The sequence below is a fragment of the Microchirus variegatus genome, assembly GCF_963457635.1.
Source record: "Microchirus variegatus genome assembly, chromosome: 14".
Taxonomy (NCBI): domain Eukaryota; kingdom Metazoa; phylum Chordata; class Actinopteri; order Pleuronectiformes; family Soleidae; genus Microchirus; species Microchirus variegatus.
The window spans coordinates 23,449,731-23,556,060 of NC_139815.1; the positions used below are offsets into that span (position 1 = coordinate 23,449,731).

A 106,330-nucleotide genomic window follows, 5' to 3' on the forward strand; every position below is an offset into this window, starting at 1 on the left:
CTGCGGACGTGTCGTCATTGTAGCAAAGGATTTAATCTTCTGTTCGGTGTTGCTCTTGAACTTGCAGTTTGAGTCAATGACTATCATTAGAGGGACAATATGTAGTATTTATGGGTTTATATTACCCAAAATCCACTTTTTTATACATATTATGTGCTCCTGCATTGTCTAGTCGCTGTATAATATTCTTTGTTTCATTTTCGTAGTGTTTCAAAAAGTCATTTAAAATAACATGGTCGCAGGCCGCGGTCGCATAGCCACTGTTAGCAGCGAGACGCCATGTTTCTACCGGAGCCTGTAAGGACAAACGCGAGAGAACAAATCAAGCGTCTCTTTACTTGTAGCTGAAGTCCCGCCTCCTCTCTCTCCGCTTCGTCTGCTACGGCCGCGGTAGCTCCGCCCTCTCCCTCGCCTCACGAACCTCATCTGCTGACACGGAGAAAGACGACGAGGACGACATTTGACCAGCTGAGGACACCGTAGCGCTCAGGGAAGGGAGGGGGTGAGCAGAGGAGCAGGTCTTTGTTGTAAATGTCAGCCTCTCCTCTAGATGTCACTATAAACTACTTACTTCCCCTTTAAGAGACACAGGGAAATAAACGTGGCTCCCGTCGACCCATCAAAGTGATTTTGAAATAGATAAAATACCGTTTGTCTCGAGAATCCTTTGCGACCTTTCCTCCTTTCCACTTCCCTGACGTTATTCATTTATTTTATATTATTCTTTGTTTCCTGTGGCCATGGAAATGGCGAGTGGTGGCCGAGCAGTTTATCTCAATAGGACTTGTTGGGCTCTCAAGAACATGTCCTATCCATCCATCCATCCATCCATTTTTTCCCCGCTTTATCCTCCACATGAGGGTCACTGGGGGAGCTGGTGCCAATCTCAGCTGACATAGGGCGATAAGCGGGGTACACCCTGGACAGATTGCCAGTCCATCACAGGGACACATAGAGACAATCAAGTATTCACTCACACATTCACACCTATATGGTCGATTTAAAGCGTCCAATTTACCTAATCCCCATATTGCATGTTTTTGGATTGTGGGGGAGGAAACTGGAGAAAACCCACGCACACACATGGAGAGAACATGCACAACATCACCCATTGTATTTAATTGCATACTTACTGTGTGTCCAAATCATTTCAGGCTACAAACACAGTCTCTTTTGACCGACATTTATTTATTGCAATATTAAAAAGGCATAGACGGAGCTTTCCGATCATTTTTTTTGTGCACAGAAAAAATAAAGAGGAGAACAGGAGGCTGTGCTTTGACAAACAGATCCATCAACCACAGACCGTGGAGAACAGCATGCGTGTGACTAGATGAGTGCCGAAGACATTCGGCACTAGTTGTCTTCCATGAAGCCTCACATCTGCTGCCTAAGCGCCTTGGCGTTCTTTGAATCAAAAAAAACAAAACGTGTGGTTCATAAAAGAGGAAGTCCTCGATGTCTAAAAGACAACCCTGGAGGGTTCGAGCGACGGGTCTCAAGATAACAAAGACGCAAAAAAAACCAATTCAAGATATTTTAGTATGTATGTGAGTGATACAGTGCATCTGTGTGTGTGTGTGTGTAAGATCATGCTGTAGAAGAACAGAACATGTTGGGTGTTAGTGTGTGTGGGGGGAGGGGAAAAGAAGGAAAATTGTAAGTAAGAGAAGAAAAAACCCTCGCAGAGAGACACACATTCACCATAAAGCCAGTGGACGTTTGTCACACTGGGATTTGTGTGCCATACATTAAACATCCATTAACAACAACTCTGCTTCCCTCGGCGGCTTCTTTCTGAATTTAACCCTGAAATATCATTTCTTTTACACATTATAGAAACTGTATTGCTTATGTCACAGCTGATAATAACATTAACAGCGACGCTGTATGGATTAGAAGGTAACACTATGGGCTTAGGTGTAGCATGCATCTGTCAGCATACACTTAAAAAATGTACAAATGCTTTGTCGCTCCAGTTGTACCAGGGTATCAGGGTACAAGCACTGTACCTTTACCTGCTTGTTTGTTGCCCCTAGTGACAAAAATGTACCTTCATTATTATATCATCATTATAATCATCACAAATACAATATTGTACTTTAGACAAGTCACTAAAACTTGTCTGGAATCCCCCAGTGTTCAAGACAGAGACACCAAAGAAAAATCTTTATGTGTCAAGATTTCAAACTGTGCAACTGGAGTTTAATGTAAAAATGTGTTTATATGTCACATATTCAGGCTTTAGTTTTTTGTTTTTTTTCATCTTCTTATGTGTTGATGAGTCAAAGTTATGATTCATTTTGTATCACATTTTTAGTAGTGATATAATTTAGCAGAAGTCACAAAATTAGACTGTTTTTCTTTTCTTTTTGTTGATAAAAATGAGCCACATGAACTTTGAACTGTAACATGGTGAATTTGATTTTTAAATCTGATTTTAAACATTTTGATTACCTTTTGCTCAGGTGTGTTGCAGATTGCCTAGGTTGTGCTAGAAAAAAAGGATGTAAGGCACTCTCTATTGCACATTCTTATACCCTATACTGTATGTTAATGGAAAAAAGCAGCCAAGATGCTCTGAGTGTGTTCTAAGTGTTAAAGAAGAGCCATAATTGAAGGATTATTATAAATTATGCTTTCCTCTCTGCGACAAACAGTTTCAGTGTGTTTTTTTTGCATGTATATCAACACAAGGACTTGCACCATCTGTGCAATGGTACGTGTTTATTCCGACACAAATGCAAACATCACATGTACTTTTGACACAGCACACACACGCGCAAAATACATCTTTTCATGTTTGAAGCTTCTGAAGATGTTTCTGAGACATGAGGCACGTTCGCAGCACGTTTAGTCAGGTTTGTAGTTGGCAGGTTTTTAACTGACAGATGGGCAAATATGAGACAGCATCCATTTACATGAGGTCATAACATATCAGGTAATTAAGGCAGCTTAGTTAAAGTTGGCTTTAAGGTAACATAATGAGCCAGTAGGGGGCCATGTGAACAGGGAAGGGAGCAGGTCACAGGGGAAATCAGTTGATGAAAAGCAAGTGGGCAAGACGAGGCAAAACCATCCAGGCCTAGAGGGCTGCTGCCTTTCACACAGTATATGTTTTGAACCTCCGCTAATTGGTGAGCATCATGAGTGGTGATGATTTCAAGTGTTTATTGCCATTTGCAGAAAAAAACAAGGATTCTGCAGCAACAAGTGAGAAAACTAAAACTCACACACCTAAGGTAGATAAGGGGCCATTGCTTTATTACAGTAATCGCCAGCGCTTAATTAGAACAGAGGTCGTGTAAACAGGAAGTGAGGGATGTAAACAAAGACCAACAGGAAGTGGTGATGAGAGGAAGAGGTGGTTAAGCCACGCCTACATTTCCAAGAAACAAAATGACTGCAGATCTTGAACAGGAACTATACGCTAATAGGTGATTAGCGACACTTGCACTGCCACGTGTCGACACAAGATGGCGTCCCAGCACGAGGTCTCAGCTGACGAAGCGTACTCGTGGACATCTTGACAATGACAGGGTGTGTGACTGGACAGAACTAAGGGACCAAGAAATATAGAGTGAAATGATGCTTTTTCATTATACAGTTCGAGCATGACTCGCCTTGGTGCGACTTTTTTTGCTTTTCCATTAGGGATAGTACCTGGTACCTGGTGCTTTTTTAGTACCTGCTTTGGCATGGTTCGATATGAGCTGAGCCGATACTTAAATGTGACGTCGACAGACTGCAGGCCACTGATTGGTCAGAGAGTGTCGTTCTGTAATCTGTTTTGAATAAGATGTTCCAAATGTATTTTTGATTGAATGCTTTTGTTTGAAACCACACTGTAAAATCATCTGTAATGTTTGTATTGAGTTGAAATGTACTGTGTACTTATAAGACACATGTACTGTGTCTTATAAACCCATTCAAGGTTGGGCACCTTTTTGACGTTTCGATGTTGACGTTTCAGCAGGAAAGCACAGGTTTTGCTGATAACATTAATGAGCGTGCCGTGTCCCCGTGAAACTGAGGAAACATAAATGTTACTCGGTCATTATCGATTTTGATTGTTTACGCCTGTGTTTTTCACGCTGAAGCAGCGTTAATGGTCTCAGTGTGAACATTTAAGTCACATTTGGATAAAAAAATGGGGGGAAAGTCATTTGCACCTGCTGAATAATTGGTAACCATGGTGACCCAGGCTCCAGGGGGAGTTGGAACAGGCCACAGCTTATAAAACCCAAACTTCAACAAAGCTGCTTGACATCTACGAGGGCATTTTTTTACAAAACAAGAGCGTCTGAGTCGACTCTAACGTGGCTGTTTATTGACAATTCCATCAATGCTGCGTCTTCTGCATCTTCAGGGCACATACTGTAATATAAAATATGAGTCATACGACACTAAGAGTCAAAAGTTGAGCGAGGACAAGCTTGTCCTATGTTCCTGACGTACTAGTGCTGCAACGATACTCCTCATTTCTCCTCCAAACAATGTCAAAGTTGGCATTGCACACACTGGTGCCCTTAGTAAGTCACAATGCCAAGTTCGAAGCCTGTTAAGCAGCATGTTAGACAGTTAAACCTTGCAAACAGGCAGACAGACCTTGCATTTATAGAATGATTCATGATGAATTGACTCATAGTATACTTCATCGGGGATAGAGTCATCATACCATGGCTGCACGAAACTGCTGTAACATCGTTTTATACGCGACACACACACACACACAAACTAGTAACTAGTGACTGGTAAAGCAGTTGTTTTCAAGCACTGAATCATTAGTTAATTAAAGAGACGTGTTCACAGGACCGTTCAGTACTTCCTGCACGGCTGGAGCCCAGACACACAGTCCGACACAGTCACTGAACTGAAATACAGCCGAAGGGGTTGTGATGCAGCTCACTCACCGCTCGTGCTCGCCGGCCTTTCAGCAGTGCGGTCGCTAAAATAGACCAGAATCCTCTGTTAAATGTTGAGATTTTAGTCATTTCCTTGCTATATGTTTGGAGATAAACACATATCTATGTCCTAATGGGCTAAATCTCAATTATCTCAAATGAAAAAAAAATACGTGCCGCGCCATGCTGTGGAACTGTGTAGTGGAAAAGCGCCGTAGGACTGAGGTTTGACAGACTTATAAATACCCTTAGTGTTTTCATTACCAGTCCCAAGAAGGCGCATTTACAGTTTTATTGATATTATCATTCTTTTAAATATTGTCTGTTTTCACTCTGTAATGGCTGTTTATGATGTGAAGTGTCTCGAGAAGGTGCTCATAAAGAAAATGTATTGTATTGCCATTATGAACGCCTTTCTTTTCCCCTGCAGTTCAGACAACTCGGTCTGCAGAAGCTAATAAATGAATTCAGTCACACTTCAAGACGTGGTTGAATAAGTGCCCTGAGCCATTATTCTTTGCTGGTGACAATCCACACCATATCATTGATTTATCTTCTTTTGACTGCAACATCCATAACTTTTAGCTTCAGAGAGAGACAGAGAGGGAGGAGATACAGGATTTTCACTTCTTCTCCTCACAACAGTCGCTATTTTAAAAAACAGCTGCGTCTACAAAATACACACTTCATGAATGAATGAAAATTTATTTGACCCAGTATCACACACAGGCAACACTCTCCTTATGGAGGAGAAGAAAAGGCTCTGGTGCCAAGGCAACACCTGGACTGGCTGTCTGTCCATCACAGGGACACACGGAGACAAACAACATCCACTCACACACCTACGGTCAATTTAGTTTCTCCTATTTGCCTAAAACCCCCAACTCTGTATGTTTCTGGACTGTGGAAGGAAACCGGAGAACCCAGAGAAAACCACACCCATGCAGATCCACACGGGGAGAACGTGCCTAATTATACCAAACTTGTCATTTCTTTGAATCTCTTAGATTGTGGGTGTAGCTGCTGTGGAAAGACACAATATATCCCCCCACTTATACTGTGTATCCTTAATAAAACAGCACTTCACTATCTCCTCTAAAGTGATGCATTCACTCCTACACTCCGCCCCCGGGCATCAAGTAACTACTATACCTAGTCTTTGTTGCTGAGCTAAGACAATATGATATGTTCTCTGTTCTTCTCTAGGTTTGTTCGTTCTGCAGAGATAGAGAGATAATAAAGTGCTGAGCTCAGCTTTCTCCAGCAAAGAGACCTACTGTTAATAATTATGCCTCCTCCTTTGAAAGGTCAAATAAATACAGTATATTTCTCTGTAATAATGTGGTATACGGACGGTGCATAGCAGTCCCTCTACATGAGCTTGTTTGTAGACACAGTTCTCTACCTGCAACAACTGCAGCTTCTTCCCCACCTGAAGGATCCCTGAAACGTGTCTCGGATGCCGGGGAATTGCAAACACAGGTCCATGGTCTGTTCACCGTCTCCTTGCATCATTCAGAGAACATGATTCTCTCTCAGTCGGTGGCCCACAGGGGGGCAAGCCACTTTATAAGTTCCTTAGTCAGGGTGATATACAATAAACTGCTCTTAATCTGGTCCCTGTCTTTAAAAGACCAATTGGCAATGAGTGACTCTTGTGTCCTATACGGGGTGTACCCTGCCTCTCTATGTGTGTATGTAAATGTATGTAGCACTAGAAATTTTGGATCATTATATGGCAGATAATTACTGCAAAACAAAAAAGATTGCATGTTCATTGTGTATGACAAGACACACTTGTATACTGTGGCATAATTGCTATTAACATTTTCTTGCAAATGCATGTGGATTAGGCGAGTATCGATACAGGCGCGGTCCACTGTGACACCTGCTTTTCTTGCAGAAACATAGCCAATAAAGCAACTAATGGTACATGGAAAATGCAGAGTTGTCAAAGCGCACGAATGAATCCCTTCCCACCATCTGTGCCATTTTTGTTGGACCAGCGTTTCCCCTACAGTGCAACAAATCCAGTCCAGTGAAATAATAATAATCCAATCATCTGATTTGACGATAAGTGGGGTTAGAGTGTGAGAAACAGACCTAAATAAATTAAAAAAAAAGGCAATTTGAGCCATGAAGGAATCAATTTGAGAAGTTAAATGTTCACATAATGTAATCATGAATCCATGTGTACAGAGAATTAGATATAAGAAATGACTGCCAGTCTATCTTGCTCTCTAAGTTTCATTGGAGCCACACTGTTCTGTTCTGTTCTGTCCTGTTTTAAGCACAGTTCAGTTAGGTTCATGCCTATTCTCTGAGGTTACCGAGTGCAGGGGAAGTTGTATAATTTAATGAACCATTAAAGTTAATATAAGGGACTGAAAGTAAAATAGTTGTACAATTTTGGAGCAATTTTTGCTGTAGCATTTTCCCAGCTCTATCTGCAATATGTCAGCTACATATTTATATCATTCAAAACAATAGTAATTGTTACACATTTGCATGACTCTGTTTATCTTCCTCATTATAGAACATTTTAAAGGTCCCATAGTATGCAAAATCAACTTTTTAATCATTTGAATACTTATATTTGGGACTCTGGATGTCCTACCAGTCGCCAAAGTGTGAAAAAAGATGAATGACTCATGTTTTTGTGGTCCTCCTCAGTCTAAGTACAGGACATAAAACATGTGATGTTGACTTCCACACTCATTGGGACGTTACAAGACGCTAAATTCCTGGAATTGTTGTCTCGCTGAGCTCCGCTGTGTCCATAAAGCACGCGAGAGTGCTGGCGAGGGCAACGGTATCCGAAAACCGGAAGTCCGCGAAGTCCATGAAAAGTTCTATTCTTGGCTCCACAGTGCAGCAAAGAGTTCTACACAAACTTCCAGCCTCAGAGTATTTATCTGTCCAGTGGATACATGTTACATATGATGGCAATGTGCCTGCTAGAGCCTGCAAATGATCACTTTTCCAAATGCTAACTGCTGACTTATTTTGTCAAATTTTGGAAGACATACTATACTATGACTTTTTTGTCAAAATTTGGATGACATACTAAAGTATGATTTTTTTGTCAAATTTTGGATGACATACTAAAGTATGACTTATTTGTCAAATTTTGGATGACATACTAAAGTATGACTTTTTTGTCAAATTTTGGATGACATACTATACGATGACTTTTTGTCAAACTTTGGATGACATACTAAAGTATGACTTTTTTGTCAATTTTTGGATGACATACTATACGATGACTTTTTGTCAAATTTTGGATGACATACTATACGATGACTTTTTGTCAAACTTTGGATGACATACTAAAGTATGACTTTTTTGTCAAATTTTGGATGACATACTATACGATGACTTTTTGTCAAATTTTGGGTGACATACTAAAGTATGACTTATTTGTCAAATTTTGGATGACATACTAAAGTATGACTTATTTGTCAAATTTTGGACGACATACTAAAGTATGACTTATTTGTCAAAATTTGGATGACATACTATACGATGACTTTTTGTCAAATTTTGGATGACATACTAAAGTATGACTTATTTGTCAAAATTTGGATGACATACTATACGATGACTTTTTGTCAAATTTTGGATGACATAGTAAAGTATGACTTTTTTGTCAAATTTTGGACGACATACTAAAGTATGACTTTTTTGTCAAAATTTGGATGACATACTATACGATGACTTTTTGTCAAATTTTGGATGACATACTAAAGTATGACTTTTTTGTCAAATTTTGGACGACATACTAAAGTATGACTTATTTGTCAAAATTTGGATGACATACTAAAGTATGATTTTTTTGTCAAATTTTGGATGACATACTAAAGTATGACTTATTTGTCAAATTTTGGATGACATACTAAAGTATGACTTTTTTGTCAAATTTTGGATGACATACTATACGATGACTTTTTGTCAAACTTTGGATGACATACTAAAGTATGACTTATTTGTCAAATTTTGGATGACATACTAAAGTATGACTTATTTGTCAAATTTTGGATGACATACTAAAGTATGACTTTTTTGTCAAATTTTGGATGACATACTATACGATGACTTTTTGTCAAACTTTGGATGACATACTAAAGTATGACTTTTTTGTCAATTTTTGGATGACATACTATACGATGACTTTTTGTCAAACTTTGGATGACATACTAAAGTATGACTTTTTTGTCAAATTTTGGATGACATACTACACGATGACTTTTTGTCAAATTTTGGGTGACATACTAAAGTATGACTTATTTGTCAAATTTTGGATGACATACTAAAGTATGACTTATTTGTCAAATTTTGGACGACATACTAAAGTATGACTTATTTGTCAAAATTTGGATGACATACTATACAATGACTTTTTGTCAAATTTTGGATGACATACTAAAGTATGACTTATTTGTCAAAATTTGGACGACATACTAAAGTATGACTTATTTGTCAAATTTTGGATGACATACTAAAGTATGACTTATTTGTCAAAATTTGGACGACATACTAAAGTATGACTTATTTGTCAAATTTTGGATGACATACTAAAGTATGACTTTTTTGTCAAATTTTGGATGACATACTATACGATGACTTTTTGTCAAACTTTGGACGACATACTAAAGTATGACTTATTTGTCAAATTTTGGATGACATACTAAAGTATGACTTTTTTGTCAAATTTTGGATGACATACTATACTATGACTTTTTGTCAAATTTTGGATGACACACTAAAGTATGACTTTTTTTGTCAAATTTTGGATGACATACTAAACGATGACTTTTTGTCAAATTTTGGATGACATACTATACGATGACTTTTTGTCAAATTTTGGATGACACACTAAAGTATGACTTTTTTTAAAATTTTGGATGACATACTATACGATGACTTTTTTGTCAAATTTTGGATGACATACTAAAGTATGACTTTTTTGTCAAAATTTGGATGACATACTAAAGTATGACTTTTTTGTCAAAATTTGGATGACACTATACGATGACTTTTTGTCAAATTTTGGATGATATACTAAAGTATGACTTTTTTGTCAAATTTTGGACGACATACTAAAGTATGACTTTTTTGTCAAAATTTGGATGACATACTATACGATGACTTTTTGTCAAATTTTGGATGACATACTAAAGTATGACTTTTTTGTCAAATTTTGGACGACATACTAAAGTAGGACTTTTTTGTCAAATTTTGGACGACATACTATACGATGACTTGTTTGTCAATTTTCGGACGACATACTAAAGTATGACTTTTTTGTCAAAATTTGGATGACATACTAAAGTATGACTTTTTTGTCAAATTTTGGATGACATACTAAAGTATGACTTTTTTGTCAAATTTTGGATGACATACTAAAGTATGACTTTTTTTTAAAAAGAGATACTACTTAACCAAGCTTTGTGAACAGGGCTGTTTTGGCAGGGTGATTGAACTGCTGTGGTGCTTCATCCTTATGGTATTTTGACCGAAGCATTTCACAGATATGTTCATTACACCAGGGAAAAAGGTTAACTTTGAGAAATAGGGTTTAATATGGGAACTTTAACATAGTTTACATCTAATGCAACCATTTTGGTGCATCCTTTATTACTGTAAAGTAACAGCATGCGTAAAATAAAATACATTATGAACTGGGTTTAATATGAAAATAATTGCATCGAACCTGCACATGCAGCTGAATTATCTTTTCAAAAGGTCACTGTTGTGGACTTACAGGAACGTTGATGCGCTATTTGTCCCTGAGCAGAAGCAGAGAGTAGTTTTACTCGGAGGAAACTGTGGCAGACGTATATAGCTGCTTGTCCATCATCTCGACCTGCGATCGTGATTGGCAGACTGCAAAACTGTTGAGGGAATGTTAAGTGATGTGCTGCTAGACTGCGTGTTACCTCGGGAGGGAGTCTCCCAGAGAGGCGAACACCTGCTAAACCTGCTGGGACTTGTGGGAGGCTGCTCCTATAAAAAGGATGAAGTTGGCTCAGTGAAAGGTCAACACAGGGAAACACGTGGCTGAGGTGCGAGCGAAAAACAAGCCAGACGTACTATATTTCACTATGATTCAACCGTTAAAATGGGTTATTCTGATTTTAACATTCGTGTTTTCAGTCTAATGCAATCAATAATTCAAAAGATTATAAAGAGTGTAAGACAAAATTAAAATGGTTACTGCACTAATGAAATAAATAACACAAGACACAGTGAAATAATAATAATGATGATGAATATAGTAAATAATAATGAAGAAATAACTAACTCGCCTCTCAGATCCTCAAAGCAGCAAATGTTTAAGGTTCTTCCTCGTTAAATGGTCACAAGCATTTCTGATTTTGAAGTAGTATTTTAGTATTTCATGGTTTTATAATCTATGCTTGTTTTTAATCAAAGTAATGTTACGTTACTATTTTATATCATTTAACACAGAGTGTGTCGCAGACAACAACATGCCGGTCTGTGCTATCGGGAAAATTCCAGCGGTTTCTGACAGCTGAGAAGTCGCACGTCAAAGTCAACGCGCGGTTATAACGGTAAATTCACCTGTGCAGTTCCTTGAGACAAAGACTCAAACATTCTAGAAAAAAATGGGCAAAATCACTTACATTTTCTGGCCCTTTTTATGGTCAAAAATAAGCAAAATAATGTCTAGACAGACATTTTAAGGCTTAGGCTTTTAAAGACTTAAAACTGTAACTGTAACAAAAGAACACAAAACTGTAAAAGTACACATTAAAGACAACAATAACCATCAACAAAATACAACATGAATATGCAAATACAAAACAAGCTCTGTAATACAACAGAGATGTTAAAGAAAACGAGTAATAATCTATTGTAGGAGATTAAAACGAGTAAGCTCCATGGGGTTTAAGAGCAGATCTGAATTCTCATGAGTAAATTCATGCATGCACTGCTGCAGTCTCAGGGGTGCAGCAGCATCAGAGAAGGCTCTGGTTACCTCTGTGCTCAGATTAATGGGCGGGGGTGGGGGGGGTGGGGGGGGGTGCCAGCAGACCTTTGGTGGAGAGGGAGGTTATAAAGCTGCAAAGGTCTCGGAACGCTCCCCATAATATGTGTCTTTATAGCAGCTCTGCTAACTGTTGCACAAAAGCAGAATAAAAATCTGGACGTTCTGTTTTCATATAACACATTTTGATCTGAAGTATAATTTGCATAATTACATTAAAAGTGAAAATAATTGCTGCCTTTTTGTGGAGCCCCAGAGCCGCGCAATTGAATTCCTTTATTTGTAGACAATAAGTTGAATTTCCATTTGAAAGGGATAGAGCCATTTCACTTCTCTTTCTTTTCTTTTTTTTTTTTGTTGTTGCTGTTTTCGTTGTTGCTGTTCTCCGTTTCATTTATCTACAAAGCAATGGAGGAAATATCACAATTATTGCAATTCAATTCACTCAGAAAACCCACAAAAAATGCTACCTGCCACATCGCCTGTAGTGCATTCCCCCAACGCTTCATAGTCGGTCACGGCGCATTACGGCAATTAGAAAGAAAACAATTTGCATAAACATGAGCAGACAATGGGTTTTACCACAGCCTCGGTGTCACAATTTGATGAAACAATCACAGGATGATTTGGAGCCTCAAGGATTGTTTGAGTGTGTGGGGGGGGGGGGGAGATAAAATGGGCATTTTATCTTCTTGTAATCACATGGCTTGGCTAAACATTCAATTCTCATTTTGTATTACAGCATTCGGTCGACATACAGTCATGGTATTTATGTAAAACTGTGGTGTATAACAAACCACTGGTGGATAAAACAATCTGGATAAGAAACACTGAGGAATATTACTCTAACATTACTTTTAAAATATTTAGAGAGAACGAGACATGTGTGATTTGTTTCCCATTAAGTAATAAGTGGCCTTCATGGTGATTCCTGCCTCATCATCCTGTCGACCCGAGGCTTTTGTCACAATGATGATCAATTATTGTCTGTGCACGAGGAGGAGGAGGAGGAGGAGGAGGAGGAGGAGGAGGAGGTGGACTGACGCACCTCCTTCACTTGTTAACTCGTCCCGGGGGTAATAACGCGTTTCCTTGCCAGTCGACGTCGCTGCGTCTTTTACTGATCTTGTCTTTGAGCGAAATATCCTGAGAGCAGTTTATCGGTGTGAACCATGTAGCGACGATCCTTTCTGTCAGTCTGACATACTTTATTCACAGCGTGTCAGCAGGATCGCTGAGAGATCTCTCCATGTAGACTCTGGGGAATTAAACCGTGTGTGTGTGTGTGTGTGTGTGTGCATGTGTACTTGTATGTATGTCTTTGTGAGGACCAAATAACATGGATATTAGGAAAGTGAGGCTATTTTGGCTGCTCCTCTCAACTGGAAAGGTTTTAGGTTAAGGGTTAGACATTTAGTTGTGATGGTTAAGGTGAGTTAGGGTTAGGGAATGCCCCGATGTCTATAAGTGTCCTCACTAAGGACACAGTACAAGAACGTGTGTTTATGAGCATATAAATAACATAAAGCTTTTTTTTTTTTCTACTGAACATACAGTATTCACCAGGGTCAGTAAGACGTGTGTTTCTTTGTCAGTAATAATTTATTAGATTGAACATGTGAGGCAGGATGAGAATATTGTGAACGTGTGATTTTCCCAGGATTCAGAATAATAATGTGATGTACTGTAGATTTCAAAGAGTTAAAATTTCACAATCAAAATGAAGAAATTAAAAGTTAGCACTGCGCACAAATAATGTGGCATACATCACGTTGATAATACACAATTAAACAAGATGCAGCTTTAACAGATAATCCTCATGTTTAAGGGGTTTTTTTTTAGGCTCCATGTGATTATCATTGATGATGTGAGATAACCACGGGCTCACAATCAGAATCTGCTGCTTCCGCCAGATCAAGGTAAGCTGAACTGCACCAAAGCACTAACAACCAATCTCAGTGATGATGCCGCCGCCACCATCACCACCTCATCACCGCCCCTCCCCCCCCCCCCCAGCACAGTTTGTTGCCGTGGTAACAGTGCAAGTACCTCAACCGCTCTTGTCCACAGTTATGGCTGCCGATTTGAATTCTTGGTTTGTGGGGATTGATTCGCTATTCTGCTCGCAGAGTGTCAAAGCAGCAAGGAAAACTCCCTGTTTCACACAGTCTCTTACACAGAACAAGATGTGTGTTCCATCAATACACAATTGGAACTGATCTCTGTTATGTTATGCATTTTCTAATGTCCCAATATTATTACAGTACATTTTTAAATATACTCACACAGGGAAGAGGAGATTCCTCCAGAAATGTGTTTTTTTCTGTTGCTCCTGTATCCTGCTGTTACAGTTTTAATTGGTTAGCAACACAGATGTGAGCTTATTTAGAAATAATGGGGTTTGGGTTATGGCTATGAAGTGCACTGTTATCGAGGGATAACTGCGTTAGTCGCGAGGATGACGGATCCTTTTAACATGCAAATGAGAGTGAAACAGGAAAAGAAAGGATGTGGAATCATATCACCGTCATTGTCACATTTTTACCAATTCGAATAACTACGAATCTTCTTCATTTGTGTAAAATCGTTGGTGTGCATCTTAGCTTATACGGGAACTGCATATCACAAGAGCATGTGACGTACGACACGTTGCCTGCTGAAAGCACGAGGTTATAAACGTAAAATAAAATAGACAAAAAGCACTCGATTTCCCACAGTCACCCCACGCTCACACAATCTCGCAGGATTAACAGTAGTTTTAAAAACAATGAATGTATCTAACATTCAATAATTAATAAATAAACTAGTATAGTTATTTGATCACTAACATCCCCTAACACTTCAATTCCTTCCTTCACTTTTTGCGGCACGCACACAGACAAAAAAAACAAACTAAAAGTACATAAATGTAGTTTTCACTTCATATATTATTACTGAAATATGCAATACAGGTGTCTTCCAGTGGTGCTTGGAGCATAACTCATTCCATCAAGATTTTGGACAAATCAAAAGCTACATGGTGGTTTGGCTAACGCAGGTTCCACGTCGTAGATTAGAACGTGGGAAGCTCAATTCAGGCCCAGTTATTTATACGTGCATTCTGCAAATGAACAATTGGAACAGGAAAACAAATGATGTAAAACTGAAATGCTGTAATAGTGTAGCATTCCACCTTTCAGACGGTTCCTCCAATCGTCATGCAGACGCCCACCATCCATTGTAGTGGAAGCTGAGCTTCCCTGGAAGTGACATTTCTGCCGCATTTTTCCACATTCTAGTCCCATTCTAGCGCAGATTTAGCACTGAAATGTAAATACAACAGAGTACATATTTGCTAGCTGAGCTTCCCTTGCTCTCTCCTACTGTATACATTAAAGGTGACATAGAGTGGTCCTGTTGCACATAAATGTTAGTTATGGAGGTCTACTTACATATATTAACTTGTTTTTATGGTCAAAAACCTCCTAGTTGCTGTAAAATAACCGATAGAAATCCTCTTTTCTGACAGTGTTTTTCTGCTGCGAGATTTCAGAGTGGACTTTCACCCCCAGAAGACAGAGTCTTGTGATTGGCCAGTACTATCCAGCACATCCGTTCTCAGAAGCGCAGCGCCCCCCTCTGGAACGGCGGATGCACTGCTCCTCATTATCAAAACATTGTTTTAACAGTGTTTAAAAATAGCTTTGTCACGACTCCCCGCCTCAGTCCCTTTTATGACTTTAAACCGGAGTCTGACCCAGAGTCAGAAGACACTGTTGCTCGTGAAACACCTCCACAACGGACGTTATTCTTCTTCTGCGGTTCAATGTACGTAACCGGATGTGCCCGGACTAGTGCCCGGAGCAGGACGATCGGTTGTTCAGTTGAACCGCTGCTTACTTAACTATAACGGGATTTTCAGTGATCTCGTTGAGCCCCGAGATTACAATAAAACACAACGTTCTCAGCAATGGCTGAACTGTTTGTTTCGAACCGTCAGGGCTTCATAAACAAGGGAATGACGCAGATACACACCAAAAAAACAGCGATAATAGGAACTTCCGGTCTAGTTCCGCTTTAATCTGGAGATGCTCACACCAGTGAAGCAGAGAGTGCCACCAAAATGTCCTGATCCCCTGCAGACAATGACTTCCAGTGTTTTGGGGAAAGAGCTTTGCCAGTTTTGCGAGCATTTCCAGAGTTTAATTTAATGCTTTAATATGCATATTATCACACACTTCATCAATACAGCGCTATCCTGCGTCATTGCTGACGCCGACTTCATGTCTTTGCCTCACGTCTTTGACTCTGTTCACGCCAAAGATGGAAAACAAACACGTGCTTTCCATTTCCCTCCACGAAAGTCCACGATGTAAAGCGTCAGCCAAGTCATAAAATATAAATAGCCTGAATCTTCTTTCGTGAATATTTCTTTTTGGTTGAAGGGAATAACATAAGAGCCTGTTCAAGGCAAATAAACAGGATTTGAAGAAGCAACTTATACTGCCTGCAATAAAGAAATCATTGGGGGAGAGGGAGAGAGCGAGAGACAGACAGACAGAGAGAGAGAGAATGAGCGTTGTGATAAAACATTAGTAGGAACCATTATGTGCTCTGGTGTTGTTCAGGGAGCCATTAGCTTGTATAAACAGGTCATTCCTCCACTGAGCTTTACTCATTGATTTACAGGTATTGTGTCTTTGCTCTCACTGTTCACACTGATTGGTCACACTCTGGCTTGCTTTATGCCAGCAACGCCAAAAAAAAACTAATCATAATTGTACCGTGATTTCATACTTAACCCTACATTCTTTGTGCCACAGTGTTGGTATCACTGTTGTTATTAGAGGTTGTATCTGTTGCACAGAGTGGGTTCGGAAAATAATTATCCCCCAGTGATGACGAGGAGGAGGAGGATGATGACGATGTAAGCGATAAAGAGCTTCCCTCCAGCTGCAACCATGGCACCATCACAGCTGAGGCCATTTCCTCAGTGTTTTCTTCTGCCTTCAGGCCAGGAAAGCACTACCAGTGCACATACACACACACACACACACACACACACACACACACACACACACAAAGATGAAACGCTTACAACATATTGCAGAACATTTGCAGGTGCATCTGCTTGTTTCAAAATCCATGTGAGCGTTTTGATTGAGGTGATCCTCAAGTGAGATAGTGATAGTGAGCTAACTAAATACAGACTTGCATTTGGCGCAGTTTTTTTTGTGGAGGCTTATGAATATAATATATAAAGCGGCAACGGCTAAAATATCTGCGAGGCAAAGTTCAGATGTCAAGCAACGTGTACAAGATTTTTGTTGTAAAACCCTTTAAAAGCAAAGGGGCCTTGCCAAGTGCTTCATGCTTGTATATATACAAATACATATATATATATATATATATATATATATATATATATGTATATATATGTGTGTGTTTACATATATATATATATATATAAATATAGACACAGACATACACACACACACACACACACACATACACGTATCGGGGCGATAGCAGCTCTGTGGTACAGTGTCCAAAATTGAACTAAAACGTCATACTATAGCATGTCGTCCAAAATTTGACAAAAACGTCATACTATACTATGTCGTCCAAAATTTGACAAAAACGTCATACTATACTATGTCGTCCAAAATTAGACAATTATTTAGAAAAATATTTTTTTTCCAAAATTTGACAAAACGTCATACAATACTATGACATCCACAATTTGACCATTTTTTTTGAAAAAACATTTTTGGTCCAAAATTTGACAAAAACGTCATACTTTACTATGTCGTCCAAAATTTGACATGAACGTCATACTATACTATGTGGTTCAAAATTTGACAAAAACATCATACTTTATTATGCCATACACAATTGGTCCAAAATTTGACAAAACGTCATACTTTACTATGTCGTCCAAAATTTGACAAAAACGTCATACTATACTATGTGGTTCAAAATTTGACAAAAACGTCATACTATACTATGTGGTTCAAAATTTCACAAAAACGTCATACTATACTATGTGGTTTTTCAAATTTGACAAAAACGTCAAACTATACTATGTGGTTCAAAATTTGACAAAAACGTCATACTATACTATGTGGTTTTTCAAATTTGACAAAAACGTCATACTATACTATGTGGTTTTTACATAAAAAAAACATTTTGGTCCAAAATTTGACAAAAACGACATACTATACTATGTCGTCCAGAATCTGAAATTTTTTTGAATTTTTTCTTTTTTAGCCCAAAATGTGACCAAGGCGTCATACTATACTATGTCGTCGACCTCAATGTCATACTACACTATTTCGTCTAAAATCTGACCATTTTAAAAAAAAAAACATTTTGGTCCAACATTTGCCAAAAACGTCATACTATACTATGTGGTTCATAATTTGACAAAAACGTCATACTATACTATGTGGTTCAAAATTTGACAAAAACGTCATACTATACTATGTGGTTCAAAATTTGACAAAAACGTCATACTATACTATGTGGTTTTTCAAATTTGACAAAAATGTCATACTATACTATGTGGTTCAAAATTTGGCAAAAACGACATACTATACTATGTCGTCGACCTCAATGTCATACTACACTATTTCGTCTAAGATCTGACAATTTTTTGGAAAAAAACATTTTGGTCCAAAATTTGACAAAAACGACATACTATACTATGTGGTTTTTCAAATTTGACAAAAACGTCAAACTATACTATGTGGTTCAAAATTTGACAAAAACGTCATACTATACTATGTGGTTTTTCAAATTTGACAAAAACGTCATACTATACTGTGTGGTTCAAAATTTTACAAAAACGTCATACTATACTATGTGGTTCAAAATTTGACAAAAACGTCATACTATACTATGTGGTTTTTAAAATTTGACAAAAATGTCATACTATACTATGTGGTTCAAAATTTGGCAAAAACGTCATACTATACTATGTGGTTTTTAAAATTTGACAAAAATGTCATACTATACTATGTGGTTCAAAATTTGGCAAAAACGACATACTATACTATGTCGTCGAAAAAATTTGCCAAAAACGTCATACTATACTATGTCATCCAAAATGTGACAAATGTGTCATACTATTGTATGTTGTCACAAAAGTTTCTTAAAGTCAGGTGGCCTAAAGGTTAAGGCAATGGTCTCCTGAGCCAAGGATTGTGGGTTCAAGTCGCATCTGAGTTGAATGTCATTGAGACAAGGTGGAATAAAATGAGAATAACTTTAGGAAAAAGTCATTCTTCTTCAGAATGTTGTTGGAAACTTGACAAAAACACCACACTATACTATGTTGTCCAAACTTTGACATACTATACTATGTCGTCCAAAATGGGACAATGTCTTTGAATTTTTTTTTTTAGCCCAAAATGTGACCAAAATGTCATACTATACTATGTCGTCGACCTCAATGTCATACTACACTATTTCGTCTAAAATCTGACCATTTTTTTGAAAAAAGAATGTTGGTCCAAAATTTGACAAAAACGACATACTATACTATGTCGTCCAAAATCTGAAATTTTTTTGAAATTGTTTTTATTAGCCCAAAATGTGACCAAAACGTCATACTATACTATGTCGTCGACCTCAATGTCATACTACACTATTTCGTCTAAAATCTGACCATTTTTTTGAAAAAAACATTTTGGTCCAAAATTTGACAAAAACGACATACTATACTATGTCGTCCAAAATCTGAAATTTTTTTGCATTTTTTTTTTTTAGCCCAAAATGTGACCAACACGTCATACTATACTATGTCGTCGACCTCAATGTCATACTACACTATTTCGTCTAAGATCTGACCATTTTTTGGAAAAAAACATTTTGGTCCAAAATTTGACAAAAACGACATACTATACTATGTCGTCCAAAATCTGAAATTTTTTTGAAATTGTTTTTATTAGCCCAAAATGTGACCAAAACGTCATACTATACTATATCGTCGACCTCAATGTCATACTACACTATTTCGTCCAAGATCTGACCATTTTTTTGAAAAAAACATTTTGGTCCAAAATTTGACAAAAACGACATACTATACTATGTCGTCCAAAATCCGAAATTTTTTTGAAATTGTTTTTATTAGCCCAAAATGTGACCAAAACGTCATACTATACTATGTCGTCGACCTCAATGTCATACTACACTATTTCGTCCAAAATCTGACCATTTTTTTGAAAAAAACATTTTGGTCCAAAATTTGACAAAAACGACATACTATACTATGTCGTCGAAAAAATTTGCCAAAAACGTCATACTATACTATGTCATCCAAAATGTGACAAATGTGTCATACTATTGTATGTTGTCACAAAAGTTTCTTAAAGTCAGGTGGCCTAAAGGGTAAGGCAATGGTCTCCTGAGCCAAGGATTGTGGGTTCAAGTCTCATCTGAGTTGAATGTCATTGAGACAAGGTGGAATAAAATGAGAATAACTTTAGAAAAAAGTCATTCTTCTTCAGAATGTTGTTGGAAACTTGACAAAAACACCACACTATACTATGTTGTCCAAACTTTGACATTCTATACTATGTCGTCCAAAATGGGACAATGTCTTTGAATTTTTTTTTTTAGCCCAAAATGTGACCAACGCATCATACTATACTATGTCGTCGACCTCAATGTCATACTACACTATTTCGTCTAAAATCTGACCATTTTTTTGAAAAAAACATTTTGGTCCAACATTTGCCAAAAACTTCATACTATACTATGTGGTTCATAATTTGACAAAAACGTCATACTATACTATGTGGTTCAAAATTTGACAAAAACGTCATACTATACTATGTGGTTCAAAATTTAACAAAAACGTCATACTATACTATGTGGTTCAAAATTTGACAAAAACATCATACTTTATTATGCCATACACAATTGGTCCAAAATTTGACAAAACGTCATACTTTACTATGTCGTCCAAAATTTGACAAAAACGTCATACTATACTATGTGGTTCAAAATTTGACAAAAACGTCATACTATACTATGTGGTTCAAAATTTGACAAAAACGTCATACTATACTATGTGGTTCAAAATTTAACAAAAACGTCATACTATACTATGTGGTTCAAAATTTGACAAAAACGTCATACTATACTATGTGGTTTTTCAAATTTGACAAAAATGTCATACTATACTATGTGGTTCAAAATTTGGCAAAAACGACATACTATACTATGTCGTCGAAAAAATTTGCCAAAAACGTCATACTATACTATGTCATCCAAAATGTGACAAATGTGTCATACTATTGTATGTTGTCACAAAAGTTTCTTAAAGTCAGGTGGCCTAAAGGGTAAGGCAATGGTCTCCTGAGCCAAGGATTGTGGGTTCAAGTCTCATCTGAGTTGAATGTCATTGAGACAAGGTGGAATAAAATGAGAATAACTTTAGAAAAAAGTCATTCTTCTTCAGAATGTTGTTGGAAACTTGACAAAAACACCACACTATACTATGTTGTCCAAACTTTGACATACTATACTATGTCGTCCAAAATGGGACAATGTCTTTGAATTTTTTTAGCCCAAAGTGTGACCAAAATGTCATACTATACTATGTCTTCGACCTCAATGTCATACTACACTATTTCGTCTAAAATCTGACCATTTTTTTGAAAAAAACATTTTGGTCCAAAATTTGCCAAAAACGTCATACTATACTATGTGGTTCATAATTTGACAAAAACGTCATACTATACTATGTCGTCCAAAATCTGAAATTTTTTTGAAATTGTTTTTATTAGCCCAAAATGTGACCAAAACGTCATACTATACTATGTCGTCGACCTCAATGTCATACTACACTATTTCGTCTAAAATCTGACCATTATTTTGAAAAAAACATTTTGGTCCAAAATTTGACAAAAACGACATACTATATACTATGTCGTCCAAAATCTGAAATTTTTTAGAAATTGTTTTTATTAGCCCAAAATGTGACCAAAACGTCATACTATACTATATCGTCGACCTCAATGTCATACTACACTATTTCGTCTAAAATCTGACCATTATTTTGAAAAAAACATTTTGGTCCAAAATTTGACAAACACGACATACTATACTATGTCGTCCAAAATCTGAATTTTTTTTGAAATTGTTTTTATTAGCCCAAAATGTGACCAAAACGTCATACTATACTATATCGTCGACCTCAATGTCATACTACACTATTTCGTCTAAAATTTGACCATTTTTTTGAAAAAAACATTTTGGTCCAAAATTTGCCAAAAACGACATACTATACTATGTCGTCCAAAATCTGAAATTTTTTGAATTTTTTTTTTTTAGCCCAAAATGTGACCAAAACGTCATACTATACTATGTCGTCGACCTCAATGTCATACTACACCATTTCGTCTAAAATTTGACCATTTTTTTGAAAAAAACATTTTGGACCAAAATTTGCCAAAAACGACATACTATACTATGTCGTCCAAAATCTGAAATTTTTTGAATTTTTTTTTTTTAGCCCAAAATGTGACCAAAACGTCATACTATACTATGTCGTCGACCTCAATGTCATACTACACCATTTCGTCTAAAATCTGACCATTTTTTTGAAAAAAACATTTTGGTCCAAAATTTGCCAAAAACGTCATACTATACTATGTGGTTCATAATTTGACAAAAACGTCATACTATACTATGTCGTCCAAAATCTGAAATTTTTTTGAAATTGTTTTTATTAGCCCAAAATGTGACCAAAACGTCATACTATACTATGTCGTCGACCTCAATGTCATACTACACTATTTCGTCCAAAATCTGACCATTTTTTTGAAAAAAGAATGTTGGTCCAAAATTTGACAAAAACGACATACTATACGATGTCGTCCAAAATCTGAAATTTTTTTGAAATTGTTTTTATCAGCCCAAAATGTGACCAAAACGTCATACTATACTATGTCGTCGACCTGAATGTCATACTACACTATTTCGTCCAAAATCTGACCATTTTTTTGAAAAAAACATTTTGGTCCAAAATTTGACAAAAACGACATACTATACTATGTCGTCCAAAATCTGAAATTTTTTTGACATTGTTTTTATTAGCCCAAAATGTGACCAAAACGTCATACTATACTATATCGTCGACCTCAATGTCATACTACACTATTTCGTCTAAAATCTGACCATTTTTTTGAAAAAAACATTTTGGTCCAAAATTTGACAAAAACGACATACTATACTATGTCGTCCAAAATCTGAAATTTTTTTGAAATTGTTTTTATTAGCCCAAAATGTGACCAAAACGTCATACTATACTATGTCTTCGACCTCAATGTCATACTACACTATTTCGTCTAAAATCTGACCACTTTTTTGAAAAAAACATTTTGGTCCAAAATTTGACAAAAACGACATACTATACTATGTCGTCCAAAATCTGAAATTTTTTGAATTTTTTTTTTTTAGCCCAAAATGTGACCAACACGTCATACTATACTATGTCGTCGACCTCAATGTCATACTACACTATTTCGTCTAAAATCTGACCATTTTTTTGAAAAAAACATTTTGGTCCAAAATTTGCCAAAAACGTCATACTATACTATGTGGTTCATAATTTGACAAAAACGTCATACTATACTATGTCGTCCAAAATCTGAAATTTTTTTGAAATTGTTTTTATTAGCCCAAAATGTGACCAAAACGTCATACTATACTATGTCGTCGACCTCAATGTCATACTACACTATTTCGTCTAAAATCTGACCATTTTTTTGAAAAAAACATTTTGGTCCAAAATTTGACAAAAACGGCATACTATATACTATGTCGTCCAAAATCTGAAATTTTTTTGAATTTTTTTTTTTTAGCCCAAAATGTGACCAACACGTCATACTATACTATGTCTTCGACCTCAATGTCATACTACACTATTTCGTCCAAAATCTGACCATTTTTTTGAAAAAAACATTTTGGTCCAAAATTTGACAAAAACGACATACTATACTATGTCGTCCAAAATCTGACATTTTTTTGAAATTGTTTTTATTAGCCCAAAATGTGACCAAAACGTCATACTATACTATGTCTTCGACCTCAATGTCATACTACACTATTTCGTCCAAAATCTGACCATTTTTTTGTAAAAAACATTTTGGTCCAAATTTGACAAAAACGACATACTATACTATGTCGTCCAAAATCTGAAATTTTTTTGAAATTGTTTTTATTAGCCCAAAATGTGACCAAAACGTCATACTATACTATATCGTCGACCTCAATGTCATACTACACTATTTCGTCCAAAATCTGACCATTTTTTTGAAAAAAACATTTTGGTCCAAAATTTGACAAACACGACATACTATACTATGTCGTCCAAAATCTGAATTTTTTTTTAAATTGTTTTTATTAGCCCAAAATGTGACCAAAACGTCATACTATACTATATCGTCGACCTCAATGTCATACTACACTATTTCGTCTAAAATCTGACCATTTTTTTGAAAAAAGAATGTTGGTCCAAAATTTGACAAAAACGACATACTATACTATGTCGTCCAAAATCTGAATTTTTTTTGAAATTGTTTTTATTAGCCCAAAATGTGACCAAAACGTCATACTATACTATGTCTTCGACCTCAATGTCATACTACACTATTGCGTCTAAAATCTGACCATTTTTTTGAAAAAAACATTTTGGTCCAAAATTTGACAAAAACGACATACTATACTATGTCGTCAAAATCTGAAATTTTTTGAATTTTTTTTTTTTAGCCCAAAATGTGACCAAAACGTCATACTATACTATGTCGTCGACCTCAATGTCATACTACACTATTTCGTCCAAAATCTGACCATTTTTTTGAAAAAAACATTTTGGTCCAAAATTTGACAAAAACGACATACTATACTATGTCGTCCAAAATCTGACATTTTTTTGAAATTGTTTTTATTAGCCCAAAATGTGACCAAAACGTCATACTATACTATATCGTCGACCTCAATGTCATACTACACTATTTCGTCTAAAATCTGACCATTTTTTTGAAAAAAACATTTTGGTCCAAAATTTGACAAACACGACATACTATACTATGTCGTCCAAAATCTGAAATTTTTTTGAAATTGTTTTTATTAGCCCAAAATGTGACCAAAACGTCATACTATACTATATCGTCGACCTCAATGTCATACTACACTATTTCGTCTAAAATCTGACCATTTTTTTGAAAAAAGAATGTTGGTCCAAAATTTGACAAAAACGACATACTATACTATGTCGTCCAAAATCTGAAATTTTTTTGAAATTGTTTTTATTAGCCCAAAATGTGACCAAAACGTCATACTATACTATGTCGTCGACCTCAATGTCATACTACACTATTTCGTCCAAAATCTGACCATTTTTTTGAAAAAAACATTTTGGTCCAAAATTTGACAAAAACGACATACTATACTATGTCGTCCAAAATCTGAAATTTTTTTGAAATTGTTTTTATTAGCCCAAAATGTGACCAAAACGTCATACTATACTATATCGTCGACCTCAATGTCATACTACACTATTTCTTCTAAAATCTGACCACTTTTTTGAAAAAAACATTTTGGTCCAAAATTTGACAAAAACGACATACTATACTATGTCGTCCAAAATCTGAAATTTTTTGAATTTTTTTTTTTTAGCCCAAAATGTGACCAAAACGTCATACTATACTATATCGTCGACCTCAATGTCATACTACACTATTTCGTCTAAAATCTGACCACTTTTTTGAAAAAAACATTTTGGTCCAAAATTTGACAAAAACGACATACTATACTATGTCGTCCAAAATCTGAAATTTTTTGAATTTTTTTTTTTTAGCCCAAAATGTGACCAACACGTCATACTATACTATGTCGTCGACCTAAATGTCATACTACACTATTTCGTCTAAAATCTGACCATTTTTTTGAAAAAAACATTTTGGTCCAAAATTTGCCAAAAACGTCATACTATACTATGTGGTTCATAATTTGACAAAAACGTCATACTATACTATGTCGTCCAAAATCTGAAATTTTTTTGAAATTGTTTTTATTAGCCCAAAATGTGACCAAAACGTCATACTATACTATGTCGTCGACCTCAATGTCATACTACACTATTTCGTCTAAAATCTGACCATTTTTTTGAAAAAAACATTTTGGTCCAAAATTTGACAAAAACGACATACTATACTATGTCGTCCAAAATCTGAAATTTTTTTGAAATTGTTTTTATTAGCCCAAAATGTGACCAAAACGTCATACTATACTATGTCGTCGACCTCAATGTCATACTACACTATTTCGTCTAAAATCTGACCATTTTTTTGAAAAAAACATTTTGGTCCAAAATTTGACAAAAACGGCATACTATATACTATGTCGTCCAAAATCTGAAATTTTTTTGAATTTTTTTTTTTTAGCCCAAAATGTGACCAACCCGTCATACTATACTATGTCGTCGACCTCAATGTCATACTACACTATTTCGTCTAAAATCTGACCATTTTTTTTGAAAAAAACATTTTGGTCCAAAATTTGCCAAAAACGTCATACTATACTATGTGGTTCATAATTTGACAAAAACGTCATACTATACTATGTGGTTCAAAATTTGACAAAAACGTCATACTATACTATGTGGTTCAAAATTTAACAAAAACGTCATACTATACTGTGTGGTTAAAAATTTGACAAAAACATCATACTATACTATGTGGTTCAAAATTTGACAAAAACGTCATACTATACTATGTGGTGTTTCAAATTTGACAAAAATGTCATACTATACTATGTGGTTCAAAATTTGACAAAAACGTCATACTATACTATGTGGTTTTTCAAATTTGACAAAAACGTCATACTATACTATGTGGTTCAAAATTTGACAAAAACGTCATACTATACTATGTGGTTCAAAATTTGACAAAAACGTCATACTATACTGTGTGGTTTAAAATTTGACAAAAACGTCATACTATACTATGTGGTTCAAAATTTGACAAAAACATCATACTATACTATGTGGTTCAACATTTGACAAAAACGTCATACTATACTGTGTGGTTCAACATTTGACAAAAACGTCATACTATACTATGTGGTTTTTCAAATTTGACAAAAATGTCATACTATACTATGTGGTTCAAAATTTGACAAAAACTTCATACTATACTGTGTGGTTCAAAATTTGACAAAAACTTCATACTATACTGTGTGGTTCAAAATTTGACAAAAACGTCATACTATACTATGTGGTTTTTCAAATTTGACAAAAACGTCATACTATACTATGTGGTTCAAAATTTGACAAAAACGTCATACTATACTATGTGGTTCAAAATTTGACAAAAACGTCATACTATACTATGTGGTTCAAAATTTGACAAAAACGTCATACTATACTATGTGGTTCAAAATTTGACAAAAACAACATACTATACTATGTCATACAGAATTTCTTGAAAAAAAAGTTTTGGTCCAAAATTTTGACAAAAACGACATACTATACTATGTTGTCCAAAATTTGACAAAAAAGACATACTATACTATGTTATCCACAATTTTTTGAAAAAAGACATTTTGGTCCAAAATGTGACAAAAACGACATACTATATATGTCGTTCAAAATTTGACAATTTCTTTGAAAAAAAGTTTTTTTTCTCCAAAATTTGACAAAAACGTCATACTATAGTATGTTGTCCTAAATTTGACAAAAATGTCATACTATACTATGTCGTCCAAAATGTCAAAGCATTTTATGTCATAGTTAAGTGTGTTGCCAAAATGTCATATAAAAAAAGAATTGTTTCAGAGCAGGTAGGAGCCTCAGTGGCCTGATGGATGTTGCGTCGGACTCCTAATCCAGTGCTTGTGGGTTCAAGTACCATCTTGGGCAGCCCAGTCATAGTATACTATATCATAAAGAATTTAACAAAAACATCATACTCTACTATGTCGTCCAAATTTTTGACAAAAACGTCATACTATACTATGTTGTTCAAAATTTGACAAAAACGTCATACTATACTATGTGGTTCAAAATTTGACAAAAACGTCATACTTTACTATGTGGTTCAAAATTTGACAAAAACGTCATACTATACTGTGTGGTTCAAAATTTGACAAAAACGTCATACTTTACTATATCGTCCAAAATTTGACAAAAACGTCATACTATACTATGTGGTTCAAATTTGACAAAAACGTCATACTTTACTATATCGTCCAAAATTTGACAAAAACGTCATACTATACTATGTGGTTCAAAATTGACAAAAACGTCATACTATACTATGTGGTTCAAATTTGACAAAAACGTCATACTATACTATGTGGTTCAAAATTTGACAAAAACGTCATACTATACTGTGTGGTTCAAAATTTGACAAAAACGTCATACTTTACCATATCGTCCAAAATTTGACATGAACGTCATACTATACTATGTGGTTCAAAATTGACAAAAACGTCATACTATACTATGTGGTTCAAATTTGACAAAAACGTCATACTATACTATGTGGTTCAAAATTTGACAAAAACGTCATACTATACTGTGTGGTTCAAAATTTGACAAAAACGTAATACTTTACCATATCGTCCAAAATTTGACATGAACGTCATACTATACTATGTGGTTCAAAATTTGACAAAAACGTCATACTTTATTATGCCATACACAATTGGTCCAGAATTTGACGAAAACGTCATACTTAACTATGTCGTCCAAAATTTAACAAAAACGTCATACTATACTATGTGGTTCAAAATTTGACAAGAAACGACTTACTATACAATGTCGTCCAGAATTTTTTAGAAAAAATTTTGATCCAAAATTTGACAAAACGACGTAGTATACTATGTCGTCCAAAATTTGACAAGAAACGACATACTATGGTATGTCATCCAGAATTTTTCAAAGTTTGACTATTTAAATTTTTATTTTTTTATAATTCTGGTTGAAAATTTGACAAAAAAGTCATGCTATACTTTGTTGTCCATCATTTTACAAAAATGTCATGCTATACTATGTCGTCCAAAATGTCAAAGCATTGTATGTCATAGTTTAGTGTGTTATATATTTTTGTATGTGTAGTGTGGTATAGCGTCGGACTCCTAATCCAGTGCTTGTGGGTTCAAGTACCATCATGGGCAGCCCAGTCATAGTATACTATATCATAAAGAATTTGACAAAAACATCATACTCTACTATGTCGTCCAAGTTTTATGACAAAAACGTCATACTATACTTTTTTGGTTCAAAGTTTGACCATTTACAAAAAAAAAAAAAATTCTGGTTGAAAATTTAACAAAAACGTCATACTATACTATGTCTTCCAAAATGTGACATAAACGTCATACTATACTATGCTATCCAAAGTTTGACTGTTTTTTTGAGAAAAAAAATTTTTGTCCAAAATTTTTCAAAAACAACATACTTTACTATGTCGTCCAACATTTGACTAAAAACTACATACTATACTATGTCGACCAGATTTTTTGAGAAAAAAATGTTGGTCCAAAATTTGACATTAACGTCATACTATACTTCTTTGGTTCTTTGGCAGTGTAGGTCAATAGCAGAAATTCAGAACGTGTTCTCAGACTCCTGTGAAAGTCAGTGGACAGACCAGTCCTCAGGCAGTGGAATAATTGATTCCAATTTTGTGATGATCTGGATCTGGGTTTTTCTATCCCAAGACAATAACCCTCTTTAGCCGTGAATATCAAAGCTGTTGTTTTCAGCCGTCAAACTAAAGTGATAGAGACAGTAATCCTTCAGGGCAACGTCTCCAAGGTTAGCAAAATATTCACCCAGTATTTAAAAAAAAAAAAAAAAAAAAAGCTGTTTGTTGGTGCAGAATTGTCCAATGTTGACTGGGCTTTGTACCAATGAGGTTTCTCCTAATTGCTTGATAATAGTGATTCTTTGGCAGACAACGACAACATCGGAGCATCCCTCTGATTTACTGTGACCCCCGGATGCAGAGATTGAACGTTCCAGCGAGAGAGGAAGGGTTCAAGGTTGTTTTCTGCATGTAGCCACATAGAGAGATACATCATACACACACACCCACATACTGAGACACCAACAGTTAAACAAATGCGTAATCTCTCTACTTTGGAAGCTGCTGTGAGGATCGAGTCAAAACAAATGCAGTTTGTCTGTTTAATTAGACGCCACATGGGACGGTAGAAGCATCTCCAAAGGAAGACTTAATTACTTATGTAACACGCAGTGGCATTATATTTTAATGAACATCATACTGCACCATGATCTGTGGCTCAGTCTTTTCAGGGCTGGAAAAAGGCAGTTTCTTTTTTAATTAACACAACAGAAAAAGTGCTATCTGTGAGAGTCAAGATATTCAGTAGCTTTCAACATTTTAATGCGGTCAGTAAAATGAGAGTATTTGAACACATGGTTGTTTGTTGTCGGTTATTCTAAGTTATCTAACAGTCTTTATGATTCACTCAAACACACACACACACACACTATTGACTGTCGGTTGAGAAAAATTTGGTTTTCTCTGGCGCTGCACGACGTGCAAACCAGAAATGCTGAAAATGTGTGAGCTATTCCTTTAAAAAGATCATAGGCTAATTCACCACTTAGAACTATCGGGACGGCTGCCGCGTCGTCATGGCAACAAAGCGTTTGCCATTGTTGTGTTCTGTGAAGGGGGGGGGGGCAGGGGCAACACACCTTTTACAAATGATCAATTATGGATGTGCACAATTTTGATTGATGTGCTTTAAACAGACGCAGCAGGACGACTTTAATGTCCCACGTGGTTTTTTTTTGTTGATTTTTTTCAGCAGTTTTCTGAAGCGTTATTGGATATGTTGCCACTTTTTTTTGGTACTGCATTATGCAAAAAATGATTATCCATGCACTATTGTATTTAGAGGAGTAAACATCCACGTGCAATTTCTCAGTTTTTATACAACTTACACCACTCTTTCCTCAGAGAACTCTAAAGTACACATCACATAATATCGCTAATATGGGGGATTCCACTTTGGGAAGAAGACTTCTGACACTCCGTCAAAGTACACACTTAAAGGTGAAGTAAGTAGTTTATAGTGCCATCTAGAGGAGAGGCTGAAATTCACAACAAAGAACTGCTCCTCTGCTCACCCCCTCCCTTCCCTGAGCGCTACGGTATCCGCAGCCAGTCAAATGTCGTCCTCGTCGTCTTTCTCCGTGTCAGCAGATGAGGTTCGTGAGGCCGTAGCAGACGAAGCGGAGAGAGAGGAGGCGGGACTTCCGCTACAAGTAAAGAGACGCTTGATTTGTTCTCTCGCGTTTGTCCTTACAGGCTCCGGTAGAAACATGGCGTCTCGCTGCTAACAGTGGCTATGCAACCGCGGCCCGCGACCATGTTATTTTACGTGACTTTTTGAAACACTACGAAAATGAAACAAAGAATATTATACAGCGACTAGACAATGCAGGAGCACATAATATGTATAAAAAAGTGGATTTTGGGTTATATAAACCCATAAATACTACATATTGTACCTTTAAAGGGCAGTTTCACCCATCATTTTCCTCCACTTGGTCAAATAAAGGATAAACTTTATAAGGATAAGCTGTGTTTGTTTTATTCACATTCTATTTTTAATGTATTTTTTTTTTTTGTATTTCCAGATCTTTTTCCAGATCTTTTACGTGACAGAAACAAACAGCGTAAAAAAAGAGCAGCGTAGAAGGGATTGTTGACTTTTTTGTACAATTTTATATATTTCTTTGTTTTCCAATGCCAAACTTCCTCTGTGGTTGTAGGAATGAGACTTGGATCACAGATCTACCACCGTCTGAGGTTCGATTAACACATTCGTGATCTCTGGAAATTAGTTTAATTTTTAAACTGATGCAGACTCAGGGATGTAAATTTCTTTATTCACACACCTGTGTTTCCAGTGTGTCCAAAATCGCATTATTAGTTCCGTTATAAAACCTTCTGTATCCCAAACATTTACTGCGGAATTATAAGCCCCACAAAACCTAAATGACACAAATATAAGAGTCATTAGGGAATTAAAATCACAAAAATACATGCATGTAGGTCACACACTGTTTTTATATTTTTTTCGTTTGTGTCACTGACTGCAGCTTTTATTTACGACAATAAACAGGGGAAGCCACAGAGTGAGACTTGCTCTGGAATACAAGTGAATTTCAGATTAACCACCTCCACCACCAACAACAATCCCAGCAAAAAAAAAAAAAAAAAAAAGGGTTTCCCCAGCAACGGGAAGATAACATGACAGGAAAGCCATCATGTGCTATGACTGTAAAAGGGTTTTTCCTGCTCTTTGCCAGCAATAGAAAGAGATGATAGTATAACAATGTGCAAGGGGGGGGGGGGTGGGGGTAATGAACAGGAAAATGGCATTTCACTTTTGAAATTAAACATGCATAAACACTGGAGCCACATAATGAGCCCGTTTCCCTCAGGGAGGCACAATCTCTGCAGCCCGGAGCTGCAAACTTCACACGGCAAAAAGGTCCGCGCTCCGTCCGCTCGTGGACTAATTGTTTATCCGGCTAAATATTCTGAACGTGCTCTAACGCTAACTGACATTTCACAGCTTCCTTCCTGTTGCGTACAGGTTGTAAACCCACATTGATTGTTGCAGTGGTATAAATATATAAATTTGTGGGAAAGAGCCTCCGCAGGACCGGCCGCCGTATTGATTTTCCCCTTCGAGGTTTATTAGTTTAATAAATACAATATTTCCCTGCGTCTCACTGTCCAGACTGCAGAACTTCCTGTGTGACGCTAATAAATAGAGAAGCAATTGTGTACCTGTGCTTTTCCTCCTTGTTTCAAACCCCCCCCTCCAGCTTTCTTTCCTGGTGTATGTTATGTCATGTATAGACTTGACCTCGTCCAATTTGCTCTCAAATACAAATTGAACGCATAAGCGAACTCATTCGCCCGCCGTCACACACGTTATTCTCTCGACGATTGCGGTCTTTACAAAGACGAGCAGAATGTCATCTGTCACAAAAAAAAAAAAAACAACAACAATATAACAACACCCCCACTTCCATTCATAATCCTTCACAATTGAGCCGAGACGGACGATTGTTTAAAGTGTTCGGTTAAAACAACGAGAGCTTGTCAAAGTCAAAGAAACGGACGTCAAAGCGGTTTGTGAAGCCTCGCCCGTGTTATCTGTCACGCAGCAGCTTGAAGACAAAGCTCCGCACTGACAACAATTAAAACGACAAAAAGGGAGAAAGTACTGCTGCTATATCGCGTTACATGAACTGTGTGGATTATCGAAGGTGGCAGAGGAGCAATGCTGAATCGCTTCATAATTACATTCAAAGGGAGTTTTTGTGATCACACCGATCAACACGAGATGGAACTTATGGCTGTCGCAAAGCAAACGTGTTTAGTTTCACCAGGTTCAGTCATAATAGACGGTCATTTACTGAAATAAGCATTTAAATGAGTAGATTAGGTCAACTGGAAACACACAAAATAACCATCCAAAAATGATGCCAAAATAATCAATCAGATTCTGCTTTTAAAGGTGAAGTAAGTAGTTTATAGTGCCATCTAGAGGAGAGGCTGAAATTTACAACAAAGACCTGCTGCTCTGCTCACCCCCTCCCTTCCCTGAGCGCTACGGTGTCCGCAGCCGGTCAAATGTCGTCCTCGACGAAGCGGAGAGAGTGGAGGCGGGACTTCATGTAAAGCGACGCTTGATTTGTTCTATCGCGTTTGTCCTTACTGGCTCCGGTAGAAACATGGCGTCTCGCTGCTAACAGTGGCTATGCGACCGCGGCCCGCGACCATGTTATTTTACATGACTTTTTGAAACACTACGAAAGTGAAACAACAACTATTATACAGCGACTAGACAATGCAGGAGCACATAATATGTATAAAAAAAAGTGGATTTTGGGTTATATAAACCCATAAATACTACATATTGTCCCTTTAAAGCATCCATACGTCTAACCACGTTAGTGAGATTCAATCCAGGAACTGATCCTAACCACCACACACAATGTTACCCACGTCAAATACTACATTTAAAACATCCAAAAGGCTTCTTCAGTTCTGGCTTCACCTCTGAGGCCTTTTCCAGTTTCAGGTTGTTGGTTTCACCTCAGACGAGGTGTGAACAGGTCATTGGGGTCACCGGAGAGGCAGAGTCGACTAACTGTGTGGGTGTCGGACTTCACCGTTGTTGTGAAGAGAGCTCAGGGCAGCATTGTCGGTGTCTGATTAGTCCACCTCCTCTGTAGAGCGATGGTTTCTCCAGGTTAACATCGACTCGGCTTCCTTCACTTTCAAACCATCCGTCTTCCCTGGCCCGAACGTGAACATTCTCATCCTCACGAGAACCTTGTCCTTCAGACGTACTGTAGGTGGACAGCAGGTTCTTCAGAACTGAAGAAGCGTCTTGGATGAGCTTGGATGAACGCCTGAAGAAGATTAACATTTGAACTCTTATGGTTCCATCCTCTAAACATGGATGACAGCCACCAGGGGGTGATGTGATGTGACTTTTGGGGAGTGGTGACCTCCGCCAAGGAGGTACATGTTTTCGAGTTTGTACTTCTTGTTTTTCTGTCTGTCTGTTAGCAACATAACTCGAAAAGTCACAGACGGATTTGGATGAAATTTTCAGGAAATGTCCGCAATAGGACCAGAAACAAGAGATTGAATTTTGAGCACCGAGCTGCCTTGGCGGAGGTCTGCGCTCTCCGAGTGCTTTTCTAGTTTCTAATGGGTCTGTCCACAGCTTATCACACCAACACAGAGACACGAAAAAAAGTGGAAAACGTGCTCTTCTCATGTTTTTTTTTTTTTTTTTGTCTTCTTTGTTTTTATTTATTTGTATACTGTAAAATAACTGACTTCATAAAAAATAAAGGTGGAAAACTTGTGAGAGAAAATTCAGAGTCATCTTCTCTCCTCCTGGGACACGATTGCAATAAGACAAATTACATCACTAACATCCGTAGGAGGACTCGAGGCGGGGAAAGTTAAATTAACCCAATCATTTGTATAAATCAGTATTTGCAACTTAATGGGCGAAGGTTTGATGGCAGGAGTCGGTGTCCCTGCTCCACTCAGCGGTGGTGAATCATTTCTGTAATGAGGACGACAGGGTTCTGCAGGCAAACCTGCAAGTGCATGAACCTTTTCCTTACTTACGGTTCCGAAACACCTAGAAATAGAACCCTTGCGTGTGAGCGTGCGTGTGTGTGTCGGTGACTGATGGATCTGCTGAGTAAGGCTAGGAGATGCTGCCTGTCCCTGGTGGCGGCGTCTTCGCTGGAGTCACTCTATCACACAGGCCTGAAGTTATTTTCCTCACAGAGACTGGAAACCTTCGGGAAGCTCATGGAGACACAGGTTTTAGAGGGTTTCGTGTGCAGCAGCAGCAGCAGCAGCAGCAGCAGCAGCAGCAGCAGAGTGGTCCTGCTGCCTCACAATGTAAATATTCATGAATGCGTCCACAGACGGAGGCAGCTCATTATAATATCACAGAGACACGGACTTGCATAACTGTGACTTTGAGATGTTTTTTTCTCCTCAGACTCTGATCTGTACCGCACAACTCAATCGGATTACACAAGAAACTAAGCAAACGCGCGCGTCCTGCATCTATTTACTATATTTTCTTTCAATTAACCCCGAGAACCTCTTATCGCAGCCTCCACAGGTATTTATGTTTTAACTGCTCAGTCAAGCCTGTAATAACCCTCCCTCTTTTTTTTATCAAAGTGTGTAAGCTTCCACTGTGTGTGTGTGTGTGTGTGTAGTTGTGTTGGCATGGAAACAGGAGTGGCATTGAGATGTGTGCATTGAATTTTTCACCCCTGTCCCCTTCAGCTTCACAGCGAGGAAACCCTGACACTAACCCCCCCCTCCCTTGTGCGCTAACAACAGTGAGGAGGTGTGTGTGTGTGTGTGTGTGTGTGTGTGTGCATAAATAATAAGGTACTATAAATGATCTCATTCAATTCCAGGCAGTATTTATGAATTATTTCATCACATATGGAGCTTTTGATTGTACGCTCCATTCACCACACTGCCCCCTTGTGGTTCACATAGAGAACCATAGAAAGGGAGATGGAGAAGCAGGCCTTAATCTAAAGGTTCTAAAAACAACTACTGCCATCTAGTGGCAGTAAACTAATAAAGCGTCAATTTAATTTCTACACCCCCCGAATGAATAAAAAAGATCCAGATGACAAGTTGTCACATTTACTTTTATTGTAAAGGTGATATTATTCCAAAATATTAATATGTTAGAGGAAGAGAGATAAAGTAACAGAAGGGGAAACATCTAGAAAACATCTACACAAGACTTTGGTAAGAATCTTGGGAAACATTCTTATCAAAATTTTCCACAGCAAAAAAATGTGCCAAATCATATATATATATATATATAGATCCTGGTCATGGTGAGTCTACATGTACAACAATATAGCCGAGTAGAAAGTCAAACAGACATGTTTGTGTCCTGGAAACAAATGAACAATTAAAGGCAGACTGTAGAAAACACTGGAATGGTTTGGCACCTGTGCTTAAATCTGGAATATGCTGTTTCTACTGAGGGATACCACAATATCATAACAGTTTTTTTTGTTTTTGTTTCATTATTATTATTATTATTGTATTATTAAATCAATTTATATTCAATAATTATATGTTCAAGATTTATTACACCACCAACAAGTTTACAGTAACCTTTGCAAAAGAGTTGTTTGTGTATCAGCGCTAGTTTGAAAAGCACAAAAAGAATCGGCTCGTGTTTAAATCCAGAGAGTTTTCCAGAGAAGTTCATCTGATCTCAGCTCTGGATTTAACCGCTACAGATTCAGGTTATGTGCCGTTTCAGCCCTAAACAGAGAGCACTGAATCATTGTTAAACAGTGGCCTGCCCTGACCCCCGCCCACCCCCCCCCACCCGCTGTCCACATCAATCTTGTTTCCCTATTCCTGTTTTGTTTGTTTTTTTTAGCAGGGGTGCACATTACAAGCTCTGATCTCCCTCCTGTCCCTGCAGCTGGACAACTGGGCAGTCTTAAACCTTTGCTTCACTGTTATGAGTCGCTCTTGAATACCTCCACCGCACAGTTTGGTACATTCCGTCCAGGACGACCACGGTCGCATTTTACACCCTGCACAGAAGAATAAAAGGGGAAAAAAAAAAGAAAAGAAGAGAAATACATCAGAATAATGTCTTCATATCAACCCTGTCTCTCAAAAATGACATTCCCACACAATTAAATTATATTATCCAATACTTTATATAGAGAGCATCTCTTCTAGGTTACGTGGTCTTCATCTTTAGGGTTTTACCTACACTACCGGGTCAAAAGTTTGGGGTTTTCCATTAAAAGTCACACTTTTATTCATCAAAAGGACATTGACAAGATTAGAAATAATGATTTTTATTCAAAATAATAATTTTTCCCTTTTGTCGAAGAACCAGCAAAACTTCTTTTCAGCTGTGCTAACATCATTGCACAAGGGTTTTCAAGGGTTTTCTAATCATCCAATAGCCTTCTAACGCGATTAGCAAACACAATGTACCATTAGAACACTGGAAATGAGCCTCTATACACCTATGTACATATTCCATTAAAAACCAGACGTTTGCAGCTAGAATAGTCGTTTACCACATTAACAATGTATAGAGTGTATTTATGATTCATTTAATGTTATACTCCATCAAAAATATGGACATGTTTAAGTGACCCCAAACTTTTGAAGGGTAGTGTATAACGGATGTAGTTCACATAGCTGATGGGCTATCTGCCCGTCAGCCACACAGCCTCACTTTGAGCCCAATTTGAGACAAAAGGATTTGGGCCATTCTCAATTGCTACTTACAGGTGTTTCCATTGAAGTGTGTTTTGCATACGAGTCCATAATTCTCGTAAAGTCTAGTCTCGCAAAATCCCATTTTCCTCAGCCCGCTGAGTCTACTCTTGAGAAAGAGGGGTTGAAAGCATTTTGAGTTTCCAATCGTCTTGGAACTACCATCTCCATTGCCGTGACTGCTGTTGCTGTGATTGTTTTCAACAGAATAAGAAGGCAGCGGGCGATCCTTCAAAGGCAGCGGTCACGAATAAGGGAGAGGATTGTGAATGAGGAATTCACAGAATTGTGAATACAGAATTTCAGGGTGAGCCGGGACACAACGGTGACCTGTAAAATGCCACTTTCGCGATGCCTTTTTCAAAATTCCGACGTTTCCATTACGTTTTAATTGCAATATTTACTGGTTTTGTGCATTTCTAGAGGTAATGGAAAGCCAACTATTGTTAAAAGAGAGACATCTGCCACACAAAATACTCTAGTGCAGGGGTCTGCAACCTGCGGCTCTAGAGCCAGATGTGGCTCTTCAGCCACTCTGCAGTGGCTCCTTGTGGCTTTAGAGATCAAGGCAACAAATAAAAGTGTTTTAATATCTTGTGCAACACCCAATGTCGACGTAAAATGCAATATTCAGTACATGTTTGGATGTGTCCTGTCCATCTTTGGATCCACATACCGTTTTTCTCGAGCACGAACAACATACAATCCAAATATTTGCTTCATTTATTTCAAAGTGGGTTCATTTGAATTTCTTTAATTTGCCACAAACAATGAAACAATGGAAGAACCAGGTCTACGGGGTCTAGAGATTGGATATAAACGGAACATGTTGTAGTTCTTAAATGTCATAAATGAAAGAGACTATTACTATTGTATATAGTTTGTCGGTATAAAAACCTTTATATGTGTTATTATCTTCATCTTGTGGGGTTTTTTTGCGGCTCCAAATGAATTTTTGGGTGGAGAGACGACAAAAATGGCTCTTTTCATCCTAAAGGTTGCAGACCCCTGCACTAGTGTATATTTATTCCAAGCAGCAGACCATGACAACTGAGATCTTTCTGATCCTGGTGCTTTTTCGGGCCTAAAAATAACCACATAATCACTTTTGGCCTAAATGAGGTTGATTATATTGTTATCATCAACCTCATTTAGGCCAAAAGTGCCATAAGTGATTAAATATAGGTTAACTAGCCATACCTATAATAGTATTTAGAGTCCAATTAAGTTGCATGGAAAGGAGGTTTTTAGGCGACAAGGTTGTTTTTTTTCAGGGTGAAAGCAGAGCAGAGATACCAACCTGGATGCTCAGACGTGACCTCAGCTCTTCCCTGCTTGCTCTTCCTCTTCTCACGCTGCTCCTTGCGACGTTTCTTTTCGTCGCTGTTGGCTTGTCCTCTGCTGCACTTCCTGGTCTTGCACTTCTTTCTCTGGATGGTTTCCGAACAGGAGTTCCCCCCAAACTGAGGCTCCATCCTCACAACGCGCGTGCGGATCGTGTGACCTTTGCCGCAGGACTTGTTACACTCGGACCACTCGGTCCAATCTGACATGATGCAGTCGATGGCTGAGGAGGCGGAAATGAACCCAGTGAGACGGAGGAAGAACAGGCAGAGCAGAAGACTGTGGTCACAATAGATGTAACGTAAGATGTATTAAATAAGGTATAATGTATTGAAAAATATGTGAAGAATAATACATATAATCAATAATTGTGAGATATAATGAATGATATATACTTAATATCTTTGACGAATCATTTTATGATGTTTATTATTATGACCACACATTTAAAGGAAGGAAAATCAAGGGTTTGTGAATAAAAACTCTATCCATCGAACAACTTAAACAGGAATTTAATTTACCAAATGATGATTTTTATAAATATTTGCAGATGAGACACTACCTTCAGAAGCATAATGAATGGGAAAGAATAAGCAAAGAAATAACTAAGGTTGAAGAATTGCTCATGTCATTTACAGAGGAAGAGTCAAAAAAAGGGCTGATTTCAAAATTGTATAAGGCACTGCAATGTGAATCTAAGGATAATAATATGGATGTTAAAGAAAGATGGGAATTGGAAGCAAATGTAATAATAACGGATGATGATTGGGAGGAAACGTTCAGAGCAGGACATAAACTAACTAATAGCCCAACATGGAGGGAGTTTGACTGGAAAGTAAAAATGCGTTATTTTAATACCCCATCTATCACTGCAAAATATAGTAAAACATCAGATGCATGTTGGAGGAACTGTGGCATGGTGGGTGACTTCACTCATATATTTTGGGATTGCCCAAAGATTATAGAGTTTTGGAAAGGGGTGAAAAAAGAAATACAAATAATTCTGGGTATTGACCTACATCTTGACCCAATCCTTTACATATTTGGGATACTACCTGAGAATCTGAGGGGCAGAGAATGTAGCTACTTAGTGAGAGTCCTGCTCTTGATAGCAAAGAAAATGATCACAATTAATTGGCTGAAGCCACATTCCCCCAACATAATGCAATGGACAGATACAGTGAAAAAGGTTTTCATTATGGAAAAAATTACAGCAAGATTACAACTGAAATTAGGAAAATTTGAGAGAAAATGGAAACCAATAATACAAGCAATACCAGGGATCTAAATGCCTCTTTTTTTTTTTTTTTTTTTTTCTTTTTAAATTGTATTCATTTTATGTCTTGCCTTTTGGTTATTTTTTCTTTTTTTCATATGTACCTTATTTGATTTACTTATTTATTTATTTATTTGTTCTTTTCGAGCTAACACCTGGCTTGGTTTTGTACATACATTTATCTGTATTAGTGGATCATTATTCTGAAGTCAAATTTTTATTAATATTCCAAATATTTGTGTGATCCTGACTTGTGTGGGACTGCGGTATGCTGCGAGTGTATGGATGAAGGGATCGGATTTAATGTATTGTGACCAAGGTGGATGTGTGTGATTTTATGTACATCTTCATGTGTTTTACTTGTGTGGAATAAATAAAAAAGTTCAAAAAAAAAAAACAAACTCTATCCAAACCAATACTGATTCCTTGCTTTCGTATAGTAAATGCAAATTAATGTCTATGATAGAAATGTTTAAGTTCAAATGTTTTAATTCAAACATTTTCTTTTGCTGTTTTTAACTCTTATTTAAGGTGACACATTTATGTAATGATGTGTCCGAGACACAAAAATCCAATTAACAAGATAAATAATGTAATGAAGGGAAGAACTTTTAAGTTAAAGTTTAAACTTGTCAGGATAAATTGTTTCAGAGCTTAAGCACATTTTTAATTAATTTCACTTTTCGCTATCACTGACCTATTTTTTTCTCTCTAACTTTTAATGTTTATTCAGTCATTTTCTCCTTAATTCTAACCAAAAAAAAATGCTGCACAGTGATCTCCAAATGACTGACAGCTTGTAATAGATTCACGAGACAGAGGCTGTTGGCGCCCCCTCCCTGTCGTGTGTATGTACGTCTGCATGAAGGCACCGGGGTGCATAACAAAGGTGAATGTATCATTCATTTACCACAATCTACATATCTGCATACATTCACAGTATTACGAGTATGCAGATGGGGATGTTTGTTACTTACGGCACTCGGGTAGCATGCACTTCTCCACCTGTTCCAGCTCCTCTGAACACTCTCCCAGCTCCACGGGGGACTTGAGCATGCGATGTCGCGTCCTCATTCCTTTCCCACACGTCACGCTGCAGTCGCTCCAGTCAGACCACGGAGTCAGCAGGCAGGGGATGGTGTCTGCGTAACACGTTTAAAATCGAACAGTGGCACAAATGAGGTGTCGAATTTACAGTCAAAAAGCAGAATCTGAAAATCCTCCTTTATTACTTTAAGTTTTAAAATACCATTTTGTGAGGTTGACTTTCACTCCTACAATTAGTTTACACTCTGAACAAAATGAGACTCGTCATCACACACCCTCTCATCAACTCTCTGCATCCAAAACACTGCATAACAATCATTTTGGCAGCCATTTTCCTGTGAGTCACTCCTGAACATCTGGACATCTCCTCTGATTTGGCAATTGGCAGTGCACTGTGTGTCTCTCCTGCTTGTTGTAAAGACAACAGTCGTGGACTGTGAAAGCACATGTAGGATGCACGCAGGTAGATGTTGCAGTAGTGGTGAGACAATACAGTCGGTTGGGTAAGTTGGTAAGTCCCACAACAGGGACAGTTATAGTGCTACAGCAGTAAAGACAGTCAAAAGTAAAGGTAATAAAGCATAATCATTAATTTTAAGTTTTAACATTCACGGATATACAATTATAGAGAAATATTATGATGAAATTATATATTTTTTTAAAGTGCAAAGTGATAAAAATATCTTGTCACCCCACAGGAAAATATGTTAGTAACTGCCTTACCAAATTTGGGTGATTATAAACGGTAAGTGTTCAAAAATGAGGTTTAGAATCATCTAAGATGCTGGGGATGTGGCCATTTCACACACTATTCTATTGTAGAGAAGCAACATTTTCACCATTGGTGGCAGTTGAACAACACATTGCAGCACCTGCAGATGCAGTTACTCACAGCGATCAGGCTAACTATTGATAAAATGAGCCAAGGGTTGTTTATGGTAACTATGGCTCCTGTGCATCGAGTAGTTATGTTTTTAGACACGCTTTAAAAAGCCAGAACAAAACACGGGAGAGAAATTGAACCACTATTTTCTAACATATATAATGTGTGAAGAGGATAAACTATTTACAGGCTCATTAAGCTAATTAAGCAGACAGTGAGTAACCAGAATATACAGCATGAGTTCATTATTTAGTGCAGTGTAAATCAAAACATTGTAAAAGATTGCACACATTGCACTTCTATAAATAACAGTTGTGTGTTTCACAATACCGATTCAGCATAGGATGAGTTTCATGCCGTTTTCCCCCCCGAGAAGAGCATGAATGAATTCGTAGATAAAACACAACTACTCACGGCACTCTGGCATCATGCACTTCTCCACTTCGAGCACCTCTGCCCCACAAATGGAACCGTCTTCAGGAGGCGTCTTCACCATGCGCTCTCTCCTCTTCATGCCAAGACCGCAAGTAGCACTGCAGACGTCCCATTCACCCCACTCTGTAACCAGGCAACTGCTGGGCGCTACGGCCAAAAAGGGGGAAGGCAGGGTTAAACCTAAACGGCAGCCTATATCACATACACCTGGATAGTTTTAAAGGTACATTATGCAAGACATAAAATGACCACTCGGAAATTAAGTAATAAGTTTGGGTTTTCTTCTGGATGTGTGAGCAAATAAGTTTCAACCAGCAGTGGCAAAACAAATGGAATGAAAGCAGGAAAAACCTACTGCATTCCTCATTGACCACACAGTTGTCAGTCTCCTCCGTGGGCAGAGTGCAAAGGGAGCCGTCCTCAGGGAACTGCTTGACGTAACGCTCTCGGGAGCGCGTGGCCATTCCACAAGACGCACTACACGGAGACCAGGCGATCCACTCCGACATCATGCAAGTGGACGCATCTGGAGCGTCAGGAGCCAAAGAGAAACACGTCAGCATAGACATGACAGTGAAGACATCGCAAAATATAAGGAGACACGAAGAGAGCAAAGAGATGAAAAAATAAAGAAAAGAAAATTAACCTAGAAAAACAAATAATAATCTCCAATTTAACTCGACTTGCAAAGGGCTGCCATACAATCAGAGTGTGTCTTGATTGTAAACTGCTCTGATTCTTATTATCCTGCAACAGGAAGGTTCTTTGAATAATTCTCTTCAGTGGCGGCCGAGCTTTAAAAAAAACAAGAAGAAGAAAACTCTCAGTAATTACACAGGTTTTTGTTTTTCCCAGAAAAGACAGTAACATTCAGTCTTTGGAGCAGTTGACTCCCAAAGTGTGCAGTACTGTCATGGCCACCTAGTGAGCCATGTTGGTACTGCAGGTGTGCTGTTATAAAAAAGTTATGTAATTAAGCCTCAAATGGCTTTAAAATGTTAATGGTTGTAAGTAATCAGAAATAAAATAACGAGTTAACAAATTAGTAACAAATAAACTATGTATTTTACTCTTATTTAAACTTTAAGTGGAAGGAAATGAGGCTTGTGACCAGAGGGTTCTACTGCCAGGACAGGTCTAGGGCTGAGGAGTCTCTGGTGGGTTGAATGCAGAGGTCAAATTCACTATCAATAATTGTGTGCGCAAATAAAAACTAATTCTAATTATTATAAACATTCTGAACACCAAATATAACAGCTGTCACCAGATTTGTTGACCCCCTCAACAAAACATAAAACACAATCTCTTGACTTTGTGAAGGAACAGTGGTTTTCAGGTGTAAAAAGTTAAAAGTGTGCATTGGTTAGATAAGTTACTCAGTATTTAAATCAGGCAGCAGCAGCGTCTTTAAGTCTGGGAATGACACTTTTAGACTGAAAAATACTCGCCCTCATAACTACATCCAGGCCCCATGCAAGGCTCAAAATCCTGCGTGTGTGGGCAGGGAACACTGAGGTCCAACTGGGCTTTCAGCATCCTCTGCCTCATCCTCTTGCCCTTTTCACAAGTGGCAGAGCTGCAGGCCGACCATGGCGACCAGTTGGAGTAGATGCATGTCTCAGGGGTATCATCTGTGTGATAGTTAATGCATGTCAGGGCAAAGCAAAGCATATTTATATTCACACACACACACACAAGGCAGATTAAAGGCTTTAAAGAGGCATGAAAATACATTATAAAAATAAGACATTAGGAAAACATTAAAAATGCATTTAAACCGACATTTAAAAAAACAAGGCTGTTACAAATGCAGAGGAAGAAAATACTTTAAAGTGAAACAACAAGAAGACATTAAATGGCATTAAACAGACATTAACAACAAGGAAATTAGAGAGAGAGAGAGAGTGTGTGCGTGTGTGTGTGTGTGTGTGTGTGTGAGAAAGAGAGAGAGCATTCAGACCTTCCTCTTTCTCCTCCTGTGCAATGTCTGCTACAATGTCATCCACATTGTCGGGCACAATGTTGCACTGTTCGCCCTGTGAAGACACAGATGCACGACGATGTATCACATTGCTATAATAATATAACACTATTTTGCATCCTGTTAGCTCTGTCTGTTTCATGTTTTTCATCTTTCTTTCTCTTCTTTTTTTTGGGAAATATCAGAGAGAAGCGTAAGGTCAGCACAGATGTAGGCACACACACGATATACACATGTGAGGATGTGTATATAATGTTAACTGTGTCAAAATTACCATTCTTACTTTGGAAGTTTATACAGTATGTGTGCAATTGATTCCTGGAAAGTGGTAAATAATAATAATAATAATAATAATAATAGTAGTTCAAAGAAAACATCATATTCCCTACATCTGCCTCTAGGTGTCACTGGAGGATTGGGAACCTTTCATCTGCTGGTTTCCGTTTCATCATTAATACTTGCCATGAAAGAGTTCACCCAGTTGTTTGTTTTCTTCAAATGCATTTTAAAAAAATAAAATCCTACAAAGTTTGTATTATTAAATATTTTTAATGTATATAGTTATATACTTATGGCTGGGCTGGTGTAGTGGTTAGCACTCTGGCCTTTGCAACAAGAAGACCCAGGTTGGAGACCCGGTTGGGGTCAACAAGCACAGCACGGCCCGTGGCTCTCATGTGGAGGATTAAGCGGTAGAGGATGGATAGTTATATAATTTGAACTTACCATTGAATAAACTAGAGAAATTCCACCAAATATGTTGGATCGACTTATATTTTAAGTTTTGAAAAATTTGACAGGAGTCCCAAAGGCTACAGGTGCTATTCAATATATTCTCTATTGATGGACAGTCATTATTGTATCAGCTGAGCAATGACATAGTTAACCACTTGCTACCAACTCAACCTGGAGAATGAAACTCTACGCGGAATCGACTTTGGAATAATGTTCTGTGAAATATCAGTATCTGTTGGTTTGAAAATTTGATGTCAGTCAAATCCAACTCATTTATCAGCATAGCAGAGAATCAATGAGAGCCGAGTGTGAGCACAGAATGCACAAAGAGGAGGCACGGAGCTTCGATGAAGAGGAACAGCACCTTAAAATACAAATATAGATGGGGGGGATGGATCAAAACATCTGCACAAATCCCTTCTCAGGGCTTTTAGTTCTTAACTTTTGCATTCCATGATGTTGATAATAATTAAGATTCTGTGTGGCAGTCTGAATCTTGACTTTTACCTGATGAAAAGCTTTCATTATTATCATTATCCAATTAGCAGTGGTATAAAAACAGACCGACCTTTCTAGCGATGCGTTCTACCACCACCCTGGCAACAGGAATGATAGCGCCCCCCTCAGGATCGTAAAATGGGCTCTGTGGATGATCCAGGCTGGTCAGAGGGCGGATCTTTTCCGGGGGCTCAGCAGGTTTGTTTGGAGACTAAAAGAAGACAAACAGAAGGATATTTGAAGTAACAGCACGTGGGTCATGAAATGGTGGTTCTTTATGATCGGGACGGTTTTTATAACAAAGACCTTTGCACTAACACAAAGTTACTAAAAAAGTTAGTCAAAGCACGAGTCAGGCAGAGGACAGGTCCCAAAGTCAGAGCGCAGCTGTGGAGGAGTGATGTAGTTTATATGGGAGATGCTCTTATTAGTCAACAGCAAAGGTCTGCCAGCATGTGGTTGATAGAAGCACCAATGCCAGAGGCTGACTGGAGGCAGAAGACCTGCTCATCCTTCACCCCCCCTCCCCCCCAACTGTGGCCGCCCATACAAAACCACTGGAGAGAGCAATCCTGTTTGTTTTTGTGAGAGCAGGGAGAAAATAGAGAGGAGTAATGACTGGCCACTAATTAAAAGATACAGTAAAACTAATGGCACAGAGGATGGATCTCATTACTCTGACACAGGCCTGTGCCTTTAACAACTTTGTAACAAAGTCCCACTCCACCGCCGGAACAGCCACAGTTTCATTATCCTCCTCGCTGCGCTATTATTTTAGAGCAGATGAGGTCTTACATCGATCTTGTTTATTCAAGCTGTCATTTCAAGAATGTTCATTTTAATTTAACCTCCACATCTTTGGGATTGAAGCCGTGCAGAAGTTGCTTTATTCAAATGGAAATCATGTCTTCGGTCAAACTGAGCATCAGCTTACTCAGAGTCCTAAGACTACTTTTTGATATGAAAAGTTCTATCTATCTATCTATCTATCTATCTATCTATCTATCTATCTATCTATCTATCTATCTATCTATCTATCTATCTATCTATCTATCTATCTATCTATCTATCTATCTATCTATCTATCTATCTATCTATCTATCTATCTATCCATCAGTTTGGGGTTTTTCTTTATTTATATTAACAGACAACCCATTTGCTCAAGTGCACTTTGCATTACCGCAATTACGTGATGGTTTGTGCTATGGGAAAAATTCAAGCAGTTTCTGAAAGCTGAGAAGCTGCATGTCAAAGCCAACATGTGCTTATTACGGTAATTTCACTCATGATGTTGCAGGAAGCCGACAAATCAGCATCTGTGGGAAAAAGTGGGAAAAAGGCCTGTACATAGTTTACAAAAAAAACGTTTTAAACTGTTCAAATCTCAAAGTTAACATGCAAAAGCTGGTGTTCATGTACAACTACAGAATTCATTTAAATTGTTAATACACTACTTTAACATGCAGTAAATCGTGAATAACTGCCAGATATTGACATCTTGAGGCTTAGGTGTTAAAGGGTTAACAAGTTACTTTTAAAACGCTGCTGGTGTGTAGACATATTATTCATCAGATGCAGACATATATCACTGTTTTATTAAACTTGATTATTAAGTGGATTTAGGGTGAACATGTAAAGGTTGTTAGAATCCCTGATTGACCAGGGCTTTTTGAGCCTTTTTTTGTGGATGTGAGCATAAATGTTACGTGGCTCTGTGTACATTGACCCTATGATTGGTAAGTGACCTTCACCCTGTGTCAGCTGGGGTTGGCTCAATAAATGAATGAATGGATTATTATGCAGTGGACATGTGGGATAAAATAAAATAAAAATGTAAATCACAAAGGTGTGTTTTCTTGTGTCCTGTTTTTTGTATTATTATTTTTTTTTTACTCTGAAAAGTGCGATCTTGACCCTGATTGCAGCAATTGAGTGATGAGGGTTTCAGAGAACCTTAATTGCATTCATTAACTGCTGCAGCTCCATCTGCTCAGTCTGTTGATAAATAGAACAAATCATAGGGTCACATGGCTCCAATTAATTTCCAGTTTTTTGAACAACTTTCTGTTTTACCTTTCACAGATTTTTTTTTTGCCTTACATCTTTTCATCAACAGGACGAGTTTATCATCGACAGTACTCCAGTGCATCGTCAATGACTTGCCTCAGAAATATCTGCTGTGAACGATTCACATTTACATTACACATTAAGTTTTGCTCTTCTTCAGGATTATGGAGCTGTCCAAAATTCACTGTACCAGACTCGAGCTGCAGATCGTGAGTGTTTTTCATTATCTCTGAACTAGACAATTATTTTCTCAGTTAATTTATGAGTTGTGTTGTCCATAAAGTGTCAGAAAATTGTGAAAAACTTTGTTTTTTTCCTCAAACCTAGAACAATTAGTTATGATACTGTCACAGATGAGCTAAATATTCATATTTAAAAAGTAGAGAGAGAACAAATTAATTGTTGCGGCCATACATCAGACTATACAGTGAGAAGTTCGGCACAGTCTTGTACCCAAACTAAGAGCTTCTTAATATTCCATTAAAGTGTAGTTTGATTTAATACATATGGCCTAAGTGAGTGTGTGAAGACAGGTGTGGCATCCATACTCAAGAACATGGCTCAATGGGTTCACCTGTGTGCAATAAGGAAACAGCCAAAGGTTTCACTCACATAAAAGTCATGTTTGGTCAAACAGACACACACACACACACACACACACACACACACACACACACACACACACACACACACACACACACACACACACACACACATTCTTGTACTTGCTGCATACTGAGGACCAGCATTTCCACTTTATAAATCAACACAATTACAAATATCTACTTCATGAATGACATCTACAAAGAACTACTGGTTGCAGTACCATAAAATGTCTGCAGGTGGAGCCCCAGGCGGATTTTATTTTATTTTTTAAATTTTTGGTCCAACATTTTACAAAAACGTCATACTATACTAGGTCGAACAAAATTTGACCCAAAATTAAAAAAAAAAATGTTGACCCAAAATTTGAACAAAAATGTTGAGCCAAATTTTGAAAATAATTTGGAAAAGAATTGGAAAAAAAAATTGACCCAAAATTTGAAAAAAAAAAATTGACCCAAAATTTGAAAAAAAAAAATTGACCCAAAATTTTTGGTCAAAAATTCGAACAAAAGAAATTTGGTCCAAAATTAAAAAAAAAAATTTTTTGACCAAAATTGGAAAAAAAAATTTGGTCCAAAATTAAAAAAAAAAAATTTGTTCCAAAATTTGAAAAAAAAAATGTGTTACAAAATTTGAAAAAAAAAATTTGTTCCAAAATTTGAAAAAAAAAATTTGTTCCAAAATTTGAAAAAAAAATTATGGTCCAAAATTTGAGAAAAGTCGTCCAAAATGAAACATTTTGACAAATTGAGTATAGCATGTTGTAGCAACCTAAGGAAGTGATTTCAATGAAAACAAAGTGAGGACCGGCCAAAATGTCTTCACTCCGTAAAAATAACCTCACTTTGTTGGTTTAAAACCCTCACTGGTCCTCAATATGCCGCAAGTACAAGAACACACACACGCACACACACACGCAGCACGCAGCAGATGCCACCTCAGGGTGAAGACGGGAGCTGCAAACGTTCAAGGCTGTTATCTGAGAATTGGATGTGTAATGACACTTGAATTGTTGCAGATGGGATGAGTGTGGAGAAGTAAGTGATTGAGTGATTGTGAATGCAAGCAGACAGGCGGATGAGAGAGGGCGTTGTGTTGTAATGTCAGGCAAACAGGAGGTTATGAGAGTGAAGAAGGTCATCCAGGGGGGTAAAAGGTGGAGGGAAATATTAATTTCGCAAAAGGCTACGACAGCTACAGGACTGCAGGGTTGTGACCCGGGTGGTGTTGCTTGTTCGTTATATGGGTGAATGTTCCTTTTCCTTACATTTTCTTAACTAAAATGACTCTACCACGTATCATTTATCAGCAAAACAAACAGTACAATTTGTAAAATATACATTTCAAGAAAAATGATTCAAATCCACGGTATGTCTGAGTCATAAGTTAAAAGACGGACTCCAGACTCTACTTGAAGGTGACATACACATAAACACAAATGACACATTTATCACTAATTCAAAGTGTGCAACTGGAGATAAATGTAAAATTTGTAGAAGCAAAGTGTGCGATTCAGGACAGGACGTCGCTTTAGGCTTCTTAACACTGCAGGATGTTAACACTCCCTGGTGCCCAAAAGGGCATGAAATAAAGCAGCTTTAATTTAACAATACTTCATATATTTATAAATACATACTTAATGTATATATACAAAAAATAACATAAATGAGATATTTTATGTCAGTTTACCTGTTTGGGACCAAGTAACTGAACTGTGCAGTGATTCTTAGGCAGGGAAGAACTTCTGTTCAGCTTCAAATAACCGTGAAATATTCACAACTATTTTTTAAAAAGTAATCAGGAACAATAAAACAGAGCCATGGCATTTAAACTGTAATTTGATCTGACCTTGGAACACATCTCCGATAAGTGGAAGGGGATCCTCGATCATCCACTTTATCACATGCAAGGGCTGCACAATATACTGTAAATATATCATCATCAGGATATCAATATCACAAATGGCCGCTTGAACTGCGATAAATGTTTCCCTCGCACTTGGTCAGCTACGGCGGTGCAGTGTAGCTCCTAAAATTTCACACAGTCATTAATGTCAACATTCATTTGAAGCAACGCTTGTTTGATTTCAGGCCAGTGTGTGTTTTCATCGTGTTTCTCTGTAATTTGTATCCTCTCCTTTCTTTCTGCCCAGCTCGGCATCAATATTGTGTGTGAGCACACACACACACACATACATGTGAAGTGGAGTGAACGTTAACCGAACGTTAAATGCTTCGTAAAATGTAAAAACCAGACTGAACATTTTTATTTGTATGTCCTAATTGGAACTTTATCACATTATTGCATGCTTTACAAATATCATGCAGCCCTATTAAATACTGGTTTGGGCAGGATTAGAAAAGTGGCTTTCAGGTGGTTAGACTGTTGGTGAAATGCAGAAGATTTTCACAATATACCGTCAATGTGGCAGCTGCTGTAGTGATGACATGTAAATGTCCGATTGCTTCGACTGACCTCATATGACACCCCACTGTCGGTGCCCGCATCCCAGGGAATCAGGTCCTGAATCACCCTCTGGACCCAGCCACACTCCTTAGTACACAAGTCCTCAGCGGACAGACCCACATTCCAGTCCGGACTGGGTCCCAACATGGTCAGGAAGGACATGAGGTGACGGGTGCGGTCCACTGAGAATTCAGCCGAAGGAGCCGCGCGTCTGAGGAACAAAACAAAAGGTGTGAAAAAAATGGCATCTGTTGCATCTCAGCCGAGTAAAAGGTGGCAAGGAATAAGTCACGTTTCTCATAAACAAGTTTAATATTTTGCAGGTAGTGTGCAAAATTAACAGTAACAGAGCATAGCGACTGATTCAGACCGCAAATCCAATTATAAAACATGAAGCGATCAGGTTTTTCTGGGTCTGGTCCAAATCACCCTTTAATAGCAATTAATACAGGAAAAATACCAGAACCAACGCAAATACATACACAGCATTTCTAGCCATGTGTACTATGTATAATATAGTACTACTTAGGTTGTCAACACACAATTATGAACAGATTATGAGACTTAACTGTATACTTGTCATTTGAAATATAGAACCATTTATACATATTTGAGTGTAAAACAGAAGCACAACTAAAAAAAAGGCTCATTCTTTGAATCTCCAGGGTCCTTTTTTTTCCAGCTCCCACTGAGACCATTGAAGGTGGAGACGATTCAATAAAATGTACTGGGATCAGCTCAGATATCGATGCTTGCATTGATGCTGGTTCATCTATCTCCACACAGCTAACACAGCGACGACCCGTGTCACTCTGACACACAGAATTGTAGCTCACATTTATCTCTCCGCCACAAAGACACACATGCCTCTGGCCACCGTTTGTGTCGAGCAATGACTGACAGCTAAACCCAATTACAAGAATTTTTTTTACAGCCTACAAAATATTAATTAGGAGTGGTTAGATACTTGTCGACACTCTGACAATTAGTCAGTGACTCCTGTTCCGCAGTCATCGTGCCCAGATACACTCATTTGACTTCAGCATGGTTAAGTCTTTCCTTTGTGCGCTCCACTGATGATGGCCTCTGAGGATGTGAAATGGCCTTATCCACTGGGAGCACACACAACTCGACTCCACGTCCCCGTGCCTCTTCTCAATGAGTGCAGCAGGTCTTAGGTTTATCTCACACAGCCACCTGGGCACTACACATAAGTGAAGCGTAACTGACAGAAAAAAGAAAGAAAAAAACAAAAAACAGCCAGACCAAGTTCGGTTTAAAAAAAACCCAAAAAAAACAAAAAAAAACATGGAGACATAAAACACTCTTGATATTTTAACCCCCGGTGAAATATGCTGGCTATTCCAAACTGTTTTATGGTTTGTGAGTGTGCGTAGGAGTATTTTTCAAGTGGTGTTACAATGAACGTGTGCAGGTCTCATGGTGTTGTTACATGGATCCACAGCACTAATCATTTATTCCCGTATTTGTGTAACTGCGTGGGTGGCCAATCAGTACTTATTGATTCTTAGGGTCCTGTTGAGTTCACACCACAATACAGTACTTGATTAAGGCGAGAGATCACCTTCATTAAGTGATGTTGAAACTTGTATTGTCTCGACTTGGCCTCGGAAATGTTTGGGATAGTTTGAGAGCTGCTTATAATAAATTATTGACAGAGTAAGGATGGGGTATTTTTTTTTTTATCAAATTGGGTTGGCTGACTGTGAGATAATCAACCATCATTGTACCATATATCATATACATAGCACTGTAGTTACAAGAGCAGATGTTTGTCCAATGTGTACATGGTGTGATTTGGTCATAAGACATAGTTAGAGAGTTATGTGCAAATGCTCTTGTATGACCAGTTGCATTAAGATGTAGCTTCTGGGTGATTACAGTTTGAGTCTGATTGTGCACATTTGTTGTTTCAACAGAAAAAAAGCCTTATCCAGTACCGTTCAAAAGTTTGGGGTCACTTAGAAATGTCCTTATTTTTTAAGGAAATATAACATTAAATAAATCAGAAATACTCTCTATACATTGTTAATGTGGTAAACGACTACTCTAGCTGCAAACATCTGGTTTTTAATGGAATATGTACATAGGTGTATAGAGGCCCATTTCCAGCAACCATCTCTCCACTGTTCTAATGGTACATTGTGTTGTGCTAATCGCGTTAGAAGGCTATTGGATGATTAGAAAACCCTTGAAAACCCTTGTGCAATGATGTTAGCACAGCTGAAAACAGTTTTTCTGGTTCTTTGCTGAAAGCAAAGTTTGAAGGGCGAGTGTATGTTTGCTGCTTTAGCTGGATTTCACCTCTTCACACTGTAGCCAACAGCATATGTAGAATAGGGTAGTATCCTCAGGTTATGGGGTGCCTACTCTGTCAGGGGGATCTATGGGACAATCCTGGCTCACTGGCCTTTAAGACCAAATGTTGAGTGTATGTCATACGTGTTATCCGTAAGTAATTTCTGAATATTTGTGCTTCAAAGTGAGAAAAACTTTCATGAGACGATTCTTTCGACGACATAATGGACACAAATCATCCTTTTCTTTTCTTGCTCCAAGCCAGTGTATTTGTAGGTGGATGTGCTGTATTCATCAGTCAGGGTGTGAAACAAATGAACTCTATTGCACGCATACAGCGCAGAATAAGCTAATTAGCCCATGTAGGTATCGCAACTTCTATTCCTGGCTGTGTTCTCTCCTTTCGGAGACTAAACATGGCCCTCGCTGGCACCCTGTGGCTGAGGTAACAACAAAGAACACGTCTTTTCCACTCAAGTTTCTTGTTGTTCTCATGAATAAGAGATGGCCCCGTGGTGAATTTAGGGCTAAATGAGCAATCACACTGTAAATATAGTGTAGTTGGCAGTTTCAGGGCACCACAGAGCTGAGTTTTCACTGATCGGCTATCACTAAATCCAACCAACCGACTGGTCTGACTCCGTAAGCCTTAAAGCCTCTTAAATCTCTGGTATCGTATATACAGTATGTGAGTTTATTACTACATTAAGTGTTTTTTACCAGTGGTTGAGCTCTTTAATTACAAGTAAGGTCTATGCTCTATGCTGTAAAGGCAATCATATTTCTAGATTGATTCCCAAGCTTGCTGGCACTGACTGCTGTAAAAATCACTTTGCAGACATTAAAAAATCTTGTGAAAAATGACTTCTGCCCAGTGATAATTCCCCCGAAAAAGGGCCTCGATGATACACACGCTCTGTGTCCGACAATTTAAAGGCGAAGAAGTTGTCTTAAAAGACAAGAGACTACTTTACTAAGATCTCGGGTTTAAATGTATTGAGAAACCACTGAATTAAGTATGCGGGAACATGTAGCAGTGACCCATTAAAGAGCCTATAGAATTGCTTAAGAATAATTAAACGGAAGCCTATTACAAATCTACTGCAGGGGTGAGAGTTTCCAACAATTAATGGTATAGCCGGTTGATATAGTGTTTACTACACTCCTGATGTCATTGTTCCCAGTATACCCACACTGATATTTTATCTTAGTAAATCCGGATTTGGATAGTGAGCTACATGTAACTAATCGAAATAATAGTAGCTTCATGTCAAAATCCATTTGGCAGATAAGGTAAGACATTACTCACACATTAAGTGGCTGCCAGGCCGGCCACTGTGCTTTCATTTTGATGACTGTCAGGACATCATCACCCTGACGGAGAAAGAGACAGAGAGAGAAAGAGAAGAATGATATCATCATTATTATTATAAATTGAAAAAGTATTATTTCCAGCCCGTCAGTCTCAGTACTTTGAACGGCAAAAACCTGTATGAAAGGTGCAAATGACTGATTGATTGATTGATTGTTTGAAAATGTACACATGTGCACAAAAGGATTAAAAGAAAACCTGAAGCTGAATTTCCCAGAAAAAACACAAGCAAAAAAATCCATAAATGTAAATGGACTGCATTTACATACCATAATATTCAACCACTTTACACTGCAGGACGTATTTCACATAATTAATACAGCACTTCTCTGTAGCTCATTCATTCAAACATTGATGAAACAGCCCAAGGACATGGTCGTTATGCAGGACTTGAGGACTGCACCTCCTTCGGGGATTTAACCACCATACTCCCAATTAGTGGGCAACCCGCCTTACCTCCCGAGCAACAGCTGCCCTCTGCATCCCGATGCCTTGCTCTGTAATTTCATTACAGCATATTTGACAGGCTGACAACAGCCATGGCAAACTAATGCTATTTCAGGTTCAAGGATGTTACTCACGGGCTATGTGTGTGTGCCACTATGAATTAAACCGTTATATACTTGGTCTCTTTGTGGGATTTTTCACTACGTGAAACACTGTGGCGCTTACTGAAGCTTAACACGTTTGTGTGAACTCACACAAGGAACCATTTTTCTTTTATAAATACATGATTTTTGCTGTCTCTGTTTAGTCTGTGCGAGCTTGTGTGATGTGTTCTTCATCTGAAAACAGGCTTTGTCAAGCAATACTATCAGACCTGATTGAGGATGCTTTTGTGAATATACATCGGGAATGCAGGACGTAATGAAGCTGTCAAACTGCTAAAAAGTAATATTCACTTCTGAAACTTTGCATGTGCATTTATTTATGTTTTCTAACTCTAACTCTTGCAAAAGCAGTAACGGTAATGTAGCTCATTGTATATGTAAACAAAGTGTTGCTTATTCTGTGTTAACTCGACCACTTCTCTTTAACATGACATATTGGTGACAGAGGTTTCACCATCCAATGTTCCACTGTTAAGAAATAAGAGTCTGATGAATAACAGAGCCAGCAAATATAACTGCAAGACCTTTGGAGAAACGGATAAATCACAACAGCAGCACTTGTGATGGTGACAATGATCTGTTGTGAGTGAGCTAAAAAAGAAAAAAAAAAGAGAAAAGAAAAGAAGCACCCACCAACCCACAGTTTAGTCTTTTGACAGCCTTTTGCAGAACAAAACTGTCAGAATGTGACTCATAACTACTGAAAAGGGCACATTTCATGTTCTGCACCTGCAACCAACCAAACAACATGAGACACTTCTCTGTCTCCTCCTCTATTTATTCCTCCGTCATCCAACATAGAATTACCTGAGTGCACAAACATACAATGGCCATAATTTCCTGGCAAAAATCCCTTTTGAATCCACTTACCTCCTAAAAACGTAGTAAAATGTCCATGATTGCGCTCCGAAAGTGACGGAAATGTGTTTCTCCATAAAGTGATTATAAAATATCAAAGTGGAGAGCGGTGTGTGGATGTCTAAGTGGTGCAAAACTCTGTCCTTCCCTGATAAGAATATGCGTTTCTTCTCAGGAGAGACTCACTTAAGTGTCAGTAAGTGATGCTGCTTTTAAAGGGATCACAGGAGCTGATGTGATAGAATGTAATTGATGCCAGCTTAACCATTCATATCAGCAGGTACACAGAAAGACTAAGACGCCATGTGAACAAAATATGACCCAAAATCCTGTTAGCAACAGACATTAAAGTCATTTTGAAGTCCTCTGGGAAATTTTGAGGTACTTTTCTAACTTTTAGAGCATGGATCCCCAAACCAAGCGAGTGAAGAGATAAGATGAATCATCTCGTTTTTTAAGGGGATCGAAGACGTTCGCTAATGGGCAGCTAGACAAAGTACACAAAACCTCACAAAAAACTACAGTTTTAAAATGGACACTTTAGTAGACCCTGGCTGAATTCGGTAACAAAAGTTAGGAAAAGTAATATAAATACTTTTTTTTTTTAAAGTTTCAAACTCTCTGCAATGATGTGTGAAAAAGGAATATACTAAATAAAATGACTATGCATATCAACACGTCTGTTGACAGCTAAAACAAACGGTAACCATGGTAAAATATGCGTGTCAGGAACAGGTCAAGACAAACAGGCGGCAGCTTACATTATCTGCATCAGACTCAAGTTGGCTTCGTACACACACAAAAAAAAACACCTGTCAGTTTTGTTTATGACTATTAGCTCTTAATAAAGAGAGTGCATTTTTTCCTGAATAGATAATTATGTAATATGTATATATGCGAAAGAACACCAACAGACATTCTGTGTATTACAGGGCACAGAGTAGAATCTCAGTCCCTGAACTGAGTCCTCTTTAGAAAGTCTCTGTAGGTTCAAAACAAAAGACGCCATCCAACATTCTTAGATAGACAGACACTTCAAATGCAAACTCAAGTATTCCGCAGCTCGCAGGACAGCCACACAGCGATTGACAGAGAAATATTGCACAGCCGGTGACCATTATTATTGCATAAGTTATGGATATTGAAGTCCAACATAACGACAGAGGGGACAAAAGATCTTCACAGCTGCTCAGTTCGGCAGCACAGCTAAATGAGTCGACCACAGCGACTGCTTCTCTGTGATGCCAGGACACTGTGGAGAGAGGATGCTCTTTATTGTCCAACATGCCTGCACCTTCCCCCTCAGTATGCGTCTCTCCACCACAGTGCCCAGTGTGGTGAGTCCAGCCTCCACCCAGTCACTGATGCAGCCTTTTTTGTTTGACCGCCTGCCGTCCTCGTCCTTCATGCTGCCTCACCAGCAAACTGCAGCATATAAAAGATCGTTGGCCACCACAGACTGGTAAAAAAAATATGTGGAGCATCGCACAGCCAGACCTAAAAGGACCCGGAGTCTCCTGAGGAAGAACAGACGGCTCTGTTCCTCGGTATAACTAGGTATTTATATAACTCTACCATCTCAATGTCGACGTCAATGATTTTCACTGGCTCAAGATGGTGTAGTAGATGGTTCTTGTCACTGTCGAGGACAATATCATGGCATGGCTCAGAGTTGTCTATAAACTCAGATGTGTATGTGTGAACAGGGAAGTCAATTGATTCAGCAATCTTCCCAAGCTTGTCCCCCAGTATTGGTGTGCGTCTGATGTTATTAAATGTACTTGAAAAATCAATAAAATGATCCTCATATACCCACCAGATCTAGGTGTAAAGAGGCCCAGAGGAGCATGTAGAAGACAGCGGCCTCCACTACAAGATGCTATCTGTGTGCAAACTGGAGAGGGTCCATTGCCTGGCAAGGTAGGGGTTTTGAGCATACGGAGAAGCAGCTGCTTCAGAGATTCATGGTGTGCAAAGTGAGGTTCAACCGGTCTATAATCATTCAGCGCCACCGGAAGCCCTACTCTGGGTAGTGGTACAAACACAGGATGTTGTCCACAAGAACCAGAACCCTTCCCAGCTGCAGACTCATTTGACAAGCTAAACATAGGGGCTCGCTCAGCTGGGCAGCACAATTCTTAGGCAGCCGATGGGCACACTCCGCTGTGAAAGGACAGAGTGGAATAGGAGTTTGAAGAATGTGACGTTGCAGCATTGGTGGAGGTGCGAAAAGCTAAAGGAGATGGCAAGGAGAAGCCGGGACAGGGCACGGAACTGCAAGGAGAGGAGCCATGGCTGGTCTCCTCCTTACTGTCCCCCATTTTTTCCTTTCACCCCAACCGGTCGAGGCAGATGTTTGCACATCTTTGAGTCTGGTTCTGTCAGAGATTTCTTCTACTGTTAAAAGAGAGTTTTTTTTTCTCTCCACTGATGCCTAGTGCTTGCTCATTGTGTGAACTGTTGGGTTTCTCTGCTCTCCATGATGTCGTCTTTGTACAGTGCCTTGAGATGATGTATGTTATGATTTGGTGCTATACAAATAAAATTGAACTGAATTGAAGTGAAGTGTTGGATGGAACCACAGGGGCAGTTCCAGGAAGAGCAGCTGCACTAGTGTTGAACCATAGAATCTGTTTGAATACTGATTGGATCTGTTGGCCTTGTCCACGTCACCTGTGGCCGTTCGCTGAACTCTCCTTCAGTAATCATTATAAACCATTATATAATAATACATTTATATAATAAAAAATCATTTCTGATTCATGACGTTAACTACAATATATTTTATATATAGTTATAGAACAAGTGAAAAGTACATCTCTGTTGTGTGATACTGTACGATCCAGTGCTGCATACTTTATATACTGGTTCTCATACAACTTTATTCACTTTATAGTTCATTAAATGGTTTGTAGCAACCATACAGAGAGGGACAGTTGTTGTGGATAATTGCAATATATAGGTAAAGGTAAATTATGAAACATAATTAGCAGAAAACATATTTACTGTAAAATAGCCACTCGATGGTCTGATGTGGATGGTCACTAATTACCCTGCTGCATTGTCATTACTTTGTCATTTCAAAAAAACAAATGAACCAACACTGGCTGTACACGTATTAAGCTTTAAATCAGCGTCTTTATGCCTTGATCTCCTCTCGCGTTCCTGTCACGTGTGTTTTGGGAGTGGCAATCCATTAGAAGCAAATATTAACGTATGCAGCCATAAATAAACTCACACAACTCTCAAGTTTAATGATTGGTAGCACAATGATTAATTGGCGTAATAATAAATGGGAACCAGATCATTACCTTGGCACAGAATCTCTGAATTAACATGTATAATTATGCCTGCATCCATTCATTAACTTACACCATTAGCATGAGTTAAGTGTCAACTTATGTCAACTGATGGGATTGTAAGAAAATGCACTCTCTTTCTTTCTTTCTTTTTCATTTTAACTGAACTAGCACCACTAATTTAAGTCAAAAACCACTTCTTACTTTTTTGTCATGCATTTGAAAAAAAAAAAAGGTAGAAAGAGCTAGGGATAAAAAATTTCAAAGCATACACAGACATTATGCAGCTCAGATGGAGTTCATTTTCCCCAATGACAAGGATGTCTAAAGCTGAACCCTATTAATGTAATGTGCCCTATACTTCTCCTGCCAAACACTTGCCGAAGTTAGATTTTCAGAGAACCTGTTCATTTATTATGAGGGGGTAAAAAAAGCAGGTCTGTGACTGTGTAGTATCGGGTTTGACGGCAGCTGAGGGACAACCTTTCAGGGACGCATTGAAGTTCAAATTATACGACTTATACGAAAAAAAAAGTGCTTCTCGCTGCTTCAACTTTCCTAAAATCCAGTTTCAAGTTACCGATTTTAATTTTAATTTTAATTCACACTTGTTTGAGTGCCTGTCTGCCTCCTATGAAAACCAATGCTGCAGCAACTCTGTTAATCACATTGGTGGCAAATAATCTGTAAGAGCTTATACTCACACACAAAAAAACAGGGAAGATAAACGGGGAATAGCAATTGGTGCTGAATAATTCAGAGGAAATGATCTACTTGTGATTGGATAATTTTAAAGTGAAGCATAGATCTTTGTTGGGAGTCACCGTGAGGGACAAGATTAGAAATGAGCAGGGACTGCTCAGATTGAACTGTTTGGAAATAAAGGAAGAATTTAATAGAATTAGAAGACAACAATAAATATCATAATAATGTATAACAATAGATGAAAAGGCAGTTAGGAAATCTGCTGTTCTACGGGCATAAGATATTTATGACATTCAAGAGCTCGGGACATTTTGTCTCATTTTCTTTAAAAAAAAAAAAGGTTTTCAACTTGTTGTCATTTCACTGACAATCATAATTATTTCCCTGAAACTTTCCTAAAGAGAATGCAAATGGGCTTTTGTAATCAGTCACGCTGTGCTGCTGAATCATCGTGTGCATCACAATGCTCCTGTCATTTATCACTGTCGGACCACAGCAGCCATGCGGGCACATCTGCCCGACTGGACAAAAGCGGTGGCACAAATCACAGTGTGACACAGTGAGCCTCATTAAAATATATTAAAGTTATTAAAAAAATGTTTACAATCACTGCAATATCTGCTCCAAGTCAAATATCTCACCGTAGAGCAATGACTCAGAGGCGCATTTCATCAACATCACCCCAGTGATTTGCTCCACATGCATTACTGTTCAGTCTTGATAAGTTAAACAAGCAACACAGTGGTAGGTGACTTATCAAGAGGTAAAATTAGGAGTCAGATAAACATCCACTAATGCCACTGCTGGTTTTGATGAAAAAAAATAACTTTGGACTGATTGGACTGATCTGAAAACACAGCGGAGACGCTGAAGCAGTTTGACTCCAGTTAAGACAGAGATGACAGAAGCGTTATGTGGTTTACCATCTTGTTAAAATGATGGATGTAGTCTGACTAATCATGAACTGTAAACGACTGTGTTGATCAGACAGATTCTCTTGTTTATAACCCATTATTTTCTCCATTAATCTTTATCAAGAACAGTTGTCTTCTGGTACACAAACATGCTGTTCCATTATCACCTCTGTTTAGTCACAATTAAATGTAAATATGTAGGTGCATTTGACTCTATGTTAATTGAAATACAGTATGTTATTATTCATTTCCACGTTTAATCTATATTATTTCTAGAAGCTAATTGGCAAAATGTCTGGAGGTAATGTTAAAAGTCACATTTAATATTGCAAATTATTCAAAGAAAACGCAGCTGCCACGGAAAATGATCCATGTTCATGCAGCGTTTTACTCTCAACTGATTATTGCTTAATTCAACCTTCATATTCCACAAGACGATTCTGCTCCGTGTTCACACGAGTGTCGCACAGTATTCCTGCAGATTTATCAGCCGCACATGAATCCTGCAAATTTCTTGTTCTTGTCAAAACTCTTGGTTTATGGGACTCAAACTGTGCCAAGAAAGCATTCCCCCACACCACCACCACCACCACCACCACCACCAGTCTGGACTGTTTACACGAGGCATGTTGGATTCATGAACTCATCCGTTGATGCCAAATTCTGACACTACCATCTGCCACACTCCACAGCAATTGGGCTTTATAAGACCTGGCTATATTCTTCATATTTTGGCTATGTATTTAGAGATTCAGCCCTGGGTCATTCTTTGCTCAACGCAGAGCTATTATTAGATATCCGAAAAAAGAATTATGGTCCTCTAATGAACAAGAGGTGTTAAGGCTAGGGTTGAGAACACTGTTTCCAAAACATTTTAACCAGAGTGTGATGCAACATCCTGTGTCTAAGGATGAGGAGGATTTAAGGTCCACTTGCTCTTTCACAGGTCCAGGAATAAGAGATTAAAATCGTTCCACTCCACACTCACATGCTATTTTCATTGTCTGCATTGTCATCTGAACAGAAATCATGTCTAAGAAGAGATGAGAGATATTTGCAGGTCAGAAACAGTGTTTTCTGAGTTCTATCTGGTATTATTTGCTGCCAATATTTCTAAATTTGTGTTGCTCTTTTCTCATCAAGACTGCAGTTAAGGAATCAATGCACGTTTCTCTACTGTGCAAACAACTCGCAGAGGAACCTAATGAATATTTACATTAGTGTTACCAGTGCAGCAAGATATTATTTGGGTTCTCCTTGGTTTGTGTTTTATTATGCTCTTGACCCGTTAAATAGCAACACTTGGAGCTGGAAATGAGGCCATTATCAGAAGCCACTGAACCTCAGAGGCCAAGTCTATCATGCTGAGATGGAATTAACCTGTCGTAGTCCCTTACACTGAGGAGATCACCCATTAAATTGGCTGAAGGCAAGCTGCAGGTATTGTCTTTACAATCTGCCTCGGCAAGGTAATACAGAGCACGTAGTGCATGGTTCTCACACTGGCATTAAAAGGTCTTGGTCTTTTTCCCTTCTCTTTCATTACCAGCACAACACTGCAGGGCACTTGTTCTTTATGACCTAAGGGAAAACTTTGTGCTTCTCAGGAAATTCTCTGCTTCAGTGATGAGGTGGAACATCTTAATACAGAACATATTACAGGAAACTTTTTTTGCACAGTTCACCTTTGACCATAACATTTTTGTTTGCACCTTGAATGTATTGACATCTGCCTGAAATTAATTAAACACATCATTGTGTGTGTGTGTCGATGAATGCAGGACTAGGCAGTTGCCTCTCCATTGTTTTAATACAGAGCTTAGAACATAAACTTGATGTGAAAGGAAACACTGATAGGTAATATATTGTGTTGTTACTACTGCTGACAAAGAAAGCAGCAGCTGCTGCCTGAGAAGACAAAAAAGCCTGTAGGGGACACTCAGATATACTGTAGTGTCTAAAATCCTTTATACTACAGCCTGACAGAAAGACAGACGGACAGAAAGTTAGCAGAGGTGAATGACTGAAAAAAAGAACAACCACTTTCTCCTCTCTTTATTACCCTATACTTCATAATAATTTGACATATTTTATATTAAAAGATCATAAAAAACATTATCCATTTAAATCTATGTCAAATTTTGACACTTTCCTCTTCAAACTCCTCCCTTTAAACCGCCTTTTCTTTCGTCAACAAGCCTACAGATTGTTAGTCACATTGTGTGCAAACTTACTTTCCCTGTCACTGAATTTGATGGTGAAGAATAAAAGTGTGTATATATACATATACATATATATCTCACATATATACAGTATATATAGCAGCATTCTGCAACTGCCCTGTGATTGGTCAAACTAGAGGCTAGGAGGTGCAGAAGTCCAGTCGGATTACTTGATTTATACATTTCAGGGCAAAGGGTTATGATGAAATTGATCAATAATGCCAAAAATATGTTGCCTTTGATTATATTTACCGTTTGTATTTAGGGAAGAATGAGAAAAGACTCAGGTCTGCAGAGAGACAGATGCAGCTTAATGCCTGTGGGCAGAAATCGATAAGACAAGAGGCGAAGGCATGCACATAGATCATTAATATAGATTATATACTATAAATGTATACAGTCTCTTATTGGCAAGGGTCTTAGATAGTTTTTAAGTTGAGAGACCTTCTTTAGAAAACATTGTGTGCATTTTCACATCCACGTGGACAGTTTAGATCTACTATAAGGGAATATCTGTGAAAAAAAAGAAACAACATACACCATATAAATTCACTGTAGGCCAACAAACTAGTCCGTCCAAACAGCTCTTTGGCATTAATTACAGCTGTACGACAAAATTACACAATGGCTTCTCTTTAAGTACATTGAAAGAGTCCACCCAAAGGAGCACTCGACTTCCTCTCCAACAGTCCTGCCACATGCTGTCCCTAAACAGCGCTTTTACGTGATTTTATGTGGCTAATAAGACAAGATAAGTGCTTTTATAAATTGGCAGGCATTAGCAGTGGTGATGGAGCATGAACATTAAAGCTAAAATGAAGGTGTGAGGTTCAGAAAAGAGCAATAAAAGTTAAAATAAGGGCAAGAGTTCATAAAAAGAGGAGAGGGTGTTTCAGACACTGTGAACATCTCATGACAAAGCAGGCTCTGGGGCTATTTTTAAAAAGTGGGAAAAAAAAATGTAAAAGTAAAAAAAGGAGCAGCTACAGCAAAAGCGTATTCATACATCACTTGCAACCTCTGGACACTAAAAACCTCTGATTGCAGCACCTGAGAGACTAAATGGCACAGTAGAGTAGAGCACAGCACGCCGTGCAACATCAGGACTTGGCAACAGTGCTGCATCTTTACTTTACAGTGACAGACTGCAGTACTGTAAAGAATAAAGACTCTGCTCTTCTTACAGTAATTCACTTCATTAACCGTGAATGAATGCACAGTTGATGTGTGTGTCACAGCTACAAATTAAAACTGTAGTAGGCACGATCGGGAGAAAATTAGTTTTTTGATGAGTCTCCAACCCAGGTCGTTAAGTCCTACAGCCAACAGGAACTGCTCTCCGATTGGTCAAAGTCTCTTGTCCCAGGCCAGATTTCCTCAAGGCTGGAAACAGAGCCTATAGAAATATAGTCTAGTTCTTCCTTTAACAACACAACAGTAACTGATCTACCTACTGTGTGGGCCGGGTTTCTTTATTTTTAAATAAGTGCTCACTCCAGTAAACTGACTTATCTTACAAGCCCCCCAAATCAGATGAGTAATTTCCATAACAGAAGACTGTTTGTATCCATTAGAGGAGGCTCGTCACACCGCGTCAATGACATACTCCCTTGTCTTGAAGGGAAAAGATTCATATTCCATGAATAATTTCCATCCAGTTCTGACAAGCACACTGAACCTTCATTTGTGATGCTTGATTTAGCATTTGTAATTCCCTGTTAGGCAGTAAACGGCATTCAAACTGGCATCATTGTGAATGCATCGGTTATGAATAGTGTCATCGTGTTAATACAGTTTAATGCCGCCTGCTTGCTCCACTGACTTTTGCAATGATTAATGTGAATACAGGTCACAAGCCAACAACTGGGCCCATCCCATTATCCACCACATGGGTGTTCCTTTAAGGGATTTATTATCATTTGTCACCATGAAGCTGATCAAGGCGCTTCATAAATACTGTGAAAGTTAAATTTCTATATCCCCCTTGTTAACAGCACAACACCGAGCAGTCACCTGCTAATTAAAGGCGCCATATGTAAGAATGTGGCCAAAAATGGTTACTACACGCCAAGGATACATACCGAGGTCTTTTAGGTTTCGTTTTCACCGACATTGTAGCTCAGACGTAACTGGCAACCCGTGGTTGCTCGGCAGCCAAGACTCTACTGACTGCAATGATTGGTAGACGGCGGTAGGTGGCGCCACATGCCAAAACATGATGAAAACATAAACATCGCAACGCAATAAAAATTTTTCAATGCAAATATTTTGGCGATACTGTTGTTGCTGGCAAGTTCAGTTTGTTATATGAATATTATTCCTGAGTCTCTGTGACATTTTCGGAGGATTTTATGGCCAGTTGCTTTAAATCTATTACATAATGCACCTTTAAGTTTCCGTTAAAAGTTTTCAAGATACAAGACAAAAGGATGGAACACAACAGCAAATGCTCAATAAGCCAAATGCAAACAAACACACACTTACACATTAAATTCACTATCTTGCTCTCAGGCTTCTCTGTTTGGAGCAGAGAATCCCTACAAGTATCCACCTGCTAAACACTGAATAAGTGCTTTTGGCAGGTCTTGCGTGAGTTCTGGTTTTGTGTGATAATAGGTGAATTGATTAATTGCTTCACACAATGTTTTCAAGTGCACTTTAAAGCTATAAGTTCTGTAAATTATCCCTGAAACACTTGCAAGAGTTTTCAATAGTGTTGTGGGGGGCAGAGGGCTGACATCAGCTGTATTAGTTGTTCAGCCTGCCTTTTCACACTTGCAGACTCTGCTTTAATTATTAATTGTTAGACGGCAATTGTTTACAGTGTACAGCACATTTACAACCGTGTACTACACGCAAGAGCTCAGGCTTTGTGGCTGTGATAAGAGAGTGTGTGTGTGACATTTATATTTTACAAAGTCCTTGAAATGCATCTGCTGGCCATGAAAAAATTATTATACACAATCTTTAGGGTCGAGCTTTCAATGACAACGACGGTGATTATGTTCTCCCTGATTTTTGCTCCAGAAAACAGATGAGGTGGTACAGATAACCATGCTCTTTATGCAAATTCAACTGAACTAGCATCATTTATGCCAACAAAGCTCCTTACACTGAACCACCACCAGAAGAGGAAATCACTCGCACCATTAAGACAATTTCTGGTGGAGATTATACTCATGGCTACTCCAAACTCCTGGGTATACTAACAACATGAGGGAGGTAGCATCCCTTCACTCGCTGCAGAAGCAGGAGGACCTGCATGTGATCAGCTGGAGATGCTGCCTTTCTTTGCAGCATCAGCCACAGCGCATCCCTGTATAATCATCATGCCAAAAAAAAAGAGATCATTACGGCTAATTACCATGCTAATACCTCTGTTATGTTTTCACCTCATTAATATTATCAGTAAAATGTATTTCCTCAGAGCACAGAATTATGCAAATATGCCATTCATAAGGTTTATCGCCGCTTCAATAAATAAAGGCAAGCTGACAGATGCAGGTGCATGGAAACATGAGGAAATGACTACCTCATGATTTTTTGTATTTTATATTCTGGTTTGGTCATTTAATATGAAAGTCAAATAACAGTTTCTGGCAGATGCCACTTTATGTCATGACACTTGTCAGCACAGCTAAGACTTCATATCTTTTTGTTGTTGCCTATGATTCCGTAGCCTAGTTTACAAACTTGCGGCATAATGCAAACAAAACAGCAATACAATGTTGATCTGAGGACGACAGATTATAGGATTAAGTGTGCAAGAGTAATAATATTACTGAGATTAAATGAGTAAGACTTTTGCACTACTCATTACTATTACCACTGTTACAACAGGGCTGGGGCTTTAAACTGAAAGATGGACTGATTACACTGGTTTTGAAAGAACCTTCTAAAAGCTCCCATGAACCGGAAGTTCCAATTAATGCTGTTTTTGGTGTGTATCTGCGCCATTACCTCGTTTATGAAGCCCTAAAGTTTCTAAATAAACAGTTCAGCCACTGCTGGTTTTATTGTATAAAGCCAGGTATCGTTACGTAAGGATCCCGTCTCCCGAACAGCTGATCTTCCTGGTCCGGGCGCATCCGGTTGCGTACATTGAACCGCAGAAGAAGAACGTCCGTTGTGGAGGCGTTTCACTTGCGACAGTGTCTTCTGACTGTGGGTCCAACTCCGGGTCAAAGGCGTAAAAGGGATTGCGGCGAGGAGTCGTGACAAAGCCATTTATAAACATTGTTAAAACAATGTTTTGATAATGAGTAGCAGTGCATCCACCGTTCCAGAGGGGGGAGCTGCGCTTCTGAGAGCTGATGTGCTAATTACGTCACTTCCAGGTGCGTGGCCAATCGCAAGACAGTTGGGAAAGCTCTCGATGGCTGGCCAATCACAACACAGTCTGTCTTCTGGGGTTGGGATTTTGGTCTGAAACAGCATGGCTGAGGAGAGCTTCAGTGAGGAGAGATTTCAATCAGCTCGTTTGCAGCAACTAGGAGGTTTTTGACCATAAAAACAAGTTAATGTATGCAAGTAGACCTCCATAACTGACATATATGTGCGATAGGACCACTCTATGGGAGCTTTAAATGTAAATTATAATGTTAAAAGCTACTTCCAATGCCACTTGCTTGCTTTGGCTTGGTTCCATTTTGGTCCCCTCTGGTTCATCTTGCTTGTATTTTTACTTTCCATAATGTGTGAGAAGGACTCCTCTCAGCCTAATGATGTTGGAACACTTCATTATTTATTCAAACTGGTCAAACTATTCCCAAGGACATGCAAATTGTGTTAAATTAAGAACCGTTTTCTACCTGCAAGCCAGAACCTCTACTCTGGGCGAGATAGGAGCTCCTCTGAAGTCGCAATCAAAGGTGTGCTCAGGAATCTCTGATCTGTTTGTTCCGTCACAAACTCCACACTATTAATAGACATTAAAGAAAATGCTTTGAAATTCCAATGGGCTGTGAGCTAGCTGTTATCAGCACATAAGGCGTAAAGGCGTAAAGGCTTACATGCCTTCAGGTGTTAATTAAATCTCCAGCGACATTCCTATATCCTGGCCTGCAGAACAAGCTACAGTTCAAATACTGCGTAGGTGAAGACGCTTCAGTCAAACCAATCTTGCGCAGAACAGGACGGGAGAGGATTCCACAGGTGAGGGGGGGAAAACGTAGTGACAAGAAAATCATCCATGCTCAAAGCAGACAATTTTCTAAGTGCAGACTGCTGCTCTAGAGAGCCTGTGAATTGATTTGCTGACCGTGGATGTCCTAGGCGGCAATCTCTGAGCCTTGCAGTTCAGTCTTGAAGCACACAGCACTGCCCAGCACAATCATTTATCAAGCAAGCTGAGCCATCGTGCACGCGGCTTCAGCAGACCTGGGCCCAGGGCAGGGGATATTATTAGAGATGAATTGAGGTAACTGCCTTTGATGACCCAGTTCAGACTGCCTGTCGCTTTCCAAGCTTTTATTACATTTTTACCTGCTTGCATTCTTACTTTCTGAATACTTGTTCAGTAAGAGGGTCAGTGGTCAGTGAGGCTAGATGTACTGCAGTGCAGCATGTGTGATGATCCTGAAACAGGCACACCTGGTAGGAAGAAATAACTGTATCAACTATGGGCTGAGCCCTGGATCCTTCAGGATCCATCCAGTGTGTTTATCATAAAGTATATACTGTACATACGTCAGACACAGCTGGATCACACAACTAAGCAACCGAATGCATGATTAATTCTGAAACTCACAAGAGACGTTAACTCAGAATTACCTCTGAGGGGAAAAATAAAACAAAAAAAAATAAAAACATCACTTTGCATAAATTCACATTGTACAAGATGACAGAAACTGATAAAGCGACATCTGTATGCAGAATATATAATAGGAAAGTTTGCATTAATAGGCCCCTAACAGAAAGCATATGAGGGAATTATAATTTTTTAATAACCAAGATTTGATCAGCGACCACAGATATCGTAAAACAAAAAAGAAATAAACAAGGTACATCACACAGCAGTGTAGAGAGGGAATTACATATTTAGCACAGCTACTGATAACGGACAACTTTTTAATCCGCTCCTACACCACAAGGCAAACGTCAACGCATCACGGCTGCTGCTTGTGTCCTGCAGTTTGGTGTGTGTGCTGTGCACGACCTTACATACTCAGTTTGCATGCTTACAGGATGCCATGACAGCATTGATTCAAGGCCTTTACAGAGAATCTACAATGACTGATTTTTCTCCTTTTAAACTTATTATTATTTAAACTTATTTTCTATGTATTTATTTATTCTTTTGAACTGTATTTTCAAATTTAAGAGGACATTTTCATATTGACATTATCATCCTGTTTGTGAGAGTATCTTGTATCTCTTTTTGCATATAATGTTTTGGGCAGTAATCTGATAATGGGCTGTGCTGTAGCTGTGAGAGTGTGAGTGGATGGTTGTGGCCCTGTAATGGACTGGCGATCTTGTCCAGGGTGTATACCGCCTATCGCCCTATGTCAGCTAAGATTGGCACAGCACCCCCAGCGACTCTCATTTGGAGGATAAAGCGGTAAAAGATGGATGGATGGATTATCCAAGTGACAATGAGGTGAGCTGAGTTTCTATTGTGAGGCCCCTAGTGGAAGGCTCTAGTAAGCTGTGTAGTTGCAAAGTACAAAGCTAGTTTATGAACAATTGCACCTTGGTTGTCCATGTGAACACATAACTAAACAGCAAGTATGCTCTAACTCCACTCTTATCTGTGGATCACCATCCACTGAGAAGCCAGCCTGAGCTGAAAATATAAATGATCTGCTTTTGTTGTTTCTGTGTGTGAGCAGACAAATTATTCCAACAGCAGAGTATTATTACTGTTTGTGTTCAGCAGCAACACACACACACACACAACCATAAAGTAATGAGCTTTTTAATACATTTGAGGCAAAAATAATGCAACATTAGAGATGAAAGATGTTGCACTAAAACTAATGGAATAAGCAATAACCCTGGAATTAGCAAAAGCTGGAGCAATAGGAAAAACAGTGATTCTGGATAATAAATCACTTCCCTCTACCCGACATTTATGAAAAGCTTCTGTAGACAAATAATGGTGATGTTAACAAATGATAATGTAAGATTTGTTAGAATAAACGTACATGCTGCATCAGAGTACTGAGTAAGAATCTCATTCGACACAGAAGTGTACAGTGCTTGTGTTTGATTGTGCTCGTGTGTCAGAAATATGTATGAGGGGGTATTTTAAATCTGTCCATCACATTCAGTCTCCTTCGTGTGTTCAACCCACACCTGGGAAGACAGACAGCAGGTCACCAACCTACCAAATGATATGGAGATTGCAGTGAATGGAGGGCCCCTCAGAGCCATGGTCTCATTTACACAGGACAATATCACAGGTAGAGAGAGCTATTGCTGAAAAGAAATTTGTCAAGGCCACTTCATGAATAAAAGATCACACAGGTAATGAGAGTTTTCTGTATTTAGATGGCCTTGATCATCTCATGAGCTTAAAAAAATTGAGATGTCTACATCTCAAATCAAAGAAGTCCATTCACGAAAATCGGATTTGGTAGATTAAATGTCTTCATAGAGGCTCTATCATAGACTCAATGTTGATGAATGGTCTGCATTTATAAAGCAAGTTTTACCTGTCTTGAGGACCACTGGAAAACATACAGACAATTTGAAATGGATTAACAAATAATAACTAGCATGGTATATACAAAAAGACCAAAAGCCAAAGATGTCAAATAAAAAATATATTCAACCCCAAATCAAAATATTTGTCCAAACTCTGTCTAACCTGCCCAGTTCTGCAGGAATCATCCACATTCTCAAACATGCTTACCACCGACCGCAAAATAGGGTAGTGACGTGCACTAACAACGCAAGCTGTGGGCTTTAAACATCCATGATAAATGAACAGGCACAGCACACGTTACATGTGACCTGGTGTTGTCGCTGTTTTCGCTATGTTTGCAAATGGTTGAACATCTGCGCCAAAAGTGCTTTGCGCTACATTTTTCGCCTTTCATCCATTCAAATTAGAGTGTCTACATATTGCTCTCCAGACCTGATTAGGCCTGAGAAATAAAACAAATAAACCTGACCCAGATCCCAAGCAGTCATGTAAATAAAATGCCCCGGGGAATAAATAGATACACACATTTATTTTCATTTTTATGAAAGCACCATGTTAAGGCCGTTTGACCAAAGCATAGATTAGAGTTTGAGCTGTATTTACCTGTTCAGACTTAAGCTGCTTTCACACCGGACAAATTTGTCACGTGTCAAGTTTGCATATAAAGTCAGAGCATAGACAGTACAGGGTGCTTGTGAGGTTTCATATAATGATATCATATGACAGTGACTGCGCAAAGGCAGCCGCAGCAGTGACAGCACCTTGGACATGCAATCCTACATGAGGAGGACTCCTCTCTCTGCAGATAAAAGAGTGGGTTGTCACTTGAGTAATATTTGCTCTCATGGAAAACATTGATTTGCAGTTGAGTAAGCATTTCCTGAGGTACCTATTTAGTCATGTCTTTACCACTCTGCAGCTCAGTGTTATTATTCATTATGTGCTCAGCAGAAACGTGATCTCTACCTCCTCTTCATTTCTCGTACTTGTCGTCTAATTTAAATATGAACTCATGATGTCAAATTCACAAATAAACATAATGAAAAGCACACGCAGATAAACACATGATGATTTATAACCGATATTGATTTCCTTTGGGACCAAAGATACAACTCGAACTCAAAACATGGATTAGAATTGCAATTTCCCTTGAGAATGGCATTTTGCATTCACGGGAGCAGATAGAAAAGAAAGTTCTATACAGATACAAGGAAAAACTTAAATCACTGAATTCTATGATGATACACGAAAAGATGGGACTAGGTCAGTGTCTGTCTGGTCCACCCTGCTTTGTATGATCCTACTCTTTTATTCAAGTCAGTACTCTGACACTGAAATGGCTTTATCAAAGCTGCCTCTGGCCAAGATGAAAACGCCAGAATAATCCAGATTTTATTCCTGTCGCTCTGTAAGTAACTCTGAACTGTGAGCCAGTCGGCTGCACCAAGGACTGCAGCAACATTCAGACTAATACACACACTGTTGTACTTTTGTGCTCCTTTAATGACACGGTCACATGTTTCTCTGGCTTTTTCATTATCAGAAAGATAAAGGACCAACTCGTAGGCCCACACTGAGTGCACATGCTCCATCAGACAGAGACATACTCAAAGCACATGGCTAACCTCATTGTATTTCAAAATGTACTTGCCTCTGGCTGTGCTACTCGATTTTGGCAATCATAATAACAGTCTTGAGAAGCAAGGCAGCCATTAAGGTCTTTGAGAGCTTTGTTTTCCTAAACAGGAATATCTCTGCTATAACCCATAAAGCTGACTTGACAGGTCAAGAGAGGGCAGACAGACAAAATTAAAGAATTATTCCATACTTAACACCGGGGTTTGCTTTTTTAAAACCAGGGACCAAGAAGATACACAGAAAACAAAACAGAAGAGTGGCATAGCGGGGGAGAAGTGGCCATGGGGGGTTAGTGAAGAGCAAAAAGAATGACTGCATGCTCCTACACCCACTGGGGTTTGGCATGCTCTGCCATGGTCTGGCAAGGTTGGATGCAAATGCCTGGAGGTCCCCTTATAGCTAATTGCTATCCCACTGAGGGAAACCTGACCTCATGCAGCCACACACACAAAGAAGGATACACAAGAAATCCAACGAACATGATAATTGCAAAGCTGAGAGCACAGAGACTGAGGACTGCAATGGAAACGGAGAGAGAGCCTGCGTCTTTCAGGGTAATAATCATCTCTTAAAATCCAAAGGTGGTAATCAGGAGCAACTTCAACATGCCTCTTCAAACCAAGTTGTGATGAAACCCGACATGTGCATAGGGCTGAAGGATTCCCAACTTAGATAGAGTTACCTAATAGAATTGTCATCATTTTTTTAAAGGACGAGGATGGGCAGCTTACTGTGTGACATCCATTGTCCATCACACCATGCACACACAGCTTTATTTTTTCCTCTAAATTGGACCAAACGTTACAAAATGGGCATCGATGGTTTATTGGAGTAGTGATTGAGACCATAAACCCCTCGGGAAAATGTGAACTGAGTTTAAGTGAGACGTATGGTCCTCATCTCATAGTTTCCTAAACACTGACTTCCTCTTGTAACTATCTGAGTCGTTCCCTGATGGCCTTTCAAGAGCATACAGGTTTCAGACACAAAAGCGATGGCTTCATTTTCCTGATCTGGAAGCTAAGCGCATTGTTATAGAGTCAAGGAATAAACCATTTTGACTATTTTATCCACATTAAATTTGAAATATTACATGACCTCCTTCAATACCATACCACAAGTTTCATTGTACTTCAGGAAGGATTTAACTCAGCATTTCAATTCCCAGCCCTTTTCCCAACCATAATATGTATCTCACAGTAATCACGTGTGTTTTCCCGATCTTCATAAATCATGAAAAAAAGACCCTTTTATGGAACATTGAACAGAGTGAATCACATCAGTATATGTACTACGCTTCGATGCTACATGAACCACTAGATATATTCTTGTATAAACCCAGACGTAGGATAATTACTTGACCGGGAATCAATCAAATCTGGGAGTTGAAACGCAATTTCTGAGTGGCATCAAGGTGAGAAACAAATCTTGCAGTTTGATGAAAGACTGGCTCTTAAAAAGACATTACAGAACTTAATGACGCAAGAAAACAACTGAGCCCAAGTCATTCAGTCTTCTCTAATCTGTTGATCTCATACAGAACGTACGGGAGGCATGTGCAGTGGAAGAAAGAAAATATAGCTCATTATCAAAATGTCAACTAATACTAATAATAGTTGTTTACTTTCTTTGGAGACAGTTTGCTTTTTCTTTTTTTTTTGTTTGTTTACAGTGAAGCTAAATTGTGCTTTTTCCTCATGTATGCACTAATTGGAATGCCTCGAGTGAAATGTGTGCGTATGTCACATGAACACACTTTGGGGCTGCACCATGTCTTCTCTCTAAGACGTTGTGTTAACTCTGCTGCTGGTTTGACACCGACAAGAAAAACACCCAGCTATGACGTGTGCAAAAGCACTCTGGGATGACAGACAGCAACAAACATTTGACAGAAGCTGAAAATTGCGATTATGATATAGCACAGTGCAACGTGACGGAAAATCAACACCAGTCATCGCCACTAATATTTAGACCCCAAGCCTTGCTTTCATTATTTTATTCTCTAGGTAATTGGGACATTTTTTGCAGGAACAGGATGCCTTGATTTATGGCACAAAGGATCTGCATTACCTATTCCACAACCAAAACACTGAAGAGAATTGCACTATTTTCTGCGGGTGGTGGAAATGGAAGATGGCGGGACAGACACGAACAACTCGACCTTGTGCTAGTAAACGAATCCCATCTTCCTATGAGGAAAAGTGCCTGCACTCTAACAAGTTTTAAATAAAATAAAATAAAATTGTTTTGTCTGCCGATCCTCTCAATGTGAACGAAAAGCAAAAAAAAAAAACAGGGAAAGTGGAAGTTAGGTCATTCTCTGTATACAAACAGAAATGCACACACTCCTGCTTATTTAGAGAAAGTCAAGGATCCGAGGAAACCTGCATATCTATTATTCTCTAGCTATGCCGCAGGCCACCCACTTACTAATGGCAGACCTTGTTGTTCTCATGACAACTGAACGACCGACTAAATCACCACTTTAATTCTTGTAAAGGGCACAGAAAGAAGAGCAGCGGGAGAAACTTAAAAAAAGTTAGCTCTATTAACAAAAGTTAATAGAGCTAAAGCTAAAGCTAACTAAAAGTGAGTCAACAATGAGGCTCAGAGATTGACAGAGAAATTATGCTATTTCAAAGTGGCATTTTTTTTTAAATACCAAGAGCAATCAGCAACATAGTTGGAAAAACATTTGTATAAATTATTTCAAATGCCATAGTACTGACTGCTTGCATTTGAAAAGGACTCTATGGTATGCCAGGATTGACTTGATGATCCATTAAAGTTATCACCTGCACATGTACCTGTCTATTAAGGAAGAGAAATTAAGGACCACTGGCTGTATTAAAACACACCGATGTATTTCCTGTTACTGTAATGTCTCATTTTGTCTTCATCCTGAGTTGTTTTGCTCGGCGGCACAGCTGTGGAGCCGAGGTTAATAAAGGATTCCGCAAGCGTCTGTACTGTGCAATAATGAAAAACGCCCCATACTGCGAGAGGAAAAAGGGGAGATTTCATAATCCGTCTGAGGCCTTGGCCCTGGTCGCTGGTCCATGGAGACAGTCTCATTAAACTTCTCATTAGTGACACACTGAGCTTCTGTAATGACTGAATGCATATACAAATCACCTCGGACATGAAAGGAGGGACAACAATGGATTCCGGCCATTTCCCCTGTGCTGCCAAGTCCTCTGATAAGACCATTTGTACTCAACAAATTGAACAGTATTGCACATCTGGTTACAGTCTGGCAAGACAATTTAGGGGGGGAAATGGGGGGGGGGCTCCTACCTCATCACGAAAATAACATATGAACTGAAACTCAAGTCACTTCTGACCAGGGAGTAAACTAATACAAATTTGATTTGCATCTTTAGTGGCAGGCTATCATAAATCATATCAAAGCACCCTCTCCTGTGTATGCAAATGCCTTTCATCTCAATACATAAATTCTTAAAAGGGTAGTAATGGTCACACTGTTGCACCGTGATGAGTGGCATGGAGTGCTATGATTGCTTGTGTATAGCGCAAAGGTCCTGACTCTGTGTGGGTGTGAAGCTATATTTTAGAAGACTCTGACATGCAATCATATTATATTTTATTACCAGGCAGGCACATCATCACCACTGAAGTGCGTAGGCAGGCTAAGCAGCATGCTTATGGATAGACTCAAGATGTCCCAATACCAATACCCATAAAAAAAAAAGCCTCTACAACTGCCAAAACCAAGTCTGTGATGCATATTAGTTTCAACCTGATCATGCACAACTGGAAATCCTTCTTTTTCAATGCTCCAAAATAGCATTTTTATTTATGTTAGTGTAGTGTCAACCACAACTATAGCCAATATATAATTGTTTTATTGTTACCTTGAAACCTAAATATGTTGATCACTTGCAAGTCATTTTGTATAAAAGTGTTTGACAAATGACTAAATGTAATGTAAATTAAATTAGTTAGCTGTAATTTGACAGCTTTTTAAAAGAAGTTGTTTCTTATTCATTTATATGGTATATCAGTTATGACTGACTGTCAAAATACATGGTTTCTCACTGGGTTTAACCCCAGCCAGGCCACACTTCAATGACAGCAATTATCACTTACTTAGTAGCATAGAGCTGTTAAAGTGTAAAGAGTGTTACTTGTACTGGCCCCTGAACCATTATCAAACCATTGTCTCTGTGTGACAAATAAAATTCTGCTAAAATGTCAATCAATAACAAAAAAAAAGAAACTGCTGTCTTTACTACCTGTGTTGCCACAAATCTGACGAGTAGAAGCATGGAGACAGATGATATAGCACGCCCATGTCCCAATTTTGAACAGGTGACAAACCATGCTATAAAATAAAGCCATCACGCTGTGAATTGACAGGAGATGGATAAAAGGGGCTCTGGGTGTCGGTGTGCACAGTCTGAATACCAGCTTGCCTCTGCAAATGGAACTTTGTATGAACACTGTGATCATGGTGCCTCTTGGCAGGAGTGGAGCCTGGCTATGAATATCAATTTTGCATCAATCGCTGGTTGCCGTCCATGACATAAAAGTGAATCAGCTTTCTGTTTGTGTCAGCATTTACTATCAAGCTCTGCATGGCTCAAAAGAGGGGAGCCTCCTTCACCTCGCATCCTCACCCCGAGGGACATGGAAGGGCTCTCTGTGCTGGATGAGTTGTAGAAAAGTGTGGACCCGGTTGTAAAAAGCAATAACGCATTGTTTTGATTATAGTTACCAAAGGTGCTGTGAATGTCAACCGTGCAAAATGAATGCCGTGGGAAGTAAAATGACATCGTCGATTCATACTGTAAGTCCACTTCAATACAGTCACCCAAACACTGGTCTATCTTAGCCGAGGAGAGAGTAGCCTGGCTTTTTTCAGGCAGTGAATAATTCCACACAGCTTAGTATTGGACCAATCAAGGTTTATATTGATCGCTTGTGTAATCATCATCCTGTATTCTTGTGTCAGCCTGTCCCAATTCACAAATGAACAATTATTCTCGACAACTTGAGCCATGCCACACTTGGTTGTGATATATAATCTACTGTGCAATTACTTTCCGTCCTGATTCTCAACTGACCTTTAGAAAACAGAGTCATGTATCTTGGTGTATGTGACTTATCTCCCGATAGGCATATGCACCTTCACCCACTGATCGATGTGCAATATGCATACGGTCGGGCGAATGGATTTTTGTCTCATGTGCCTCAGAAATAGTTCAGTTGCAAATGAAGTAAATTGCAAACACAACTCTCAAGTCTTGTGATGCGATGCTGTAGTCCAGGACTTGATTTTCAGGACTCCTCTTGGACTTGAGCACAGATGATGCCAACTTGACTACATCCACTTTTTAAAAGTGAGACTAGCATCCAATAAAATGTGATGGATTATTGTAGACATTATAATTACTATGCTTATAGAGTGGATTGATAAAATTAACACAATATATGTTCTGGAACTTTGAACTTATTTATTGCAACTCAACAGGTCCACAACTAAGCCAAATTAAATTATGCTTGTTGCGCAATGTACCAACAATAAATAATGAATAGATTTACTCTTTAGTGTAAATTGGAAAGAAAAAACAGTTTTTACGTAATGTATGTAAATTCTTCCTCGAATCTTCATCTATCTTCATCTTCCTCCTGCACACTAAAGCCACTGAAGTGGTCTTCTTCAGTGTCGGACTTGAACAGCCTCAGAATGACTTTGTCAGACACAGTCTCATCACGCAGCAGTCAAGCCTTTCGAAACAGCGTTTTAATCAATTAGATTACTCTTTACTAATAACAGCGTTATTCCCACCAATGCACTTAAGTATGTACACATACTGTAAGTATGTGCTGCATTAGCAGTGGGAAGACACAGATACATTGCTCACCCTCTGCGCTCATTTTCTGCAGTGATTTTAGGTCTTTAGTATTAGCTAACAATGAGCACTCTCCAAGAACATCTGCTCTGCCAACATGGGTTATTTTAAGATCGAGAGAGACGGCCATGAAGAAGAAGCAAAGAAGAAAAACGCACCACAGTGTTTGCAGAATAAATTAAAACAACAAGGAAGGGGGGGGGGGGCAAAGATCTTGAGAAGATAGTGAAATGGATATATGTAAAAAAGCAGGTGATGGATGGATGCCACTGCCACCCGCACAGCACTTATTGTCCAAAGAAAACATCTATTAAGCAGCTCAACCTACTGTAGTTGGAATCAATTACCATTTGACCAAGTGAAGACAAAGCTACTTCCAGACAATGCTCCGGGCAAAGCGCCTCCTGAATATAATGAGGGTCTTATCGAGACACCATCAGAGATAATTCAAAATAAACTGACATGTAAGAATGTACTACTGAGCCTTTTTGGTGGAACAACTGGCTTAATATTACGACACACCTATCCTCTTCTTTTAACATCAAAACCAGGTCATGCAGTGGTAGCCCTCACCCGCAGATCTTGTGTAGTGGTAATGCACCCTTAGACCTGGAAGGCTAAGAATAGCATAGATGCTTGAAAGCACTAATCAAGCTAGACAACAATGTCAAAGCAATTCAATCCCATGCTAAATTCAGGTGTGCACACTCTGGGAACATCCTCCAAGGCTCCTGGAGCGTTACGCAACTCATTTCTCGCCAGTTTTACTCAGGGCAATAAAGTAATCTGAATATTTGAAATCAAGAATCGTGCATTTGCTAAATATCCTCTCCTATATCGTATCTTGTATCGTACCTTCTGTCTGATCTCCTCCTCCATTTTGACGGGAGAACCCAGCTCAGCCACCTGTTTCACTCCTTCGCTGGAGAAGCCGCCGTATTCCCACACCACGTAGCTCTTCGAGTGGGATGCACCAATAATAGCTGACCAGTGATTGGCACGACCTGGTGAGGACAGACAACAAATTACTTATTTTGTCACTCTCAATCAGTATTTAATCAGCTATTTCCTGCAACTTTTGCAGCTCTGGAAAGGGAAATGTTATACATCAGTTCTTCGGTCCATCAGTTATAATAAGACATGGACTACAGCTGCTCAATTAGCACTAACGGGCTCCAAGTTGATGTTTTCAAGGTGTGAGAGAAACTGGTTGCCTCATATGCCTTTATTACCCCTCACTTTCATATTATCCCCCTACCTCATATGTTATTTTGTACATGAACAGGAAAGACGTCCGGCTTCATTAGCCTGAGAGCACTGATGATTTTTACAGCTCTAATAAACATAAAACATGCAACATGATTCCTGGTGGTGAGTCCACAGCTTCACTTTTAACAACGTCAAATTCACTGATTGAATTGAGAGATTACTGTTGCGTTACAGGTAATGAAATCTTTTTACATTTACAACTGCACCATTTTAAATGGTCGTACATCTCTTTAAACAAAGTGGGACATGTCAGTGAAGGTTAATTAAAGTGTAGTACCTGCGTATTTTTTTGCATTTGTTAAATATTAAACACACTTTAATGAAAAGTTCACATTCAAAATTCTAGGACCACTGTGCAGTCATTGTGAGTTCACCCTATGTGACGGACTGGTGTCTATTCTCCAGACTAAGTTGTATCGTGAAACAACAAACGAGAAGTGGCACAGGAAATTACTTCTTCTTCTTCTCAGAGATGGACCTGTGTTGTAATCCCGTTATAAGGTTTCCATGCACTCCCTTTCCTGGTTCTCTGATCGGCTGGAGCCTAGCGCCAATTCCAGCCTGCTGGAAATCCAATTAGCTTATCTATTTGAAGCATCATAAACACTAACACTTTATATCAGATAAGTTGCCCGAAAAGAAGCAGCTTTAGTCAGTGGACTAGAGGTGTGTGTGATAAATGGTAAAAAGGTTCAGCGCCCCTGGCAGTGGCCTGATCTGGCTGTGTTTTTAACTGTGAGATCGTGAATGCACTCAGATAAGTGGCTGATAGCAGGTTGCTGTAATCTGGGATAACAAACTCCAATGGAACAGATTTGCAAGACCTCCAGAAATCGATTTGTCTGACCAAAAGCTGTAATTAGTAAATAAATGAAGGCGACGTCAAAAGTACAAATCCAAGATGTCTTACTTTTCCCCAAATATTACTGAATCTTTATGTAAAGCAGAAAAATGTTTGATGTGGTCTGCATGTAGCTAGGACCAGGAAAAAATTGATACTGTGTATATTTTTATTTTATCAGTCTATGAAAGTATAGAATCAGCTTTTTAAATGATAAAGGTTACAGAAGTAGAAGATGACATTTTTTGACATACAGTTCTAGTCCAATTAGTCCAATCACGTGCTGTTGGAAAAGGTAAGGAGACAAGACAGAAGGTCAATGTTATTTTGGTGCATAATTTAGATCTGGACTCTATTTGTTTAGATAGAGTATGACAGGGTATATATTTATTTGAAATGCTATAGAGGCTTCTCTATCTTATGTTCTATAAGTGCTGGGCAATATACTGGTTCATACCGAAATGATATTCATTTTGCGTATACCACAAGACCGGTATATGAAAAACGGAATGTGACGCAGCAAAACACTGTTTGATGAGGGACCCTTTTCACTGCCTCATCACACAAGCTTCGGGCTTAGCTGAATAAGTAGCTGTGGCAGTAATTGCAGGATTGAGCAATTTTACGTCTGAGAGCGACAATAATGTCACACACACACACTCACTTGTACTCTTGCACAAAAAAATTGCTGGTGAAGACGGTAAAGCTGTTGAAATTTAGATTGTTGTTCATACCGCCCTGCACTAGCTTCTACAAATCCTAAAAAAAAGTTACCTGCGTTGAATAAAAATGCTCACAATGGGGACTAAAGAGAGAAGAAGAAAAATAGGACTGTCAAGGTTCTCGTCGGCCCCTTTTGCAGTGAATTTTTGGTCTTAGAATGTTTGTCTCTAAAGTGGTCAATGGCTCCAGCATATGAAGGACATACTGTATGTTAAAAATAGAATAATGACGTCTAACAGGGTGGCAAATTCAGGATCTTAATTAAAAAAAAAAAAAAAAAAAAAAGCCCCAGAACTGCTTGCAAACAATTTCAAAATAATACAAAAAGATCTACAATTAGGACATAGTATCATGTGTTTACTGTATTGTATTATATGAATAGTAATGTTCAGTACAATGTAGTGTAATAATAATAAATACCTAGGATATGACTTTGTGCAAGGAGAAATCCAACTGTTTTTAGAGTCAAGGTGGAAAAGCATCTTCTTTTAAGTTCATCAACCTCCACAGTGTGTGCATGCATGCATGTGTGTGTGTGTGTGTGTGTCTGAGTGCACGCGTGCGCGTGTCACAAGCCAACTTCTCCCTCCATGAGACAGTAAATTAGGGCTCTGCTCGAGCTCAGGATTTATCTTACCCCAGTCTAATCACTAAATTGATTGAACCGGCAAGAGGCTGAGTGAGACACAAGAGCCAGTGTAATCCTTAAGTTAATTCAGATCCTGATAGTATATCTCAAGGTTATATGCACATCACACCCAAGAAGTGGTACTGTCGCTCACCACCCACCCACACAACTATTGCAATGTAACTAAACTAGCCAAACCACCCACATGATGGGAAACAGTTTGGTCTACAGTAGAGATTAAAGGCTATGGCTGTATGGGATTAGATTTGTGTGAATATTTTCAAACAACACTTTTGAAGAAGCAAATAAAATATACAAAAATATTGTATTTTATTGTTTGTAAATACACTTGTTCTTCGCACTCCCTGATTTGTTCTTTGCGGCATGTTTATTTTCTTTGCGTTGTTTCAAACGTTAGATGATTTTATTTTACGTTTATAATCTGACAAATGTCTGTGACTACTTCTGGTCAGGGAGCGCAAAGAACAAGTATATTTTCAAACAATAAAATATTTTTTTTTTTGAATGATTAAATCAATATTTCATTTTCTTCTTAAGAAGTGTTGTTTGAAAATATTGACACACATCTAATTCCAAAACTCAATACTGTCTTTGTCAACATATAATTGAATACATTTTATGTCAACAACAGGTTGAGCCTTCTCTCAACGAACTCCACTCTCTCTCTCTCTGACGCTCAGCTCAAAGACCAAATGTCCTATTCAAATTTCCAAATTAGTCACAAGTGTGCCATTTCTTTTACGTTAGTTATCTCAGCATAATAGCTGAAACTGTGATGATTCATTCTTATGGTGCTTTGACTCTTATTGGTTAGGACACCAGGGAACTAGTTTAACTCGGAGAAATAGGGTATAATATGAGTCCTTTAAAAAAAGAATTTATCCTCGAATCCAAGTGAAGGTCCTTGGGATATTGTGTTCAAAAAGGCCAACATGTTTTTACAAGGTGACAGAAAAATTACTGGCTACTGCGGTCACTCGTGCAAAATGAAACACCTGGACTAGCAAAGAGTTCAGGAGAAAATACACAAAATGAAACTATATGCAGAGGCTTTAAGTGAGACGAACATACTGCTGGTTAACATATTACGATTGGTTTTGATGCCACAAGTAAGAATGTGCGTTTGTGCTTATGATGATAACCTTCGGAATAAACTACATCAATTGTGCAGAAAATAGCTTATGATAAACAAAAAAGAAAATAGTATTTAACCTGACCTATACTCTTTCAAATGTGTGACAGATGGCAATGCGTTGACAAAAAGAAAGTGCTTACGAGGATAGTCTTTGGGATGATATTTCTCTGACCAGTTCCCAAAGAAGGTGACTCTGTACTTGGCTGTTCCACAGGCACAACAGTCCAGCATAGGCTTCTCTGTGGCATTTCCGTACTGGGATTCTGCACAGAAACAAGGAAAGGGCAGAGACAAATAAGTCAGAGACAACAAGAACACCTTTAAAGGGAGGCCTAGAGAGATTGCTTATACAAAAAAGATGAGAATGGCACCCATCAAACAGGAGATGGTAGCTTTAAAAAGAAGAGAAAGGGGTAGACGGAGGGGAAATGGGAGGATGTGCAGCATGATTCTTTTGATCTGTTGCCCAGCATGGCATCCAATGTCATGCACAGCCAGTGGGTTAGGGTTCATTTACAATCATCAAACTGTCAGAGCATAATAGAAAATAGGGACTGGCCACATTTCAAATTCTAGAATAAGATAAAATAGAGTAAAGCACATGAACAAAACAGAGGGGATAGAGGGGAAGGAAATGGAGTACCTGCAATGTTATCGAGGAAATCCATGGTAAGTCATTGATTCCACGTCAATAAAAGAAGCATACCTTTCTCACACATCCGCTTGGTAAGTGAGCCTTCATCCTGGAAATAGATTATCCTCTTCTGCACAATGCTGGCCCTGAACGAGAAGAGACGGTGGCAGTGAGGAGTAGGAATATTTGGGGACAGCACCCAGTCGAAATGTAGGCATAATGGGGAAAATGTGAGACTGAATGACTTCACGACAGGAAAAGAATGAAAAATATGCAGTCGGAGGAGACATGAGGTGCAAAAAACGCACAGGCGGGAGAAAATGTGGAATATTTTGGCCTTTAAGATCTGACATACTAACGAGTGTCTTGTGCCAGATGGAAGAGGTGCAGATTTATTCATAATCATCCCCCTGTTTTTTAGTTTTTCTTTTTTTCCTCTTCAGAAGCCTCCTAAAAGTAGGCATCAGAGCCCACAGGGAAATAGCTAAATCGGGCCATATTTCAGGCAGAGGCATTCAGTGTCTCATACAAAGACCACAAAAGATGCACCAGCATTAAGATGCACATACTGTCTACATACAAATATGAGGTTGAAAAGCTTGGGGAAGGCTGAAATTGCAAAAACCTGGCAACTTTTCACTGAAGAATGTCCCCGAGGTTCTCTCAGAGTATACAAAAGAAATGCACAGACACACCATGGAGTAGACTTTGTACTGAACCGATAAGAAGTGATTTATAGAACAGAAAACCTTCCCATACAGTGAGGTAGAGGGAAGGTTTTCTCTAGAATAATCTGCGAAAAAAGCTCCATTTCCACTGGTTGTGACAGCAGGTAATGACAGCAAAGATCATTTACTTTACCTTTGCTGTGTAGATGCTGACGCTTCACCTTACACAACACAACATTATGAGGTGCACCCTCTAAAATCGTTCCGTCGCTGCACTACAATTGTCGCTGGTCTCTGTGGTAATTTCTTGTGTGTTGTGTTTCCCGCTTCTGTCACAGCAGATTACATTTGGTTCTTGTTAGTGAGCTAATTTGGTTAAAATCAAAACTGTGTATATAAGCACACATTTTGGCGTGGGTGGTATGTGGCAACATACACACTGTTTATTTGTTAAAGGTCACATAGAGTGGTCCTGTTGCACATATATGTTAGTTATGGAGGTCTACTTACATATATTAACTTGTTTTTATGGTCAAAAACCTCCTAGTTGCTGTAAACGAGCCGATAGAAATCCTCTTTTCTGACAGTGTTTTTCAGCCGCGATGTTTCAGAGTGAACTTTCACCCCCAGAAGACAGAGTCTTGTGATTGGCCAGTACTATCCAGCACATCCGTTCTCAGAAGCGCAGCGCCCCCCTCTGGAACGGCGGATGCACTGCTCCTCATTATCAAAACATTGTTTTAACAGTGAAACACCTCCACAACGGACGTTATTCTTCTTCTGCGGTTCAATGTACGCAACCGGATGTGCCCGGACTACCGCCCGGAGCAGGACGATCGGTTGTTCAGGAGAACCGCTGCTTATGTAACTATTACGGGACACAACGTTCTCAGCAATTATATCATAAACAAGGTAATGACGCAGATACACACCAAAAAAAACAGCGATAATAGGAACTTCCGGTCTAGTTCCGCTTTAAAAGCACTATTTTTGCTAAGTTTTCAGGCCAAGCTGCAAAAAAAACAGCTACCGTGCAGTTAATGTCTGCATTTTGTGGAAAATGACCATGCTCATGTGATATACCTTTACAGGTCTGTCTCACATGAAGGTAAAATGCTCTGCTACACTGACTTTGTCTTAAAAGACGTACAAGTGTGAATGGAGCTCCATACGCTTGTTCTTCTGGGTGGTAAGGAACATTGGTTTGAGAGGGGGGCCTTGACATGTAAATCAATTACAAGCAAAGCTTTTTCAGAGGGCCAGCATTCAGGAAAACAACAACAGAAAACAAGCCTCGAGGCCTGTAACATTCCCACAAACGGCAGCTTTTTTACACCAGCTATGACTGTAGGAGGGTTTCCATGGGGATAAAACCCAACAAAGAGGTGCTGGATGGAGACTGGGCTAAAGTCTGATCCAGGTGGGCCCCTTCCAGCTGGACTGTCAAATACCATTTATCCTGTAATATCAAACTAAGCTGAGCCGTGTCGCTGATACCAGAGCTGGTCCGACAAAGAGAGAAAATATTGACGCATTACTTATTTACAAATTTGTGAGGACATACAAGAAGTCAGTTGGTCAGTGGCACCAATACCAATCATTCCTAAATGATGTAGGACATTATAGGCAAAAAAAAAAGACACATTTACAGTCCACATCAAAACAATATCAGGTAATGGTGGCATACACAGATCTCGTGCAAGACCGTCATGGTATACTTTCCTACAATTTTGTTTCGTCTCCATGGGGATCGTTCATTAGAGCATTAGAGCAAGTCCAATGAGAGACTAGGTCAGGGATATGGCAGTGGAGACATGAACAGGTGGACTGGTCCATTAGAGAGAGGAGCGGAAAGGAGGATGGGGGGAGTGGTACAGAAAACGATCAACATGACCTGTAGACAATGTACTCAGAAGAAGGCTGGTTTCATGCAACCTTTCTTGTGCCACTTCTTGCGTGTTTTTGTGGATCAACATATCAGTCAGGGCTCCTCCTGGTGGAAGTTTGTGTTTTGTGCTGCTTAAAGCTCACATAGAGTGGTCCTGTTGCACATATAATATGTGAGTTATGGAGGTCTACTTACATACATTAACTTGTTTTTATGGTCAAAAACCTCCTAGTTGCTGTAAACCAGCCGATAGAAATCTGTCCTTATTGAAGCTCTTGTCAGCCGCGCCGACAGAAATCTTGTGTGAGTGTGTTGTGATTGGCCAGCCAGCGTAGAGCCTTCCCAACTGTCTTGTGATTGGCCAATACCCGGGAGTGACATATTCAGCACACCCGCTCTCAGAAGCGCTGACCCGGAGTTGGACACAGAGTCAGAAGACACTGTTGCTCGTGAAACACCTCCACAACGGACGTTATTCTTCTTCTGCGGTTCAATGTATGCAACCGGATGTGCCCGGACTAGTGCCCGGAGCAGGAGGATCGGCAGTTCAGGAGAACTGCTGTTTACGTAACCGGACCGGGTTTCGCTGAACCCGAGATTACAATAAAACACAGCGTTCTCAGCAATGACTGAACTGTTTGTTTCGAAACGTCAGGGCTTCGTAAACAAGGTAATGACGCAGATACACACTAAAAAACAGCGTTAATTGGAACTTCCGGTCTAGGTCTGCTTTAACATTTTGGGATAAAAACACTAAAGGCAAATCTATGTAATGACATTGGCAAGACTTCCAGGCGCTGCTCTGCAGCATCTAACGTGGCAGTTGAGTGTTTTAAATGCCTGGTGATTGTTGCAGAAAACAAATCCATCTAGCTATGATAACACAGGTTACGTTCTCTTCCACATATTCTTACACCTGTAATTATACTTTTTACATAGAGTGACTGACACTTTGAATTCATTTACTACAGCATATTCACTTGCACACCGTCTATCTTGAAGACACTGTATTTTCAGTCCGACTCAATCTCATGGTTTTTTTTTCCCCTTCCTTTATTATGTTACACATTTGCAATTTATTTTTTTTTTTTATTTCTTCCACAGTGGACTAAACGCAAACACAGTTTTCATTTTCCAAAATGGTCTCTCATCGCATAAAATGACTCAGGGTGGGCGGCAACACCACCAGCATCTCTAATTGTGCACAATTTAATTCAATCTCACCCCAATTCCTCATATCTCTCTGCAAGAGAGGAGCACACTGCCTCGCTGCTTGCCCACTTTCCTGGGCTGACCAGACAATCAAGTAGAGTAATGCTTATTTAACATCCAATTTAAATTCTATCTCACTTCACCGGATCCACACCAGTGCTGATCCCAATCACCCCAACAGGGCAGTGATTTGAGGGTGTGTGTGTGTGTGTGTGTGGGTGGTTGGGGCGGGTAACAAAAGCAAAACGAAAAAGAACAAGACAGATTTTGGTCCATTCTTTGTTCTCGCTGCTCTCTCTGCAACCAGAGATTTAATAATTCCCATTTCCTCTGCTCGTGCAACAAGCAGAGATTAAATTCATTCATTCGTTTCCCCGGTCTGCTCTTCCTTCAAAGAGAAATTACAAAGAGACAATGCATAAAATCACTGCAAAAAATAAATAAATCAAATGTGTTTACATTTCATTTCTGTGCGTCAGCTCGACTATGGGCGTCCTGACGTCTGTCCCGTTATTATGGTGACAGAAATAAACCGGTCGTGACAGCTACATAAGGTCGCGACACTAATCTGATCACAGTTACACTTGCTCACTAAAGCAACCCATCAAAAAACACCGCGCTGCCCTTCATATCGCAATCCAGCAAATGACAAATGAATCGCTTCAAATGGAAAGATAAAAGATAAAGGTGGCAACGGTGACAACAACATGTGGATTGTATTCTGATGTGACTTCCTCTGGCTCTGTGGAACAGCCAGGATGTTGCCAGCTATTACGATTCAGCTGTCACAGCAGCTGCTGACGAGAGTTTCTCCTTTTGTCACGACTGCAGACTGAACGCGATTTTATCAGATGAGCAGGGAGGAAGTCGCCTATTTTTTTTTTAAAAAAACAATCATTTGATCAGAGGTAAGTGAAAAATGAAAGACAAAATCCTTCATCGTTAGGCCTTACAACCTTGGGTTGACTATTACATCTGATATTGTGTGAAGAACAATTGGGGGTTGAAGGAAAGAAATTACAAGTTTGACATTTTTTAGAAGATTGGCTGCATCTTTTGTCCGCTAAATTCAATCAACACTGTATTGTACCAGTTGTACCAGTAGCTAAGTAGCAAGCGATTTAAAAAAAAAATCAACAAGAGAAATTAATTCTTTGGCTGGTTAACTTGCTCTGTACTGAGCTGGGGTTCCCTAGCCATTATAAAACTGCAGAGCAATAATACTTAGACCTAAGTATTATTGCTCTGTGCCTTTGCCAAATGAACAAGAAAAACAACTATACAGCTCTGAGGGGGAAGGATAATGCGTTGGCATGAAAAGAAGAAAACATTTTCTCAGGATGAGATGCTCACGAGTTCACGATACCAGTTGCTACCAGGGTATTAACAATATTTTACAATCACAAATGTTCTTAGTGTGCTAATTGTATTGACTTGAAAACTGTGGTAAACAGGATCATTACAAGAAAAATAGCGGAGTTTCATCCACATATCATTGTTAAATGTGAATGTTTCGGGATGGAGGCTGATGAACCTGGTGCATCTCTCAGGTTCTGAAACACTGCACTCTTATTGACACGTTTATCATTGTCTTTATTGACTGACCCATTTTCCTTTGCTGTGTAGAACGAAAACAGCTGGAGCCCCCACTCTCTCTAAACTGCACTGTGATTGGTCCAAGTCATTCGTTACGGACCAGATTTCCCAAAGGCTGTGAACAGTCTAGAAGGGATGCAGAAGTCTAGATCGCTCTCGGATTATTTGATTAACAATATGCTGAAAGGTTATTGTGAAATTACTGATCAATAAGGCCAAAGGTTTGCTTGCTTAAATGTCACTACAGTAGATTAATGTATCTTTACTAAAGAACCTGGCAGATGACTTCATGATTTAAAATAAATTTAGAAAGAATTAGACGTGAAACAGCTTTGTCATGTACCAAAACAAGCAAGTACAGTATACAGTCAGGTCCATAAATATTGGGACATTGACACAATTCTCTTATTTTTGGCTCTGTACACCATTACAATGGATTTGAAATAAAACAAACACAATGTGCTTTAACTGCACACTTTCAGCTTTAATTTGAAGGTATTTACATCCAAATCAGGTTAACGGTGTAGGAATTACAACACTTTCTATATGTGCCTCACATTTTTTAGGGGACCAAAAATACAAACTAAACAATCATAAATCAAACTTTCATTGTTTAATACTTGGTTGTAAATCCTTTGCAGTCAATTATAGCCTGAAGTCTTCCAGGTCTTTCGGTGTTGCTGAGCTCACCGGTGCATTCTTTCTTTTTTAACAATGTTCCGAACAGTTGATTTGGCCACACCTAATGTTTTTGCTATTTCTCTGATGGGTTTGCTTAGATTTTTCAGCCTAATAATGGCTTCCAAGAACAGATTCCAAATGCAAATGTCACTCCTGGAATCAACCCCAGAACTTTTACCTGCTTAACTGAAGACGACATAACAAGGGAATAGCCCACACCTGTCCATGAAATAGCTTTTCAGTCAAATGTCCCATTACTTTTGGTCCCCTAAAAAGTGGGAGGCACATATAGAAAGTGTTGTAATTCCTATACCGTTATTTCAAATCCATTGTTGTGGTGTATAGAGCCAAAAAGAAGTGAATTGTGTTGATGTCCCAATATTTATGGACCTGACTGTATGTAGCTACAGCAACAGAGAGCCCAGAAAAAAGAGGTAAATAAGAGAAATTAACCAGAACATTAAATATTTAGTTAATTATATTTGTATTACCCAATTGACTTTGACAGCCAACGTGCAATACAACTGCACAAAAGCTAGAAGATAGAGTTGCATCAGTATTTAGTGCAGGGTGCACCATCAACAACACCCACCAACATGTCAAGGAACAGAATAAATTTCACGAAAACATATCTCACAAAAAAAAAAATGAGATACCAGGAACAGAAACAGGCCTTGGCACGGCGTGATTGTACCATATAATGCTGAAAATGACTGGATGTAACTGTCAGAGTCTGTGCTCTATGTTCAGGGGTTTGAAAGAGCATCGTTGCCTGACCCTATCATCACAGACCGACCTTTGATGGAACCAAACCACCAAGCCCAGTCTTTCCATTAATTATACTGCAGCTGACCACGAGGGAAGAGCAGAATTCATGGGACAAAAATGTGAGTCACGGAGAGATTTCTGACAGAAGCACACATCATACACACTTCTAATTTCAAGGAGCGATGTTGTGAATTTGTACATGTTTGTACGTGTGTTTTTTTTTCTTTAATAACCACAATATTTTTACAGCAATGCAGCTTTTCTTGGCTTATGACTTGGAAAAGAAAAAGAAAAGAAAGGAAAATCATTTACTCTGCCTGTGGGGGTCGGGAAATTGTGCAGGCTAAAATAATCTGCACTATGAGCAATCATGTTTTTATGTGCATATTTGTTGACAATATGTAGTTTCACTGATGCTATGGGCTTTCGAAAAAACACAGCCACAGTGTACAACAATGTTTCTGCCTCTGAACAGTTTTCATAAAACAAGAGTTATAAAAAGGAGAGGCCATCTCCCCAAACACCCACAAAACATGAAAGAGCATATCGTTTTGTGCTACGTCCAGATCACAAACACACATACAGACATCATTCAAGATGAGAGTAATGATATAAATATAGTCCGTAAAAATGAGTTGATAATCTCCTTGCCTCGATGCCCACAGAATTTTATGGACTCTCCATTAGACCTCATTGGTGCGTTGCATCGGGAGGCAAATTGTACAAATGATCTATAGCGTTTCCATTATTTTGTTGAATGTCTTACACGGTGACAGGCGAACCTTGGCAGGACAGATAAAAAATATCTCCGAGGTCTATCGCGAACATCGACTATGGCATGATGATGATGTAAAAGGTCAAGTGTGTGTGATAACGCCACCGACAGCTAAACTCCCTTTCCCAACTGGTAGCCTTAAGCCCAATTTATACTCCTGCGTAAAGTGCGTAAAGTGTCCTCAGCGTCGACGCAGAACCTGTCGAAGAGCCTCTGCGTCGTCTCCGGGTGCACGGAATATTTTTTAAGTGTCCGTCACTCCGTCAAGGGACAACGGAGACGGCAAGAGCTGCGATTGGTCCTCAGGACAGGCCGAGCTAAGTTGCTCTGTGCAGGCTCACAGTGAGCACCGAGCGTCCACAGAGGGCGGAGCTAAACACCGCCGACTTTGACGCTGCCGAACGAAAAATATGTCATATCTTAACACACACAGCACATGTTTAGACTCTAAATGGCCAATTTCTCGCCTCAAATTATCCTAAAACTGCGTTCCGGGACACAGAAAAGTGACAAACGGCCGCTGTTTCAACAACAACAGTCTTTCTCCCTCGGACGCCATTGCTCACTGTAGCCAAAAGCACAACAACCTTGCGCAGTGACCCCTACTGACCGGGCGGGAAATTGCAGCGCCTGTCCGTCACCACGACGCAGAAGTATAAAGGCTCGAGTGGTCTACGTGGTGACGCAGACGGATAGCGCATTACGCAGTCGGAGAAGTATAATGTGGCCTTTAGTATACCAAACGTCATGTAGACCGAAACGCTCTTTCACGCCGCTGTTTCACTCAACAGTTTTTTCTCCTTCCTCTTCACTGGTTTAAGCATCAGGTTATATTTGTGAGGAGCCATTGTTCTTTGTCTGCTTGGTAAGCTTCCGATTCAAAACAAGAAACGTTTGGGCCATCGTGGAAACATCGTGTTACAAGATACAAAAGCCTTTGACTAAAGTATGTATAAAAGGCGTATTATTCGAAAACTATGAAAAGCAATTATGCTGTAATATAATAATAGTATATTGCATTTCTGGCAATAACCACTCCTTAATGGCACACACTGGACCTTTAAAAACAGCTTCAGCAATACTGACATCAAGCCAAAATCAAGTCATAAACACCGTCCTACATGGTGTTTTTTCTGCTTCTTCCTATATATATCTATATGATATAGATATCTATATAGATATACTGTATATCTAAGACACACATATATATATATATATATAAATACAGTAGATATATACAGACGAACAGATGCAGTAACAGACATGCTGATCATTATAACCCTCAAACAATGCTGAGGGGATAGAAACCGCTAAATCTGTCAAGTATTTACAGGAGTTGCAACTTTTCAATCAATAACAATTTATTAAGGCTGTTGTTGAGTTGCAGCGGAGGTACACAATACCATGTCATCTTTATGACTGCCAGGTATATCAAAGAACAGCAGCAAACACTTTCCGTTAGCCTGTAATCGTGAGATTCAGAGGCATCACTTTCGAACTCCGAGCTTCTCTTTCTCTCCCTCCCTCATTGTCTGCGCGCTGATATTACTGCACTTTCACGTGTCGCTTTCTAGGCTGTGCGCTCTCAATTTTTCCCTCCATCCACGAGCTTAACTGAATACAATTCCGCCATCACTCTGCTGGTCTCTATGAGGAGAGCAGATGTGAGTTAAGGCACGGTCTGCCGTGGCTGGAAAAAAAAAAGACCCCTGCAGCACCAAAGGGAAGATGAAAACAAAAAGGAGAGGGATGAAAAGAGGGAGGAGAGAGCAAGGAGCAGAAATAAAGACCGACGGAGAGAGTGAATGGAAGCGCTAAGGTTATTGAAAGGGCAGGTCATGAAGACGCATCACAAAGATAAAGGAAAGGAAAGCACGGGGACAAAGAAAAGGGAAACTTATCATTTTCCTCAATAGAGATGCAGCAAAACATTGAGATGTTGATGATGGTCTCCTCCTAAATTGTAAGACACAGTGACTGAAACGCTGACGCCAAATATTTATATTTTTTATTCTAAAATGCAGCAAATTAAAGAGATTGCCACGCCAAGTTGACTCAGTCATGACAGTTATGGTGGTAATGTGAAGTTAAATGGCTTAAAGGGACACTGTGTAGTATTTATGGGTTTATATGACCCAAAATCCACTTTTTTATACATAATATGGGCTCCTGTGTTGTCTAGTCGCTGTATAATAGTTTCTGTTTCATTTTCGTAGTGTTTCAAAAAGGCATGTAAAATAACATGGCCGCGGGCCGCCGTTGCATTGCCACTGTTAGCAGCGAGACGCCATCCTTCTACCGGAGCCTGCAAGGACAAACGCGAGAGAACAAATCAAGCGCAGAAACACCGTCTCATGAAATAGATACAGAAAATAGATTTTGAGCCAATTTGCGATGTATTTATTTATTTATGTTCATATTTTTAAATGCTTAAATAGAGTGGAGGTTCCTCTACCATAGATACCATCACTTTAGATTTGTATTCAAAAAAATACACCACAAAGCTAAATAGAATGTATCCATCTTTTTTAGAATGCTTCACAATCACAGGGGCTACAATAACTACAGACCCCGGTTGCTACAGTCAGTGTGGGCCATGTATCATTAGTATTGCATTATTTTTGTACGTTACCATGCAATTCCCGACTCTAAACTGAAACAATCCCAAAACAGCATTCATTAGTCAAAACCACAACAGTTTTTAGTCTCTACTTTGTTCACGGGAACACCGGGGACGATGCAACAAACAAAGCCACTTGGCAATGAGCAGTAAAAGCATTGATCAGAAGGTCTTGCGAGTCACAGCTCCTCAGTATCTCTCTACCTCCTGTACCCTCATTATTTCCCAACAGAGCAGGATTAATCAGACAGATTTCCTCCATGATGTGTCTTGAGCTCAACATGACTTCCCTTCTGTGTACAAGCAACCCCAGAGGATACGCAGCACAGGAATTGATTGGCGTCAGTCAATGGTATATCTAATAAAGGTAATGAATACTTTATGAAACCAAGTGGGAACGAAAAATTGATAATACATTTGGAATTTAACTGCGCTTAGCCTGGGGGGGGGGGACTGAGGGCTGCGTAATGAAACAGAGTTACATAGGGTATGCATAGATTTCATATATAGTGGCAGCATAGCTCAATTCCAGAGCAACACAGCTCTGTACATTAAATGCTTAAACCTCTGGGTGATCTAGTTCATTAGAAAACATTTAATTAAAAATGGATTTAATTAAAAAGTTACAAACTTATCCAAGTATCTCAAACTCTGTCTCACATTGAAACTAATTTATAGCAGTATCAATGCTCTCAACATATGAATTTCAAAATAATTTACATTTATTTCATAAAATCCAATGACTATGAACCGTTTTCAAATTAAACGACAGCTTTCTCAATTGTATTTTTATCAAAGCAGCTATTAGGATTACAATACAATAACAATATCATAGGTCAAAAAAGTCAAATCTACTATAACAGTGTTTGAAAGTTGGAGTTAGTTAGAAAAAGTCAGACAGTCTGACTCGGTCTCTGCCTTTAAGGTGAGACTGAAAACCTACCTTTTTAACATAGCCTATAGTCGAAGCTAGATCAGGTATGTCCTGATTAGAATAGTCTATCTTATGCTGCCATAGGCTTAGACTGCTGGGGGAATTTCCCATCATGCACTTAGAATGAGCACACAGACTTTGCACGAGTTGCACTTTCTCTACCCCGTCCTCGATTTTTCATCCCTCACCACTTACCCGATGTACCCCCATGAGATGTAGCACATAAATCTACATGTAGCGCATAACTAACTGATTTTAATCTCTTACAGTTCTGCTGACACCAGTGAACGACATGAGGTCAGGACAGGAAAGAGGACTCCGTCATCTTCAAGTCTCTGACCACAACAGTCTTCACTACAGGTTGTGACAAACCCAGTGATCCAGATGATCCTGGCATTTAAAGACTTTTTCACTTTTTATTCTTGTCATTATGTATTGTATGTTTTGGGTAACATCTACTGTACGTCTGTCCGTCCAGGGAGTGGATCAATCACCTGTGGTTCTCCCTAAGGTTTCTACCCTTTTTCCCTTTTACAAGGGTTTTATCCCTGGTAGTTTTTCCTTACCCTGGTCGAAGGTCTAAGGACAGAGGATGTTACCAACCCTGTGAAGTCCCGTGAGACAAACTATGTTTTGTAAACTGTGGGCTATATAAATAAAGATTGATTGATTGATTGATTGACTTCGACTTTTTTTAATGTAATTTTTTTGTCGAGGTGCGCACGTATCGATTGACGATCGATTTGTCGGCAAAAAAGTCCCATCCCTACTTTTAATGCGGTGGCTACGGGATTTGCGAAAATCATGCAAGACGATCCGTCATCCGTGATAAACAGCGGATTCGGAGCGAAATGTGTTCTAAATTGCATTCAAGTGCACGTTTAGTATTGAAAATATAAATCAAACACAGTACATATTTGACGATATTTTAAACGAAGATGACCTTTCCTTGCGGTTTTAGAGCAATCATATATATATATGTGTATATATACACATATATATATACATAATGTATATATATAGTATTATTAACCGACTACCAAGAGGATAAAATGTAGCATTTGCCCTAAGGACCTGCCTCTGTTGACGCAGGCTCAGAATCAATTGCTGTTTACAGTGCACGTACTTAAGGAAGACACAGCCGGAGCCACTCGAGGGAGCAGTCCAAAACACCTGGATGCTGGTGCGTCGGCGAGGAGTGCTCTCTGTCACTGCAGGGGGGCAGTTGGTCATATACTGTGTTTCCTCCTCGTCAATTATCTGTAAAGCACATAAACACAAACACACAGAGAGATATTAGTGATAGATAAAAAAAAAAAGTACTCTCTAACCTCAAGAGCTCTTAAAAGACCTGAATGTGAGTCTATTCATTAGTGTGATCATTGTCAGCTCAAGCTCCTTAAAACAAACTGCAATTAGTGGTAACACATTTTCAGGACACATCAAGGACAGATAAAATTAAGGAAATAACAAATCTCAACTGGAGTTTCATATCTATTTTATTGATTTTCTACATAGCAGAAATTTTACAACGAGAAAGACAGGCATTTGCAAAGCATTTCATCAAATGCCTATTTTTGCATAAGACAATAACACCTTTGTTTTAAGGAACATCTAACTAAACTAAAACAGGCAGATAATCCATTTGTCTGGACCGTTGCATGAACTAAACATAGGTGTCTCATATGCACTGTATGGACCTCATTTTATTGGTCAAAAATCATGAAATGATTAACTGGATAAGAGAGAAAATTAAACGCTGGTACTGCTGTTATTCCATGTGAAACGATGTGTACAAATGGTGCGCCGTTATCTTTACTTGTCTGATTCAAATGCAACAGCTCGCATGAAAGTTTAGAGGGGAAAACCCATCCTTTGTAGAACTGCTCGTAAATCTCGAGCATCTGACAAACGGTCAGAAGAAGACAAACCTTCTTTTCATGGATCCACCAGTCAGAACGGTTGTGAACCAGACAGAGAATAAAGAAAATTAATTTGTCAGATGCTTGTGGTTGGAAGTGAAACTCTGTCACGGTCATTTTATGCTGAGCTTCTTCAAACCTTCCAGCTCAGTATAATACAGCTGATTCAGGGACATTTAACACCGAACAGCCAGGTGATAAATCCAAGGTAGTAAATGGGTGACACATTTCACTCTGTTGCCACTTTCCATATTGTGAGTTGAATTTGAAAGGGTCAGATCTGGAAATTGACACTGTGTGGATTATCCAAATCTTACAATAATGAGATCAATGATGAAGTTAACATCCAGGTACCAGATCATTACTCTATTGCCCTCCGTCATTACATTAAAAAAAAAAAAGACAAAGGAATGGCACTCTCGACTTAGGCACACACCCGAGATAATAAGTTCCTAATTGATTTTAACTAGACAGAAAATTAGAAGGAGCAGGTTGCAGCCAGCAAGCCAATGTTCACTGCCATGAGGCCAGGGATCTGTTTGATAGGAACGTTCTCACTCCATAAAGCCGTCAGCAGAGAATTTCCTTTGTCAGACCATGTTATGAATGAGTTTCCTCTAAAAGTGGACTGTGAGTGTGTGCGCGCCTTACCTCTGTTTGACAGATTATACCAACCCCCTCGTCCATGTTCCCATGGTTTCTAACAGGCTGACCCTGACTAGACTACACATGTTCAAACAAATGAATTCCCACGGGAACACATTAAAGCTAGGGTATGTAAGTCTGGAACAGTCCATACCCTATCCCCAGAGTTCCAACGGGTGCGCTAAGGCAGCGGAACGTCAGCGGCGCAGCGCTATCGATAGGTAGCAGTTCTATTTTTGCTGGTGCCGTTGCTGAATCGCGTCAAGCTCAACAAAGCAGATCACACCAGACAGAAAGACACAGAATCAAAGTACAACACTTCTGCCCCCTATAGCCTAGGTCATATAGCCTATCACTATTTCACATCACCAGTGCTACCAGGTCAACAGTCAATTGATCAGAGGGTCTCGGAGAGTCAGCACGATGGACGACAAGAGACTGATTGTGTAAAAAGGAACAACACAAAATAACAGATCAGACACAACAGATCCTTTTCGATGGCCAGATGAACAGTTCTTCCACGTCGGCAAATAAAAGAAGCTGTGTTTTTGTTGTTTCCTTTATACACACAGCCTATCGCGGGATATCGAGTCCGTTCAGGATTATCGCGCGATCTTCCGAGAATAACCCCTAGCTCCTATGGCACCGTTGCGCTGCCGTAGCGCACCCGGGCTAATACCCCACCGTTCGCCCTCCTGTCAAAGCTCTGACCCTGAAACACCAAAAGTTGTTTGTCTGTCACTCACAAACATCTGGATAATTTCAGCGACCAGACACGGGCAGTGTATGCACAGGCAGACAGGTGTGTTAGTAACACACAGGTTCGCCATGTGGTCTGAAGGAAATTGTTGCAAGGGTTACAGACACCGCTGTTTCTTTGGGGTTCTTTCAGAAACAAATGACTAACCCTAGGCTTGAATACTATCTGCAAAAAGCAGCGTCCCAATTGCCTCACAAAGAACCATGAACCATTTCTTCTTCTTTTATGTCTAATTCCATGTTGTAAAAAGACAGAGTGTATGGAAAAGAGACAAAAAAAATGTGCTGGAGGAGGACTGTTTTTTGTTTCTGGTTCTATTCACGAATGTCTGTGTCAGAGTTAAGTGCCTGCCTCAACAATAGCTGTTGGTCGTGACCTATCTGGTCCTGTGAGCTACATGTCAGACGTCACTTTTCTGTTTTTTTTGTTGCAGAATATCCGTGCGGGATCACAATGTGGAGTTGGTGCACTCATGATGTCTGAATCTACACTTGAGAAGTAATGTCTCATCAGACATCGCTGCCCAGTGCTGCCCAAAAAAACTCACATTCACACATGCATGGACACAGAGGCAGTTGACCTCCCCAGAGAGCTCAATAAAAGTGCTTTTCATCAAGTCAGGATCTGTCCCCCGAAATGGCTGAGATGTAGCACACCAGCAGATTTCCAATGAGCTGTATGTTAAATAAAGCCTGACGTCTTCTGTTGCAGCTTCTTTTCTTTTTCCTATTCTCTCAATGCCTGGACGCCAGCCCACCCAGAGCTCTTTCAGAATGGAGGAATGGCATGTGTGCATGCGTGCGTGCATGCTGATATAAAGGACTGACCAGGTGATGAAAGCGGAATATCTCTTTGGACGGTGGTTTATTTCTAATTTCACTACACAGGTGGCGATTCAAAAACTGATAAAGAGATCTGCCTCGAAGGCTTAAAGGACTCATGCTATATCCTATTTCTCCAAGTTAACCTAGTTCCCTGGTGTCCTAATGAACATGTCAAAATACCATAAGGATGAAGCACCACAGCAGTTCAATCGCCCCAAAACAGCCCTGTTCAGAAAGCTCTGTTTAGTAGTATCTCTTTAAAAACAACAACAACAACAACAATTCACCCAAAACAATTGCCATCAGAAGATGCGTTGAGACACCTGCATCTGGCAACCTACAAGTTGCTCTGTGGAGCGCCTGTTCTCAGTTGTAAACAGGATTAAATCCACCAGCAGAGCTACAATGCTCACAGAGAGACTGAATAGCATCTCACTGCTCATGTTTGAAAAAGAGCTCGCCGAGAAACTGAAGGAGTTTCGTCTTCGATGACGTCATCGCTGATCACTTCGAACGCGCTGAACAAATCGATCGGGATTTACGGTTAAGACATAATTATGTTTGAAGACGACGAGGTCGCCGATAATGACGATACGTACCACCGTAATCGACCGAGTGTTTACAACCGCGCACCACGGTTGACGGTGGATTTACCTGCTGCAGATGCCACAGCGCTGTAAGCACCATCACCGTCATATGTGAAGGAGACTGTTACAGTCATTACATGCTGTTCTTGTTCTTCACAGTCCATCAGACGATATTAATTTATTTTCTTACTGTTTTTTAATTGAAAATAGTTATTCACTTTACTTCTACATCTGTATCTAAATTTCACAGGAAAGCCACAGGTCATTTAGTAGTCATTGAAGCTCAGGTTTTAGAGACATTTTTTTCCAGGCGCTTCAGGCCTTAATGGGTTAAATTGAGAGCTGTGCAGTGCGCACAGGTAATTTACTCTGCTGCTAAGCCCAATAGTTGTGTTCAGATGCTTGAATAGCTTTGTCGATCACGCGTAATGTGGATACGTTATGACTCTATGAGCGTGCATGAGAACGCGCATGAGTGTATTATATTTCACTGTATGTTCATCTCATCGGGCACGCAATGTCTGTTCACGCAAATTTAGCGCATTGTGACGTCCCAGTGAACGAGGAAGTCAACATCGCATGTACTGTACTTAGACTGAGGAGGACCACAAAAACATGAGTGAGTCATCTTTTTTTTTTCACACTTTGCCGAAATATAGGACCTCCAGAGTCCCAGATATAAGGATTTAAATGATTAAAAAGTTGATTTTGCATAATATGGGACCTTTTAAAAGTTAGCAGGAGTCAAACAAAGGCAGATAATGACATACCAACTCTCTATATTTGATGCCAACATAAAAACGTCAAAAGGCTATAGCCATGCATCTGCGTGTCTGAACGTTCTCCGCGCGCTCATCATTCTATCTCCTCCGTGTGGAGCAAAGTGACTTCCTGAGACTAAATGATGTAGCGTTTCCCCCCCTCTTGACTCCTGACGTTTAGCACCCTGTCAAACCACATAATGCTCTGCTGTATAGCCGAGGATCGCATCCAAGGCTGGCACTAAATAATAACAGCATGAAATCAATTGCAAGGGCAAATAAAACAGAAAAAAAACACCTCGCAGGCTTTAACGCCGGGTAATGAGATGTGAGGTGCACACAGGACAAAATAAAATGTTCCCTTTGTTTATGTCTTCCCACACACAAGGTACAGGTTCACAGAGAGTGCCAGTATGACAATACCAATGATCAGAGCCGCCTGGGGGCAGCTATGCAAACCTCCCATTGAACTGGATGCTATGCAGGTTCAATAACATAATCCAGTTTTATGTGGGATGGAAGTGAAACTGACAAGAGACAGATAAAGAGAACTCTACACATGCTGCCAAACCTATTTAACAACTGCTCCTTCACAGGATCTGCTTGAAGACAAACTATGAATTCACATTCTAGGCAGGATTTAGGCTTAATTTAAATTTGGTTGCCTGTATGTCATCTTCCTATTAGGTACGCTGCGTCATGATATTACTACATTGTGTTAGTCTGGAAAAAATAAGCAAAAACACAACTGGCGGGCCACCCCCTTCCCATCAACTCTCTCCTCAAAGCTTCACCCCAAAAACACTTGTCTGTGGTAAAACTGTGAATTTTGGCTCCACTTTCTCTGCCATTTCCCTGTGACTCACTTGCTGACTTCTAATTATTGTCTCTGCTTCAGTGGTATTTTCCTCTCCTGCTTGTTGTGAAGACTCCTGTCAAAAGCAGAGAGCTCACAGACATGCAGGGTGTTTTTTTTTTTATTATTTGCTGACAGCTATCGGAACATTATCGAACACATTGTAACAAATTAGTTAATGAGCGTTTCGGAAACAAATTTAGCAACGCACACTTTAACTAAGAATTCAAGTATTTCTCTAATACTTGAGAACTTGACAAGTCCTCCTCAGATGCCGAGTTGTTTTTTTTAAATCCCTTGGAAACAGGATATCATTTCATCCACTGGAGCTGTATGAATTTCTTCAAACTGCAGTTTTTACTTGGATGAAATAAACATTGGCAGGACATTGTGAGCTAAAAGGCACGGAGGCGAAACAAGAACCAGTGAAGACGAATTTATTTAAAGGTTATGAATGTAAAATAAAATTCAGTCCCCCCCCCCCACTTTACAATCTCGTTCTAAAGCTGTGTATGAAAACCAGATCAACATTACCTGTGTATTACTTTAATCACTGTATTATAGGAGTATTTTGCCTCCTCGCTCTGTACTCACACACACACACACATACACCACATCCACAAATCTATTCCCGCTCTCTGCCTGTCAGCTCCTCACGCTGCATTACAATTACAAAAGACTTCACATATTTGGCCCTTATCACATGTGTGTAACAGCACCACTCTCCCTGCCTTCTTGCTCTTCTTCCTTTCACAGTCTGTGTCCTCCCCGCCCCCCCACCCTTTTCTCCAGTTGGACTTTCCTTTATGCAATGCAAATCAGCCTAAAACTGAACACTTCCTACAAACATGAATTGCATCCCTGTTTGTGAGAGCACAACATCCTCAGTTTCTGTAGAAGCACTTCTCGGGGCCTGGCAAAGCACTACTGTGTGCAGCTGAGCTGAGAATATGCTCTTTTCATATGCTATTCCAAGCCTATTACAGGAGGGGAGGTGAGAAAAATCACACTTTGACATGTGAAGACAGGAAGGTGCAAAGAATAGGAGAAAAGAAAATGTCAAGACCACTCAAGTCTGATTATGGACTCCTGCAAACAAAAACAAGTTCTGGAGAACCCGCTTCAGAGTTTTTGATAGTGTTGTTTTTCATGCACATGGAACCAGTATATGGAAGAATTTATCTGATTTGTTTTTGGGGGGGTTTTGGGGTCCAAGACGGGGGGGAAATCTCGAAAGGCCAACCTTGCATTTTCTCGTATACAACCGATATATGATGATGCCATAGTCGCTCATCTCTCTATGGAAACTGATGTTGTTAATGACATTAGTCCATTATGCACAAACTGTGGAAAGATACAGAAAAGAAAACAATTTTTGCTTTGTTTGTGTTTATTTTAACATTTTTCTCCGTGTATTTTCTTCTCTCCAAACCTTATTCAACTAAAATGCGCCCAGTATTTATTTTCTTTCTTTTCTATTTGTTTTGTTTTAAGTCAATTAACGATTTCTCTCCTCTCAGGTCACATTACTCGTCTAAGTGCTGTGATAAAATTTTAACTTGTACATTTGTCTACACTGGTGAATAAAGGGGTTTGAAAATGAAATGAGTAAAATATCAAATCTATTGTGTCCCCCAACAAATGGGACTGGTTCAATCCAGAATAGCAGGCAGGTATTACCATGGACAATAGAAAAAGTTCAATATACAGTATATTAATGTAATGTTTATGCACTGAAAAACATGGTTTATAATCTCCAACACACATCTTACCTGGAACTTTCCAGCATAGTCTTCGTCCTTGTCTCCTTCCGTGCCCTCCTTCAGAGCAATAAGTGTGAACCCTCTGAAGTAGGAGGAGCTGGAGGCAATCACACTCACTAGGATGGAAGCACAGAGAGAACAGCCATCAACAGTCAAAAGAGGGGAAAAAAGCTACATTCAGTCAAAACAGGAGACTTTAATGGGCCTCACTTATCATCTGCATGAGAACTGTTGCATTTAGAAAGAACACTACATTTGTTAAGCTCTGGCGGATAAAATATAAATGTTCACTATAAAACGTTTCACCTGCACTCGAGGATCAGATAACCGTAATTATAATGACTCATTCTCAACCGTTAAGCAGTATTTTCGACAACACTCATTTAAGATTGTGAGTGTTTTGGTTTTTTTTGCTCACTTTGCAAATCCAGTGGAGTGTAAAAAGAAAAAAACTTTTGCAGGAAAATTAATTTTGTGCACTTGACAACTTTATCATCATCATGAGATATGACTTGGAAGTAACTAATTTCCTGGTGATAAAGGTTTTAATTAAAGATGATGCAACTTCCTGGTTCCGTCTGAGTTCTCTCGCTAATAAACTGTTTGTATGATATTAAAAAAAAATAATATATATATATATATATACACATCAATCAGCCATCACCTTGAAACCATGTTATCTGCTTTACATTGGTGGCTTATATCTTCATTAAGAATAGTTTTGTGTGTGATTCAGGTAATTCAACATACAACTTCACTTTCATTGTAATTTTTTTCTACATAGGATATGTAGAAAAGACACAAATCGTGAATATAACGGCAACATAGGTAGACCGACACCTAATTAACTTATGAAACTGTGGGAAATGTTGTTGTCAATTGACGTTCACTTGAAGTTACTTGTTAAGTATAATAGACCAGACCTTTGAATTACATTTAACAAGTCTTGGTTGCTTTGCTCACACCACAACCATAACTCTATGTGTACACAATGCAGAATGTATGTGGGTGTGTGTGTGTACTTTATATACTTATTTGTGAGGACCAAAAAAAACCCACACGAAGTGAGGACTGTTATACCTTAAAAAGGCTGTTTATGGGTCAGGGATTAGGTTTAGGCTAAAGTTAGGTTAGTTATGATGGTTATGGGGTAATGGAATGTATATTATCAATGTGTGTCCTCACTAATAGTACTGTACAAGAATGTGTGTGCGTGTGTTGCATGGACTGTTTGTGCATACTTGCATTTGACACCCCTTCAGGACCTTTTCTGACACAATCACTGACCCGGTCAAACCAGTTCAACGCTGATCCCTAACCAGGTTAAGGATAACGCTTTCTTTAGTTTGAATAAATGAATGAAAGTCATCGATGTGTCCAACCAAGGTGTAATGATTATTTCTGGGACCTGAAGCCTTTCAGGTGGACAAAGCAGATGTCCATGGGTCATTCACTGTCCTCACTTACATCTTTTTTCATAAACAATGTAATCAGACTGTTGATTTTTTTTATTATTATTACGATATTATTAACTAATCAGGAAAAATTGGCTTTAAAAAAAAAAAAAATTCGACCATACATCATTTTTATAGGAAAGTATTTAATTACTTGTGCGTTCAAACTGAGTTAGGATTTTTTTTTTTTTAAATATCTTAAATAAATGACCCTTACCGGTATACACATTCAAGACCCCCCAAAAAGTGTCAAAAGTAGACTCTGACCAAACTTATTCTGGAGTTTGAACAGCTTAGTGTATCCGGACCACCGTGCGTTTGACAAAGCGCACACTGTGCCAACAAAAGCGCAGCGCGTAAATCCGTCAGACAAACACCAACCTCGGTATGTGCTCCCTGGCTGATAGCTGTCGGGGTCTCCCTCGACGCGGAGGCGAAACTCGTTGTTGTCCTCCCTGCGACTGCTCTGAGCCCGTAATATCCGACTACAGTAGCCGTCCGCCTTCCCGACTCTCTCGGACGGCTCCTCGGTGGACGCGAACATGCTGCCGCACGCTGCGCTGGAGATAAAGCAGAGCAGGAGCACGGCGCGTGAGTGGCACCCGGTTGGAGCCATCGTTTTTAATGCGTAACGACGAGGTGAGAAATCTTGTCCGATGTGGAGGAGAAACGTCTCCTTAAGGAAAAACCCAACTTGCAAACTGCTGAAGTGGACTTGCGCTCCGCTAGGAGGGAAGATCCATCCTGGTGTGAATGAAAGGTAGAGAAAGAGAGAGAGAGAAAGAGAGAGAGGGAGTAGGAAAGAGGAGGAGGTTTGACTGAGCTGATGCGCCGCTGTGCAGTCTCTCTGCGCACTGAACAGGATGGCCAAGCGAGGACTGAGTGCTGTTTTCTGTCTCCAAGGCCACAGCAAGTCAAGTGAAGAATAGTCTCAAACGACACACTGGACGCACATAAGACACGCTGACTCTGAGAGAGGGAAACGTGTCAAATCTGTGCGTGTGTGTGTGTGGACACACGAAACCCCAAAGTCAAACCAAGAAATGAATAAAGCTCGCTAAACGGTTGTCTAGGCGACTAATTAAACATCACTTCAGTCACATGAGAGTGTGGAATTCATTAGCTGCTTTGCTCTACTCTTACTGCACACACACACACACACGTCGGCTGATTAAATGTCAACATTTGCATGTGCAGAGTGTGAGCTTGCACCTGATTTAGCACATCAATGATAGATAGATAGATAGATAGATAGATAGATAGATAGATAGATAGATAGATAGATAGATAGATAGATAGATAGATAGATAGATAGATAGATAGATAGATAGATAGATTCTTACAAATAAGGGTTCCAAAAGGGTCCTTCTACAAGGGCTGAGGTTCTACTTGGAACCATTTACTTCTGAAAAACCCTTTCCCAAAGAAAGGTTTTTTCAAGGGCTCTTGGTAAAACTAAAAGGGTTCCAGGTGGAACCCTTGATAAAAAAGGTTCTACCTGGAGCCAAAAAGGGTTCTCCTACGAGGACAAGCCGAAGAACCGTATATGGTTTACTTAGCGCTTTTATTTCTAGGCGTGTAGATAGACAGACAGACAGATAGATAGATATACTGCACTACTATCTCAACTGTTTTTAACAGACATTCCCCCTGACTGTACTTTATAGTCTCATCACAGGCAGCGGTGACTTAAGGGACTTAAGGGGCCGCAAGCACAGGGGACCCTCGTGGATTCTACATGAAATCAAACAGCGCTTTCTTTC

At 39.0% G+C, this 106,330-nt stretch overlaps 1 protein-coding gene across 1 annotated transcript; it reads right to left on the reverse strand.

The window, feature by feature from the left end:
- Positions 1-36,932: 36,932 nt before the first annotated feature.
- spon1a (spondin 1a) lies at positions 36,933-105,183 on the reverse strand (the record flags this gene model as incomplete). The annotated part of the gene is made up of 16 exons (XM_083900366.1): positions 36,933-37,096; positions 39,100-39,366; positions 41,397-41,561; positions 42,764-42,931; positions 43,140-43,310; positions 44,233-44,415; positions 44,745-44,820; positions 46,069-46,209; positions 51,147-51,348; positions 54,766-54,830; positions 79,458-79,606; positions 83,360-83,482; positions 83,926-83,999; positions 96,122-96,255; positions 103,123-103,229; positions 104,949-105,183. 16 exons carry the CDS (start codon positions 105,181-105,183, stop codon positions 36,933-36,935), a joined length of 2,424 nt encoding a protein of 807 aa, XP_083756492.1.
- Between the last annotated feature and the right edge of the window lie 1,147 nt (positions 105,184-106,330).